The 121,896-nt window shown below is 43.6% G+C and overlaps 1 protein-coding gene across 1 annotated transcript; it reads right to left on the reverse strand.

Annotated features, from left to right (window-relative positions):
- Nucleotides 1–20,236: 20,236 nt before the first annotated feature.
- On the reverse strand, nt 20,237–119,523 carry LOC124594236 (luciferin 4-monooxygenase-like). The gene is made up of 9 exons (XM_047132601.1): nt 119,443–119,523; nt 98,668–98,878; nt 76,145–76,442; nt 65,687–65,870; nt 60,833–61,005; nt 56,322–56,421; nt 50,423–50,650; nt 35,301–35,466; nt 20,237–20,358 (listed from the first exon to the last, which is right to left on the reverse strand). Exons 1-9 carry the CDS (start codon nt 119,521–119,523, stop codon nt 20,237–20,239), a joined length of 1,563 nt encoding a protein of 520 aa, XP_046988557.1.
- Nucleotides 119,524–121,896: the final 2,373 nt, after the last annotated feature.

Consider the following 121,896-nt stretch of genomic DNA (forward strand, 5'->3'; position numbering starts at 1 on the left):
CTGCAAAAAGGTGGGAATTTAAGGAGATGGGACCTGGATAAACTGAGGGAACCAGAGGCTGTAGAGAGTTTCAGAGAGAACATTAGGGAACGACTGACAGGAATGGGGGAAAGAAATACCGTAGACGAAGAATGGGTAGGTTTGAGGGATGAAATAGTGAAGGCAGCAGAGGATCAAGTAGGTAAAAAGACGAGACCTAGTAGAAATCCTTAGGTAACAGAAGATATACTGAATTTAACTGATGAAAGGTGGAAATATAAAAATGCAGTAAATGAAGCAGGCAAAATGGAATACAAACGTCTCAAAAATGAGATCAACAAGAGGTGCAAAATGGCTAAGCAGGGATGGCTAGAGGACAAATATAAGGATATAGAGACTTATCTCACTAGGGGCAAGATAGATACTGCCTACAGGAAAATTAAAGAGACCTTTGGAGAAAAGAGAGCCACTTGTACGAATATCAAGAGCTCAAAGCAAAACCCAGTTCTGAGCAAAAAAGGAAAAGCAGAAAGGTGGAAGGAATATATTTAGGGTCTATACAAGGGCGATGTACTTAAGGACAATATTATGGAAATGGAAGAGGATGTAGATGAAGATGAAATGGGAGATACGATACTGCGTGAAGAGTTTGACAGAGCACTGAAAGACCAAAGTCGAAACGAGGCTCCGGGAGTAGACAACATTCCATTAGAACTACTGATAGCCTTGGGAGAGCCAGCCCTGACAAAACTCTACCATCTGGTGAGCAAGATGTATGAGCCAGGCGAAATATCCTCAGACTTAAGAAGAATATAATAATTCCAATCCCAAAGAAAGCAGGTGTTGACAGATGTGAAAATTACAGAACTAGCAGTTTAATAAGCCACGGATGCAAAATACTAACACGAATTCATTACAGACGAACGGAAAAACTGGTAGAAGCCGACCTCGGGGAAGATCAGCTTGGATTCCGTAGAAATGTTGGAACACGTGAGTCAGTACTGACCCTACGACTAATCTTAGAAAATAGATTAAGGAAAGGCAAACGTACGTTTCTAGCATTTGTAGACAATGTTGACTGGAATACTCTCTTTCAAATTCTGAAGGTGGCAGGGGTAAAATACAGGGAGCGAAAGGCTATTTACAATTTGTACAGAAAACAGATGGCGGTTATAGGAGTCGAGGTGCATGAAAGGGAAGCAGTGGTTGGGAAGGGAGTGAGATAGGGTAATAGCCTATCCCCGATGTTATTCAATCTGTATATTGAGCAAGCAGTAAAGGAAACAAAAGAAAATTTCGGAGTAGGAATTAAAATCCATGGAGAAGAAATAAAATCATTGAGGTTTGCCGATGATATTGTAATTCCATCAGAGACTGCAAAGGATTTGGAAGAGCAGTTGAACGGAATGGAAAGTGTCTTGAAAGGAGGATATAAGATGAACATCAACAAAAGCAAAACGAAGATAATGGAATGTAGTCGAATTAAATCGGGTGAGGCTGAGGGTAATAGATTAGGAAATGAGACGCTTAAGTAGTAAATGAGTTTTGCTATTTGGATAGCAAAATAACTGATGATGGCCGAAATAGAGAGAATATAAAATGTAGACTGGCAATGGCAAGGAAAGCGTTTCTGAAGAAGAGAAATTTGTTAACATCGAGTATAGATTTAAGTGTCAGGAAGTCGTTTCTGAAAGTATTTGTATGGAGTGTGGTCATGTATGGTAGTGAAACGTTGACGATAAGTAGTTTGGACAAGAAGAGAATAGAAGCTTTCGAAATGTGGTGCTACAGAAGAATGCTGAAGATTAGATGGGTACATCACATAACTGAGGAGGTGTTGAATGGAATTGGGGTGAAGAGAAATTTGTGGCACACCTTGAATAGAAGAAGGGGTCGGTTGATAGGACATGTTCTGAGGCATCAAGGGATCACCAATTTAGTATTGGAGGACAGTGTGAAGGGGAAAAATCGTAGAGGGTGACCAAGAGATGAATACACTAAGCAGATTCAGAAGGATGTAGGTTGCAATAGGTACTGGGAGATGAAGCCTGTACAGGATAGATTAGCATGGAGAGCTGCATCAAACCAGTCTCTGAAGACCACAATAACAACAACAACAACAACGTAATATGAAGGGCAACGGTCCCTACACACTTCTCTGGGTCACATCTGAAGTTACTTCTACATCTGGCGGTGATTCTCCATCTAAGCCACGTCTGCCGTACCAAGTAATCCTTAATACAGTCACTAATTTGCTCTGTGTTATTCTTTGCTCATTGTTTTCCTTTCTTATTTGAGAATGAGTGAAGAGAATAATCCTGGCCCATCACAGGAATCGTAGATTTCTTACCGTGTCCGTTCCGCTTTCACAGAAGCGCAGAACACGGGTGTAGTTTGCGAGCCCGGTGAGAAGATGGCTTGTCTTATTGCCTTGCACCGTCCCTCACCCCCTGAGCGACATACTTTCTCGTTCGTTTATGCTCGCAGCCGAACGCCACATTACACAGAACCTGCTCCACCGTGGCACACTCACGCACTTGCCCCTGTACCACCAACAGCATGGTTCGCAATAACTCAATAATGTTTATGAGGTTGGGAAAAGGTACGTTTTGTAATTACTTACCCAAAACCCTGGTAACATCGTTTGTCCATTGAGACTAAAAATATGTATTGCACCAACTGCTCTTTTCTCAATTTGTACTCGTTCGTAAGGTAACTGGAATTGTAGCAGTGTTCTAAGGATGACTAGTATCTAATGATCATCTCGCTTGGTAGATACATTTTTGCGTGGTATACGTACATTTCGTCTTGATGTGCACAACTCAAACTAAAAACTAAAGTCGTAAGGCAGATTGGATCGGAGACCGTGAAGGGCTGGCTCAGCCCTCTAATTTCTTACCCTACGCGCACATTGGCACTTTCTTCCCGAAGTGTGATATATGCGTCTTGAGTGATTGGTGCGATACGTGTGGATGACTGTAACGGCGGTGTGTGGTTGAGTGGTATTATCTTTGCGAGACGGGAGAGGGTGAAACCCGATGCCGGCACATAGCCTCCTCCTATCAAATAGCTACAAGGGGGCCGTGGAGTTTAACGTCTCCATCCGACGGATGGATCAACAGTGTCACATGCTTTCACTCCATGAGACACGGTGGAGAAGTTTGGAAGTTAATCCGGTTTTTGGGCCGATGATCATGCACATCCTTTGTGCAATTACCTCCCCTTTGCCGGAAATGTGGAGAAATGTAGGGTCCCCCTGAATAGGTCAGGCGTGCACTACACGCCGGAAGCGGCTACAAGGGTAGCGGAGTACGTGTGGAGTGCACATGGGGGTTTTTAGGTTAGAGAATACCCTCCCTAGGCCCGACAAGACGCTTCCTGAGACGCAGCAAGGTAGGAGTAGGCAAAATGCAACAGGGAATAACAATATTAATGTGGTAATAGTAAACTGCAGGAACGTCTACAGAAAGGTCCCAGAACTGCTCTCATTAATAAACGGTCACAACGCCCATATAGTACTAGGGACAGAAAGTTGGCTGAAACCAGATGTAAATAGTAATGAAATCCTAAACTCAGATTGGAATGTATACCGCAGAGAGAGGCTGGACAGTGAAGGGGGAGGCGTGTTTATAGCGATAAGAAGTGCAACAGTATCGAAGGAAATTGACGGAGATCCGAAATGTGAAATGATTTGGGTGAAGGTCACGGTTAAAGCAGGCTCAGACATGGTAATTGGATGTCTCTATAGGCCCCCTGGCTCAGCAGCTGTTGTGGCTGAGCACCTGAAGGATAATTTGGAAAATATTTCGAGTAGATTTCCCCACCATGTTATAGTTCTGGGTGGAGACTTTAATTTGCCGGATATAGACTGGGAGACTCAGACGTTCATAACGGGCGGCAGGGACAAAGAATCCAGTGAAATTTTTTTAAGTGCTTTATCTGAAAACTACCTTGAGCAGTTAAACAGAGAACCGACTCGTGGCGATAACATATTAGACGTTCTGGTGACAAACAGACCCGAACTATTTGAAAAAGTTAACGCAGAACAGGGAATCAGCGATCATAAAGCGGTTACGGCATCGATGATTTCAGCCGTAAATAGGAATATTAAAAAGGGTAGGAAGATTTTTCTGTTTAGAAAAAGTGACAAAAAGCAGATTTCAGAGTACCTGTTGGCTCAACACAAAAGTTTTGTCTCAAGTACAGATAGTGTTGAGGATCAGTGGACAAAGTTCAAAACCGTCGTACATAATGCGTTAGATGAGTATGTGCCAAGCAAGATCGTAAGAGATGGAAAAGAGCCACCGTGGTACAACAACCGAGTTAGAAAACTGCTGCGGAAGCAAAGGGAACTTCACAGCAAACATAAACATAGCCAAAGCCTTGCAGACAAACAAAAACTACGCGAAGCGAAATGTAGTGTGAGGAGGGCTATGCGAGAGACGTTCAATGAATTCGAAAGTAAAGTTCTATGTACTGACTTGGCAGGAAATCCTAAGAAATGTTGGTCTTATGTCCAAGCGGTAGGTGGATCAAAACAAAATGTCCAGACACTCTGTGACCAAAATGGTACTGAAACAGAGGATGACAGACTAAAGGCCGAAATACTAAATGTCTTTTTCCAAAGTTGTTTGACAGAGGAAGATCGCACTGTAGTTCCTTCTCTAGATTGTCGCACAGATTACAAAATGGTAGATATCGAAATAGACGACAGAGGGATAGAGAAACAATTAAAATCGCTCAAAAGAGGAAAGGCCTCTGGACCTGATGGGATACCAGTTCAATTTTACACAGAGTACGCGAATGAACTTGCCCCCCCTTCTTGCAGCGGTGTACCGTAGGTCTCTAGAAGAGCGTAGCGTTCCAAAGGATTGGAAAAGGGCACAGGTCATCCCCGTTTTCAAGAAGGGACGTCGAGCAGATGTGCTGAACTATAGACCTATATCTCTAACGTCGATCAGTTGTAGAATTTTGGAACACGTATTGTGTTCGAGTATAATGACTTTTCTGGAGACTAGAAATCTACTCTGTAGGAATCAGCATGGGTTTCGAAAAAGACGGTCATGTGAAACCCAGCTCGCGCTATTCGTCCACGAGACTCAGAGGGCCATAGACATGGGTTGCCAGGTAGATGTCATGCTTCTTGACTTCCGCAAGGTGTTAGATACAGTTCCCCACAGACGTTTAATGAACAAAGTAAGAGCATATGGACTATCAGACCAACTGTGTGATTGGATTGAGGACGCAGCATGTCATTCTCAATGGAGAGAAGTCTTCCGAAGTAAGAGTGATTTCAGGCGTGCCGTAGGGGAGTGTCATAGGACCGTTGCTATTCACAATATACATAAATGACCTTGTGGATGACATCGGAAGTTCACTGAGGCTTTTTGCGGATGATGCTGTGGTGTATCGAGAGGTTGTAACAATGGAAAATTGTATTGAAATGCAGGAGGATCTGCAGCGAATTGACGCATGGTGCAGGGAATGGCAATTGAATCTCAATGTAGACAAGTGTAATGTGCTGCGAATACACAGAAAGATAGATCCTTTATCATTTAGCTACAAAATAGCAGGTCAGCAACTGGAAGCAGTTAATACCATAAATTATCTGGGAGTACGCATTAGGAGTGATTTAAAATGGAATGATCATATAATGTTGATCGTCGGTAAAGCAGATGCCAGACTGAGATTCATTGGAAGAATCCTAAGGAAATGCAATCCTAAAACAAAGGAAGTAGGTTACAGTACGCTTGTTCGCCCACTGCTTGAATACTGCTCAGCAGTGTGGGATCCGTACCAGATAGGGTTGATAGAAGATATAGAGAAGATCCAACGGAGAGCAGCGCGCTTCGTTACAGGATCATTTAGTAATCGCGAAAGCGTTACGGAGATGATAGATAAACTCCAGTGGAAGACTCTGCAGGAGAGACGCTCAGTAGCTCGGTACGGGCTTTTGTCAAAGTTTCGAGAACATACCTTCACCGAAGAGTCGAGCAGTATATTGCTCCCTCCTACGTATATCTCGCGAAGAGACCATGAGGATAAAATCAGAGAGATTAGAGCCCACACAGAGGCATACCGACAATCCTTCTTTCCACGAACAATACGAGAATGGAATAGAAGGGAGAACCGATAGAGGTACTCAAGGTACCCTCCGCCACACACCGTCAGGTGGCTTGCGGAGTATGGATGTAGATGTAGATGTAGATGTAGAAATGTAAATGGAAAATTCCAATAGCGCATGCCGAACCCGGGTGATTATCCATCCAAGTACTGGTTACAGCGAGCCTTTCTTAACTTCGGTAATCTGGCGGAAACCGACGTATTTAACGAGGCAAGACCGTTGGCAAAATTCACAGCAGTTGAGGGGCACTCAGTTTCCTTTCACGAGGCCGGAGCTGTTCCGAGGAGACACTGCGCCACAAACTCTATTGCCAAATCTGCAATCCCCGCCTCCCTCCTCCCCCACCGTAAGCAAATAAAACGACTTCTCTGAATTCTTTTTCTACGCTGGGATAGCAAATTTTACAATATTTAAATAGTTTCACTTATTATAAAGCACGGTGCAACCGACTGTCCGGTAATATTTGATACGAAAACTGTATAATTTAACAATGTACCACGGTAACAAAAGACGCACTTTCGATGCTTTAGCTTATCAGGGTTTCATTCACGCTAGAATACCAACAAAACAGATTACCGGTTGTGAAGCCACCGTACAACTATCTTATGAATCGGTACTAAGAAAGTTATGCACCCGTTGTCAAACGTGTGATATTTTTTACTACACCATGTTTCAGGACTGCCTTATCCCATTATCAAGTGCTATGAAACAGGGACACAAATCAATACGTTGTAATACTACTACACGTACTAACAACCATAAAAATATTTATACTGTCCTGTAGTATAACATACCTTATAAGTTCTATGCCAGTAGGCAGCATGAAAAATAAAACCAGCAGCAGACAACCATTGTCATACATAAATCTCTTTTTAGAACACCTCATTTTGGTGTGTTATACTCTCAAGGCTCAGTTGTAAACTGTGGTCAGCTGCTTTCACCCCTACCAAAGACAGTACTTTGCAGTAACGCGTACATCACAGCCCCCAATGATGCTACTACCATAAAATCTATGAACGCTACATGTACAATCCTTGTAACCTCAATACTACACCTATGTTACAACGTTGGTATACATATACAGGTCCAGTCACGTTCATGTGACCGTTGCCTATATGCGATAATCACTGACAGACGGCGGTGTCAGTACTTGCATTGGAGGGTACGTAAACCGTACCGGAGGGAGACAGAAACAGTGCAGTTGTTATGGTAATCCAGAGATTTATCAAGGGCGGAAGAATTACCGAAACGGCTTTGTTTGTAAACTGTATGTTGACAATATGGCGCTATCCAAAACCAGCACCGAGTCAAATGTGGTGCGCCACGGGCCATAAATGACAGCGGCAAACGACGGCTGCGGATATGTGTACGGGCGAATACACGTTGAACTGTTGAGCAACCCAGAAGAACGAAGAGGCTACCGACGGTGTCTCCTTAACTACCGTTTAGCGAACGTTGCGCCGCGGGTACCTGGTTCACGCACCCACGCTGACTGCTGTTGATCGACGATGAAGGCTGGAATTTGGACGCCAAAACCGAAGCTGGGTGTCCATTGAATGGTGACAGGTGGCAAATTCAGGTGATTCACGTTTTATGCTCCACCGGACAGATGACCGTTCGCATGTATGGTACAAAACGTCTGAAATCAAACACGCAGCAACAACTGTCGGAAGGGTCCAGGCTGTAGGAGGAGCGTTTTGGTCTGGGGAATCTTTTCATAGCACTCCCTGGGTGACCTCGTCATTCTGGAAGGAACAACGGATCAACGCTAGTCTGCATCTGTCATTGGAGATCATGTCCACCACTACATGCAGCTCGCTTTTTCCTCGAAATGATGGCATCTTCCAGCAGCGCAACACAACGTGTCAGGCAGACTGCAGTGTACGTGCGTGGTTCGAAGAGCACCACGATCAGTTTACTCTCCTCGCCACCAGACTTCCCTGACTTAAACGCAGTCGAGAATCTGTGGGACCACCTCGCTCAGGCCGTTCGCGCCATGGATCCACAGCCGTGAACCTGGCACAGCTGGCCACGGCACTGTAGTCGGCATGCTTCCATGTCGCTGTCCGCATGGAGTCTCAACCTAGAAACCTAGCGCGGCTTGCCACCGTACTGGGGTTGGTTGTTGGTACCTCCCAGAACCTCACTCACTCTCTTCCTTCACCTCTCGCAGCACTATGCGCTGCAAAATGTGGTTATTCAGCCTTCTGACATGTGGTCACATTAATGCGACTGGACAGAAAACCTAACGCCGCTAACTCTAGGCCCAGAAATGCCCCTCGGAAAGTTCTGCCTTCTCATTTATCACGCTGACGTGATCCTTTCTTTAGGCGCAAATCGTCTACACCTCCAACTTGACAACAACTACCATATATCCTCAAAGCCCAATACCCTAACGCTGTGTGCGATGTTACCCAACGTATGCTGCTCTTTCTTGAAGTGCTTCGCCACCGCCGACGAACCGTTGCTTTAGCCTTCTTCAGAAAGTACGGATCTTGGGTTCCTACATTTTCAGTCAAGTGGCTTATGCTGCACAAACATTCGTTCTCCCTGCGCTGATGGCATTCAAACCGATGCAATTCAAATCAAATGGCTCTGAGCTCTATGGGACTCAACTTCTGAGGTCATTAGTCCCCTAGAACTTAGAACTAGTTAAACCTATCTAATCTAAGGACATTACAAACAACCATGCCCGATGCAGGATTCGAACCTGCGACCGTAGCGGTCTTGCGGTTCCAGACTGCAGTGCCTTTAACCGCACGGCCACTTCAGCCGGCCGATGCAATTACCCGATCGTTTCCTGCGGAAAAGTCATATTTTTCGACTCCGGTATGAAATTGTAGCGAGGCTCAGTCCCCTTGAAGGGTTAGGACTTTCCAGTTTCAAAGCAATGGCTTCAATATTGTCTATACGGGATAACATTTTAGTATGTACTCATATCATTACATCTCACATATTTAGGTGTCTTCGACCGACCAGTCTGACTTCGCCTGCAGATATTGACCGGATCAATTCTACATGCGGCACATTTTATATTATAAGTTTTATGGGATCCGACGTTTTATCAGTGAATTCATTCACACCAGATCTTTGATTTCCCGTTGGGTACTGTAGTTACCCCTGTCTCCTGTTGAAATGGTCTCGCCATTGATGTCGTGGAAAACAATGTGAGTTCACGATAGCTTTCCTATCCTCCCGATGGAAGTCGCATCATCGTGGTATAGGGTTATTCACAATTTGATCCCGGCTAACGAACGCCTCTATACCCTTGGTTTATGTCTGACTGGTCTTTCGACATGCATCGTCGACCTGATACATCGTCAGCTGGCTTTCCTTATGCGATCAGCTGAAGCTGATTTCTCCGTTGAACTTCTTCTCTGTTATTACTTTTCTGTTTCCCCAGGACGAAGACTAATACGATCCTATGGCTGCTCGGACACTGCGCCAACACTGTAGTCGAGTGTGACAAAAATCCAGAGCATGTTTCTCGTCAATATATGATGAATGTGCATTGTACATGCAGAAGCTTTATTTGTAAACAGGTTGCACCTGGCCTTTAATTGTCAAGCTATTGGAAAGTTTTCAGTATTTCCACTTGTTCCATTGCCTTCCCTCATTGTATTCTTTCTAGAGAAAAGATTTCTTTCTTTTGAGTCCCTGAACTGTGGGATTTATTCATATCAACTTTCATTTTCCTTAAAAAAATAAAAAGAGAGAAAAAAGAGCAGAATCTTCAGCCAGTAATCAAATCGCCGTGGACCCAGGTTTGAATCTCTCCACTGTTTAAATTTTGAATACAAATCACTTCTGGCATAAGATGTCACCCTCGTTTTGCAGACGGCCTTGTCGAAGAGGGAGAAGGGGTGGACAGGCGTTCAGGGCACTCTCGTGCACTTCGGGTGGGAAACTGCAACTAAAATGCGGAAGCATCGGAATGGGCACGAGAATACAAAAACCAATGGAAACCACTGTAATGAAAACCAGTTATGTGTATCCACAGGATACGTGGCCTGTAACCGGAAGAGTACCATGTTGATCCCTCAACTAGCAAAGGATTCCGGACTAGTCCCCCATTCGGATCTCCTGGAGAGGACTGCCATCAGAAAAAGACTGAATAACCAACGAAAGAGTAACATTCCACGAATCGGGGCGCGGAATGCCCGAAGTTTGATCGCGATAAGAAAGCTAGAAAATCTCAAAAGGTAAGTGGTAAGGGTTGATCTAGATACAGTGAGGGTAGTAAAGTCCCGTCGACAACGAGGGCATTAGAGACGGAGCACAAGCTAGGTTAGGGAAGAATTGGGCAGGAAATCGGCCGTGCTCTTTCAAAGGAACCATCCCGGCATTCGTCGGAAAGGATTTAGGGAAATCACGGAAAACCTAAATCAGGATAGCCGGAGACGGGTTTGAACCGCCGTCCTCCCGAATGCGAGTCTAGTGTGTTAACCACTGTGCCACCTTGCTCGGTGAGGGTAGTGGAGTGAAATAGGAAGAATACAGGATCTCTGGTCAGCTGAGTATAGGGTAATATCAACAGCAGCAGAAAATGGCATAACGGCAGGAGGATTCGCTATGAATAGGAAGGTACGCCAGAGTTACCGTGAAAAATTCAGCGATAGGGTTGTTCTCATCAGAATCAATAGCAAACCAACAACGACAACAATAATCCAGGTATATATGCCAGCGTCGCAAGTAGTAGATCAAGAGATAGAGAAAGGATATGAACTTACTGAACAGGTAATTCAGTACATAAAAGGAAATGAAAATCTAATAGTCACGGGGGACTGGAATGGCGTTCTAGGGGAGGAAGTACACTGAAGCGCCAAAGAAACTGGAATAGCCACGCGTATTCAAATACAGAGATACGTAAATTGGCAGAATACGGCGCTGCGGTCGGCAACGCCTATATAAGACAACAAGTGTCTGGTCCATTTGTAAGATCGGTTACTGTTGCTACAATAGCAGGTTATCAAGACTTAAGTGAGTTTGAACGTGGTGTTATAGCTAGTGTACGAGCGATGGGACACAGCGTCTTCGAGGTAGCGATAAGTGGGGACTTTCCCGTACGACCATTTCACGATTTTACCATGAATATCAGGATTCCGATAAAACATCAAATCTCGAACATCGCTGCCGCCGGAAAAAGATCCTGCAAGAACAGGAATAACGACGAGTGAGAAGAATCGTTCAGCGTCACAGAAGTGCAGCCCTTCCCCAGATTGCTGCAGATTTCAGTGCTGAGCCATCAACAAGTGTCAGCGTGCGAACCATTGTATAGAGCGGATGGACGTGTACGGGTATGGAAACAACCTCAAGACTCTATGGGCCTGCATGGGCCCTTCATGTCAGCAGAGGACTGTTCTAGCTGGTGGAGGCTCTGTAATGCTGTGGGGCGAGTGCAGTTGGAGTGATATGGGATACATCTAGATAAGACTTTGACAGGTGACACTACGTAAGCATCCTTTCTGATCACCTGCGTCCATTCATGTTCATTGTGGATGCCGAAGGACTTCGGCAATTCCAGCAGGACAATGCGACATCCCACACGTCCGGAATTGGTACACAGTGGCTTTAGGACCACTCTTCTGAGCTTAAACACTCCTGCTGGTCACCAAACTCCACAGACATGAACATTATTGAGCATGTCTGGGATGCCTTGTAACGTGCTCTTCAGAAGACATCTCCACCCCTTCGTACTCTTACGGATTTTTGGAGAGCCTTCAGGATTCATGGTGTCAATTCCCTCCAGCACTATTTCAGACTTTAGTCGAGTCGATGACAGGTCGTGTTGTGGAACTTCTGCGTGTTCGCGGGAGCCCTGCAACGATATTGGTTCAAATGGCTCTGAGCACTATGGGACTTAACAGCTGTGGTCATCAGTCCCCTATAACTTAGAACTACTTAAACCTAACTAACCTAAGGACATCACACACATCCATGCCCGAGGCAGGATTCGAACCTGCGACCGTACCAGTCGCGCGGTTCCGGACTGCGCGCCTAGAACCGCGAGACCACCGCGGCCGGCTGCAACGATATTAGCCAGTTTCTTTGGTTCTTCAGTGTAGAAGAAAGGGTTACAGGAGAACATTGGCTTAGTACTAAAAATGAGAGAGGAGAAAGGCTAATTGAGTTCTACAATAAATTTCAGCTAGTAATAGGAACATTCTGTTCAAGAAAGACAAGAGCAGGAGGTATACTTCGAAAATACCGGGATATACGGGAAGATTCCAGTTAGATTACGTCATGGTCAGAGAGAGATTCAGAACACAGCTATTGAATTGTATGGCATACCCAGGAGCAGATAGAGACTCTGATCACAACTCAGTAATCATGAAGAATAGGCTAAAGTTTAAGAGACTAGTCGAGAAGAATGCGAAGAAATCGAGAAAGAAATTGTTGTCAGAAGGAATGACTCAGCATACAGAAAAGTCAAAACAAGTTTCGGTGAAATTAAAAGCAAGGACAGAAACATTAAGAGAGCAATGGGAATTCCACTGTTAAACGCAAAGGAGAGAGCGGGTAGGTGGAAAGAATACATTGAATATCTCTATGAACGGGAGAAATTGTCTGATAACGCGGTAGATAAAGAAATTGGAGTCAATAGGGAAGGAATAGGGGATCCAGTATTAGAGTCTGGATTTAGAAGTGAGGAAGACTTCAGATCAAATAAGGCAAAAGGGATAGAGAACATTTCATAGGAATTTTTAAGATTATCGGGGGAAGTGGCCACGAAATGACTATTCACGATGGTGTATGAAATTTATGAGCCGTGATATGTTCTAGACTTCCATCCACACAATTCGAATGACTGCAAGAGCCGACAAGTGCGCGAATTTTCGCAGATCAGCTTAACAGGTCATATACCCAAATTCCTGACATTAATAACATACAAAAGAATGGTAAATAAAATTGAGGATTTGTTAGATGACGAAGAGTTTGGATTTAGAAAAGGTAAAGACACCAGAGAGGCAGTTCTGACGTTGTGGTTACTGATGGAAGCAAGACAAAAAAATTCAAGATACGTTCAAAGGATCTGTCAATCTGGAGAAAGCGTTCAACATGAAGTGGTGGAATATGTTGGAAATTGTGAGGAAAACGATAGGGAAAGGCGGGTAATACACAATATGTACAAGAATCAAGAGGGAAGAATAAAAATGAAAGACCAAGAACGAAAAGCGAAGTGCTCGGATTAAAAACGTTGTAAGACAGGGATGTAATCTTTCGCCCCTATTGTTCAATCTACACATCGAAGAAGCAATGACAGAAATAAAAGAAAGTTCAAGAGTAGGATAAAAATTCATGGTGAAAGGATATCAGTGATTAAATAAGCAGACGACATCGCTATCCTCAGTGAAAATGAAGAAGAGTTAAAGGTGAATAATCTAATGAGTACAGAATACGGTTTGAGAGTAAATCGAAATTCAAGAAGTAATGAGAAGCAGTAGAAATCAGAACAGCAAGTAACTAAACATCAGATTTGGTGATCGTGAAGTAGATGAAGTTAAGGAATTCTGCTACTTCGGCAGCAAAAATAATCCATGACGGACGGAGCAAGAAGAACATAAAAAGCAAAGTAGAATTGGCTAGAAAGACGTTCCTGGCCGAGAGAAGTCTACTGGTATCAAACGTAGACCTTTATTTCAAGAAGAATTTTCTGAGAATGTACGTTTCGAGCACAGCATTGTATGGTAAGGATCATGGACTGTAGGGAAACTGGAAGAGAAGAGAAACGAATCGTTTGAGATGTGCTGCTATAGAAGAATTTTGAAAATAAGCTGGACTGATGAGGTAAGGAACGGGGAGGTTATCCGCAGAATCGGCTAGGAAGGAATATATGGAAAACACTGACAAGAAGAAGGAATGGGATGATAGGAATACATCTAACAAATAAGTGTGACCGAGCGGTTCTAGGTGCTTCAGTCCGGAACCACGCTGCCGCTACGGTCGAAGGTTCGAATCCTGCCTCGGTCATGGATGTGTGTGATGTCCTTAGGTTAGTTAGGTTTAATTAGTTCTAAGTCTAGGGGACTGATGACCACAGATGTTAATGCTTAGAGTCATATGAACCATTTGAACAAATAAGTGCTACACGGGAGAGGAATTCGTGGCGGGCTGCAATAAACCAGTGACTCAAACTGGTGACTCAATAGAGAGAGAAAGACAGACAGAGAGAGACAGAAAGACAGAGACAGAGGGTGGGGGGGGGGGAGGGGGAAGCAGTGAGGGAGGGTGTTAGGGAGTGAGAGAGAGAGAGAGAGAGAGAGAGAGAGAGAGAGAAAGAGACCGAGGCAGGGACACAGTGAAAGGGCAATGGTATTGTGCTTCTACCAACACTGTAAACCCCTCTTTCTTTGTTATACTGATGAAGTCGCCACCTACAAAGCTACATAGGAGCTCCAAACTTTGTGGACTTGCATGGCACATATTTATAGAACCTTAACAAATAATTCCTAGTGCACATCGAATATAGGAAACATCCCACCAGGAACTGTTCGAATTCGTAGACAAATATTCGTTTCCAAAATTGCCTTATGATGATAGAAGCTATTGGTACGACATCGTAACGGACTCAGTCAGCAAAAAGATCTTTAGAATAAAAACAGTGAACACCCTACTTTGTATCAGGTGACAAGTAACGGCTTCTGTTACGAATACGTTTACATGTCAATATCAATAACAGACTCTGAAACCGCTACAGAAGAATTTTACACTCAATAACAGAATGTCACACTATGTAATCTCTTTGGATAATATCCTTAGACTGGACTGATTCCCGGTGAAAGAACTACAGTTGTGTTTGGTTAATCGACCCCTTGTATAGGACAATAGCCACTCAAACTCGACATAAGGTTACTCGTGCTATTACGTCACGTCATAACAACAGATAATAGTTAATAGACCTGAGCGGAAATGTAGCTTCAAATTCCAGAAGTAGCTTAAAATCGTCTTGCAGCAACAGGTAAGACACAACGAATGACCTCTTTCCTGTGTACCGTTCGTCGTTGACTCCGCGACATAACAAACAGTACCATCTCAAAATCATACTAGTATCTGACAGTGCACCTTTGAAGCACTGTTTTAGTCATAACGTTATTTGTATTTAGTGTGATAAATAATATACATTACAGAAAGGAGATTTCGAGTAGTGAAGAGAAATTTTTAATTTCTGTAGTTGGACTTCTTTAAGAGATTTACTTCAAAAGAATAAAGATTTTCCAAAGTTTCTTCATCTTCAAGAGAAATTTTTGATTCCAAAATGATTTAAGGCTTATTGTTTTCTAAAAAACCAGAACACTTTTAGTGCCAAGAGCATTCATTATCAGTAATTTTATTGTTATTTTTTTATTTCCAATGAAATTTGGAGTAAATTTCGTATTCAAACAGTTTGTATCAAACAAGATAGTGAAATTTATATAGAGCATCCACTTTACATGAAATTCCCCTCTACGTCATTCCATGAAAGACGGTTATGGAGGCTGGGAGTGCAGGTCAAAGAACCTGGGTCAATGGCTATGGTGGATACAAGTATGATTAAAGGTCAGGCTGAGGGCTCGGAAAATAAAGCAGAAATGGATAAAATTCGCCTGTGCAGTAGCGCTCTAGTCAGAGATAGCCCCAGCTGATGATCATAGAGGTTTCCTTTACCAGTATTTGTCTGGCGAACTGATGAGGTGGCACCAAGATCCTGATCCCAAGACCTGATGATGACCAATAATCAGTAAATAGAAACTCATATGGCGTCATTTTCTATATAGTGTTCCTCGCTAATCAGTAGCTGATATAACAAAGGAACCAGTTTTAAACAATTAAATTTTAATACTGAAGTCATAGTATCACCTTTGTGCCTAAGTGCTTATGTGTTCGGAACTGAAACCCAATGAAAGGTTTTGATTTAAGTAACAGCTCATCCTGGTGATCCTGACTTTTTTATATGTTACAAGCTGTAGAGCACAGCATACGTAATATATAATGAAATTTGTAAATTTACTAATAGAGAGCCACTGCATGATCTGGAACAGCCCACCAACAAATAAAAGTCCACAGCTAAGATTCGTTTGGTGAAATTTCAAAACCATTTCTTGCACTGGATTCATAGAGCACTCTGGTTTTCTCTAGTTAAGTTAGAGATATGAAGAAAATAGGAGGAAAATTTAGAAAAGTGCAATCTTGGTGCATATGTAATGGTATTTAGTAATATACTAAGTGCTAAATATGTTTAGGATTTGAATATCCACTCTAAATTCTTTCTCCCGTCCCTCTCTCTGCCCACCTTCTCATACTCCCACCCCCTCACCGTACGTCTCCCGTTCAGCTCATCTCTCTATGCATAATCTCCCCCCCCCCCTTCCACCCTCTCTCCGTCTATCTGCTCTTACCCCGTCACTACGCCCAGTTTCCGTCTGAACGTTGAGTAGAGTATCGTATGAAAATTAGACGTAAATTTGGAAAGTTTTTTTCGAGATTTTTGGAACTATCGTTTCCCCTTTATACGTATATTACATATACATTTATACGCGTAATAGCTCTACCGTTTCCCCTTCTTTATATATATAATTGTTGTTGTTGTGGTCTTCAGTCCAGAGACTGGTTTGATACAGCTCTCCATGCTACTCTATCCTGCGCAAGCTGCTTCATCTCCCAGTACCTACTGCAACCTACATCCTTCTGAATCTGCTTAGTGTATTCATCTCTTGGACTCCATCTACGATTGTTACCCTCCACGCTGCCCTCCAATACTAAATTAGTGATCCCTTGATGCCTCACAACATGCCCTATCAACCAATCCTTTCTTCTATCAAAATGTGCCATAAATTTCTCTTCTCCCTAATTATATTCAATATCTCCTCATTAGTTATGTGAACTACCCATCTAATCTTCAGCATTCTTCTGTAGCACCACATTTCGAGAGCTGCTACTCTCTTCTTGTCCACACTATTTATCACCCACGTTTCACTTCCATACATGGCTACACTCCATACATATACTTTAAGAAACGACTTCCTGACACTTAAATCTATACTCGATGTTAACAAATTTCTCTTCTTCAGAAACGCTTTCCTTGCCATTGCCAGTCTACATTTTATATCCTCTCTACTTCGACCGTCATCAGTTATTTTGCTCCCCAAATAGCAAAACTCCTTTACTACTTCAAGCGTCTCATTTCCTAATCTAATGCCCTCAGCATCACCCGATTTAAGTCGACTGCATTCCATTATCCTCGTTTTGCTTTTGTTGATGTTCATCTTATATCCCCCTTTCAAGACACTGTCCATTCCGTTCAGCTGCTCTTTCAGGTCTCTGACAGAATTACAATGTCATCGGCGAACCTCAAAGTTCTTATTTCTTCTTCATGGATTTTAATTCCTATTCCGAATTTTTCTTTTTTTTCCTTTACTGCTTGCTCAATATACAGACTGAATAATATCGGGGATAGGCTACAACCCTCTCTCATTCCCTTCCCCGCCGGCCGCGGTGGTCTAGCGGTTCTAGGCGCTCAGTCCGGAACCGCGCGACTGCTACGGTCGCAGGTTCGAATCCCGCCTCGGGCATGGATGTGTGTGATGTCCTTAGGTTAGTTAGGTTTAAGTAGTTCTAAGTTCTAGGGGACTGATGACCACAGATGTTAAGTCCCATAGTGCTCAGAGCCATTTTTTCATTCCCTTCCCAACCACTGCTTCCCTTTCATGCCCATCGACTCTCATAACTGGCCTCTGGTTACTGTGTAAATTGTAAATAGCCTTCCGCTCCCTGTATTTGACCCCTGCCACCTTCAGAATTTGAAAGAGAGTATTCCAGTCAACATTGTCAAAAGCTTTCTCTAAGTCTACAAATGCTAGAAACGTAGTTTTTCCATTCCTTAATCTATTTTCCAAGATAAGTCGTAGGATCAGTATTGCTTCACGTGTTCCAACATTTCTACGGAATCCAAACTGTTCTTTCCCAAGGTTTGCTTAACCAGTTTTTCCATTCGTCTGTAAATAATTCGTCTTACTATTTTGCAGCCGTGGCTTATTAACCTGATAGTTCGGTAAATATCACATCTGTCAACACCTGCTTCCTTGGGATTGGAATTATTATACTCTTCTTGAAGTCTGAGGGTATTTCGCTTGTCTCATTCCATTTGCTCACCAGACGGTAGATTTTTGTCAGGGCTGGCTCTCCCAATGCTATCAGTAGTTCTAATGGAATGTTGTCTACTCCCGGGGCCTTGTTTCGACTCAGGTCTTTCAGCGCTCTGTCAAACTCTTCACGCAGTATCATATCTTCCGTTTCATCTTCAGCTACATCCTCTTCCATTTCCATAATATTGTCCTCAAGTACATCGCCCTTGTATAGACCCTCAATATACTCCTTCCACCTTTCTGCTTTTCCTTTTTTGCTCAGAACTGGGTTTTGCTTTGAGCTCTTGATATTCATACAAGTGGCTCTCTTTTCTCCTGTAGGCAGTATCTATCTTGCCCCTAGTGAGATAAGCCTCTATATCCTTATATTTGTCCTCTAGCCATCCCTGCTTAGCCATTTTGCACTTCCTGTCGATCTCATTTTTGAGACGTTTGTATTCCTTTTTGCTTGCTTCATTTACTGCATTTTTATATTTTCTTCTTTCATCAATTAAATTCAATACTTCTTCTGTCACCCTGGTATTTTTACTAGCCCTCGTCCTTTTACCTACTTGATCCTCTGCTGCCTTCACTACTTCATCCCTCAGAGTTGCCCATTCTTATTCTACTGTATTTCTTTCCCCCATTCCTGTCAGACAGAACTGAAGATGAATTGTTTGAATTATTGAAACAATTCATGTCTGGTCCACAAATGACTGCACTGAATTCCAGGAAATGTTCCATGTCGTGAACTTGATGCTGATTTTTCCATGAAATTAATTCTTTTTAACGGCGTGACTCATATCTGTTACCGAATGATTCTTCCCTTACTTTCAAAGACTTGATGAAATTATGTAATAGGTTATCTCGATCATAGATTTTGTCAGTGCTCTACTTACTCTTAACTCAGTTTCTTCCCAAATTGTCGCCTTAAGTTCAATCAGCGTTCACTCTCTCTCATCAGAAGACAAGTGCATCGTACCGTCTTCGGGCTGGTATTGTGTAGATGCTCCATTGAGTGTTTTCCAGCTCATAGTAGTGCGATGCCGTAGTAAGTATTTTGCATGTCCTTTCAAACTATATGAACAGTAAACCAATTCCCATTCAGGACTGAATGATTTGGCCACTTTTTCTTTCTTTGGACAAGTACTTAGACGCCATGGTGTGTAAACTAAGGGTCTGATGACCTTAGCAGGTAAATCCCATAAGATTTCACACATATTTGAACTTTTTTTTCAGAAACTGATTTACTTGCCGTGTGATAATCTAGTTGAGCATGGTATATATATATATATATATATATATATATATATATATATATATATATATATATATATATATATATATATACGACAACGAAGGTTCGATCGGACGTAGACTTTTATATATTACAAAAATATACAGGCTATGTCGTTCGTTCGTTAGGGTGTCGTATAAAAATTTGTAGTAAATTGGTGAATATATTATGTGTATAACTGTCTAACAGGTTTTTTTTTTTTGTTGTGGAAACATGGAACATGTCACACTGAAAGCAAAATTATTTTTTATTTAATTTCTCAAGTCAAAGATAGCATAACTATCCAAAATGACGGCCAGAACAAAAAAATCAACCATATCGGCCGAGTCGTTCTGAAGTGAGGATGTTTCACAATTAATTTTAATATCCGTCTTTTCTGACGAATTTTTCAAAAATTTTCTTTCATACAAAATTGTCCTGACAATTACTAACACAACAAAGACAAAAAATCAACCAAATCTGTCAATCCATTCTTTATTGATGATATTTCACATATGTGACAGTTGGTATTAACTTCCGACTTTTCAACTGGATTTTCCAAAAATTTTCTTTCAATCCTTGTCGTGACAATAGCGGACAGACACAAAAAAAGTCAAATCGGTCTAGCCGCTCTCAGGCGAAAGTCTTTCATACACGTGGCAACTGATTATTGTTTACATAGATTTATGAGGCAGTTGATGGCTCGTGATGGCAGTGGACGCTGGGGACCAGGAACGGCCACTGCGCTGCTTGGCGCTACTGGCCGCCCGCCGCCCACCTCCTGAGGACCCTCTTGTTGACTTTGCCGCTGGCCGTGTGCGGCAGCTCCCCCACGATCCTCACGCCGCCTCGCAGCTTCTTGTGGTCGGCCACCTTTCCTGCAAGGACAAAGAAAATCAAAGGTGCGTGAGCGTAAGTCCAGACGTTAGTGCTGCACCTCGCAATACTTTTCAGAATTCCGCTTCTAGCCAAACCTGTAATAGAAGTTAAATATATTTTCTTATTTCATTTTTAAATGATAGCCTTCACTTTTTTTTACGCTGCAGTTTTCCTTCTAAAAATTCAAAAAATACTCTGGAAAAGTAATTTTGATTTTCAAAAGTGAAAAAATGTCCCAAAGTACAATATGGCCATGTATTTAGGAACAAGTATTACATCGAATTTAAAATGGTTGTGATCGAGGAAATGTTTTAACACTGGTGGAATAATGTACAGGAGCAAACAAAAATAAGGAAATACTAAAAACACGTTAACATGACGGATACATAGTAGGAAACACGTGGGCATTTTAAACAACTTCCAGTCGTCTGGGAATGCATAAATACAATTCTGTATGATTTTCAAGAGAATCTTTAAACATTCTTTCTTCATAATAGTGGCAAGTTTAGGTATCAGCGATGGAAACGGATAGCGGTCAAGCACCCTTCTCTCCAAGTAGACGACAAAGGCCAAATAATATTGAGATCTGGTGGCTGTGGTGACCATGGGAGGTGCAACAATACATGCTGGTGCCTCCAAAACCAGTCATGTACGACGTGAGCTGCGTCTTGGAACACAGTATCACCGGCGGGGAACAAACACTGTGCAGTGGGATGGACCAAATGGCCACATAATCCGTGGTAGACATACGACGTTGCAGGGTAACCATGGGGTCCATGCAGTGGAACGATATGGCTGCCCAAATTATCGCTGAACCCCAGCCAAGTTCCACTCCTGGCACGTAAATCCGGCCACGAGTGTTGACGGACATTTGCATCGCTGATGAGTAGTTTTATAAATCCAGCTCGCCGTGCAATTCCCAGCTTATGGAGCTCCCTTCGTAAAGTTTTAATGCTGACGAGTGCGATATGCAGTTCTACAGTGACTTTTGCAGCTGTCGTCACAATCCTCTTCAATGACCGTGTATCACGATCACTCAACACACACTTACATCCGCACTGTCACTTAGCGGATGATGTATTCCGATTTCCCTGTATGTGGTATAAATCTTCCACACAGTGCCTCGTGAAACACGAACACTTCGGCTACCTATGTTACAGAAGCACCCACCTTACGAACACCAACAATTTGCTCAAGTTCGAATTTGAGACGTGTCGGCTCCCTTTCCTTTTACAAATGTATCTGCAAGAGTTGGCAGCCGCAGTACTGTGTGCGCTGTTCATCTAGTGGGCGTGGTGGAAGTGGCGCGATCGGGAAAGCGAGGCGTTGCCACGGGGAGCAGTGACCTGGCACCGTTGGTGCGTGGGCGGCGACGTCGTCCTCTTTCAGTGTCAAGGAGGTCACGTGGCTCTAAACTGTGGCGAGGCATACTGTCTTTGGACGTTGGGTATTTTACGTGTGTACAATGGCTTTCTTAGTGAAGATATCACTCAGGTTTTCAGGAACTGATTCATTTGCCGTGTGATAATCTCGTTGAGCATGGTAGCTGATTTGTGGCTGCAGAATAAAGCCACTTGTTGCTTGTTCGCATAGTGTGAATTTTAGCTCCAAAAAACCCACTACTTGTCTGAAAGGGTCGATCGAAGTTTTACCAGCGAGTGTCAGTGTTACAACCGGGTAAGAGTCTCCCTTCCCCTCCTGTATCGTACCCAGTGCCTTTGTAAGTCGGGGTGGAGCCAAGTTGAGTTGCAAACTTCTGGCTGTTTAGGTGTCTTAGGTCATGCATGACGGTTCTTTTGGAATTATTTTTCTATTTCACCATATTTTGTGATACCCGCAGTGCGTCTGTGCTATAACGTTGACTCAGTTTTACCATTTTCTCTGAGTGCTGCGACTGTGGCAGCGATGAGCGTGTAATGGTGGTCCAGACATACACGCGCCTTAGTGTGTTCCAGCGTCACGGAGAGTGTTGTATGCCGGCTTGTGTAACTCTTGAACCGTAGTTCCATCGTAGCCACATGGCACGCACCTTCTTCGCTGACAATGTCGCTGCTCTCTAGGTTATGTAATTCTAATCTGTTAACTCTTTCTTGGAACTGCTGCTTTTCTCGTTCTAATGTGCCTAAGCGGCCAGTTATTCTATGCCAGGTTTGTCCCCTTGTTTTAACAGTGTAGTGTGTTTTGAAATTTGGCAAAGTTTTTTCTATTACTATAGGAAGCAACTAATGTTGCAATCTGCTCATTCTTTCGGTTAAGTAGTTTATTTAATGCGACAGCCCTCTTTCCCCCCTCCCCTTTCTTGTAGTGTCGGGAGCTACAACGGCTCTGGCGTTCGGTTCGTCCCATTTGGTTTGGTCACGGTTGACTGTATTTCGTAGATGCGCTGCCTAGAGGCAAACACATTGTTTTGGTTATTCCTTATTTTTTAAGATCATCGCCCTGTTGGGCTCTGTTTACTGTGTTTGATGTTAGCAGTCAAATCCTGTGAGAGAAAAAGGATATAATCTGCATTACGTAGCTTAGACCTCGTGTTTAATGGATTTATCTCTGCTGAACATTCTGGCTGCACGTTGTGAACTGTGACCCGTCTTGTGCGAGGTAGAGTTCCTTAATGTTGTGGATTGGCAGGAGAGCCAACCCAGGAATACTAGAGGAAGCCGAAAGGCACGCGTTTTAGCTCACGCAGGCTGGCGTGAGGTCTGGAACAGGACAGGGAAATTAGACTTTAGAAAAACGGACGTGGCTGGTGGAATACTTGACTTTAATCCATTAATGGTGAACGTCGGTCTGACGGTACATGAATTACAAGATCAATAGCAACTGATAATGGCGCCTTGCTAGGTCGTAGCAAATGACGTAGCTGAAGGCTATGCTAACTATCGTCTCGGCAACTGGAGCGTATTTTGTCAGTGAACCATCGCTAGCAAAGTCGGTTGTACAACTGGGGCGAGTGCTAGGAAGTTTCTCTAGACCTGGCGTGTGGCGGCGCTCGGTCTGCAATCACTGATAGTGGCAACACGCGGGTCCGACGTATACTAACGGACCGCGGCCGATTTAAAGGCTGCCACCTAGCAAGTGTGGTGTCTGGCGGTGACACCACACTTAATACTTTACAAAAAGAAAAAAGGGCGAAAAGAAAAGGCCGTAGCACAAAACATTAAATTTATTTCTTCATTCATTGTATTGTAAGGCTGATCCGACACTAAAGATTTCCAGTCTATGGACGTGTTTATAAAGATTTACAATTTGATAAAGGGCCCGGTTTCACTTTAAAACTGTTGTTGGAATCCAAACTGTTGTGCCCTTTTTAACTGATCTTTAACGTTAATCTTGTTGATGTCAGAAATTGTTTCTTTTAGTACACATACAGTGTTTTTTAATCGTAATGAAGTTTGTCAAATGGTGAATAATGTGCAGTCAAAACCCTGGCTCGGTCCTTTTTACGTGCTTGATTTTGGTTAAGCCAAACTGTAAAAGGTGGAATTTTAGGATACATGACACAATGCACTCACAACCACACAGAACACGGCAATGTTGAGGACATTGCTCAAATAAAACCGCTTAGTTTGCAGGCTTGGATATCATCTGCATTTATGTGCAAGCATCCATTTCTCATGATTACATTCTTTTGTTCAGCCCATCTCTCTGTTACAACACTACTCTACAACTCACTAATAATCAGTACATTCAATCATTTTAAGTAGAAATATTAACAAAAACCAATTTCAAGTTAAATACATTAAATAGCAGCTATTCAAAACTAAGAGAAAATTCTATTTTCAGTGCAGGTAAAACTGTTCAGGAGTTAAATAAACTCATTACATTTGCAAATACACCCTCCTCTACAGTAGAAGACTGCTCCCTTTTCAAGGTACAAGATAGTACACGACCAACAAAATGTGGCTTAACCATTCACAGATTGTATACAGAGGTAAAATAGTCCCCCATTCGGATCTCAGGGCGGGGACTACTCAGTTATCGGGAGAAAGAAAACTGGCGTTCTACGGATCGGAGCGTGGAATGTCAGATCCCTTAACCGGGCAGGTAGGTTAGAAAATTTAAAAAAGGAAATGGATAGGTTGAAGTTAGATATAGTGGGAATTAGTGAAGTTCGGTGGCAGGAGGAACAAGACTTCTGGTCAGGCGAATACAGGGTTATAAATACAAAATCAAATAGGGGTAATGAAGGAGTAGGTTTAATAATGAATAAAAAAATAGGAGTGCAGCTAAGCTACTGCCAACAGCATAGTGAACGCATTATGGTAGCCAAGATAGACACGAAGCCCATGCCTAATACAGTAGTACAAGTTTATATGCCAACTACCTCTGCAGATGAAGAAATTGATGAAATGTATGATGAGATAAAAGAAATTATTCAGGTAGTGAAGGGAGACGAAAATTTAACAGTCATGGGTGACTGGAATTCGAGAGTAGGAAAAGGGAGAGAAGGAAACATAGTGGGTGAATATGGATTGGGGGGAGATAAATGAAAGAGGAAGCCGTCTGGTAGAATTCTGCACAGAGCATAACTTAATCATAGCTAACACTTGGTTCAAGAAACATAAAAGAAGGTTGTATCCATGGAAGAATCCTGAAGATACTAGAAGGTATCAGATAGATTAAATAATGGTAAGACAGAGGTTTAGGAACCAGATTTTAAATTGTAAAACATTTCCAGGGGCAGATGTGGACTCTGACCACAATCTATTGGTTATGACCTGTAGATTAAAACTGAAGAAACTACAAAAAGGTGGGAATTTAAGGAGATGGGACCTGGATAAACTGAAAGAACCAGAGGTTGCACAGGGTTTCAGGGAGAGCATAAGGGAACAATTGACAGGAATGGGGGAAAGAAATACAGTAGAAGAAGAATGGGTAGATCTCAGGGATGAAGTAGTGAAGGCAGCAGAGGATCAAGTAGGTAAAAAGACGAGGGCTATTAGAAGTCCTTGGGTAACAGAAGAAATATTGAATTTAATTGATGAAAGGAGTAAATATAAAAATGCAGTAAATGAAGCAGGCAAAAAGGAATACAAACGTCTCAAAAATGAGATCGACAGGAAGTGCAAAACTGCTAAGCAGGGATGGCTAGAGGAAAAATGTAAGGATGTAGAGGCTTATCTCACTAGGGGTAAGATAGATACTGCCTGCAGGAAAATTAAAGAGACCCTCGGAGAAAAGAGAGCCACTTGTATGAATATCAAGAGCTCAGATGGAAAACCAGTTCTAAGCAAAGAAGGGAAAGCAGAAAGGTGGAAGGAGTATATAGAGGGTCTATACAAGGGCGATATACTTGAGGAAAATACTATGGAAATGGAAGAGGATGTAGATGAAGATGAAATGGGAGATACGATACTGCGTGAAGAGTTTGACAGAGCACTGAAAGACCTGAGTCGAAACAAGGCCCCGGGAGTAGACAACATTCCATTGGAACTACTGACTGCCTTGGGAGAGCCAGTCCTGACAAAACTGTACCATCTGGTGAGCAAGATGTATGAGACATGCGAAATACCCTCAGACTTCAAGAATATAATAATTCAAGAATATAATAATTCCAATCCCAAAGAAAGCAGGTGTTGACAGATGTGAAAACTACCGAACTATCAGTTTAATAAGTCACGGCTGCAAAATACTAACGCGAATTCTTTACAGACGAATGGAAAAACTGGTAGAAGCCGACCTCGGCGAAGATCAGTCTGGATTCAGCAGAAATGTTGGAACACGTGAGGCAATACTGACCCTACGACTTATCTAGGAAAGGCAAACCTACATTTCTAGCAATTGTAGACTTTGAGAAAGCTTTTGACAATGTTGACTGGAAAACTCTGTTTCAAATTCTAAAGGTGGCAGGGGTAAAATATCGGGAGCGAAAGGCTATTTACAATTTGTACAGAAACCAGATGGCAGTTATAAGAGTCGAGGGGCATGAAAGGGAAGCAGTGGTTGGGAAGGGAGTGAGACGGGGTTGTAGCCCCCGATGTTATTTAATCTGTATATTGAGCAAGCAGTAAAGGAAACAAAAGAAAAATTCAGTGTAGGTATTAAAGTCCATGGAGAAGAAATAAAAACTTTGAGGTTCGCCGATGACATTGTAATTCTGTCAGAAACAACAAAGGACTTGGAAGAGCAGCTGAACGGAATGGACAGTGTCTTGAAAGGGGGATATAAGATGAACATCAACAAAAGCAAAACGAGGATAATGGAATGCAGTCGATTTAAATCGGGTGATGCTGAGGGAATTAGATTAGGAAATGAGACACTTCAAATAGTAAAGGAGTTTTGCTATTTGGGGAGCATAATAACTGATGATGGTCGAAGTAGAGAGGATATAAAATGTAGACTGGCAATGGCGAGGAAAGCGTTTCTGAAGAAGAGAAATTTGTTAACATCGAGTATAGATTTAAGAGTCAGTAAGTCGTTTCTGAAAGTATTTGTATGGAGTGTAGCCATGTACGGAAGTGAAACACGGACGAGAAATAATTTGGACAAGAAGAGAATAGAAGCTTTCGAAATGAGGTGCTACAGAAGAATGCTGAAGATTAGATGGGTAGATCACATAACTAATGAGGAGGTATTGAATAGAATTGGGGAGAAGAGGAGTTTGTGGCACAACTTGACAAGAAGAAGGGACCGGTTCGTAGGACGTGTTCTGAGGCATCAAGGGATCACAAATTTAGCATTGGATGGCAGCGTGGAGGGTAAAAATCATAGAGGGAGACCAAGAAATGAATACACTAAGCAGATATAGAAGGATGTAGGTTGCAGTAAGAACTGGGAGATGAAGAAGCTTGCAGAGGATAGAGTAGCATGGAGAGCTGCGTCAAACCAGTCTCAGGACTGAAGACCACAACAACAACAACATACAGAGAGTACATAAGGTCTGGGAACACTTCCAATTATTTATTGCGCAAGAACTAAACATTGTACAGAAGTCACACATATTGCATTTTGAAGAGAAACCATGAAAGTTTTTTTCATGTATACCGTCACAGTGTAGTTTGGTAATTTGCCGATAGCGAGCGCCAGCACATTCACTTCACTCACACCGGGACGTTCGCTTCTCTTTGCCGGGCACAAGCAACCCGTCGTAACGAATTTATCGTGCCAGTGGTAAATGGCCTTCCTTGTTGGTGATTTCTTACCGTGCATTGTTCCAAACATCCGTTGAACAGCTGTAGCACACTTGTTTTTGTCGAACTCCAAGACACAGAAAGCTCGCTCCGCATCTGAACTCGTCATGTTTGCGACTAGCAAATTACCAAATTACGCTGTGGCGGTATACATGAAAAAAAAGAAACTGTCAGGAATTCTCTTCAAAATGACATATGTATGATATCTGTAAGATGTTTGTATCTTGTGCAATAAATAATTGGAAGTGTTCACTGACTTCATGTACACCCTGCATTTAGTTTTAAAAATGTGTAGAATTTTAATCACCATGAAATTTCTAAACAGAAGACTTAATAGTATCATCCAAGTATCTTTAATATACAGTCTAAGATAAAAAAAAAGAACTTCTCATCACGAAGGATTTGTGCAAATTAGATGTAAACTAATATTCTTAGAGATGTCGACGACAAATGTAAAATAATAAACTTTGTCGGCCGATGGATCGATATGTCACGCTGCAGAGCAATTTTACCTCACACCTGGCCAGAATTGTAAACAGGGGACATGTCGATACCGATACATAACGTCTTTGCGAAATTCATTCTGTGTACTCAGCTGGTCTGTAACTTTGCCTGGCAGACAGCCTCGTGAAAGTATATGCAGAGGTCAGCATTTGAGAGAGGACGTGTAGTTGGTCTCGAAAAAGACGGTTGGAGTAATCGGTGAATCGCTCGACATTTGAACAGGAGCGATGCTACTATTCGACGATGTTGGCAGGAATGGGTGAACCATAGCCGAACACAGCGTCGAGAAGGAAGCGGTCGACCTAGAGAGACGACAAAATAAGAGAACTGAGCGATCAGAGTGGCACTCAGAGCCCCAGAGTCATCACTGTCATCGATTGAGACAGCAACTGGTGCTTCAGCGTACGTGAGGACCATTAATAGGCTGCACAGAGACAGGAGGCGGAGCTCACGGCTCCTCTTGTGCTGGCTACGATGGACCTCTGTACCCCAACAAGCCCGTCTGCAGCATTGTAGCATACATTCGGCGTGTAATTTCGTTGAATTGAGTAGAGTTGTCTTCGATGAGTCCAACTTCGATTGAGCCCCAGTGACCAGCGAAGACGTGTCTGGAGACGCCTCGGATAGTGGAGGGATACCAACCAGACTGTCGTTCGCCATATGACCCGACAACTAGTATGATGGTCTGGGGTGCCGTTTCGTTTCATAGCAGGATGTGTTCAGTTGTCATCCGCGGCACCCTTACTGCATAGTGGTACATCGACAACAACCTACGCCCCGTACTGTTGCCCTTCTTGGCAAGCTATCCTGGGCGTGAATTTCAGCAAGATAATGCCCGCCTGCACACGGTGAAAGTTTCTCCTATTTATATTCGTGCTTGCCAAACACCTCCTTGGGCAGAATGGTCGGCGGATCTCAACCCAATTTAAAACGTTTGGAGCATTAGGCTCAGGGTTCACGAACCTGCTAGGGATTTTGACCATCTAAAGCACAAACAGGACAGGGTGTGACACGATATCCGACAGGAGGACATCCAAAAACTTTAATCAGCGCCATGTCGAATAACTGTTTCCATAAGGACTAGGGTTGGACGAACGCGTTATTGACTTGCTCAATTTATCGCGAATAAATCATCAAATTTCCCTGAAGTTGTAGGTGCTACACACAACAGAATCTCATGTCTCACAACATAAACAATACAAGATGCCGTAAACTGCTTATGGCGGCCTCTGTTGCGCATTCCCTGATGTGATCCTAAAATCGGTCTCTACATTGAAACATCTACCAGGAATGATCATGTGTTCCTAGGTACACTACCTTGTGGATACAACACTCTCCCCTACACAAGAAATGTGTCTTCTCTGAGTCTACGTTCTGCGAAAAACAACAGTTCGTCCAATTTTTGTTCACCTAGATAAGTTTTTGTATCAGAGATCCATCACACATTAAATTGCTTATTAATTTTCTCACTATCAGTTCTTAACGGCATTGTGAAACGTGATGTGCGTTTGAAAAGTTCGTTTCGCTTCATGGTGTGAGAAACGAAATTAACTGGAAGAAACAAAGTACATCTACTCCCCTTCAACGTAATAATAATTGCTAATAAGACATTTTCGACAACCTTTATAAAGCAGCTGGAAACTGTCCGCTAAGCATAGCGTCATACGTCTTCGGATGTCTTTTGGAAAGTGATAAGGTTTTGCGCTGATCGAGCGTCAACAAGCATAAGGGCAGACAATATTGGGCGTTCGAGTAAATAACCGGTTAGTACCAAGGACAGATAATGCCACGTACGTCCTATTACAGACACGGAGATGATTTCTAGAAAAGATATGGCGCGGACGTGTCAATTCCCTCGCCCTTTTCTCATTAGTCTGAGCAGAAGATTATACGTGGACTAGCTAGAGTCTTCACTCCGCCAAATCACCTATTGAGTTCGTCCACCTTGCTGGAGGGACGCATGCTCAAACACGGACTAATATTTGCCTGACTACCCTGCCGCCGTACTGTGGTCCTTGTGGACCATTTTGCCTCTGACCACCGCCTAGGCTAGGCACCGTCCTGCAGCACCGATCATGCTAGGGGCCACGGTTTGAGCACCGAAGCGGGCCAGCAGCCTGGATGTGGCTCTCATTGAGCGGCCACGGCGTGCTCTTCCTGCCAGCAATTGCAGTCCTGCCGACTTCATCGGGTGACGCTGCCTATGCACGACGTCGCCCAGATGGTCCTTCTGACGACGGATCGCTGAGCTTCTACGTATCACTATGTCATACACAGGCCAGAGCCGGCTGGGGTGGCCGAGCGATTCTAGGCGCTACAGTCTGGAGCTGCGCGACCGCTACGGTCGCAGGTTCGAATCCTGCCTCGGGCATGGATGTGTGTGATGTCCTTAGTTAGGTTTAAGTAGTTCTAAGTTCTAGGAGACTGATGACCTCAGAAGCTAAGTCCCATAGTGCTCAGAGCCATTTGAACCATTTGAACAGGCCAGAGGCCTCCGCTTCTGTACCCAACTCGAGTCCAGTCTACAGCACCACTCTCAATCGACGCCTAGAGGAAGGAAGCGATGCTTTATCCTGACGTTCGTACAGCCGTTTCCTCCGTCACTGCTCTCTCGGCCCCAGCACTTCTGTCTCTGATAAAAAGGATCCTTTATCTATCGAAAGGTTATAAATCACTCACCAAGTAACCGCTACTAAAGTCCTGGGGAGTGCGTTGGACAAATATCACTTATCTATGCAACCTGCAGTTAATTACGAAGTGTGTACGAACGGGGATTAAGATGTAAAAGTGGTACCTTACCACAATAAATGTTGCCACAAATCATTCCTTCTCATATTTATCATCATCACCTCTGCCGTCAGCATCTGCCACCAGTTTCGTCAGTATCATGAGTCATCAGGTGTGCCATCTCTGCAATCTCTGCACTACCGTAATCGATAACGAGGATGTCGACAGAGTTTTCCTTTTGTTATGTCCAATAACTAGTTTCGGAATAATTACAGTATTTAAAATCTAAAGCTTATCTGTTTTTAAGCGATTGCTGTCTTATGCGGCAGTTGGTGATTTCAAACTCAAATAAGGAACTACGTTACTCGGATAAGCCAACGGTCTTGCCGCCGAGGTAACACCGGTTCACATCAGATCACGGAACTTAAGAGCTGTCGGGAGGGGCAGGCACTAGAATGGATGACCGTCTGGGTCTGCCAAGCATTGTTCAAATGGTTCAAATGGCTCTGAGCACTATGGGACTTAACATCTATGGTCATCAGTCCCCTAGAACTTAGAACTACTTAAACCTAACTAACCTAAGGACATCACACAACACCCAGTCATCACGAGGCAGAGAAAATCCCTGACCCCGCCGGGAATCGAACCCGGGAACCCGGGCGTGGGAAGCGAGAACGTCCAAGCATTGTTAAGCGGGTTACACTCAGCTCTTGGAAGGTCAATAGAGGAGCTACTTGATTGAGGAGTAGTGGCTCCGAAATCTGACAATGGCCGGGAGAGCGATATGCTGACCAGCATCCCCCTCCATATCCGCATCCAGTGATGATTATCGGCCGATGATGCAGCGGCCGTCGGTACCGTCGGGGCTTCCGAAGCGGAGTTTATGTGAAATCAGTGTTGCAGCGCCGCGATACCGGTTAAAAGCTGAAGAAAGTAAATGTCTTTGTCACTTACAAGTGTCGAGAGCTGGTTAGTTTACAAAAATAACGTCTTTTAGAAAATAAGACTAACTAGATGTGCTACTTCTTTACGGGGAACGCACAAGGAACACCAAGAGATTACTTGAAAAGGTGTCCCGAGAGACGGCATCCAACAAGAATGATAATTCAGTGAATGTGCAAAACACAGGTATTGTAATGACACTGGAGCATTATGCAAATGGTACGGAGCAATCCTCCTAGTAGTTTCACGGCCGAAAGGTTCACCATTAATAAAATATTGCGGGCTATTAGGCCGTGGTCGAATGGATCTTACATTTAAATCAAAAGTTTCGTCTCCATATGCGGATAACATTTTCAAAGAGTACGGCAGCTTCTTTGAGTGACCGATTAATACCGTGCTCACTGCTGTCAGTAGCGAGCTAGTGTGTGAATCCGACAGTCAAAGAAGCTGTGGTCTCCCTTGAAAATGTCATCCGCAGATGGAGACGAAACTTTGGATTTATATGTGAAATCCATTCGACCACCACATAATAGCCCGAGAAATTTTATTAATTTTAAGGATCAACCCTGCAACAACTTGACTGAAGGAAATAGACACTCTGGTAGTTGTTATTCGTAATCCACAAAATAGGTCCAGAGAAACTGCGAGTGCCTCAGGAATAAGTCAGACCAGCTTGTTCGCATTTTACGCGCAAACAGATTCCACGTGTATTCATCAGCTGGTTAACCAGCGCGTTATAAAAGACACACGAAATTCTGTCGCTTGGTTCTGAAGCGCCAGCAAGACACTGAGTTCTTACTTCAAAGAATTATCTTCACCGATGAAGCTCCCCTTACAAACCATGGGAACTTGAATGTAAAAAATACGCATTGTTAGACAACGGAGAATCCCTAAGTTCACTCTCCACTGCTTCTAACGTTCAAGCTGACTGCTTGAACACCAGAACCATGGAGAGTGTTTCGTATGGTATTATTGGAATCAAGCAATGGCCCTTACTTCAATGAAGAAGCATTAACGTGTAAAAGATGCGCACAATTTCTTACCGAAGTGGTACTGGTTCTCCTAGTAGAAGTACCACTTGAAAAATGTATACGTACGTGATGCCAGCACGATGGGTGCCGGAACACTAGTCGCTCGCGACTACGAAAGCCATCATCCAGCTCTTACCTGGCCGCTGGACAGATCATAAAGCCGTTATCAGTTAGCTTGCCAGTTTCGCCTGATTAGACGCCACTGGAGGTTTTTCTGAGATAAACTCACAGATGAAGTCTGTGCACAAGTTCCGACTAACCAAGAGATTTTGAAACATCGAACTTAAGAAGTGCTTGCACCAACGACTGAAAACGTATATTACAGTAGCAGTGGCATTAGAAAAGTATGACATGAATGGAATTTTAGGGTATGTTAATGACGATATTATTTTGTGAGTTCGTTTTGTTGTGTTGTTGATCGAATTTTGCAGTGTAATAGTGTATCTTTACATTAAAGTAATGACACCAGTTATTATTCAATAACATTTATATGTCAGTTTCCTGTTTTATACATCCGTTCAATTTTTGACGTGTGCGTTTCTTTCAAGGATGTGTCAGAAACAGGAGCGTTGTGTTATCGTAGTTAATAGGTGAATGACACTTAGATGCCATGTCCTTTGCGTTCCATTTGGTGGGTCAGTTCAGCCATATGTAACCATTTGTGATTGGTATCATTATATAATTTAACTTTTGTCCACCCTCCCGCTTTAATAAGTAGACTCTTTTAGCTGCGTCAGGCTGGAGTGCCTCTTCAATCAGGCGCGACTGTTCCGTAAAACAACACCAACTTCTCCGTGGCAGAACAATTGATTTAATTTTCAATACTACTCCTATGTTATAAATACTGTAATTTCTCGGAAACTATTATTCAGATTTTAAAGAGTCAAACGCCGTTACTTCGTCTCATTTACAACTACGATACTAGCAGCAGAAAATACTGTAGTTCATTCAAAAAGCAAAACTGAAACCGTATTCTCTAAATAATTGATCTATGAGAAGAGACTGCTATTGCTCAGTCCGGAGACTGGGTTGAACCAGTTGTCCACGAAACCTTATCCTGTGCAAGACTAATGATTTCGGAATCACTACTGCAACCCAGGTCCATTTGAACCTGCTTACTGTACTCGTCGCTTCGTCACACTCTGCATCCCCCCCCCCTCCACACCCCAATTAGCTCCAATACAAAAATTCACGATTTCTTGATGTCTCATAATGTCTCCTATCAACACACAATTTAGGCCAAAAATTTGTATTAAATATCATGTCATTAGTTTCACGATCATCCCACCTAATCTTCAGTTTGTCTCTGTACTATCACATTCCAAAAGCTTCTTGTCTGAAGCGTTCATCGCCAAATTTCACTTCCGTAGAGGGCTACAGTTCACAAAAATACGTTCATAAGGGAGTTTCTAACACTTCTATGTTAACAATTTCTCTTCTTCAGTAACGTCTTGCTTCCCATTGCCAGACTATTTTTATATCCTCTCTACTTCAGCCATCATCAGTTCTTTTACTACTTTCAGAGTCTCTGTTCCTAATCTAATTCCCAAAGCATCGTCTCATTTCATTACATTACTTTCCATTACACTTGTTTTGCCTTTATTGTTTTTCTTCTTATATCCTTCTTTCAAGACACTGCCCATTCCGTTCAACTGCTCTTCCAAGTCCTTTGCTGTCTGTGACAGAATTACAACGTCGTCAGTAAACGTCATAGTTTTTATTTCATCTCCGTGAACTTTAATTCCCTCGCAAAGTTTTCTTTTGTTTCCTTTATTGCTTGCTCATGTACAGATTTAATAACGTCGAGGATGGGCTGTAACGCTGCCTTGCTCCCTTCCGAACCACTGCTTCCCTTTCATGTCCCTCGACTCTTATAACTGCCATTTCATATCTGCACAGGTTGTAAATAGCCTTCCTCTCTCTATACTTTAATCCTAAGATACGGTACGTCGTTTACTGAGGGCTTTTTCATAATTCATTCGAGTGAAAAGAGAATTTCGAAACTTTCAACGCTTCAGCTTAGCTAAACAGCCTATTGATGTAATTTAGTTCGTCATTGCAGTTATGTCTAGATAAATAATGGGTAATTTACCTGTAAAAATTTATGATACGTAGATTTGAAGGAAGGGTAGAAGACGCTGTCATCAGAGGCAGACCGAGCGAGGTGGCGCAGTGGTAGCACACTGGACTCGCATTCGGAAGGACGATGGTTCAATCCCGCGTCCGGCCATCCTGATTTAGGTTTTCCGTGATTTCCCTAAATCGCTCCAGACAAATTCTGGGTTGGTTCCTTTGAAAGGGCACGGCCGATTTCCTTCCCTAATCCGATGAGACCGATGACCTTGCTGTTTGGTCTCTTCCCCGAAACAATCCAATCAGTCCAATCAGAGGCAGAAAAGAACATAGTATCAAGGACGTATCAGGGATGGATTGGAAAGAATGTTGATCATTTTCTTTCCCATTATTTTGACCAACACCACTTTGCTAATGGACATGCATCATAAACCGCAAACCAGTCCACGTCAGCTGTGAATGCCGCATGCAGTTTCGGTGCAGGTAGTCCATGTGGAACATCGTATTCGAAATAGTTTCGCTAATCAGACTCACCGTCTACGAGCGCCTGCAGCTCCTCAGTGGTGGCGGACGCTCCGGGCCGCAGCACGATGAAGGCGGTGGGGTGCTCCTGGTCGGTGGGGTGCGGCTTCCCCACCACGGCGGCCAGCTGCACGCTGGGGTGCGACATCAGCAGCGACTCCAGCTGCGGCGACAGCACCTGTTCACACGCACCAAAATATCTTCAGTAACTGCCCTCGCGTCTCTGCTTAGAGAGTGTCTCTTGCGTGGTCCAACGCCATCGGAAGCGAAACGAGGTGCAACCTGTTTCGTTGTTGTGTTTTTGATAGCTTTATGACACGCCTGGAGTGAAACAGAATTAGCACGGATTCAGAGGAAAGACACTAGTGGCAAACACTGCCTGTTCTATTCATACACGGCATCTTGCACGTGAACAGATAGTTTCCTAGATCTCCGAAAGTCCTGCCACACTGCACCACGTCGTAGACGACCATACGGAATATCTTCGCAAACATGTCATTGTCCCGAGGAATATTTGACCAACAGAGCCCAGTAGGTTATACTGGACTGTAAACGTTCAGGGATGAAGCAATAAGTGCTATCGACAGGGGATGTCAAATTGATTCCATATTTTTAGAATTCCAGAAGGCCTTCGACACCGTTCCTCACAAGTGTCTTCTAACCAAACTGCGTGCCTACGGAGTATCGCCTCATTTGTGCGACTGGATTCGTGATTTCCTGTCAGAAAGGTCCAGTTGGTAGTAAAAGTCATCGAGTAAAACAGAAGTAATATCCGACGTTCCCCAAGTAAGTGTTATAGGCCCTCTATTGTTCCTGATCTATATTAACGACATCGGAGACAATCTGAGTAGCCGTCTTAAATTGTTTGCAGATGATTCTGTCATTAATCGTCTTGTAAAGTCATCGTATGATCAAAATGACTTGCAAATGATTTAGATAAGATATCTGTATGGTACGAAAAGTGGCAACTGACCCTGAATAAAGAAAAGTGTGAAGTTGTTCACATAAGTACTAAAAGAAATCAGCTAAATTTCGATTACGCGATAAGTCACACAAATCTGAAGGCAGTAAATTCAGCTAAATACTTAGGGATTACAATTACAAATAACCTAAATAACGATCACATAGATAATATTGTGGGTAGAGCAAACCAAAGACTGCGATTCATTGGCACAACCCTTAGAAGGTGCAACAGGTCTACTAAACGGACTGCTTATACCACGCTTGTCCGCCCTATTCTGGAATATTGCTGTGCGGTGTCGGCCCCGCATCAGGTGGGACTGACGGATGACATCGGAAAAGTACAAAGAAGGGCAGCTAGTTTCGTATTATAGCGAAATAGGGGAGATAGTGTCACAGACCTGATGCGTGAATTGGAGTGGCAATCATTTAAACAAAGGCTTTTTTCGTTGTCACGGGATCGCCTCATGAAATTTCAAGCACCAGTTTTCTCCTCCGATTGCGAAAACATTCGGTTGGCACCCACCTACATAGGGAGAAATGATCATCATGATAAAATAAGATAAATCAGGTGCTCGTTTTTCCCGCGTGCCGTTTGAGAGTGGAACGGTAGAGAGACAGCCTGAAGGTGGTTCATTGAACCCTCTGCCAAGCACTTTATTGTGAATAGCAGAGTAAGCACGTAGATGTAGAAACAAAAGTATCAATGGATATGCCACAAGGAAGCGAAATAGCACATCTCGTGTATCTATATAGTTTTTCGAACAGGATCTGTGGCATTATAAGATTGTTTGCTGACAATGCATTCTGTACAGCGGAACATCACCATAGGACGATCGTAAGAAATCCACTTAAGGTATCGAATGGAAGCTCTATTTAGACGCGGGTACTTTTAACGTCAAATGTAAGGATGTAGAGGCTTATCTCACTAGGGGCAAGATAGATACTGCCTACAGGATAATTAAAGAGACCTTTAGAGAAAAGAGAACCACTTGTATGAATATCAAGAGCTCAGATGGAAACCCAGTTCTTAGCAAAGAAGGGAAAGCAGAAAGGTGGAAGGAGTATATAGAGAGTCTATACAAGGGCGATGTAGTTGAGGAAAATATTATGGAAATGGAAAAGGATGTAGATGAAGATGAAATGGGAGATACGATACTGCGTGAAGAGTTTGACAGGGCACTGAAAGACCCAAGTCGAAACGAGGCTCCGGGAGTAGACAACATTCCATTAGAACTACTGATAGCCTTGGGAGAGCCAGCCCTGACAAAACTCTACCATCTGGTGAGCAAGATGTATGAACCAGGCGAAATATCCTCAGACTTAAGAAGAATATAATAATTCCAATCCCAAAGAAAGCAGGTGTTGACAGAGGTGAAAATTACAGAACTAGCAGTTTAATAAGCCACGGATGCAAAATACTAACACGAATTCATTACAGACGAACGGAAAAACTGGTAGAAGCCGACCTCGGGGAAGATCAGCTTGGATTCCGTAGAAATGTTGGAACACGTGAGTAGTACTGACCCTACCACTAATCTTAGAAAATAGATTAAGGAAAGGCAAACGTACCTTTCTAGCATTTGTAGACTTAGACAATGATGACTGGAATACTCTCTTTCAAATTCTAAAGGTGGCAGGGGTAAAATATCGGGAGCGAAAGGCTATTTACAATTTGTACAGAAATCAGATGGCAGTTATAAGAGTCGAGGGGCATGAAAGGGAAGCAGTGGTTGAGAAGGGAGTGAGACAGGGTTGTAGCCCCCGATGTTATTTAATCTGTATATTGAGCAAGCAGTAAAGCAAACAAAAGAAAAATTCAGTGTAGGTATTAAAGTCCATGGAGAAGAAATAAAAACTTTGAGGTTCGCCGATGACATTGTAATTCTGTCAGAGACAGCAGAGGACTTGGAAGAGCAGTTGAACGGAATGGACAGTGTCTTGAAAGGAGGATATAAGATGAACATCAACAAAAGCAACACGAGGATAATGGAATGTAGTCGAATTAAGTCGGGTGATGGTGAGAGAATTAGATTAGGAAGTGAGACACTTAAACTAGTAAAGGAGTTTTGCTATTTGGGGATCGAAGATTAGATGGGTAGATCACATAACTAATGAGGAGGTATTGAATAGAATTGGGGAGAAGAGAAGTTTGTGGCACAACTTGACAAGAAGAAGGGACCGGTTGGTAAGACACGTTCTGAGGCATCAAGGGATCACAAATTTAGCATTGGAGGGCTGCGTGGAGGGTACAAATCGTACAGGGCGACCAAGAGATGAGGATAGAGAAGCATGGAGAACTGCATCAAACCAGTCTCATCACTGAGGACCACAATAACAACGACTAGTAACGTCACGGCTCTAACTTGGGCGCGATGAACTGATATCGTGATGAACGGCTTATACCGACTGCGAGAAGTGAACGTTCCGTGCTGCGAACACGTCTCTGTGTCTTAAAGAATCAAAGAAGCGTTTTTTAGACTGTTTGTGAAGTGTGAGAGGAGGAGAGAGATTGTATTGCTGAGAGACTCCATTACGGTATATAGTAAATGTTCAAACTCCGCCATTGCCGGTCCCAAACCCGGATCCTCATCTTACAAGTGATGAGGGAGGGGGAGGGGTAGGAGTAACAACCTCGTAAAAAAACCTGGGTCCATCTGGCTCCGGATGGTAGCACCCTGTGAGGGCCCCTGCCTAGGGTTACGGGTGAAAACCGGTCAACGGTCTCATAGGCGGATGAGGAATTTTTAATTCCCAACGGCTGAGAGAGCGGAGGAACCAAAAATCTATAACTGCAAGCGTCTGTACCCAGATTGGGCGGCTTGTGGGCAGCGTCTGTTCCTCATGTTAGAGGCGGCTGTTTCAAGAAACCTTCTAACGCTAACAACGTTAGTCGTATTCCTGGTAGGTTACGCAAGTAATCTCCCCAACTTTGAAGAATTTCAACAGTTACAATCTTAACGCATGATGGAAATGTCTTTCAATAACGAAACTACCCCAGGTGGCCAATCTACCGTCGGCAACGACGCAAGCAGACCTAAGGATTCTGGGGAGTCTGCAACACCATGCAAATCCAACAAGATTAAACCCAGAAAAATCTTCAACATAGCAACTCTCAACATAAACTCCCTTCTCAAAGTGGGAAAACTTAAGCACCTTACAGACCAGTTACACACGGAAGACATACAAATTGTGGCGCTACAAGAAACTCGCTTCACTGATGAAAACACATTTGAATCAAACAAATTCAGAATATTTAAAGGAAAACCTGGAAAAATTGTAATGAAGAAATGCCCTCAGCTTGGCACAGCTTTTGCTGTAAACACAAAAATTCTGAACTCTGTCGAACATTTTTGGTCAACATCATCGAGAACATCTTTCCTCACTTTTCGATGTGCAAATAAAAAATACACATTAATCAATGTTCACGCTCCCACAAATGACAAAAATAATGCTAAAAATAGGGAAGAAACAGATGAATTCTGGGAAAACCTTAAGGATCATATATCAGAAATCCCAGAAAACAATGCAAAAATACTTCTAGGAGATTTTAACGCTCAGATTGGAAAAGAAAAGAAATTCCGCGATATTGTCGGCAACTTTCCCGCACACAAACGAACCAACAAAAATGTAGAAAGGTTAATTATGCTCTGCAAGCAGTTTAAACTCAAAGCTAATGTCAACACGTTTTAAACATCTTCCCAGAAAACAAAAAACCTGGGTATCTCCGATAAAGAGTATCGGAGAAATTCAAATAGATCACGTTGCCATCTCCTCCAAATGTGAAAAAGAAATATTGAACACACGTGTCCGAAAATCTCTAAACCTCGATTCCGATCACTATCTCACGAAAATAAAAACTAAACTGATCCCACAAAACAAACAGAAAAGCAGAAACGGTGAATATAAAAACAGAAATAAAATAAATTTTGATCTTACAACCCTGAGAAATTACAACCTTAAGTCTAACTCTAACCTCAAGGATTTTCAGAAAAAACTAAAGACATTCTCCCCCTCACAAAACCTCCAAGAATTTCAGAAAAACTTGATTGAGGCAACAGAAACAACCTTTCCAAAAAAGAGCAAACCGAGACACCCGTGGTGGGACAGCAACTGTAATCAAGTTCTGCATGAAAGACTTAAAGCCTGGAAAAAGTGGAACTCACATAAAACTGAAAACAACTTTGATGAATTTAAGCAAGCCAGAAAGAATGCCTCGAAAACTATTCGCAACACCAAGAGACAATATGAAAAACAACAACTGGACTCAATCGAAGAGAATTTCAAGAAATGCAACACGGCAGCTTGGTACAAAACATTCAACCAGAAACTCCGAGAATACCAGTCCCCTTGCCTAAACCTTATGAGAAATAATAAAACTCTCGCCACCAACAATACTGAAAACTGTGAAATCCTGGCTGAATATTTTGAGACACTCCTAAACTGCCAAACACCCATCCAGACTCTCAGTTTTACGCAACCAGAAACATTACCAACACGTTCAACACCTCCGACACGAGAGGAAATCACAAACATAATCAAAAATCTCAAAAACAGGAAAGCATGTGGAGAAGACACAATTACAGCAGAAATGCTCAAGCTTGGAGGAGAAACATCAGTAGAAGCACTACACAAAGAACTTGAACAAGTATGGGAAACCAAGAAAATCCCAAGTCACTGGAAAACTGCCCTAATTCACCCTTTGTTTAAAAAAGGTGACAAAAGGGATGTTAACAACTATCGTGGAATATCGCTTCTCCCAGTCCCACACAAAATTCTATCAAAAGCCCTGCTCAATCGTGTATCACCAATTATAGAGGGAAAACTTGGAGAATATCAAGCTGGCTTCAGACCAGGAAGATCCTGCGCCGAACAAATTTTTAACCTCAAAACAACAATGAACTATTTATCTACAAGGAGCAAGAAATATTTCATAACATTCATTGATTTCAAAAAAGCTTATGACTCAATCGATAGGGACACACTCATCAAAACACTTCGAGAATATGAAATAGATGAAACAACAATCACCATAATCAAAGAAACATTAACAAATACAACATCAAAAGTAAAATTCCAAGGAGAAATTTCACGGCATTTCGAGGTCAAAACCGGCGTCAGACAAGGAGATGCGCTGTCCCCGGTACTCTTCAACTGTGTTCTGGATAAAGTCACAGCAGAATGGAGAAAACTCACGCAAAAACATGGAGTTGAGAAAGTCCAAATTGGAGGGAAGTGCTACAAAGCCATTGAAACCAACTGTTTTGCCTTCGCTGACGATCTCGCCTGTTTAGCTTACACACAAAAAGACACAATAAAACAAATAGAATTACTTAAAGAAACTGCTGAAAAAGCAGGCTTGCAAATTTCATTTGAAAAGACAGAAATCATTACAAATATCAAAAATCCACCAAAGAAAATAACTACGAAATACGGGAAAATACAGGTATCTAAACATTTTAAATATCTTGGTGAACTAATTCAGCCTGTGGCAAAAGGTCATCCAGCTTGCAGGACTAGAATACAAAAACTAGAGACAGCAACTCACTACTGCAGACAAATGTATTCAAAAAAATGTATATCCAAAAACATTAAACTCAGACACTACCAGACTGTCATTAGACCCCAGATACTACATGCATCAGAAACACTGGCAAATTTTACATACGCAGAACAGATAGAAAATCGTGAAAGAAGAATTGTGAGGACAATTCTTGGACACAGAAAAATAACAGATGATCAAGGCAAGCCTGTATACAGACTAAAAAGCAACAAAGAAGTGTATACGAAGTGCAGCAAAATTACAGACGAAATTAGAAAAAGAAGATGCTCCTTTTATGCTCACATCATGAGGAACCCGAATAGGCTTACAAAACAAATATTTTCGTACATCGCTAATCTAAAAAATAAAAATTTATGGTTTATCAACACAGAAAGAGATCTAAAAGAAATGGACATAGATCAGGAAACAATATTTAACAGAAACCTTTTTAGAAAAAAACTGAATTCATTCACGAGTTTCGGTGTGAAAATTAAGAAGACTTGTGGAACTAAATGGTCTGAAGAGAGAAAAGCCGCCTTCAGCGCAAGAATGAAAGAAGTGTGGACTGAGAGAAAGAAGACTTCCCAGAAGCGCAAGAAATAACTGTTTTCACGGTCTTTGACGGCCAAATTTGTATAATAATAATCATAATAAATAATAATGTTCAAATAGTTTTTATGACGAAAACAAAATCCAATAACTAACATCAAGTATTCAAGGTATGTATATCTCCATACCGAAATTAGTTAATTATCACGGTACAGATATTACGAGACGTAGATCGCTCGGAGTTGAAGTTTGGAACGAAAGTGCGAACCTGCATTTTCACGCTCATAATTCATCGACAGATCATCTCTGAATTAATAAACTTTAAATTGCTAAATTGCTGGACCTGTCGTCCAGACTCATCAAACAACATAGCACACAGTTGTGCCGAACGGTCTGCGTAACGAATAAAAAGTTTCAGAGATTTCAGATGGAGCAGATGACGACGAGGAATTTCCACAAGATCGACGTTGAGGAATGCATCTCTTGCTCTTCTGTGGTATTTCAAACGAAATGTTTATATTTTACAGGTTTTCAGGAGAGTAAAAATAAAAGGAAATAAGAAACTAAGCTAAACCAACTAAAACCAATAACTAAACCAATATTTAAAATAAAAGCACATATAAAGAATATTTACTTATAATAATAAATAAAGAATATTTATAATTAACTAACCAATGATAGTAAAATACTTAATTGTCGTCCGAGTACAGGACGTCCAACAATTAACAATTCTTGTATATATTGTATTTCTCTGTTGTATGCATATATCAATCCATATATTGTGTGTGTTTTTCATGTACAACAACTAATATTCGTGGAGTCCGGTCGTGTGAGCTGAGCAGCACACACAACGATCAACATTCTTGTCTCAATCTGAATAGTCTCAACTTGTACATTGTAGAATAGTGCCATATTTTCAGTTCATTTCTCTATTTTATTCAGAAGTAGTCAGACAATTATTCTGTGAATTCTTTTCAGGAGAATTCGTTATGTGAAGTGGTATAATTAGGTGTGTAAAAGCATATAGGTATTTTGTTTTTTCTAATTGGGTTATGCTCAAGACACGATCATTAATTGAAATGGATCAAGAGAAAGCTTCAGACGTTCAGGAAATCTGTGGAGTTCCTAGTGTAGAAGAGATTGCAGCTGCGTCTCAACATTTAATTTTGGAGCAGCTGAGACTTCTATCTGTATCGGTAACGACAGTAACACAGAAGCAAACGGAGCTGTCAGTTGTGCAGGATATGTCACAGAAACAAGCTGATATGTTATTGGTGGTACAAACAGTATCGCAAAAGCAAAGTAATGTGTCAGCAATGGTACAAATTGTATCACAGAAGCAAGCAGACATGTGTCAAAAACAAACTGTCAGCTGCAATTCAAGCAATAGTTAGCCAGCAACAATAAATCTCAAATGAGATGACGGAATTGCGAAATACACAAAAGCAGTTTCCTCTTGAAATCCAAAAGATTATCCAAGAAATAAAAACAATTAGATCGAAGCAGGGGGAAGCAGAAATTTCCGTAGGACAGTTAACAGAAACTGCGACTAGCATAGCTTCTTTGTGTGACCAGTTGATACAAGCAAATTTCAGTAAGCACCAACAAGATTTCTCAACTAATCTAGATGAGTTGGTATCCGCTAAAGAGCAGCAGGTGATGCAATGTGTAGACGAAAGCATAAAAGAAGCGGTAAGCAAATTGCCTATTGACAGCTTACCAATTTCAGCGAGTATTATGCTACGAGGGTAGTTCAATAAGTAATGTAACACATTTGTTTTCTGAAACAGGGGTTGTTTTATTCAGCATTGAAATACACCAGGTTATTCCCCAATCTTTTAGCTACACAACACTATTTTTCAACGTAATCTCCATTCAATGCTACGGCCTTACGCCACCTTGAAATGAGGGCCTGTATGCCTGCACGGTACCATTCCACTGGTCGATGTCGGAGCCAATGTCGTACTGCATCAATAACTTCATCATCCGCGTAGTGCCTCCCACGGATTGCGTCCTTCATTGGGCCAAACATATGGAAATCCGACGGTGCGAGATCGGGGCTGTAGGGTGCATGAGGAAGAACAGTCCACTGAAGTTTTGTGAGCTCCTCTCGGGTGCGAAGACTTGTGTGAGGTCTTGCGTTGTCATGAAGAAAGAGAAGTTCGTTCAGATTTTTGTGCCTACGAACACGCTGAAGTCGTTTGTTCAATTTCTGAAGAGTAGCACAATACACTTCAGAGTCGATCGTTTGCCCACGGGGAAGGACATCGAACAGAATAACCCCTTCAGCGTCCCAGAAGACTGTAACCATGACTTTACCGGCTGAGGGTATGGCTTTAAACTTTTTCTTGGTAGGGGAGTGGGTGTGGCGCCACTCCATTGATTGCCGTTTTGTTTCAGATTCGAAGTGATGAACCCATGTTTCATCGCCTGTAACAATCTTTGACAACAAATTGTCACCCTCAGCCACATGACGAGCAAGCAATTCCGCACAGATGGTTCTCCTTTGCTCTTTATGGTGTTCGGTTAGACAACGAGGGATCCAGCGGGAACAAACCTTTGCATATCCCAACTGGTGAACAATTGTGACAGCACTACCAACAGAGATGTCAAGTTGAGCACTGAGTTGTTTGATGGTGATCCGTCGATCATCTCGAACGAGTGTGTTCGCACGCTCCGCCATTGCAGGAGTCACAGCTGTGCACGGCCGGCCCGCACGCGGGAGATCAGACAGTCTTGCTTGACCTTGCGGCGATGATGACACACGCTTTGCCCAACGACTCACCGTGCTTTTGTCCACTGCCAGATCACCATAGACATTCTGCAAGCGCCTATGAATGTCTGAGATGTCCTGGTTTTCCGCCAAAAGAAACTCGATCACTGCCCGTTGTTTGCAACGCACATGCGTTACAGACGCCATTTTAACAGCTCCGTACAGCGCTGCCACCTGTCGGAAGTCAATGAAACTATACGAGACGAAGCGGGAATGTTTGAAAATATTCCACAAGAAATTTCCGGTTTTTTCAACCAAAATTGGCCTAGAAAAAAAATGTGTTGCATTACTTATTGAACTGCCCTCGTAGATATTAAGGAGTTAACAGAATAATTAGGAGCGAATATCAAACTATGGAAGGACGAAATAGTCCATTCTGTCGCAAATATTTCGCAAAATGTGGAACAGATTCGAAGGGCAGTAACACATCACAGAAACGAGCTGCGTGAAGCAGAGCGGACGCAGGCCTCGAGCCACGAAACATGTTTCGGTAACGGACGCGCTTCGCCTATGGGAAATGTAAATTACAACGGAATGCATGCAGTGCCACAAGTTGCAATGCTAATGGAAGAAAATTGTTGAAGCATTGACCGAAAATCAATAAACCCGGTTGTATGCATACGAAGATTTCGTGGAGTATTAGCAAGGGCGGGCCCGCCCGGCTAAATGCGCGGGCTGACGCGTTGCTTCCCGAGAGGGAAGGCCTGCCGGTCCCCGGCACGAATCCACGAGTCCGCCCCGCGCATTAGTGTCGAGGTCTGGCGTGATGGCCAGCCTGCGTATGGTTTTTAAGGCGACTTTCCATCTACCTCGGCGAATGTGGGCTGGTTCCCCTTATTCCGCCTCAGTTACACTGCGTCGGCGATTGCTGCGCAAACACCGTTTCCACGTACACGTGCACCATAATTACTCTACCACGCAAACATACGGGGTTAAACTCGTGGTACGAGACGTTGGCCGAACCGCACAATAACCCTGGGTTCGATGTGGGGCGGCAGTGGGGTGAGTGGACTGCTGTGGCCTGTTGTGGGGTTGTGAACCACTGAGGGCTACAGGCGGGACGAAGCCTCGCCGTCGTTTCTAGGTCCACGGTCTAATACAATTGAACACAACACAAGTACCAAGGGCACGGACTGAAGCGCAAAAGATTAGCCACGTTTCAGGGTATATCCAATGTGATTGTGCGTTATGAATACTTATCAGAACCCTTATCTGCAATTAAAGTTACAATAGAGGGTATTCCAGTGACAGTAGTTTTAGATATGGGCGCATTAGTAAATGCAGTATCTACGAACCTATTTAATAAATTAATGAAGAAGACCCAGTTATCGACTTTTCCTGCACAGCATTGCAAGATACTAGGAGCGTTTGGCACGCGATTCCAACTCGTGAGGATGCAGACGATGCTAAAACTGAATCTAGGAAATGCAGCGATAACATTTGCGTTCCTAGTAGTAGATAAATTAATAGTCGACTGTGTTCTTGGATTAGAGACTGTCCGGGTGAAGGACGCATAATTAGATTTCTCTACCGCGAAGGTAAATTTTTGGATCGACGGAACCCCACGTAGACTTGCTAAGGAAAGAGGGAAAACATGGAATATACGGTCGAGGGGCAAAGTTACAATTAATAATAAAAGAGCACCGCCAATTCAAGACTATTTCGATTAGCGTAATGCAAGTAGTAGAAGTATCCGAGCAGATACAAAGGAGTGAAGTGAGCCAGAGCACCTTAAGGAAGAGCAAAGGACACAATTGTCTGCTCTTTTATGCATGTATACGAGAGTATTCAAAGAGCAACCAGGCATAATCAAGGATTATACATGTCATCTGAACGTCAAGCCACACAGAACATACTGCCATAGTGTCTATCCCATTTCTTGGAAACTACGCAATGCTGTGGACGAAGAAATACAGAGGATGTTCGACTGGAATCTGATGAAACCTTCAAACAGTTCCTACCAGTCCGCTTCTCGTTGTTCCAAAACCAGGTGGAAAAGTACGCCTAGTACTCGATGCTCGTGTAATTAACACAATTATTGTACCAATGTGTACTCACCTAGAAAATATAAATGAGCTGATTCAAAAGTTCAGTGGACTGAAGTATTTTACAACAATTGATTTGCGTGCTCCATACTGGCAGGTCAAGTTATATGTTCAAATGTGTGTGAATTCCTAAGGGACCAAACTGCTGAGGTCATCGGTCCTTAGACTTACACACTACTTAAACTAACTTATACTAAGAACAACACACACACCCATGCTCGAGGGAGGACTCGAACTTCCGGCGGGAGGGGCTGTGCAGTCCGTGACATGGCGCCCTAAACCGCGCGGCCACTCAGCATGGCGTCAAGTTATATGAAGATTCAAGAAAGTATACAGCATTTGTATATGCCGGTAGGAGTTATCATTTCAAGGTTCTTCCATTTGGTTTGAATATCAGTGCAGGAGTATTCATATCCGCAGTGGATGCAGTATTAGGACCTCAACTAAGAAGTCAGCTAACATTAATTGCCGATGACATCCTGATAGCTACAGATACCTCGGAAGAACATGTGAGTATACTGACATGAGTATTAGAGATTTTCTAGTGTGGGAATAAAGGCGAATCTGCAAAAGTCACATTTCTATCTGGAGAAAATAAAATTCTTAGAGCTTTTGATAAATTCAAGAGATATTTTATCCGAGCAGAAGAAGATCAGTGCAATAAAAAATTAGCCTGTTCCTACAACTAAACGGCAGTTAAAAGGATTTCTAGGTCTTGCATCGTTTTTCGTCAATTCATTGAGGATCCGTCGATGAATTCTGAGTCATTATTAAATTTGGCATTGGCAGTGGACTGAGGAATGTCGACGAGCATTCGAAGCAATCAAGCAAGCTTTGTCCAATGCGAAGATTCTATATCATCCTGATATGAATTTGGATTAATGACTGATGCCTCATCTGTTGGTTTGAGTGTATGTCTGCACCAAGTTAGAATAATAAATGGCAAGCCCACCCTTTTCCCAATAGCTTTCGCTATTAGGACACTGTCAAATTGCGAGACATCTTATACTACAACAGAACAGGAGGCTGTTGAAGTAGTGTGGGCTTTCAAAAAGTTTCATTATTATTTATATGGAGCAAGAACCACAGTCTATTGTAATCATCAAACTCTTAGCCTTTTACAAACCTGTATGCTATTACATGCTAGATTAGGAAAGTGGACAGTCGCTCTTCAAGAATACCAATTTCGTATTGTATATAACCAAGGAAAGGAGGATATCATAGCAGATGCATTATCCTGTTTTCCAGAAGGATTAAAAGAAGGCTTCATTTGGGATGAAAATGAAGGCGAGTTTCCAATATTATTGATAAGAGATCAGGTAAACCGAAGATATTATTTAGAGTTATGTCGAGATATGGCGAGACAGTAACAAACTAATCGAAGGTGGATAAACATTTGTCAGAAATTAGAAGATCCACAAGAAGATAAAATAAGCCAATACTATAAGGTAGAGATTGGAATAATAGAGAACTGTGAAGGTGGTTCGATGAACCCTCTGCCAGGCACTTGAATGTGATTTGTAGAGTATCAATGTAGATGTAGATGTACTATTTCATCGTCAGAGCAATATGAATCAGAATTGGTGTGTGTGTATACCCGAAGAATATTAGGAGAGGATAATAATGTATACTCACAACACTTGGGGCCATTTTGGTGTTGCGCAACGTTCAAACAAACTGAGAATCTACTGTTACTTCCCAGAATTCCATAGGAAAGTATGGAGGGTGCTGAAAAAATGTGTAATAAGTCAGAAAACAAAACTGAACAACAGACTCACCAAACAACATAGCACACACGATCTGCTTAGCGAATAAAGGTTTTAGAGATTTCACGTGGAGCAGATGACGAAAGGAATTTCCGCGAGATCGACGTTGCGGAATACATGTCCTGGTATTTAAAACGAAATATTTATATTTTCCAGGTTTTCAGGATAGTAAAGATAAAAGGAAATAAGGAACTAAACTAAACCAACTACAACCAATAACTAAACCAATAATTAAAATAAAAACACATAAAGAGTATTTATTTATAATAATAAATAATATTTTTAATTAACTAACCAATAATAATATACAAAAGTCTACAACAAAGAGAAATAACCCCACAGTACCTGATGACAAGATCAGTGATGAACATCTTGAACATGTCAATATGAAATGCGACAATCACATAAACTCAGTATTGTAGCTGCAGTTGTTGATGTTGTTGTTGTTGTTGTTGTGATCTTCAGTCCAAGACTGGTGTGATGCAGCTCTCCATGCTTCTCTATCCTGTGTAAGCCCATACATGCATGGACCTGCTAATTGTTTATGTCTCTCAGATTCCCTCTGCAGTTGTTTTCCCCTACACTTCGCCTAGTACTTAATTAAGATTTATTGATACCTCGGAATATGTACTATCAACCGATCCCTTCTTTTAAACGTCTCCGCAGTTTTAAGGATTTCAGACATTTCTCATCGCCAGTGAGACTAATATCTACTTCGCTCATCCTTGAGGAGGTGTGTGCATTAAATTCAGCCTAAGACATAAATATGAGTCGATTAAATCAAACATCTGTCCAACGATGAATGAAATTGACATTGGCGCTAATTTTGTTGAGAAACAGCTGAATTGGAAAAAGTCAGTATAGGGAACACGAAGACTTAGATTTGTTGGAAAGGTTCTAGGAACGTGTGATGCATCTATTAAGGAACTAGCAACAAAATGCTTAAGACCTAGCACAACCAATTCTTACTCTTCCAGTGTTTGGAGCCCTTATAGAGTGGACGTTAAAATAAATTTCAAAAAAATTCGGAGACAGCGGCTAGTATTGTAACAGGACAGCGTACCACAATGCTTAAGCGTAGCAAACACGCCGCAAAGCTAAGTGAGAGTTCTTCGAAGGAAGACGATTTAGTTCACGTGAAACCCTATTGGGCAAATTTAGAGAACCTGTAGTCGAATTAAATGCGATACTTTGAACTATAGCCAGTAACGAAAGACAAACATTCAGCATATATTGCAGAGGGCCCTGTCCTACAGCCAAGAGAATAGAAACAGTCATTTCATACATCATGTGAACACAGAAAAGAAATCTCCCAAATTCTTAACTTCAGTTAAAAAAGAGTATTTTATCTTATAAACAACATTCAATAACACTTTAAAATACCGCACTGGTCTACAAACAAAAGCTGCAAAATGTATAGGAATCATAGAAGTAAACATGGGAATGAAACATATTTGGACCATCAACGTAGTGGTAAAATGTAAAGAGGCAGTACTCACGTGGTGTCCCCTGAACTTGACGAGCTGCTTGACGCGGTCCACGACGTAGAAGTAGCCGTCGCGGTCGTAGCGCACGACGTCCCCCGTGTGGAACCAGCCTTCTTTGTCCCAGGCAGTGGCAGTCGCCTCCGGGTTGTTCCAGTAGCCCAGCGCCGCCGCGGGGGACTTCACCCACAGCTCGCCCTCCTGCTCGGGACCCACCGGCTCCTGCGTCTCCATGTCCACCACCTGGGGAGCCACGAACCACCTTTACAGAGCTTTGTCACTAATTGTATTCTCAGAAGTGGGCCATGCAGCTTCTAAGCAAAGGGCCCATCGTTCTCCTTATGTAAACACACCGACCAATTGCCCTAGCGTAATTCAGTGACCGATAAGTAAACAAACCATTCACTTCGGCTCTTGTTAACGATGTAATTAATAGGCTACACTTATTATAATAAAAACTAATGATTCATAACTAACATTTTAACTATCATAATTTATGGGCCAGATGGCAACTGAGTAGTACACTTGCGCTCATGTTTGCCGAGATAGTAGCTGATGGTCAAATGCTTGTAGTCTCAAGTGATAATTTATTACCCAAAATACCGTATTCCCTCCTTCACTGGTGCCGTGTGGTCCTACTTGTACAGCCCGAACTACACCCCCTTAGCGTCCCCAACAATCTGAGAGGAGACTTGGCATTCTTCGTCTACACCTGAGCTGAGCAACAGCGGCAGTAGTAGCAATAAATTCACCTGATATTCTCAAAAATCCAGCAGAATATTTCATACAACGGTATTGCCTAACTTTTCGCAATTTTCGACAGACTATCATGTCCAATGGTATTTTCTACAATACATATTTTTTACTGTTTTGAGGTAACTTTAGCGATTTTTGTAAGAGGATTCGTGAAAAAACAGGGTTCGTTGCTGCTTTACAGATCTATTGTTGTTCAACAGGGTTCAAAAATGGTTCAAATGGCTCTGAGCACTATGGGACTCAACTGCTGAGGTCATTAGTCCCCTAGAACTTAGAACTAGTTAAACCTAACTAACCTAAGGACATCACAAACATCCATGCCCGAGGCAGGATTCGAACCTGCGACCGTAGCGGTCTTGCGGTTCCAGACTGCAGCGCCTTTAACCGCACGGCCACTTCGGCCGGCGTTCAACAGGGTTTTGGCCCAATTATCGCGAAGACACATGCAACTATTGATTTGTAAGCACCACCACCTTACTTGCCACACAGGGACCGCAATGTAGGACGCTATTTACAAATTTGTGGGATTTGATGATTTTCTCCCACTTCTTAAAAATACCTACGTACGTCGGCCTCGGTGGCGGAGCGGTTCATGACTGTGTGATGTCCTTAGGTTAGTTAGGTTTACGTAGTTCTAAGTTCTAGGGGACTGATGACCTCAGATGTTAAGTCCCATAGTGCTCAGAGCCATTTGAACCAATACCTACATAAATATTGTCTATAAACCGCAGCCGTCACCTTGTATGCCCTGAAAATACACTCGTTATTATTTTACCGATTTTCTCACATTTTTTATGGAAGACAATCACGCACACACAGAGGACATCACTAAATAATTTGTGCTGTTGCTAACACCGCCACAGAGGATACGAAATAGGAGAACTACGCACTCTGTTCAAAATCAACACAAGAAAAATGGCTTCCACTCTCTTCATAGTGTATTTCTGTCACACAACATAATCCGCTGAAACTTTCCGGCAGATTAATACTGTGTGCCGGACCGAGACTCGAACTCGGGACCTTTGTCTTTCGTGGGCAAGTGCTCTACCAACTGAGCTACCCAAGCACGACTCACGCCGCGTCCTCACAGCTTTACTTCTGCCGGTACCTCGTCTCCTACCTTCCAAAATTAACAGAAGCTCTCCTGCGAACCCTGCAGAACTAGCACTCCTGAAAGAAAGGATATTGCAGAGACATGGCTTAGCCACAGCCTGGGGGATGTTTCCAGAATGAGATTTTCACGTTGCAGCGGAGTGTGCGCTGATATGAAACTTCCTGGCAGATTAAAACTGTGTGCCGGACCGAGATTCGAACTCGGAACCTTTGCCTTTCGCGGGCAAGTGCTCTACCAACTGAGCTACCCAAGCACGACTCACGCCCCGTCCTCACAGCTTTACTTCTGCCAGTACCTCGTCTCCTACCTAGAGCACTTGCCCGCGAAAGGCAAAGGTCCCGAGTTCGAGTCTCGGTCCGGCACACAGTTTTAATCTGCCAGGAAGTTTCATATCAGCGCACACTCCGCTGCAGAGTGAAAATCTCATTCTGGAAACATAAGCCGCTGTTCAACAGCCAATCCAGTTGTGTTTTGCAGGCCGAGGTGGCCAAGTTGTTCTAGGCGCTTCAGTCCGGAACCGCGCTGCTTCCACAGTCGCAGGTTCGAATCCTGCCTGGGGCATGGATGTGTGTGATGACCTTAGATTAGTTGGGTTTAAGTACTTCTAAGTCTAAGGGACTGAGACCTCAGATGTTAAGTCCCATAATGCTTAGAGTCATTTGAACCATTCTCCAATTTTGTTTTCGCAAAATGGACTTGTTTTCTGATGTTTTTCTGTCTATTACAGTTCCAGCCTTTGCCTTTATAAACATTGGCGTCACAAGATCAGCCATCTAGACGTTCACCTGTCACACTGTACATCGAGCTGACAAAAGTCATGGGACAGCGATATGCACTTATACCGATGGAGGTAATATCGGGCACACAAAGTATAAATGGGCAGTGCACTGGCGGAGCTGTCATCTGTATTTAGGTGATTTATGTGAAAATGTTAAGACGGAGCTATGACCGCGCGATGGGATTTAACAGACGTTGAACGCGGACTGGTAGTTGAAGCTAGAAGCATGCGGCATGCCATTTCGGAAATCATTAAGGAGTACAGTGTTCCACGATCCACAGTGTCAACACTCTACCGAGAATATCACATTTCAGGCATTATCTCTCACCACGGACAACGCAGTGGGCGACGGTCTTCACTTAACGGCGCTTGAGCAACACTGCGTGAAACAGCCGCAGAAACCAGTGTGGGACGTACGACGAAACTATCCGTTAGGACAGTGCGGCGAAATCTAGCGTTAATGGGGTATGGCAGCAGACGACCAACATGAGTGCCTTTGCTAACAGCACGACATCGCCTGCAGTACCTCTCCTGGGCTCGTGACCATGTCGGTTGGACCCTAGACCAAACCTTGGCCTGGTCATATGAGTCCCGATTTCAGTTGGTAACAGTTGATGCTAGGGTTCGAGTGTGGCGCAGACCCCATAAAGCCATGAACCCATGTTGTCAACAAGGCACTCTGCAAGCTGGTAGTGGCTCCATAACGGTGTGGGCTGTGTTTACTTGGAATGCCCTGGGTCCTCTGCTCCAATTGAACAGAACATTGACTGGAAATGGTTATGCTCGGCTACTTCGAGACCACTTTCAGCCATTCATGGACTTCATGTTCCCAGACATGTCACTGGAACACAAGTATTCGCGACTGATTTGAAGAATATTCTGAACAACTTGGAGCGAATGATTTGGCTACCCACATCTCCCGACATGAATCCCATTGAACATTTATGGGACATAATCTGCACCGGTAGCACGTCCGCGGTTATGAACAGATATATAGGCAGCATGGCTCAATATTTCAACCGGATGCTTCCGACGACTTGTTCACTTAGTGCCATGTCGAGCTTCTGCGCTACACCAGGCAACAGTGGGTATCACATGATTTTTGTCACGTCAATGTATTATACACTACTGGCCATTAAAATTTCGACACAACGAAGATGATATGCTACGGATGCGAAATTTAACCGACAGGAAGAAGATGCTGTGATATGCAAAAGATTAGCTTTTCAGAGTATTGAAACAAGGTTGGCGCCGGTGGCGACACCTACAACGTGCTGACATGCGGAAAGTTTCCAACCGATTTCTCATACACAAACAGCAGTTGACCGGCGTTGCCTGGTGAAACGTTGTTGTGATGCCTCGTGTAAGGAGGAGAAATATGTACCATCACGTTTCCGACTTTGATAAAGGTCGGATTGTAGCCTATCGCGATTGCGTTTTATCGTATCGCGACATTGCTGCTCGCGTTGGTCGAGATCCAATGACTGTCAGCAAACTGACATGGAATCGGTGGGTTCAGGAGAGTAATGCGGAACGCCGTGCTGGATCCCAATGGCCTCGTATCACCAGCAGTCGAGATGACAGGCATCTTATCCGCATGGCTGTAACGGATCCTGCAGCCCCGTCTCGATCCCTGAGTCAACAGGTGTGGACGTTTGCAAGACAAAGGAGCGCCTGCGATGGTGTACTCAACGACGAACCTGGGTGTACGAATGGCAAAACGTCATTTTTTCGGATGAATCCAAGTTCTGTGTACAGTATTATGAGGGTCGCATCCGTGTTTGGCGACATCGCGGTGAGCGCACATTGGAAGCGTGTATTCGTCATCGCCATACTGGCGTATCACCCGGCGTGATGGTATGGGGTGCCATTGTCTACACGTATCAGTCACCTCTTGTTCGCATTGACGGCACTTTGAACAGTGGACATTACATTTCAGATGTGTTACGGCCATTGGATCTACCCTTCATTCGATCCCTGCGAAACCCTACATTTCAGTAGGATAACGCACGACCGCATGTTGCAGGTCCTGTACGGGCCTTTCTGGATTCAGGAAATGTTCGACTTCTGCCCTGGCCAGCACATTCTCCATATCTCTCACCAATTGAAAACGTCTGGTCAATGGTGGCCGAGCAACTGGCTCGTCGCAATACGCCAGTCACTACTCTTGATGAACTGTGGTATCGTGTTGAAGCTGCATGGGCAGCTGTATCTGTACACGCCATCCAAGCTCTGTTTGACTCAATGCCCAGGCTTATCAAGGCCGTTATTAAGGCCAGAGGTGGTTGTTCTGCGTTCTGATTTCACAGGATCTATGCACCCAAATTGCGTGAAAATGTAATCACATGTCAGTTCTAGTATAATATAATTGACCAATGAATACCCGTTTATCATCTGCATTTCTTCTTGGTGTAGCAATTTTAATGGCCAGTAGTGTACTTCTTCTCCAGACAGAGATACCAACCATCCTTTTTCTTTCGAACATATAAAGTTTCGTGTTAATCAGTTATCCAGCAGTAAAATACAAATGGTGGATTGATGATGTTCAAATGTGTGTGAATTCCTAAGGGACCATACTGATGAGGTCATCAGTCCCTAGATTTACGCACTACTTAAACTAGTTTATACTAAGTACAACACACACACACACACACACACACACACACACACACAGACATACACACGCACACACACGAGGGTGGACTCGAACCTACGGCGGGAGAGACCGCTTAGTCCGTGACATGGCGCCTTCGCGCGGCTGACTGACGATGTTGCGCTCGATCTTTCTTATGTGCGACGCAGCCTTGAATCTTACAATTCGTGTCTTTCTTTCATTAGATATTTAGCTCACTGCACATGGTACCGTATGCTCCTAGGTACCTAAATTTCTCCACTGAGTTAAACTTAAATATAATTCAGGAATTCTTATTTGTCAGAAATAATTTAACAATATTTTAATTCTAGCAAACAGACTAATTAACAAAATTATTTAAAATATTTCTAAAATACCGATGTTTAAAGAGACTGATAACGTCTTAGTCGCTATGTAGCAAAACTGCTCACTATATAGTCCTATCTTTTCTGTTATTCAACTCATTAAGGACACTAATGGAATCAATAAAAGTGGAGAAGTACACTATACAACGTTCCAAACGTTATTGTGGAGTCTGGAAGTGCCCTCACAAAACGAGAAGCTAACCTGTGTACCGCCCTTCTTATACAGGCTATATAAGAAAGCAAGAAAGAAGAAAGAGTTCTGAGGATACTTTGGCCTCTACGTTGAAAAGCAGCTTCCCGGAAGAGCCGGCTGGAGGGAAGGTCTCAGGCGCTGATCCCAGGACAAGTATGGACTCCGTCGAGCCGTACCTGCACAACGGAAAAGCACCAGTATACACGAACCACGTCAACACTACAAGTTCACACCTGCAGCTTTTTGCTTTCGGATGTATGTTTCTCAAACTATTTTCGTATGTTACTATTTGGGCATTTATGTTCCCATTGCAGACAACTAAAAGTAGATATTTTCGTTTTCATCGATACTGCTGGAAACTTGCATAATACAGTTAATGATAAGGTGCAGTTGCACCACGAAATAATAAGTGACTCAGTAACACAATGATTCTAATCCTGAATGAGTTCTTGCCATGCCATTCTCCATGTGCGGAAGGTATTGGGTAGGGTGACGTTGTGGGGGGGGGGGGGGGGGGAGCAGCTGCGGGAGGGGGCGGGGAAAGCGTTGTGTGCATGACAGAGAGACACAATGCATTCTTCACCAAGGTGGCTTATGGAGCACGTGAGTAGAAACTTAGATTTATATACGACGGCGAAATTCAACTTTCACTTTCTTTGCAATATGTGTTAAACCTAATTCAACCTAGTTACATCTAAAGCCCATCACTGTAATCACAGTTTAAAAAAATTATTTCTTATACAGTATGGGAGTCATGAAAATAGATTTCTTAGTTTCTAATTTGGAGAGAGGGTAATTACAGCTAGGCAACTAGATTGGTTCAAGTAAGATAGTCGCTCTAGGCCGTCAAGTAGCTAGTCTTTACTGACTGCATTAAATTCACACCGTACAACACATGTACCGACTCAGTGACAACTTCGTGAGTCTTTATATCATGGCTTCAGAGAGCGAACAGTAGCTCTCTAAATTCGTATAATTTTTATTATGATATTATTTTAAAGGCACAAAATATTTCCAGAATAGGGATTAAACTTTTGATTTTACTAAATTACATTCAAAACTGTTCAAATGTGTGTGAAATCTTATGGGACTTAACTGCTAAGGTCATCAGTCCCTCAGCTTACACACTACTTAATCTAAATTATCCTAAGGAAAAACACACACATCCTCGCCCGAAGGAGGACTCGAACCTCCGCCGGGAACAGCCGCACACCAAATTACTTTCGTTCTCCTTGGTTTTATATGTTATTTATTTTACATCCAAGATGTAGAGGACGTAATTGCAGATATTTTTACATACGATACCTTCATACGTACACACGTCAGTGTGTTGGTTCTTTTCTCTCTGTGTCGAACAGTCTTCCCACAAACACATCACATACTTTACTACCTGATGATTTCTGCACAGTCTTAACTGCACCACTAAGTAGTCCACACCTATCAGCATAGACTAACTGTTTTGTGTCCACTGTCCATCCTTCAACATTTGACCTGCTGCCCAGGGGAAAATAGCACTAATGACTTGCTCTTGTCACATGTTCTTGGAAGTACTAACCAACTTAAAAACATGCGACACGTAATGGCTATAATTACTAGTATCCAAATGACACAAATGCTGATGTAATGACGTTCATCAGTCACCAACAAGTATATCTACACTTACACCGATTACATCCTCTATTATTGTACATTTGTCTGTTCTACAATTGGTCACCTCCTACCCATATCTCCTTCTTGGGTGGGGTGAGCTTTGTATTTTCAAATGTGAACCGCCACCCCCTCCCCTCAATTTTTATTGTGTATTCGGATTACACGCCAAAAAATACGTATAGTTTACTCAAACTACTTTTTTTTCCTTTCTTGTTTAATGGTGCTGTAATCGACAAACATCAAGTGTGACTGATTTAGGAATTAAGAAACGACGCATCTGATTCTGCATTTCATTTACGATGTAAATGTAAACCTTTGTGGATTAACGGTAGATTTTGATGTCGGAATGTTACTTGAGAGTTGCAAATGTGATTGTACGCTACAAATAATGTGGCTAGATATTGAAATTTCCTGCAGTTGAGCTACTTGCATGGCAATATAGTTTCTTCTTCCCTACAGGGTTCATTATGGTGAGTGCCTGAGCCATCATATGCTTGTTTTCGGTGGCCGCCCTCCAACCTGGCCATTTCCGTGTGTGCTCCCATACAACGGCGCATCTCTCGCGTTGGCCGCTAAGTGGCTACCGACGGAATGCAAACCGCAGCCACTGTAACAGCGTAAAATGGTCGTTAATGATAGTGACAGGCGCACCTGTTATGGATACACAGACATCGTGTAGACACTCACGCACTCGCCCCATCGCTCAGCGCCTCACCAAATGGCACGCCCCACCCAGCAACGCAGCCTTTATAAAGGCAATATTGATCTTTAAATAACAACCGTTAGAACACAAAGGTTCACACTTACATCGTAAACGATATGTAGAATCAAATGTGTCGATTCTTAATTGCCAAATAGGGCACACTTGATATTTGTCGATTACAGCACCATTTACCACGAAAGGAAAACAATGGTTTGAATAAACTATACATATTTTTTGGCGTGGAGTCCTACAATAAAAGTTGAAGGGGGGGGGGGGGGCGTGGTTCGCATTTTAAAATACAAGGCTGACTCCACCTAAGCAGGTAGGCTAGGTAGGATGTGACCAGTTGTAGCAAAGACAGATGTCATCTTTACTAATGTTAACTTTTCATGTAGAACATTTTTTTCGTATGATACGTCGTTTTCGAGATATTTAGTTGTCTCAAGTTAAAACAAACACCCTGAATATTTCAGGTTTTGTGTTTTACCATGCACATTGGGCCGCACTAAAAACCAGAGCTATTTGCAAAAGTAAGCTCGCTACAAGAATATGAAAGCTGAAGACAATTGTAACTTGACATGATTATCTCTGTGATCGACTGCAGAACGCCAGCAGGTCGCAGGTTCGAATCCTGCCTCGGGTATGGATGTGTGTGATGTCCTTAGGTTAGTTAGGTTTAAGTAGTTCTAAGTTCTAGGGGACTGATGACCTCAGATGTTAAGTCCCATAGTTCTCAGAGCCATTTGAACCATTTGACTACAGAACGTCGTGGGCTGTCTATTATCGAGGAAGGATTAGCAGTGACCAATCAATCTTTTCGTTTTTAAGTTTGTTTAGTAATGAACTGAGTGCCGAAATCGAAGAAAGGTTGGCGATATAACTCAGAGAGCTTACGTCCTTCCAAATCAGTTAGAAAATTACTAGCGTGATACGAGCAAATTGCAGGAGCGTCCGTGGTGAGGTCCCAGAATTAATATCGCTTATTAAAGTGTAATAATGCCCACATAGTATTAGAAACGAAAGGTTGGCTGCAACCGTAAGTGAATAGAAGCGAAATCCTAAATTCAGATTCTAAAATATATCGCACGGATTGGTTATATGCCAGTGATGACATTGAATATACTACCGTAGAGGTTGGGTTGATTCGGGAAGGAGACCAGACAGCGAGGTCATCGGTCTCATCGGATTAGGGAAGGATGGGGAAGGAAATCGGCCGTGCCCTTTCAGAGGAACCACCCTGGCATTTGCCTGGAGTGATTTAGGGAAATCACGGAAAACCTAAATCAGGATGGCCGGACGCGGGATTGAACCGTCGTCCTCCCGAATGCGAGTTCAGTGTCTAACCACTGCGCCACCTCGCTCGGTATTGCCGTAGAGTATTCGATAACATGTAGTAGGGTTATTACGGGTTCCGGATGTGAAACAAACTTCGTGGAGTTAGCATCAGAGGCGAGGAATACATGGTAGTTTGACGTCTTTGTAGACTGTAGCAGCAGATTACTTCAGAGGGAACTTGCTGGAAATAGCAAGTAAGTTTCAAAATGGTTCAAACGGCTCTGAGGCCTATGGGACTTAACATCTGAGGTCATCAGTCCCCTAGAACTTAGAACTACCTAAACTTAACCAACCTAAGGACATCACACGCATCCATGCCCGAGACAGGATTCGAACCTGCGACCGTAGCGGTGGCGTAGTTTCATCGTCATGCTACTGTGCCGGAGGTAGACTTCATTTTGCCAGCTATAGAATGGGAGAGTCATGCGCATGAAAGTAATCTCAGAGACAGAGACTTGTGTGAGATTCTGTCTCAAAACGACTTCGAGGATATAGAAAACCGACTCGTGAGGACGACATAGTGTCCCCCTAGCAACAAACAGACCAGAACGTTTCGTATCAGTGAACGTAGACAGGATCAGTGATCATAAGGCTGTGACAGTGTCAGTGACTAAGTGTTTTCCCGGCGGGGTCAGGGATTTTCTCTGCCTCGTGATGACTGGGTGTTGTGTGATGTCTTTAGGTTAGTTAGGTCTAAGTAGCTCTAAGTTCTAGGGGACTGATGACCATAGATGTTAAGTCCCATAGTGCTCAGAGCCATTTGAACCATTTTTGACTAAGTGTTCCAAAGAATGTTAAGAGAGTTAGGAAAATATGGTTGCTTAGCAAGTATGATAGGTTACAAGCTGCAGATTACCTGAGTAGCAGAACATAAAATATTTTGCCGCCACCGCACTTACCACTGCTTGACCGGAACGCCCAGCTCTTTCTCGACGAACCGCTGCGTGCCGGCATCCATGGCAGCGCCGGCGACCATCAGCATAGTGAGCCGTGGCAGTATCTCTCTGACGGGACTGTCAGCTCTCTTTGCTACCGTCACAGCTATGTTTGGAGGTATGTACAAATCTTTCACCTGGGGACATTTGAAATCAAACCTTAATATGTGACTGCACTACGTTCCACATAACTATTATTTCTTTGTCAGTAGCTGTCTAGTTAGCGGTCTGTTAGTAATGACAGCAAAAGTAAAAAACATCTAATAGAATAATGAGCAATTTATGGTAAATAAAGTTGGGCGACAAGATGTTGTAAAATGTAAATGGCATGTTATGCATCTATAGTTGAATATTTCCAAGTTGGGCACAAATGTATGAGGTACAAATTACTAAAGACGGCAAAAATTTGCATTTATTGTTAGTATTCTTCACAAGTCCGACGCTCGTGCTGTCGCGGTAGAGTTCTGGCTTCCCAAGCACGGGTCCCGGGGTCGGGGATTTTCACCTGTACGAGATGACTGGATGTTGTTGTGTCGTCTTCATCATCATCATCATTCATCCCCATTATGGTCGGAGGAAGGCAAACCACCTCCATTAGGACCTTGCCTAGTACGGCGGTAAGGGTCTCAAAAAAAAAAAAAAAAAAAAAAAAAAAATGGCCGTACCATATGGCGGACGACGATCAGATTGGTATCCCGCTGCCTTTTGGGGCGTCTCCAGACACGTCTTTGCTGGTCACTGGGGTTCAGTTCTATGCAGGACACGTCACTGAAGACAGCTCTACTACAGTCAACTATTACAAACCGAAGATCTGTCTTGGGCTGACCCAGAGAGCGGTTGTACCTGCCTGTCTCCCGCCGTCTGACGCGACAACAAGAAGTGGCGGTGACCCCGGACCACAATTTATCCCTGAATACCGCTCTGCTGTACTTAAACGTGATACATTGTTCTTAACCCACTTCACTTAACAAGAAACAGCAATTTTACACCATTAAAACACTATTTTTAATAATCCGCAACTATTCTATCCTCTGCAACGCGGACGCGATTAGTCCTAGAGAAAAAATGCGAGGATCTGTTTTTATAGAAAATTTCATTCCATTTAATTTCGTAGTTGTAAACATTTTCGTTCGAGTTCGAGTTATTCAAGAAAAACGTAAAAAAAATGACCTTTCAATAACCCTCCCCCACAACCCCACTCTTACACCCCATCGGTAGGGAACTGTAGTTATGTTGCTCACGATACTTCCTCCTAGCACTGTACAAAAATTTACGACTACTTGATTTTCCCTCATGCGATCTTTTTTCATTTTCTTTGGCTGTGCTATATGTAATTTTGCGGGCCTCCAAATTTCGCATCAAAAAAGTGAGTAACAGCAATACTGGTACTGAGCTGATTTCAACTTTTAAAGAGAAATTATATATCATCCGTTCCGTAGATTGGACGTTAATCATGATGTGCCTCCACATCATCCGCCTGAATGGAAACGACGTCTTATGAGAGACACTTCATGTGTTGCCATCTGCTCCGGAATTTATCACTCTCTAGGATTGCTTACGCTTTCGTTTATTTGGATTTTCTTTGGATTTCCTCTTCTTGGGCGGGAGGCGGCTTCCTGTCTTTTCCGCCTTTTCGAGGAAAGCATTTAATCTGTTACTTGCTAACCGAGAGCGTCTCCCTCGCGGAAATGCTTTCGGGATCCTGAACATCTCTGTCTGACACACGATGAGTTCCTGCGAAGGATTCAACCTCGATTTGTGTCTTTTGTGTAAGACATTTCTTCATTTTTAGTCTGTTCTCTCTAATCTTGCAATCGATCCTGGAATCTGAATGTGTATCTGCTCCCAGTTCTACTGCAAGTGTTTAATTATCGGTGTTTACACGACATTGTCGTCTCTTTATGGATGTCCATCCTATTGCTTAGATGAGGGACTTTAGTTGATGATGTATCTTGAGAATGTCTTCATTGTCTCACACTACTGGCTTCGGCGGCACATTACCGCCATCCTCAAGCTCCAGCACTGTCAAAACGTATTATATTTCCCTGAAGCATTTATTGTGGAGTCCTTGTTACTAGTACACGTGGGCCTCCTTTCCTCAGCAGTCTCTACTCGACACTGTGTTGTTCCAATGTTTCCAAGCACTGCACAATAAATGCGCCGGGGCAATCTAATACTCTTTCGGCAGTGGTGGGGCCAGAGGATGGTGGTAATTTGACGCCGGAACTAGTCGTGTAAGACAATAAACACATTCTCAATTAGGCCTTGGTAGTACTTTTTCTCATATGTTGTCGCCTCTGTTCGTTACCGGTACTCTTTCAGGATTTTCCAGTTGACTATTCGTATTTTCTGGTGGTATGCTAACAATGCTTATAATAGTTTTCTTCTAAGTAGGCGCTTCGACGGCCCTACGATCCCTACTGCTTGTTCATGACGTAGCATTTTGGAAACAGTTTCTTCCGCAGTTACCTTAGGTTCAAACATAGAGACTTGCAGACGCAGCGATTCTTGGCCCCACAGCCACTTGCACTGGCGTAGGTAATGGCACTTCCTAACGGGAGCTGTACGGACAATGTGTGCGACAGTTATTACGCATGTGGTCTCGCGGTCTACAAAAAGGTCTGCGGCTGGCAGCTACGCGATATAAAACCGCTGTGGGCTGCTACGATCAGAAAGGATGACTTTCTCAAATCGATCCTAACGCTTCTTACGCCCTAATCGTAGTGGAATCTATACGCAGAGGACAATTTGTCATTTTTCACAGTCACTCTATTCCCGAAGTCACACAATTCCAGACTAATTTATCATTTGGACTTTCAGAGGGTATGTTATACACTGAAGAGGCAAAGATACTGGTACAGCTTCCTAATATCGTGTAGGGCCCCAGCGAGCGCGCAAAGTGCCGCAACACAACATAGCATGGATTCGACTAATGTCGAAAGTAGTTTTGCAGGGAACCGACACCATGAATCCTTCAGGGCTGCCCGTAAATTCGTGATGGCACGGTGCAAGCCATCCCAGATATGCTCAATAATGTTCATCTATGGGGAGTTTGGTGGCCAGCGAAAGTGTTTAAACTCGGAAGACTGTTCCTGGAGTCACTCTGCAGCAATCCTGGACCCGTGAGGTGTCGCATTGACCTGCTGGAATTGCCCAAGTCCGTCGAAATGCACTATGGGCATGAATAAATGTAAGTGATCAGACAGGATGCTTACGTACCTGTCACCTGACAGATTCCTGTCTAGTCCTATCAGGCTCCCATATCACTTCAACAGCACACACCTCACATCATTACGGAGTCTCCAGCAGCTTGAGCGTCCCCTGCTGACATGCAGGGTCCATGGATTCATGAGGTTGTCTCCATACCCGTACATGTCCATCCGCTCGATAGAATTTGAAACGAAACTCCTCTGACGAGACAACATGTTCCCAGTCAATAACAGACCAATGTCGGTGTTGACGAGCCGATCCGCAGCTGTGGCCAAGTGGTTCTAGGCGCTTCAGTCCGGAACCCCGCTGCTGCTACGGTCGCAGGTTCGAATCCTGCCTCGAGTATGGATCTGTGTGATGTTATTAGGCTAGTTAGGTTTAAGTAGTTCTAAGTCTAGAGGACTGAGGACCACAGATGTTATGTCCCACAGTGCTTAGAGCCATTTTTTTTTTTTCATTGACGAGCCTAGGCGAGGCGTAAAGCTTTGTGTCGTGCAGTCATCAAGGGTACAGGAGTGGGCCTCCTGTTCCGAAAGCCCATATTGATGATGTTTCGTTGACTGGTTCGCCCACTGACACTTGTTGATGGTCCAGCGTTGAAATCTGCAGCAATTGGGGAAGGGTTGCACTTCGGTCACGTTGAACGATTCTGTTCAGTTGTCGTTGGTTCCGTTCTTGCACGATCTTTTTCCGGCCGCAGCGATGTCGGAGATTTGATGTCTCACCAAACTGCTGATATTCACGGTACACAATAAAATGGTCGTATGGGAATATCCCCACATCATCGCTACCTCAGAGATGCTGTGTCCCATCACTCGTGCGCCAACTATAACACCACGTTCAAACTCACTTCTTGATAACCTGCCATTGTAGCAACAGTAACCGATCTGACAACTGCGCCAGACACTTGTTGTCTTATATAGGCGTTGCCGATCGCAGAGTCGTGTTCTGCTTGTTTGCATATCTCTGTAAATGGTTCAAATGGCTCTGTGCACTATGCGAATTAACTTCTGAAGTCATCAGTCGCCTAGAACTTAGAACTAATTAAACCTAACTAACCTAAGGACATCACACACATCCATGCCCGAGGCAGAATTCGAACCTGCGACCGTAGTGGTCGCTCGGTTCCAGACTGTAGCGCCTAGAACCGCACGGCCACTCCGGCCGGCCATATCTCTGTACTTTTTTTCCGAGAACAATTTTTCATTGCTGGGGCTGCCCCCGCCAAGTTACGCGTGAAGAATTCTTTGACACTTGGAAGCTAGGAGATGAGGCGCTGGCTTAATTAAAACTGCGCGGAGGGGTCGCGAGTAGTGCTGGGGTAGCTCAGTCGGTAGAGCATAGGTTCCAAGTTCGAGTCTCCGTCTGGCACACAGTTTTAATCCGTCAGGTGGTTTTCAGGAGTGATATATCAATACCTGTATATTTGGAGTGAAAATAAGCTCTTGTACGGTGTAAGCTAAAGGGCAATTATAAAAATTATAAATATTATTATTATTTCTATTCATCTAACAAAATTATTGACAACCAACAGAGGAAAGTGTTTCACACAGGAATTTCTGCGTAAGGTTTGGATGTCGCAGACGCGTGGGACGGTGCGCTACTCACGTGGTACTGGCCACACACGCGGGCGACCATGCCCTCGTCGAAGTGCGGCAGGAAGCACGTGCGCAGTCCCGCGCTGAGGCAGAGCAGGTGCGCTATCAGGCCCGAGACCCAGGACACCGGCGTCGTGGACACGGCCGCCTCTGGCCGCTGGCCGCTCGTGGCTGGGGCGCTTTTCTCTCCCAGGCTGCAACCCCAGTACTCAGTTCACATTCACAAATCTAAAGTCACTCCGGGAATTGAGAACTTGTGTTTGAGAATAATTTACCAAAGGAGATACGCACAAACATTCTCAGGTGAAGGAACCTGTTGTTGCATCAAGCACCACGGAACTTGTGCTAGAACATTGTTACGGGTAGAAATATTATAAGATTCCAGAGTAAACAAAACTCCAGTTGAGTTGGGACGTGTAACATATTGTGAGCCTCAGGAATTAGGTGGGAGTAAAATTTGGCTGAGGGTTCTGTGATCGTGGACTTTTAATTAAATGCAGTTTCATTTTGTATAATATTTAACATAGAATAATAAGAGCACATTTATGAAGATGAACAACGATGAATTAGCGCTCCGTTTTATTAAATAATATTGACATCTGATACGAGGGCGTGCTGGAAAGCAGCGCCTCCGAATTTTTGTTATGAGATCTCTTAAAGCTTTTTTACATAGAACACATTTATTAACAATCTATATCTTATTATTTATGGCTACATATTTATTTCTCAACATTGTCATCCTGGAGACGAACGCACTTCTTCCAACGAGAGACCAGTACGATCATATCGTCACAGTAGAATGTTTGATTTTGTTGATGAAATCAAAACCTTCACCACCGCTTCACTGTCAAAGTGACGTCTTCGAGGGTGTTCTTTAAGTCCTGGAAACAGATTAAAATCGGATGGGATCAAGTCGGGACTGTATGGAGGATGGTCGATGACAGTGAACAGGCATCGGATTGTTGCAGAACTCGCAGCGCTCACGTGTAGTTTTGCATTGTCATATGATGGAGATGGTGCTCCATGTGTGCATTAACACCTCGAATTTATTCTTTCAGAAACACTATTGAAACACGCTGTTCTTCACGCACGGTCGTAGTTGCGTTACATACCTCCATGTTATATGCCACAATTTGGATCTCTCTGGCGGTAGAGGGTTGTAGTTTGCATCAGTCAAGCGGGGAAGTCGACCGAGTAACGTGCATGATGTGTGGTAGGTACCTCAGCTGATGTTGAGAACACATAAAAAGATTATGAGGCGTTACTTTTCATTGTACCCTCGTATAGTAAAACAAAATTAAAATGAACTCGCAGTTCACACCAATAAATAAAACCTTTAAAGCGATACAATTGAGCATACAATTAGCAATGCTTAACCTAATACACAGCATCCACTATAACATTTCTTTCTTATAGGAGTCAACTTTGAGGAAACACCATACAGATACAGACAACACAGAGAGACATACGCAATGTATAGTGACACGTTAAACAATGTACATCTAATAACAAGATACGTAGAAAAGCATCTTCAGTAACAGTAAGGCTTATCCATAAAACACAATTCTTCGAACTAATCAGAGCTTTTCAAAATTCGAGCCTCAAGGTGGCCTCGCCGTATTTCTCTAAAATACAGTGCACTCTTACAACACACTTGTCTACAGTTTACAGCTCCAACAGCGGCTTCGCCGTGTTTCATCAACTAGAACCTTGGCAATTCAGAATGCCAGCACAGACTCGGCAATGAGCACACAAAATGACACTATACACTGCCATTCGACCGTCTTAACGGAAACCCCTCACCCGGTAACACTAACTCGCTCCCGGCTGCCATATCTTTTGGACGCGCGGAGACAAACGCGGTCCACTGCTCCAGTCAGACAGCGCCTCGTTCTGACAGCAGGCTACACCCAGTCTTTGAGGTTCTCAGCCCCACTGCCACGTTATCCGCTTCAAATCCAGGTGGCGCTCTCGAGCTTCTTCAGAGTGTTGTCGTCTTCTCCGCTGCCTGTTACACGGCAGCTGACTCACTCAGGCCAGTGGTCGACCGTGGCTCTAAGCACTATGGGACTTCTATATGTGAGGTCATCATTCCCCTAGACTTAGAACTACTTAAACGTAACTAACCTAAGGACATCACACACATCCATGCCCGAGGCAGGATTCGAACCTGTGACCGCAGCAGCAGCCCGGTTCCGGACTGAAGCGCCTAGAAGTGCTCGACCGCAGCCGCCGGCAGTCGACCGTCCACCATCAGACGCTACCATACAGACAGCGTCATATCCTGCGTCGGCTCCGCCCATACAAATAGATTCTGCCACCACGTCAAATCCTGCCCACCAGTGGTGTACCGCAGATTTGTCCGCCGCTTCCCAAGCCGACAGGGCTCTGTTTCCCAGAAGATGTGGCCAGTTGCGTTGTTATCGTTCAATTCACCTACATCGGAATGCGTTGAATGTGGCATCTGCATGGGCAGTCACGCCGATGCTAAACACGCTTGGCCAGCGCACCACGCAAAACCCAAGGCTCCGCGCCCAGACATGTCAGCAGCTACCCTCAGCGGCTCGGCACAGGCTCCCAGTCCAAGTCGCCACTCCAGTTCCGTACTTCCAGCTGCCCTTAGCTGTCCTACACCGCAACATCAAAGCTCGGCGTTGGGCTGGGTCTGCCAGTTCCCAGTTACCGCGCCCTCTGCGCTACTGACGCCCACTACAGGGTGAAGCGGGACTTCATGTGTGCTGTGAATTAGCTCATTCACGCCACTATCCGTATTACACAGATGAGCCCACCGTATAGAATAAGAGAGCTTACACAGCAGTTTCGAATCGCTGAGTACATTTTCTTTTTTAATAAAATCTTCTGTGTTTGTGACCATCTCACTACGCAGTATAACTATGGACGCACCTGTTTCTACTGCAGCCTGACTTCATCAGAGTGTCTATTAGTGGTGGTTACTGCTTTTCATAAACATGGTTTTTCACAACTCCTGTCATAGCCTTCTGTGAGTTTAGAGGTGATTGACTAGATAAAGTTCTGCTAGGTAACACAGGTATTGAAATGTAGCGTTGGATACAAAATAAGTCTAAAGATCGTATCACTTTCAGCTCTCCCGCTTCACATTACACCCACAAATTGAGAAGAGGGTGCCGCCGTCAGTTTCTGTTGTATCTACACTCCTGGAAATTGAAATAAGAACACCGTGAATTCATTGTCCCAGGAAGGGGAAACTTTATTGACACATTCCTGGGGTCAGAAACATCACATGATCACACTGACAGAACCACAGGCACACAGACACAGGCAACAGAGCATGCACAATGTCGGCACTAATACAGTGTATATCCACCTTTCGCAGCAATGCAGGCTGCTATTCTCCCATGGAGACGATCGTAGAGATGCTGGAACGGCTTGCCATGCCATTTCCACCTGGCGCCTCAGTTGGACCAGCGTTCGTGCTGGACGTGCAGACCGCGTGAGACGACGCTTCATCCAGTCCCAAACATGCTCAATGGGGGACAGATCCGGAGATCTTGCTGGCCAGGGTAGTTGACTTACACCTTCTAGAGCACGTTGGGTGGCACGGCATACATGCGGACGTGCATTGTCCTGTTGGAACAGCAAGTTCCCTTGCCGGTCTAGGAATGGTAGAACGATGGGTTCGATGACGGTTTGGATGTACCGTGCACTATTCAGTGTCCCCTCGACGATCACCAGTGGTGTACGGTCAGTGTAGGAGATCGCTCCCCACACCATGATGCCGGGTGTTGGCCCTGTGTGCCTCGGTCGTATGCAGTCCTGATTGTGGTGCTCACCTGCACGGCGCCAAACACGCATACGACCATCATTGGCACCAAGGCAGAAGCGACTCTCATCGCTGAAGGCGACACGTCTCCATTCGTCCCTCCATTCACGCCTGTCGCGACACCACTGGAGGCGGGCTGCACGATGTTGGGGCGTGAGCGGAAGACGGCCTAACGGTGTGCGGGACCGTAGCCCAGCTTCATGGAGACGGTTGCGATTGGTCCTCGCCGATACCCCAGGAGCAACAGTGTCCCTAATTTGCTGGGAAGTGGCGGTGCGCTCCCCTACGGCACTGCGTAGGATCCTACGGTCTTGGCGTGCATCCGTGCGTCGCTGCGGTCCGGTCCCAGGTCGACGGGCACGTGCACCTTCCGCCGACCACTGGCGACAACATCGATGTACTGTGGAGACCTCACGCCCCACGTGTTGAGCAATTCGGCGGTACGTCCACCCGGCCTCCCGCATGCCCACTATACGCCCTCGCTCAAAGTCCGTCAACTGCACATACGGTTCACGTCCACGCTGTCGCGGCATGCTACCAGTGTTAAAGACTGCGATGGAGCTCCGTATGCCACGGCAAACTGGCTGACACTGACGGCGGCGGTGCACAAATGCTGCGCAGCTAGCGCCATTCGACGGCCAACACCGCGGTTCCTGGTGTGTCCGCTGTGCCGTGCGTGTGATCATTACTTGTACAGCCCTCTCGCAGTGTCCGGAGCAAGTATGGTGGGTCTGACACACCGGTGTCAATGTGTTCTTTTTTCCATTTCCAGGAGTGTATAACATCACATACCTACCACAACAACGGCCGCAAGAAGTTGCTGCGTTTGCATCTAGGAGAGTTGACTCCTGTATTCCCCGGATAAGCACTTCCTCCCGATTTTGTAGGCGGTGTCCTGCGCTACGTGGAAGAGATCCCAACGACAAGTCCTCGAAACATTGCCCACGTCATGGGACTCTGTAGAGCACACAAGCAGAGCTTATTTTTTCCGCTGTCAGCGTTCCGTGAAGCAGCAGATTCCAAAGTGCCCCGATCTTATTTTACATGCAAACGGTACATTTCTGGACATTGGTTCGTTATCGGAACTTTATATACTGAGACTCCTTTACAAGCCCCTAGAAGCATGTAATAGGAATAGGAATTATATGTTTCCCTGTATAATTTGGAAGTTGTTGGGCATCGTGGGGTGCTGTGTTATGATACCACGACATGTTCATGTGAGAGGGATATCAGTTTCTTGTTTTTGGGAATATTTTATGTTAATTTGTTTCGTTGTCTTTGGCGAATGCAGTGTAAATTGCCAACAAAACGTAGAGCTTATTACATAATTCACCCTGTGACCCGTCAGAAGCTTCTGGAACACGCGCATTTACGGCCCGCGGTGGGGTCGCTGGCTATGCACCTAAGGCTGGCCTGACGACCTGCAATAAGTTGCAACCAAGTCGATTCATGTTGGGCGACCGCTTTGCTATCTCGACGGCTTCTGGTTTTTCGCTTTGTTGTAAGTGGCTGTCTAACTAAAACACAGCATCTTTTAAAAAATTGTGTGCACCCGTTACACTTCACTTAATGTACAAAACGAACAAGTTTGATGGCCCCGTCACATTGCAGATATTTTCGATGTATGTCTGGGCATCAGAGTGTGCTATCTAGAATTCATTTACCTACAAAACGGTTCTCGAATAGAACGCTGTATCATATTGTGGCTAGAACAGCCATTAGCAGCTCCATCGAACAAAAGGAAACGCAGATCACCTAGAGAGTTTAATGGAGAAATATACATTAAGCCTTGGTCCCATCTCGGGTCCTCTTGTTGTGATACTTAATTGTGAATGACAAAATTCCAACTAATGGCAAAATCCACAGCACTCATATAGTTTCCATTGCCACCTATGATATATGTGAAAACATTAATTCATTATTACGCACATTCGCCTTTGGAATAGTATCAGCAACATGAAAGTTTCTTACCCAAGAGCTGTCAATCATCTGCCAAACAAATTCACGCAGTGTGCGATATCGACGTACAAAACAAAGTGCTGCCCAGTGGATGCTGGGGTAAAATCCCACATGTTGTTGTTGTTGTCGTCTTCAGTCCTGAGACTGGTTTGATGCAGCTCTCCATGCTACTCTATCCTGTGCAAGCTTCTTCATCTCCCAGTACCTACTGCAATCTACATCCTTCTGAATCTGCTTAGTGTATTCATCTCTTGGTCTCCCTCTACGATTTTTACCTTCCACGCTGCCCTCCAATACTAAATTGGTGATCCCTTGATGCCTCAGAACATGTCCTACCAACCGATCCCGTCTTCTGGTCAAGTTGTGCCACAAACTTCTCTTCGCCCCAATCCTGTTCAATACTTCCTCATTAGTTATGTGATCTACCCATCTAATCTTCAGCATTCTTCTGTAGCACCACATTTCGAATGCTTCTATTCTCTTCTTGTCCAAACTATTTATCGTCCATGTTTCACTTCCATACATGGCTACACTCCATACAAATACTTTCAGAAATGACTTCCTGACACTTAAATCTATACTCGATGTTAACAAATTTCTCTTCTTCAGAAAAGCTTTCCTTGCCATTGCCAGTCTACATTTTATATCCTCTCTACTTCGACCATCATCAGTTATTTTGCTCCCCAAATAGCAAAACTCCTTTACTACTTTAAGTGTCTCATTTCCTAATCTAATTCCCTCAGCATCACCCGACTTAATTCGACTACATTCCATTATCCTCATTTTGCTTTTGTTGATGTTCATCTTACATCCTCCTTTCAAGACACTGTCCATTCCGTTCAACTGCTCTTTCAAGTCCTTTGCTGTCTCTGACAGAATTACAATGTCATCGGCGAACCTCAAAGTTTTTATTTCTTCTCCATGGATTTTAATACCTACTCCGAATTTTTCTTTTGTTTCCTTTACTGCTTGCCCAATATACAGATTGAACAACATCGGGGAGAGGCTACAACCCTGTCTTACTCCCTTCCCAACCACTGCTTCCCTTTCATGTCCCTCGACTCTTATAACTGCCATCTGGTTTCTGTACAACTTGTAAATAGCCTTTCGCTCCCTGTATTTTACCCCTGCCACCTTTAGAATTTGAAAGAGAGTATTCCAGTCAACATTGTCAAAAGCTTTCTCTAAGTCTACAAATGCTAGAAACGTAGGTTTGCCTTTCCTTAATCTTTCTTCTAAGATAAGTCGTAAGGTCAGTATTGCCTCACGTGTTCCAGTGTTTCTACGGAATCCAATCTGATCTTCCCCGAGGTTGGCTTCTACTAGTTTTTTCCATTCGTCTGTAAAATCCCACATACATCACCGCAAATTGCAAAGCTCCACTTGTTTAATGTCTATCATACACTGGGTGCAAATTATGCCTCATAACAGAACGTAGTAGAATCAAAAACAACATTTAGTGATATATTACACGTCATGGTCACCGAATCATCGTCAGTGCGATCCCTCACACGTTAATCAAGTCAACAAATACAACAGTGGAAGAATATAAAGTAATTTAAGCTTTAGGATAAATATTCGTGCTATGAAATCGTGGCACCTATGAAAACGCAACGAATCAGAACACTAGCAACGGAAAGAATTTGTTGCACTCTAATATACTTATATAGTTATTTATCTCAAACTTTGTAATATGAAATCTACCAATACGTAAGTAGAAGAGGAATTATCAAGAGCGATCACAACAGATGACAGAAGTGATCACCTATTTCTGAATGTTTCGACCAGGAGAACAGTCTGACCAAGTGGTGTAAAATTTCTAGGACGCAAAAAAGACATTACAGCTACACAATTTTTATACGTTGTTGACTGTAACTTTATTGTTTTATATTCTTGTGTTCTAGTTTTTGATTCGATGCATTAAAAATGTCTTCTGCTATCGCCGATTCAGTGTGCAGACTAATCCACACACACTGAGGGGGCAAAAGTCATGGGATACCTCCTAAAATTGTGTAGGACATCATTTTGCCCGGATTACTGCAGAAACTCGATGTCGCTACGAATCAACTTGTTGGAAGTCCCCTGCAGAAATACAGAGCCAGAGGTATCTACAGCCGTCCATTATTGACAAAGCGTTGCCGGTGCAGGATTTTGTGCATGAACTGATCTCTGATTATGTATCTTATATATTCGATGGGATTCGTGTCGGGTGATCTGCGTGGCCAAATCATTCGCTCGAATTGTTCAGAATGTTCTTCAAACCATTCGTGAACGATTGTGGCCCGGTGAGATGTCTGATAACATGAAGTCCATGAATGGCTGCAAATGGCCTCCAACAGCCGAACATAACCATTTACAGTTCAGTTGGACCAGAGAACCCAATCTACTTCATATAAAGAGGGCCCACGCTGTTATGGATCCACCACCAGCTTGCACAGTGCCTTATTCGCTCTGCTCTGTACACGAACCCTACCATGGTGTCAACAGAAATCGGGACTCATCTGACCTGACCACGGTTTCCCATTCGCCTAGGGGCAATCGATACGGTCACGAGCCCGGGAGAGGCACTGCAGGCGATGTCATGCCGTTAGCAAAGGCACTCGCGTCGGTCATTAACGCTAAATTTAGCCGCAGTGTTCTAACGGATACGTTTGTCGTACGTCTCACAGTGATTTCTGCGATTATTTCACACAGTATTGCTTGTCTGTTAGCACTGACAACTCTACGAAAACGCCGCTTCAGTCGGTTGTTAAGTGAAGTCCGTCCGCCACAACGTTGTCCGTCGTGAAAGGTTATGTTTGATACTCGGTGTTCTCGGAACCCTCTTGACACTGTTGATCTCGGAATTTGTAATCTCTCACAATTTCTGAAATAGAATGTCTCATGCATCTAGCTCCAACTACCATTCCACGTTCAAAGTCTTAATTCCCATTGTGCGGCCATAGTCACGTCGGAACCTTTTCACATGAATCACCCGAGTCCAAATGACAGTTCTGTCAATGTATTGCCCTGTCGTACCTTGTTTACGCAATACTACCGTCATTTACGTATGTCATATCGCTATCCCATGATTTTTGTCACTCAAATGTATTTCACTGTGTACCAGGACTGCAGTCATGTATCTCCAAACGAACAAAAAAGTCGATTAGTGGGTGTTTACAATTTAAGTACAACTACTCACGAAGGTCCAGTATGGACTGTAATTATTGTACGGCAGCGAAAGGTGGTAGATATGCTAATGCGTTATCGCGGAAATGATTTACGCTGGAAAAACATTAGTTCCGTTGTGGCACTGTGCACTGTTTGTACGACGGTATGACATTTTCCCAGTCATTTGCTTCAAATGGTTCAAATGGCTCTGAGCACTATGGGACTTAACATCTGAGGTCATCAGTCCCCTAGAACTTAGAACTACTTAAACCTAACTAACCTAAGAATATCACACACATCCATGCCCGAGACAGGATTCGAACCTGCGACCGTAACGGTCGCGTGGTTCTAGACTGTAGCGTCTAGAACCGCTCGGCCACAAAGGCCGGCGGCATATTTTACACTACAAGATGCAGTGAATACACAGAACTATTAAACGGCGTTTCGTGCACTAAGAGCCATTGCAGTCGCCGTGTGTGGCTCCACACACACCATTACTCTCGGTTCGTTGTTCTTTGAAGAGAATACAGTCAGAGGGCCTGTCAGATGCATCGTGACACCTGCGCGTTTTCGAGAACTCCTTGCACAGCACGTGATTACTGTTTTGGAATAGCGCAAATGTGTGGTAATCACTGTTTTCATGCAAGATGGGGCAATACCTCTTGTCGCTAGCCCAGTGAAAGGTGTGCTTAATGCAACCTTCTAGGAAAGTGTTGTCCCCATAGGTTTTTCAAAAGCGTGGCCTGAAAAATCACGTGATCTGTATTCATGTGACTTTTAGTTCAAGGGGTATATAAAAGAACCTGAAGGCCAGTGTACAGGAAGACGTTGCTCAGATTCCAGTGGAAGTGCTTCGAGTAACTGTTGATCCCGTCGTTTTACGGCTGCAGTATCTCGTCGACATTTCCAGTGCTCATACTCAACAAACTGTGTAAGCAGCGGTTAGTAATAAAATCAACATTATACCCTTCTCACTTGTTTGTCCCTTCCTGCCCAAATCCCATTCCTAATCCATTATATATGCATTCACAGAGCCACGTTTGCACCTGCTGGTCAAAAATGAAAAAGAAAAAAAAATTCTGGAGTAAATAGATCCGCGTTAACGCATTAGAATATCTACTAAGTTCCGCTTCCATACGATAATTACAGCCCATATTGGAGCTGTGGGAGTTGCTGCACTTCAATTATAACCACCCGCTACTTAATTTTATTTAGTTATTTGTCTATTTATTTATTTATTTTGCAATTTCAAGCTTTAAATTAACTTTGGAAAATAAACAAAGCGAATTCGCTGTACTGGAAATAAATGTATACAACACATCCAAAGCAAGGAACAAGTGAGACACGGAATAAAACTGTGGACTAAGCAAATCTTGCAGAGAGGAAAAGATGGAACGAAAAGAAATCTGCTACCAGTATCAGACCTTGATCTACGACGGAGTAAGTTGCTCTCAGCTGTACGTACGTAATACAAAGAAACGTCGTCAGTCGGGAAGCGGGACAACGAGAAACTGAAAGCCAGTGAATCTACCTGAGTAACAGAGAGGATGTGTGTACCTGACCAGAGCACAGACTGTGAGCAGCCCCCGGTGTGAGAGCATGACGCCCTTGGGCGGCCCCGTGGTGCCGGAGGAGCAGAGGATGGCGGCGCACGAGTCGAGCCAGCCGGCCGCGTCTGGCGGGGACAGCGCCTGCAGCGCCCGCTCCGGGTCTGCGTCTCGCTGCAGCCAGCCGTCCACCTGGGACAGCGGCAGCGCGGCGCACCCAGCCGCCTCCCCCACTGCCGACAGCGCCGGCTCCTGGCTCACCAACAGCTTCGGTCTCATCATCTGCTGCACCACCAACGTCAACTCGTCTGCAGCAATGCCAATGAATTCCACTTATGGGCATACTTGTTCGGTTTTACATTTATTAGACAATGTTCATTGTTATGCTCACTTATGCAACTAAGATGTTTCGATTCAGTTCAGTTTGTTTATTTTACTTTAGCAGGTGTTTTCTATTATCAGCAGTTGCCTCTTCTCAGATGCTACGAATTTCTATCCCGCCAACCTTCTTCCAATAGACATCTCATTTCCACGGCTTTGGCTACGAAGGGCGTTTGAAAAGTCCGTGCAAAGTCTGGAAGGTGGCACCACCGGCGTCTATCGATGTCATGCTTAGTTAGTAGCATCTTTGGAAAGAACACACACCAAGTTTCAGCAGTATTGGTCTATTTCTTTGTGTTTGACATTCGTGTGAATCAAGGAAGTCGAGTGATTGTCAAAAAATGGACGAAAAAGAATTTCATGTGGTAATTAAACACTACTTTATGAAAGGCAAAACACCTCAGGAGACTAAAGAGAAGCTTGGTAAACATTATGGTGACTCTGCACCTTCGATTAGAACAGTTTATAAGTGGTTTCAAAATTTTCGGAGTGGCCATATGGGCACATGTGATGCTGAACGTTCTGGACGCGCTGTGGAGGTTAAGACTCCAGAAATCATTGATAAAATCCATGATATGGTGATGGATGACAGAAGAGTTAAGGTACGTGAGATTGCTAGTGCTGTGGGCATTTCGAATGAACTGGTACATAATAATTTGCTTAAACATTTGGACATGAGAAAGCTATCCGCAAGATGGGTTCCGCGATTGCTCACGCTTGACCAAAAACGGAATCTTGTGAAGTGTTGCAAGGATGGTTTGCAGCTGTTCAGGAAGAATCTACAGGACTTTAAGTCTCGTTTCGTCACTGTAGATGAAACATCAATACGTTACTTTACTCCTGAGACCAAAGAACAATGTAAACAATGCACCAAAAAGGGCGAAGACCATTCCTTCGGCCGGAAAGGTTATGGTGACTGTCTTTTGGGATTCGCAAGGGATAATCCTTATCGACTATCTGGAAAAGGGTAAAACTATTACAGTTGCATAGTATTCATCATTGCTGGACCGTTTGAAAACCAGGTTGTAAGAGAAACGCCGGCGATTGGACCGCAAATAAGTCCTTTTCCATCACGACACTGCACCAGCAAACACCTCAGCAGTTGTGGTCGCAAAACTAATGGAAATAGGATTCCAACTCGTTTCACATCCCCCCTATTCTCCGGACTTGATTTCCTCGGGCTACCATTTGTTCCCCAATTTGGAGTAATGGTTGGCGGGACAAAGATTTTATTCAAACGAGGAGGTGATTGCAGCAAGTAATAGCTATTTTGCAGACTTGGACAATTCCTATTATTCGTAAGGAATCAACAAATCAGAACAGCGTTGGACGAAGTGTATAAGTCTAAAAGGAGACTATGTTAAAAAATGAAAAAGGATACACCAAACACGTATGTAGTTTTTTATTTTTGCACAGACTTTTCAAACGCCCCTCGTACAGTTTCTCTCCATGTTGTCCACGGCCTCCCTCGGCATCTTCTCTCTGGCGGACACCAGATGAGCTAACACTGCTACCATCGTTGTTCTTCCCCGTACCACATCACAAGAAACCCCTTGACAGCGAGGTCGCAAGTTCAGTCATTAGTAAGGATCGTTTGAAACCGTTCTGTTAACATCTATGACAGGACAAATATTAGCTGCTAATGACTCACCATATCAATCAGGAGGGTAAGAGAAAATGAGTGTCAGGGAAGTGCAGAGATCAACTTTCTATGGGATGTATGTATTACACTTCGCCAAACGGACATCGTCGACATTCAAGAAATGTTCAAAACAAACCATTAACAGGAGCCATCAACACCGAATGAAAAATGGATCGCCACAGTGATCACATACGTCGGCACAATCAAGATCGAAGGGGAACTCCTTCGGAGTTACAAACCGTGCAGGATGATGAGAACTGATGGAATGTGATGGCATGCAGCCCAGTGCAAAACAGTCTCTTGTGCAGATGATCGTGAAACTGTCTATCTTTTACGTCGTAGCTGCAGATGGTGTGATAATATGTTTTATAGGCACGGAAAAAAAACATCCAGAGGCTGTTTGTCCAGTGGCTGTTGGTGGTATGAACTGCAATGTGATTCTTCAACTTCTCCAGGCGTATTTTATGACGAAATAAATCTCGGGTGAATAGCCTGGTATGAGTGTGCGTAGGACACTAGTGTCCTACGCACACTCATACCAGGCTGTTCACCCGAGATTTATTTCGTCATGAATTGCAATGTCACACACTTTTCAGGAGGGATAGTTTGCTCTAAACAGAGACCAGAAATCAAGCAAAAAAGTTATTTTTACCACAAATTAGCCATAAGCAGTGCTCATACCATAGTTGTAGTTCCCTTACGCCCATTTCCACACTCTGGCTTCCTGTGACGTACATATTCCCTACTTCCATTGCAAGATCATTCACACGAGAAAGAAACGTCGGGGGCAGAGCACCTCCAACTTCTAGCAGCACAATAAATAACTTTCCATCCGATTTACCATCCAGATTAACAGTCGGCATAATTGTATACAAATACGTTAAGGCATTGATGATAGCTGATCTTGATACGACTCTCTTCGTACCTCAGATTTCCAGGTCTCTTTTGATATGTATTTCCTCTTAAAATACCGATTGGTCTGACTTGAAAACAAATTCCTTACTGAACGATGGGATAAGTTTGTTTATTTAATTTTAAAATTTTCGGGCCGATTCCGCACTTTGCTGTGCATCGTCAAGTTGACACTTTGTTTGAAATTTCGCTATCTTACGCCTTCAAATTCTGTAACATTGTTTGAAATTATGCAAGCATCCACTTCTTCCTTTTAAATCACTGTAATCTATGTCATGCGCAATTTGATGTGGATGACGCAGTAGGTCACTATCATGCACATCCTTGAAATGTACGTAAACACCAGTTTTTGCAGCAAGTGAGCCTTGTCCTCCCTAAGTATGTGTAGTTATGCACTACACGGTCATATTGCTGCCGACATATTGGAAATCGGTTCAGATTTTATATACACTCCTGGAAATGGAAAAAAGAACACATTGACACCGGTGTGCCAGACCCACCATACTTGCTCCGGACACTGCGAGAGGGCTGTACAAGCAATGATCACACGCACGGCACAGCGGACACACCAGGAACCGCGGTGTTGGCCGTCGAATGGCGCTAGCTGCGCAGCATTTGTGCACCGCCGCCGTCAGTGTCAGCCAGTTTGCCGTGGCATACGGAGCTCCATCGCAGTCTTTAACACTGGTAGCATGCCGCGACAGCGTGGACGTGAACCGTATGTGCAGTTGACGGACTTTGAGCGAGGGCGTATAGTGGGCATGCGGGAGGCCGGGTGGACGTACCGCCGAATTGCTCAACACGTGGGGCGTGAGGTCTCCACAGTACATCGATGTTGTCGCCAGTGGTCGGCGGAAGGTGCACGTGCCCGTCGACCTGGGACCGGACCGCAGCGACGCACGGTGTACGCCAAGACCGTAGGATCCTACGCAGTGCCGTAGGGGACCGCACCCCCACTTCCCAGCAAATTAGGGACACTGTTGCTCCTGGGGTATCGGCGAGGACCATTCGCAACTGTCTTCATGAAGCTGGGCTACGGTCCCGCACACCGTTAGGCCGTCTTCCGCTCACGCCTCAACATCGTGCAGCCCGCCTCCAGTGGTGTCGCGACAGGCGTGAATGGAGGGACGAATGGAGACGTGTCGTCTTCAGCGATGAGAGTCGCTTCTGCCTTGGTGCCAATGATGGTCGTATGCGTGTTTGGCGCCGTGCAGGTGAGCGCCACAATCAGGACTGCATACGACCGAGGCACACAGGGCCAACACCCGGCATCATGGTGTGGGGAGCGATCTCCTACACTGGCCGTACACCACTGGTGATCGTCGAGGGGACACTGAATAGTGCACGGTACATCCAAACCGTCATCGAACCCATCGTTCTACCATTCCTAGACCGGCAAGGTAACTTGCTGTTCCAACAGGACAATGCACGTCCGCATGTATCCCGTGCCACCCAACGTGCTCTAGAAGGTGTAAGTCAACTACCCTGGCCAGCAAGATCTCCGGATCTGTCCCCCATTGAGCATGTTTGGGACTGGATGAATCGTCGTCTCACGCGGTCTGCACGTCCAGCACGAACGCTGGTCCAACTGAGGCGCCAGGTGGAAATGACATGGCAAGCCGTTCCACAGGACTACATCCAGCATCTCTACGATCGTCTCCATGGGAGAATAGCAGCCTGCATTGCTGCGAAAGGTGGATATACACTGTACTAGTGCCGACATTGTGCATGCTCTGTTGCCTGTGTCTATGTGCCTGTGGTTCTGTCAGTGTGATCATGTGATGTATCTGATCCCAGGAATGTGTCCATAAAATTTCCCCTTCCTGGGACAATGAATTCACGGTGTTCTTATTTCAATTTCCAGGAGTGTATATGCTGCGTACGATCTTCCACGTACGTAATTATGTTTAGTATCCGCTCCTTTGACAACTACTGTCCATTAGTACGTTTCACTGGAAAGGAGTTTGTGGCTCGCTGTCCGTCAAGGATGATGAACTAAATGGCTCGACACCTGTTTCAGTACCACTTTCACTTGTTAAGCACTTATCGTCATCATTGCAGTCCTCATACACATTGTCTGCACAGTCGATCCTATGCGAAACCACGCATTCAACTGCCTCATCTTGCAGAAACGCTAGTATCTCATCTGTCACTTCTCTCTCACACTGCGAAATTCCTTGGGTTCCTTTCTGACGAAATGCCAACTATGGCCATTGTTGTTGTAGATACAGTGCAATGTTTGCTTTGTTTATCGTTGCCATTGCTCTCCTTTGTATCAGCACCACCAGCACTGCAGCAGTGTCGTGAGTTACTCGTTGGCTAAGCAGTTCAGCTACACTCCGTAGCCTCATGCCGTGTTCAGCACGGGATACCTCCAGTCCTGCCGCTTGTTGCCATTATCAGCCAATATTGTAGCTCCGTAGATGACAACATGTAGGTAGTCGAGTGCAGTAAACATCATTAGCCTTGCATTCAAGGGGTTCCCTGTCAGTGATCGAGCATCGGTCCTATCTGTGACTGGTTGCATGGCATCCACCTCCATTCTTATATATTTATTCCTTATTCGATCGAAGTGGGTTGCTTTCTGCTCCGTAGTAACACAGTCATTTCAGCAGCATTAATTCTTCCCCCTTTGTCTCTCGTTGAACGTCAGATACATTGAGCCGTATATCAGAATGCTTCCAACCACAGCACAGAGCCCTACTTTTTTTGTTCGTACGGAAATGTGCCGGCTACAAAACAGATCATTTGATGAGCTAGTAGGTACCTTCGCTCGACTTATGCTATGTGTTATATCGTCGTCACACAGTCCAGTCTTATCGATTAGTTGACCGAGATATTTGAATATTTCCACATTGCTTACCGTATCAAACTCAAAATCCAAATTCTCATCTTTCCCACTTTCAACAAGAAGATATTCTTTTTTACCCATGTTGACTGGTAGTCAAATATCCTTTTACTTTCTCATTTGACACATGGCATCACTTTTCTTCAGAGCCATGAGTAATTGATCGTCGGCAGACAGTAATGAATGTAAACTTTGATGCTATACTGTTACCCCTCAACTTTTGTACTTTATCTGTTTTCATAAATTTTGGATCTGTTTTCTGCAAACTATTACATAGGTCGCACATGTCCAGTAATCATAACGTGCAATACTTTATATTACGTACATAGTGGTAAGGAATGGTAATAGAAACTGTTGTTAATACAGAGGGTGTTGGGGGTATAAGTGCAGAGCAATATTACGTAAGTATTTACGTCATTTTCAGATTCATAATTATAGCTATTAGGAATACTATGGTTTTAGTTTGTTTAGTACCTCCAAGCACACATCGTACAAGCAAGCCAATGATGTTTATTTTCCCTTTGCCAGTAGGAAAGGTACTGAAGCGTGGCCACCTAGCTGCAATACGGATAGTGCATACTGACAATTCATACTTCATGGCGCAGTTACGATCACGCAGAAAACATCAAGTACAAAATATGTGATGTGTTTGTGGGAAGACTGATAGAAGCAGAAAAAAAGCAATTAACACATTGAAGTGGGTACCAATTATCACAATTTCTGTACATGAACCCTTATCGCTCTGCGCAATGAAGAATCGATACGGAATGTTTAAAATATATACAAATAAAACCAATTGAAATAGAAGGAATGCAATTAAAGTCATAAGGGACTAACTTTCAGCTTGATTGATAACAGTTACCGGTGAAATTTAAAGCTGCCTGTTATATTCGTCGACGTCGATTTTTCATGTTTTATGCGTCTGCTAACTCGCAAGCAGTTTTGCTACGACAGTCTGTGCCCACTAATCGATATCGTTGCTGTAGTCAATCCTGGATCAGCCGTGATGGTTTGCCTTAACGCCTTTCTTCAGATGAGCGGTTGGTCGGCCAATAGGAATTCGAGGTGGCCAGTGCTGGTAGCACGGTCTGTTGTGTTCTGTGGTCGTATAGTATGTTGCTTGTAAGGAGAAACCGCTCCTCCTCACTGATATATCTAGTGAGAAAGAGATTGGTTGGTGATTACAACCAGGGTTTGCATGCGAGAATATATATCAAGAATTGCGACCTGCATTCCTCCGTGCACAAATCAAGAGATGTGAGGTTGCTTGGCGTGCCGTATTGATGCATCTCTTCACGTCTGTACTGAGAAATTATAAATGACATTGTGGGACAACCAGTTTCGATTGGTATTGGCCAGAATTTGTCTTATCAATGCTAGGCAATTGTTTCCTCAGTGAACTGTGTAAAGCTGTTATTCATTCATTTAATGATACCCTGCATTTTCATTGGTTTCACGAATCTTTCCTGAGCGAAGTTGTTTCAAGCTGTGATACAGATCCCACGTGGTTCATGTAACTTTAACTACGACCTTCACGTAAATGAATTTATCTTTGGGTTGCAATAATCAACCGTGTTAACAAATCTTCCTATATTCATTCACACACGTTCCCATCATTAAAATGAAAGTAAATAATTATACAGCGTTTCTTTTCACAAAGTCACCTGGTCATGGACTTAAATATTATTCAGCAGTGACTATCCAACTGTGATTATTTGCCTTCAGTAAGAGAATCTACTGAGAACAGTTTTCCACATGTTGAACTTATTTAGTCAGCATAAGAGTGGTAGCACTATTTTTCGTGCGATTCTTACAGATGACAGAAAGAAATTTTCCGCGAGATCTATAGAGCAGCAGATGCTGTGTCCTAATCCACATAATTTTCTCCTATACTCCTTAAAAGAATTAGGGGAACATGTGTGTCAACGTCCTGTAAATTAAACGTGTTTTGATACAGGCAGTACTTGGGCTATTATTGAATAGCTTCGGACCTTCGGCCTCAATGCATGCAACAACTGAGGTAATTCGCCATCTATCGGCTGTGTTACGCATTACAGTGTGACGTGACCGCTCAGAAGGAAGTGCGTACTGGAGTCCCAGTGTTCTCTTCTGAGGCACACAGCTGGCAGTCGTTATTTGTGGATGATGTTTTCAACCAAGCACGTGAAATGTGACATCTAAATGCAGTGAAAGTTTCATTGTCAACCTGTTTGATCCAAAAAAGATGGACTTTCCGTCGTGTTGCAGCAAATGCGAGTATCACTCCATCTGTCATCCATAGGATGTGGACACGCAATAGGGACACACGTCAGTACACAATGCGAGCTGGACAAGATCAGTGACACATTACAGCCCAAGAGGACACCGATATCTGTCAATCGCTGCGTTGAGACGTCGTACGGCTATCGTCAGAGCACTGCAGACGATCACAGAAGGGCCACTGGAGTCGCTGTGTCCAATCAGACTGTAAGGAACAGGTTACGAAAAACGACCTTATGACCCAGACGTCCCGTTCGTTTACTTGACACTAGAAGATCTCGCAGCTCGCCTTCTCTTCTGCTATTCCGATGTCAACTGGCAACTTCGTCACTGGCGAAACATGTTATCCACAGAGTAGTCCACATTTTCTCTGGGACAAGGCCGTGTTAGTGTGTGGAGACGCCATGGTGAGCGGTACCTGCAGAATGCTATCCAGGAAAGCGCAGATTCCGCCAAGGTTCAGTGATGGTATGAGGAGGCATCAGTGTTGACAGCCGTACGGATCTTGTCGTTGTTCATGGCCGCCTCACCGCCAGACAGTACATCGAACATATCCTGTTGGACCATCTGGTGGCTGCTGCATACGGTGGTCGTCCTGAACTCGTTCTCATGCACGATTTTGCCTGAGCCCATGTGGTGGGCGTATTTGGACATTGAAATCTACATCTACATCTACATCCATACTCCGCAAGTCACCTGACGGTGTGTGGTGGAGGGTACACTGAGTACCTCTATCGGTTCTCCCTTCTATTCCAGTCTAGTATTGTTCGTGGAAAGAAGGATTGTCGGTATGCTTCTGAGTGGGCTCTAATCTCTCCGATTTTATCCTCATGGTCTCTTCGCGAGATATACGTAGGAGGGAGCAATATACTGCTCGACTCTTCGGTGAAGGTATGTTCTCGAAACTTTAACAAAAGCCCGTACCGAGCTACTGAGCGTCTCTCCTGCAGAGTCTTCCACTGGAGTTTATCTATCATCTCCGTAACGCTTTCGCGATTACTAAATGATCCTGTAACGAAGCGCGCTGCTCTCCGTTGTATCTTCTCTATCTCTTCTATCAACCCTATCTGGTACGGATCCCACACTGCTGAGCAGTATTCAAGCAGTAGGCGAACAAGCGTACTGTAACCTACTTCCTTTGTTTTCGGATTGCATTCTTCCAATGAATCTCAGTCTGGCATCTGCTTTACCGACGATCAACTTTATATGATCATTCCATTTTAAATCACTCCTAAAGCGTACTCCCAGATAATTTATGAATTAACTGCTTCCAGTTGCTCACCTGCTGTTTTGTAGCTAAATGATAAGGGATCTATCTTTCTATGTATTCGCAGCACGTTACACTTGTCTACATTGGGATTCAATTGCCATTCCCTGCACCATGTGTCAATCCGCTGCAGATCCTCCTGCATTTCAGTACAATTTTCCATTGTTACAACCTCTCGATACATCACAGCATCATCTGCAAAAAGCCCCAGTGAACTTCCGACGTCATCCACCAGGTCCTTTATGTATATTGTTAATAACAACGGTCCTATGACACTCCCCTCGGCACACCTGAAATCACTCTTAGTTCAGAAGACTTCTCTCCATTGAGAATGACATGCTGCGTTCTGTTATCTAGGAACTCCTCAATCCAATCACACAATTGGTCTGATAGTCCATATGCTCTTACTTTGTTCATTAAACGACTGTGGGGAACTGTATCGAGCGCCTTGAGGAAGTCAAGAAACACGGCATCTACCTGTGAACCCGTGTCTATGGCCCTCTGAGCCTCGTGGACGAATAGCGCGAGCTGGGTTTCACACGACCGTCTTTTTCGAAACCCATGCTGATTCCTACAGAGTAGATTTCTATTCTCCAGAAAAGTCATTATACTCGAACATAATACGTGTTCCAAAATTCTACAACTGATCGACGTTAGAGATATAGGTCTATAGTTCTGCACATCTGTTCGACGTCCCTTCTTGAAAACGGGGATGACCTGTGCCCTTTTCCAATCCTTTGGAACGCTACGCTCTTCTAGAGACCTACGGTACACCGCTGCAAGAAGGGGGGCAAGTTCCTTCGCGTACTCTGTGTAAAATCGAACTGGTATCCCATCAGGTCCAGCGGCCTTTCCTCTTTTGAGCGATTTTAATTGTTTCTCTATCCCTCTGTCGTCTATTTCGATATCTACCATTTTGTCATCTGTGCGACAATCTAGAGAAGGAACTACAGTGCAGTCTTCCTCTGTGAAACAGCTTTGGAAAAAGACATTTAGTATTTCGGCCTTTAGTCTGTCATCCTCTGTTTCAGTACCATTTTGGTCACAGAGTGTATGGACATTTTGTTTTGATCCACCTACCGCTTTCACATAAGACCAAAATTTCTTAGGATTTTCTGCCAAGTCAGTACATAGAACTTTACTTTCGAATTCATTGAACGCCTCTCGCATAGCTCTCCTCACACTACATTCCACTTCGCGCAATTTTTGTTTGTCTGCAAGGCTTTGGCTATGTTTATGTTTGCTGTGAAGTTCCCTTTGCTTCTGCAGCAGTTTTCTATCTCGGTTGTTGTACCACGGTGGCTCTTTTCCATCTCTTACGATCTTGCTTGGCACATACTCATCTAACGGAAAGGGCAGCGGTGGGTCCCGACCTAAGCCCCATTGCATATACATGAGACGTGTTTGACAGACGTGTTCGTGGTCGTCCTGTTCCACCAAAGCTCTCCGAGAACTCTCAAAGGCTCTCATCGAAGAATGGGAACGGATGCCACAGGGTGACCTCCACAGACATACAGAGCATGTGACGTACGCATAGGTGGTGATAAACGCTCACAGAGTGTACACACTTTACTGAAGCTCTCAAATTCTAAAGAAAAGCATCCAGGACGACACGATGAGTGATTGTTTCCACCTTGTTTTCGACACCTGTCGGACATTTAAATTATCGTTATGTAAATGAACGAGGATGTAATGATGTTTTGCTGTGTGCTTATTTTGTGAAGCGAAAAGGTATAATTTGGTAACACACCCAGTTCTCAGTTATTACTGAATGGATTATGGTAGACACATAGGGTCAAGTTCCCATAATTCTTTCGAGAGGTGTATTATTAAATATTTTCAGTTCTTTTGTAGACAAGTGTTTAAATTACAGTTACGACCCAAGCATCCTCACTGTACATAATTACTTGTAATATGGAGATTTTTAAACATTTCAGAGTATAAATAATAGTTCTTTTGGTAGGAAACTTGATCATTAATGTGGATTTAGGCATTATTTGCTCCGTATTTAACAGTTGCTCTGAGTGCTTCCTGTGATAACTTATTCATGAAATAAAGTCAGATAGCGTTACAATAGCACCTGCACAGATCAATATTCATCGACACAAGGGGCATTAAATTCACGGCCATTTCCTGCACGTATTTCTATATGCACTCAGATTCTACACTACATACACAGGCCGCTTAGGAGATGTCAGTGTCGATGTTTAGTACTCACACTCATTTGTGACTACGCTAAGTGCTACTGTTTCGGTATAACCTGCCGTTTTGCCTATAACTCTAAATATCGGCCAACCTCATTCGGCTCCTAAAACATAGTGACACAGACAAGTCCATTGATCGTTTAAAGGGCTACATTTTACACTTTAGAAGGGTTATGTAGCCGAAACAATAAACTGACGTGAGAAAAGTTATGGGATAGCGAAATGTACATATGGAGAAGGTGGTCGTATTGCACACAAAGTATAAAAGAGCTGTGCAATGACGGACCTGTCATCTGTACTCAAGTAATTCATGTGAAAGAGTTGCCGAAGCGATTATGCACCCAAGGCGGGAATTTACAGACTATGAATGCGGAATCGTAGTTCCAGCTAGATGCATGGGTCATTCCATTTCGAAAATCGTTAGTAAATTCAGTATTCCGAAATCCAAAGTGTCAACAGTGTGCCGACAATATCAGATTTCAGGCATTATCTCTCACCACGAACAACACAGTGACCGACGGCTTCACTTAATGACCGATAGCAGCAGCGTTTTCGTAGCGTGTTGTCAGTGCTAACAGGCAAACACCACTGCGTGAAATAACCGCAGAAACCAATGCGACACTTACGGAAACGTATCCGTTAGGACAGTGCGGCGAAATCTGGCTTTAATAGGCTGTGTCAGCAGACGACCAACGCAAGTGCCTTTGCTAACAGCACGTCATCGCCTGCACAGCCTCCCCCGATCTCGTGACAATATCGGTGGGACCCTAGACGACTGGAAAACCTTGGACTGGTCACATCAGACCTGATTTCAGTTGGTAATAGTTGATGTTAAGGCTGGAATGGACCGCAGACGCCATGAAGCCATGAACCCAGGTTCTCAACAAGGCACCGTGCAAGCTGGTCATGGCTGCATAAAGGTGTGGGCTGTTTCTAAGTGGAATAGACTGGGTCCTCTGATCTAATTGAGCCCATAGTTGACTGTAAATGCTTAAGTTCGGATACTTTCGATAGAATTTTTATGATGTGATTCAAAAAGAGACAGACAGAGCTGCAACTAAAACAGATGTTTATTTAGTCGGTGACCGGTTGCAGACAACGCCCATACTCGAACCAACCAATGTTTGCTAAGTAAATAACAGATTGGACGGTCATTTTACTTGCCGAACATTGGTTAGTTTGAGAGTGGGCGTAACCCGAAACCGGTCATCGACTAAATAAACTTCCATTTTAGTTGCAACTCCGGCTGACTCTTTTTGCATCATAGTCTGAGAAATGAATTGCTGTCCGCCTATACTCAGCATGCTAGAGTTATGGGATTTTTATGGATGATAATGCGCTACGTCATCGAGCCACAGTTGTTAGGGATTGGTTTGGAGATTATTCTTGTCAGATCGAACAAATGATTTGGCCAGCCAAATCGCCCAACATGAATCCCATCGAAGATTTATTGCACGTAACAGAGATATCAGTTCGTGCACAAGATTCTGCACCGGAAACAGCTTCTCAGTCATGGACGACTGTAGAGGTAGGAAGGCTCCATATTTGTGCAGAGGACTTCCAACGACTTTTTGAGCCCCTATCACGTCGAATTGCTCCACTACGCCAGGCAAAAGTATGTTCGACAAGATATTAGAAGGTACCCTAAGACTTTTCTGAGCTTAGTAATGAACAATGTAGCGGAAAAGGCTGGTGAAATCCTGACACTAATAGTCATTGTGACAAACTGATATCATTCAAGAAATTGTTTGGGATGTGGGCCATGACCAATTAGTATTTGAACCACGCCTCGAGTTTGGTCAGTGTTGCGCGAACTGAGCATGTTTCTAAAGCTTGGGGATATGTTGCATACGCCCTCTGCAGTGTTTCAAGTGTCCCAGTCCGATTGCCATTCGTCTAATCTTCAGGCTAGTAGGCTTCTTTTATTAGATATGTGATCTCGTTTACTCGATCATATTGTTCAAGCAGCAACGAACGCTGCCCTGTAACGTACAAAGATATCCAACGGAAATAGCCCGAAAATTACCAGTAAAACCTCTACAGGTGTACTGCGAAGGCATCGGTGAGATTTCTGTTTACTACTTCGCTACATTCGTTGCAGTTATGTTGTATAGCTCTCCATTCTAAGGTCTAATATGAGGTATCGTGAAAGAAAGCTGCTAGAGGAGCGACCATTTGTAGGAAGTAAGATTATGTTATACACTAATTTTCAGTTTGTCGATCGCTGTTTTACTGTCTCCCGGTTAAGGGTTTCAGGCACTGTCGCACATATGTGAGGCAGAGTGTTGTACCTGGACGATGGTGTACTAGGAACACATAATGTTTTTTGGTCGATGTGTTGAATCTAGGTACCGAGTTTTGATTCAAATGAAGCAATACGTGTTAGGCTGCCATAACCGGATTCAGGGGGTAAGGGAGGGGGGGGGGGGGGGAGACGACGACACGAGGTTGTGCATTGTGCAGCATTTGCAAATATTTTGAGTATTACACGTTTAAGTGCTGTATATTATATTAAAGCTATTTAGAATGTAATATTAATTCTACGTATTTTTTAAACTATTTGCATAACGTGTTAGCTATGCACAATATTTTTACCTTGGAACGGAGTAAGATCTAATATTTGCAAATGAACTGAGTTTCTTTAACCTCTTAACAGTTTTATGCGCCTCGTAAATGAAAAATGTGTTGGTTTCCAACTATTAAAAAAAAAAAAAAATAAATAAATAAAAATAAAAACACTTCAATATCAACTTTTAACTAGTTTATGATAATATTTTTACTTAATTTGACAGCGCTTACTGATTGCTAGTGTGTATTAAACAAGGTAACAGAAAGACTATTAAATAGAGTATTGACGAGATTTTCTAGGTAGCAACTCTGTTAAATTGCAGTAGAATATTTGTTCCTAGACAAAAAATCATGTTGTGCTTTGGAATATTTCTTTATGTTTCAAAAAAACCTTACTTTTCCGGAGTAATTTTCGTAATTTCAGAAAAAGTCTGCAGCAACAAAAAGTAAATGCCATCAAACTTCCTGGAACATTAAAACTGTTTTAATCAACCAGGAAGCTTCATATGAGCGCACACTCCGATGCAGAGTGAAAATTCATTGCAGTGGCTATCGTCATTTAAAAAGAAAATATATTAAACTTCTATTACATGGCTGCTAGAAACGAAAATCTGTTAAAATATCCAAGGTACAACAGTCTCCCCTATATGTGACTGTTTAACTGTCTGTATTTATGTAACTCGGGTTACTGGTTATCAGGACATAATAACACAGAAAAATGAGGCCTTCCGTTGTGGCTGAGCGGTTCTAGGCGCTTCTGTCCGGAACCGAGCTGCTGCTGTGGTCGCAGGTCCGAATCCTGCCTCGGGCATGGATGTGTGTGATGTCCTTAGGTTAGTTTTAAGTAGTTCTAAGTCTAGGGGACTGATGACCTCTGATGTTAAGTACCATAGTCCTTAGAGACATTTTTGGAAGGAAAATGAGTGTATTTTCCATAAATAAGGATCTGGATCACTCCTCACTGACAAATACAACCAGTTTTGAAAAAAGAAGTTAGGAATTAAGGTCCGTCGACGGCGAGGTCATTAAACATCAGTTCCACACAAATGGGGAGTTTGGCAGACACCAGTATATAACGTGGACGGATGACAATGTTTTAAAATCATTTTTTTTTCGTTTTTAACTGCCTGAGACTGGGTACTTGTCAGCAATATATACACTTTTGCCAAAACTAATCACAACTGTGCTCTAACCATCACTACTTTGGCTTTTTTCAGTACGCCCTTTATGGTGCGGAGGTTTAAGAGGAAGCCTAACCCATACAGGTAGCCCATCCCTTCGCACGCAGCTCCCCAGGCCCGCAACTTACACTGAGCGCTTGAAACGTTAGTTCTAATTTGTTCTGTTCGCATAATGCATGACGCGAGAATCGCATCTTCGTAGCACCACTGACGTTACCACGGCTATGCAACTGACTCACGATGCGCAAGAGTTGGCAAGAAAGCATACGACCAACGGGTCACAGATTTTGCTCATTTTTCGGACGGTCCTAGTGCAATTTTTTTTTTTTTTTCATGCTTACCTTCTGACTAGATGAAAGTTTCGTGTGTTTATTCTTAATTTCCGATTGATAATTAACCAAGCACGGAAACAGTTGCCCCTACATTTTTCTTTTATTACAAAATCATAATAAATATTCTACGTTTACCTGCCTTTTCTCTATTTGTCTTTCACCTCGTAAAGTGCTATACATTTATATGGTCAAGATTTTTAAACTGGAAGTGAAAAATACAACTTTTATGTTCAAGGGCCTCCTTGGCCTGGGTTCATAATTTACATTGTGCCTACATTTCATTTGGCATGCAGTAACTGGCGTAATTCATTCAGAAAACTGCTGTTTCTTCAATCATATTTATGATTACTTTTTTATTACATTTATGTAATATCTCCATTCGTTTATTCATAGGCCTATTCACAAATTCCTTCGGGTGTGGTGTTTGTAGCCATCTGTGTAAGAATAATCCAGAATCAATCCTTTTGTGGGCAGAGGCTAAATTTCATCTTTATATGACAATATTCTCTCTATATAGAGAGTATTTCTTGAAAGGATCAATACATCATAATCCATATATGTGCATGTCTTTTTATTTCTGTTTTTGGAACTGTTCGTCGACAGAGATGCGTTATTCAGTTTTTAGCTCAAAGAGTGAATGGAAATTTTAGACAGCCTTTACATTCAAGTACGGACTTGATGTTTCTAGTTTATACACTCCTTCATTGTCCAAGATTTGACCATTGCTGCTTGTTATCCCTTTTATCAGGAAAAAATAGTATAACAAATTATACATTTGCGGACACCCTACACCTTCCAAACATTAGGGTTTTAATTATGTCACTGGGCACTTTTAAACTGACTCACATTGGAAACACAATCACTTAAAAAATTTATATATTACAAGATTTATAGCGTATTGTAACAGGGTCAAATTTTGCCCTTGGTTGGTACTTCATGCAACGTAAAATTTGCTCCCGATTAAGAACCCATGGTACTGAAATTAGGCCCTAATGGGTGAGGCCCATAAATTACGTGCATTAGCTATCCATAATACCAATAATTCTGAAGTTAATGAGTACGACTAGTCGATAACTTGCGTAACGGAATTTCTCGGTGGGCCGGGCCTGTATGTCCTGGACTCATAAACCAAAAAGTTTACGTCATACGCTTAAATAGAAAAAGGCAAACGATGGCAATGGAGGCGATTGTGCAGAGGGTGTGCGACATCAGTAACAACAGTTTTGATTAAATCTGTATTGAGTCCAAAATAGCGAAAAATTATATAGAGCAATGTAATACACGTGTCCCCAAAGGGTTTTTTGCTTCGTGGATATAGATACTGTCAGGGCATTCCTAAAACGTTAATCACAATATTAAATTCTCTATGACTTTAGAAATATATCTGTCCCGTAAAATCGAAGACGAGTTTTGGAATCACTACGAGGATTTCTTTAAGATAAGATTCTTTGCATATCACTGAAAACTTATTCTCATGGCAGTTCCTACTTTATTATAAGTGGCGGGAGGTTGGACGCCGAAAAATAAAGATTTGTGAAAAGCGAAAGCATCAGAAATTACATTTGTAAGATCTTTGAAAGGCTGCACTGGGAAGACGAAATCAAAAACGAAATGAGTATGGAAGAATTAGGGATTGAACCAATAATTCAGAAAGGCAATCAAACACAAAGAAGTAAAGTTGGCCGGGTGAGAGTAGGACTGACGTACTGAGGGTTCCCTTCATCCATTTTGGGAATCGAGGACCTCGACGAGTTTTGCCCGTCATCTGCTTTGATAGTGATAAGGTATTGGTTTCACGGATTCCAAGATTTTCGAGGACGTTTTAATTTGAAATCGAATAAAAATTGACAAAATACATATTTTTTTCGTTAGACATAATTAAGAATCAACCATTTTATGATTTTTTCGCTTTACTTGTGCTATGAAACCTTTCTTCTTGCTAGATTTCATAAATCTTCGTCAAGGCGAAGCACCTATAGGTTTCGATGAGTGAGTTTGAGAGCAACAAAAAGTGTCACATAAACTTCCTTATCTTTTGCTTGCATTGACTTAGCAGCTTACGTATATTATACCGCCAAAGGACCACAGAAGTGACAAATTTCAAGCTGCTACGCCTTACCGTTCCTGAGAAAAAGGGTTTTGAATAGTCGGACGGACAGGCAGACAGACTGTCAGATAGCCGAGTGATGCTACAAGGGTTCCGTTTTTACCAACTGACATACCCGGAACACTAAAAAAAATTCGAGGGACCGTGTACTTCGTATGCTGCCACAAAGACGTCCCAAACGAGCAATGAATTATAAGCCATGTGGCAAGAGAAATGTAGGAAGACCGTGGAAGAGATGGTGAGGCCGGAACAGGCTCTAGATCTAAACCTGGAGTGGTTGAAGAAGAAGAAGACCTACGAGTAACAGCGCCAAATTTCAGTAATACATACGTTCTATTAAGATGTAACATACCGTATTTTATCGCATAATTTCCCTCTTTTTTCCTCGAAAATTTTTCTTGTAAACACTGGGGAGAGAATTACGGGCGTAGTAGAGTGATGCTTCTACGAAGGGAAACTATGTGTATTAGGTAGGTAAAAGTTATTTTACGGTAATTTGAGAAAAAAGTGGTACCTACGTACCGGTATTTACTTTTAATTAGCAGAAAGGGACTGGGTTCATACCACGGTTTCATTAGCTAACAATAAAGAGCGGAGAAGCATTGATTTATTGTTTCGTTTCTCTCAGTATTCTGCAGCCTGCTTTTGTTACTATCATCACTATTTTCAGGCTCAGACAACACATCTCCACTTTCACTATTCCACGTGTCCTACTCGGAACCGTCAATGGCACAAGAAATTCCAGTTCTTTTGAAACTCTTAACAATATCGACACTAATTCTCTCTTATACGGATTATCCACTCGCACATCGTCGTATTCTTAGTTTCTCCGCTCGAGTCGGCTTCACAAGACACTTTTTGAGCCAGTTGGAACAACGAGAGTGTTATGTAGCATATCAGGAAACACTGGCGTCCAGTCAGCGTTACCAACCTGGGAGAGCAAATAGTCATATTGCTGTCGTACTTGTACATATTACGTAACGATGGAACTCTTTTATCATATCCGTGTAGTCTAGAGGTGAACGCTGGTACGAAGATGTTCTCCTTCGTAGACTGAGATTTTGACGTCTCATAACACGAACCACCCAACCAATGCTTGCTTTAAAATCCTTTATGTCAATGGTGAGCGTGGCACCTATCTCGCAGGCTGAAACATTTCATAAGACACAGCACAACCACCATTCCGAAGTTTATTGACATAAGCAGTTACACCATTATCAATGCCGCGCGGGACTAGGCGTGCGGGGTAAGGCGCTGCAGTCGTGGACTGTGCGGCTGGTCCCGGCGGAGGTTCGAGTCCTCCATCGGGCATGGTTGTGTGTGTTTATCCTTAGGATAATTTAGGTTAAGTAGTGTGTAAGCTTAGGGACTGATGACCTTAGCAGTTAAGTCCCATAAGATTTCACACACATTTGAACATTTGAACCATTATCAATTTCGGGATATTTCCCCGTTTTAGGCCAATGGGAAAATTTGTAGCTTGCCTTTCCAGCCATGAGTTAATCTTTTTCTCTCCGACATACCTTATGGAAATTAAAATGTCTTCCTTCATTTGTATTAGCATAACTCATTTAATTCAAATTTTGCAGTGTAGTTTTATACTTCGACACTATGATGAATTACAACAAACTGACCAAGAAATGTGTCTGTAAGTTCACATTTCAGATTTACGGTATGTTGTGACAATGGAAATGTTTTTATTCCACGTATCACTGCGTCCACTGTTGTCCATTGTCAAGTCATTTGAAGGCCGCTCCAGTAAGAACGAACCAGGAGAGGCAATTATGGACGATATAATAATTTTTAACGATGGGAACTCGTAGGGAAGAAGGAAACTTTTTTTTTTTTTACATCCTCAGAAACTTCTTCCTCAAATTAAGGACGCTATTTGATATTAGTAGACTTCTCTTGGCCAGAAATGCCTTTTTTGCCATAGCGAGTCTGCTTTTGATGTCCTCCTTGCTCCGTCCGTCATTGGTTATTTTACTGCCTAGGTAGCAGAATTCCTTAACTTCATTGACTTCGTGACCATCAATCCTGATGTTAAGTTTCTCGCTGTTCTCATTTCTACTACTTCTCATTACCTTCGTCTTTCTCCGATTTACTCTCAAACAATACTGTGTACTCATTAGACTGTTCATTCCGTTCAGCAGATCATTTAATTCTTCTTCACTTTCACTCAGGATAGCAATGTCATCAGCGAATCGTATCATTGATATCCTTTCACCTTGTATTTTTATTCCGCTCCTGAACCTTTCTTTTATTCCCATCATTGCTTCCTCGATGTACAGATTGAAGAGTAGGGGCGAGAGGCTACAGCCTTGTCTTACTCCCTTCTTAATACGAGCACTTCGTTCTTGATCGTCCACTCTTATTCTTCCCTCTTGGTTGTTGTACATATTGTATATGACCCGTCCCTCCCTATAGCTTACCCCAACTTTTTTCAGAATCTCGAACAGCTTGCACCATTTTATATTGTAGAACGCTTTTTCCAGGTCGACAAATCCTATGAAAGTGTCTTGATTTTTCTTTAGCCTTGCTTCCATTATTAGCCGTAACGTCAGAATTGCCTCTCTCATCCCTTTACTTTTCCTAAAGCCAAACTGATCGTCACCTAGCGCATTCTCAATTTTCTTTTCCATTCTTCTGTATATTATTCTTGTAAGCAGCTTCGATGTATGAGCTGTTAAGCTGATTGTGCGATAATTCTCGCACTTGTCAGCTCTTGCCGTCTTCGGAATTGTGTGGATGATGCTTTTCCGAAAGTCAGATGGTATATCGCCAGACTCATATATTCTACACACCAGCGTGAATAGTCGTTTTGTTGCCACTTCCCCCAATGATTTTAGAAATTCTGATGGAATGTTATCTATCCCTTCTGCCTTATTTGACCGTAAGTCCTCCAAAGCTCTTTTAAATTCCGATTCTAATACTGGATCCCCTATCTCTTCTAAATCGACTCCTGTTTCTTCTTCTATCACATCAAAGAAATCTTCACCCTCATAGAGGCTTTCAACGTATTCTTTCCACCTATCTGCTCTCTCTCCTCTGCATTTAACAGTGGAATTCCCGTTACACTCTTAATGTTACCACCGTTGCTTTTAATGTCACCAAAGGTTGTTTTGACTTTCCTGTGTGCTGAGTCTGTCCTTCCGCCGATCATATCTTTTTCGATGTCTTCACATTTTTCCTGCAGCCATTTCGTGGTAGCTTCCTTGCACTTCCTATTTATTTCATTCCTCAGCGGCTTGTATTTCTGTATTCCTGATTTTCCTGGAACGTGTTTGTACTTCCTCCTTTCATCAATCAACTGAAGTATTTCCTCTGTTACCCATGGTTTCTTCGCAGCTACCTTCTTTGTACCCATGTTTTCCTTCCCAACTTCTGTGATGGCCCTTTTTAGAGATGTCCATTCCTCTTCAACTGTACTGCCTACTGCGCTATTCCTTATTGCTGTATCTATAGCGTTAGAGAACTTCAAACGTATCTCGTCATTCCTTAGTACTCCGTATCCCACTTCTCTGCGTATTGATTCTTCCTGACTAATGTCTTGAACTTCAGCCTACTCTTCATCACTACTATATTGTGATCTGAGTCTATATCTGTTCCTGGGTACGCCTTACAATCCAGTATCTGATTTCGGAATCTCTGTCTGACCATGATGTAATCTAATTGAAATCTTCCCGTATCTCCCGGCCTTTTCCAAGTATACCTCCTCCTCTTGTGATTCTTGAACAGGGGATTCGCTATTACTAGTCGTCCATGACTATTAGATTTTCGTCCCCCTTTACGTACTGCATTACCCTTTCAATATCCTCATACATTTTCTCTATCTGTTCATCTTCAGCTTGCGACGTCGGCATGTATACCTGAACTATCGTTGTCGGTGTTGGTCTGCTGTCGATTCTGATTAGAACAACCCGGTCACTGAACTGTTTACAGTAACATACCCTCTGCCCTACCTTCCTATTCATAACGAATCCTACACCTTTTATACCATTTTCTGCTGCTGTTGATATTACCCGATACTCATCTGACCAGAAATCCTTGTCTTCCTTCCACTTCACTTCACTGACCCCTACTATATCTAGATTGAGCCTTTGCATTTCCCTTTTCAGATTTTCTAGTTTCCCTACCACGTTCAAGCTTCTGACATTCCACGCCCCGACTCGTAGAACGTTATCGTTTCGTTGATTATTCTATCTTTTTCTCATGGTAACCTCCCCCTTGGCAGTCCCCTCCCGGAGATACGAATGGGGGACTATTCCGGAATCTTTTGCCAATGGAGAGATCATCATGACACTTCTTCAATTACAGGCCACATGTCCTGTGGATACACGTTACGTGTCTTTAATGCAGTGGTTTCCATTGCCTTCTGCATCCTCATGTCGTTGATCATTACTGATTCTTCCGCCTTTAGGGGCAATTTCCCACCCCTAGGACAAGAGAGTGCCCTGAACTACTATCCGCTCCTCCGCCCTCTTTGACAAGGCCGTTGGCAGAATGAGGCTGACTTCTTATGCCGGAAGTCTTCGGCCGCCAATGTTGATTATTTATCAAAATTTAGGCAGTGGCGTGGATCGAACCCAGGACCGAAGACATTTTGATTATGAATCAAAGGCGCTACCCCTAGACCACGGGTAGCTTATGCTATAAGATACGGTATGGTGCTCTAGTAAGACACGATTATCAATCGTTACCAATAAATCGAATATCATATGAGAGTGCCACCTGTCGACCAGCCGCTTAACCGGCTGAGGCGCCAGAGTAGAAGTCTGGCCGTACTTTCCACTTAGGCGATGCTGTTGTCAGTAAGAAGAGCGAAGACATACCCCGGTCGAGGTCTGGGTTGAAGGGCGCCGGCACGGCGTTCCTCAGGAGGGTGCCTATGAGGAGCGGTGCGAACTGCGGCACGACGCGGCAGCCGAGCGCCACCACGTCCCCGGGGCCCACGCCGCGCATGCGCAGCTCCTCGGCCACGCAGGCCGCGCGCCTCGACAACTCCCTGAACGACAGCCGCAGATCCTGCTCCCCGGGGTACACCTGCACACAAGCAAGTACAGGCAAACTCAAGTTCAAGAGCATACATCTTATAAAATCGACTGCAACTCTCATTTTCGTCTCCTTTTTTTTTTACCTAGTGATTGAACACTTCTCCAATTCACGTGATTCTACGTAGCACTAGTATTCAATGACTACATTCGCTCTACAATAGAGCTACAAAATGTAGAAACCTCGAGACTCAATTTTTAAGCAACTGTGACGGAATTTTTTTCGGTACGCATAATTAACATCGGTTCAATGGTACCATTGGCTCTGTTAATAATATACGCTTTTAATGTTTAGTTGATTCACACTTATATTGGTTCTTTAAATACAATTGCTAAAATTTAATAAGGACATTTGAATGTATGAACTTATAATGGTTCAAATGAATATGAGCACTATGGGACTTAACTGCTGATGTCATCAGTCCCCTAGAACTTAGAACTAATGAAACCTAACTAACCTAAGGACATCACACACGTCCATGCCCGAGGTAGGATTCGAACTTGCGACAGTAGCAGCAACGCGGTTGCGGACTGAAGCGCCTAGAACCGCTCGTTACCATTTATGGCAGGAGAAATAGGATTCTATTTATGCACTCCGAGACGACTGGAAGATGTTTAAAATGCCCACGTGTTTCCTACTATGTATTCGTCATGGTAACGTGTTTTTAGTATTTCCTTATTTTTGTCTGCTCCGGTACATTATCACATCAGTGTTTAAACATTGTCCGCAGCTCGTGGTCGTGCGGTAGCGTTCTCGCTCCCCACGCCCGGGTTCCCGGGTTTGATTCCCGGCGGGGACAGGGATTTTGTATGCCTCGTGATGACTGGGTGTTGTGTGCTGTCCTTAGGTTAGTTAGGTTTAAGTAGTTCTAAGTTCTAGGGGACTGATGACCATAGATGTTAAGTCCCATAGTGCTCAGAGCCATTTTTTTTGTTTAAACATTTCCTCGATCGCAACCATTTTAAATTCGTTATAATACTTGTTCCTAAATACATGACCATATTGTACCTTGGAACATTTTTTCACTTTTGAAAAACAAAATTACTTTTCAAGAGTAATTTTAGAAGGAAAACTGCAGCGTACAAAAAGTGAAGGCTATCATTAAAAAATGAAACAAGAAAATATATTTAACTTCTATTACAGGTTTGGCTAGACGCGCAATACTGAAAAGTTCAAATGGTTCAAATGGCTCTGAGCACTATGGCACTTAACATCTGAGGTCATCAGTCCCCTAGAACTTAGAACTACTTAAAGCTAACTAACCTAAGGACATCAGACAGATCCATGCCCGAGGCAGGATTCGAACCTGCGACCGTAGCGGTCGCGCGGTTCCAGACTGTAGCGCCTAGAACCGCTCGGCCACACGGACCAGCTTACTTATAATGGAATTGTACTTCTTGTTCTACTTTTGTGTGATATTAATGTAAAATGCCACTAATGTAAAATAACTTAATAACAGGTTAAATGCACAAGAAGACATCTGAATGTGGAGAGATGGCGGGAGGTGTAGAAGTATGTTAAGAGAAAATCGATATATGTATTGAAGAGTGAGACTGGTGTGAGGTGGTACTGGTTGTCTGGAGGGCCCAATAGAAACACTGTTGACAGTAAAGACTGATTTCATTTAACTTCAATACATGACGTGTTGTGGCTCAGCGAGACAAGCACGCCTCCGTCTGTTCTTCTTGGCCGGGCTCACGCACGAACGGCGGTGTCCACCCTGGATGCTGAGGCGGCGCCCTCCTTTGCTGATGGTAGCCCGGCGACCTTTTGGTGTCACAGCCGTTCACGTCAGTGGCGCTACTTCCCTTGGCCGCGTGGAGCCCTGGTGATCCTTCACTTTACACTCGTCTGCACGGCAGCACGTGGCTGTGCGCTGGGTTCAACTGACTGCCCTCTGGCAAAAATCGGACGGCGGCTTCTGCAGAGGTGCGAGTCTCAGCATCAGTGGTAGCAGCCACAGACGGCAGGTCTTCGGAGCTGGGGCACCAAGCCCCGTGAAGGACTTAGTGCTGGTGGCAGCTGCAGCCTGGTCTCGAACCCTAGCCTGCTACTGGCAGTGTCCAGTCGTCTTGTTGTCCAGAGCTAACTTCGGCATCGTAGTGGTGCTGCTGGTCTCCAGTGACGAGAAGTGCCTCTACCTCAAGATTCAGACTCATTTACATGCCTCTGGCGCACGTTTGTTTCTCTGAAACCCAATACCTAGACACGTCATCCATAATAAGAGACTTGCCCTGGTGTGATGACATCGACCTACTTTTTACATGGTTAACACTGCGCGGTGCAGTTCACTTCTGTGCTCGGATATCCTCGTCTCGCAATCGCCTTACATGTCTGATATGTCTCACACTAGACGAGTGTAACCCCTGCAAATGCTAATGCAACGAACTACGGTGATTGTTTCACTACTTCTTACTTTTTCTCATTGGCTACATAGCAACGCTGCACTGCCTCCTGCACGGAGAAGACTCGGCCCATCACTGTAGCCTAGTTTCCTGCTACTGTTACTCTCCCCTTCTAGAACAGATTCAGCCCTGTCGACGTGATCATCCACTTTACGAACTCGTCTCCTCTTTGTTTTCCTCTGTTCATCCTGCTTCTGAAAAATTTATGTGCCCCCTACCATTTATGCTACAATAGCTGCGACACAACTATCATCAACATTTTGTTATTCCCCCGTAGTATCTAAAAGAACAAAATTATCCGCAGTTCCACTCCACACGACGCAAAAATCACCGGTGTATGTACCTCATTCTGCGTCTGGCGCAAGCTCTCTGCCATTAACGTAACCACCCAATGGGGCAAATAGTACTGCACTTACATCATCTATGTTGCTGTCCCAGCAGTTAGTTACTCCAGTAATGCCCACACCGAGACTCCACGATTCCACTGGATGTTGGGGTTGGTACTTCTACATTAGTTTCCTTAACTTCAGCAATGTCATTACTCTGTGCATCACATACATTCTGAGGAACGAGTATTATGACATCATCTGCATTTAATTATTTCACTAAAAATCGTCTAAACAACTAGAACAATGTGTTCTATTCTTCACAGAATCGCCGGCGGGTGTGGCGAGCGGTTCTAGGCGCTTCAGTCTCAAACCGCGCGACCGCTACGGTCGCAGGTTCGAATCCTGCCTCGAGCATGGATGTATGTCACGTTCTAGGGGACTGATGACCTCAGCTGTTAAGTCCCATAGTGCTCAGAGCCATTTTCTTCACAGAATCGACATGTTCAACTACATCAACGGTAGTGGGACGTTTTACAGGAACATGTAACAGCCACAAGCCTGCTCCTCTTCCTTTCAGCTTCCTCTTTCCCAATTCTTTCCATCCTCTCCATAATTAACACACACCGAGGCCCGTTTTCCATTATTCATTTCTCGCGCTCTCTGCTCGCCGGCCGGGGTGGCCGTGCTGTTCTAGACGCTACAGTCTCGAACCGCGTGACCGCTACGGTCGCAGGTATACTAGCTCCGTCCCCGCCACAGCTGCAGTGGTCCGCAACCCCACGACGACTACCGCAGTCCACTTCACCCCTCTGCCGCCCCACATTGAACCGAGAGTTATTGTGCGGTTCGGCCCCCGGTGGACCCCCCAGGGAACGTGTCACACCAGACGAGTGTAACCCCTGTGTTTGCGTGGTAGAGTAATGGTGGTGTATGCGTACGTGAGAACTTGTTTGCGCAGCAATCGCCGACATAGTGTAGCTGAGGCGAAATAAGGGGAACCAGCCCGCATTTGCCGAGCAGATGGAAAACCATTCCACGGACTGGCCGGCTCACCAGACCTCGACAGAAATCCGCCGGGCGGCTTCGTGCCCAGGACCGGCGCTCCTTCCCGCCCGGAAAGCCGTGCGTCAGACCGCACGGCCAACCGGGCGGGCATATACTAGCCTAGTACTGCTGACTGTTAATCCGAGTCCGCCAATGAATGTTTCCGATTGCACGTAAGCAGCAGTAAGTCGCGCAATGCGCCTATGTGTGGATGCGATCACAGCAGCGAGTAGGAATATTACCACAGAAGCTGCGAATAACAGACGAAAGGAATGTTGCACTACGGCTGCCTCCAGGACCACGGTAGTTATCCCCGAATGTCATAACATACCTCCTATCATCCCGTACCTCCATGTCGCCAGTGTTTTACACATCAACCGTTCCTCGCCTATTTTGGGGAGATGTTCATTTCTTGTCGTATCGATCTATTTTTCGGCATTCATCTATAGAACTACATATGAGACGTTTAGATTATCTTTCCTAAGGTCCATGATTCACTTCCATACAGTGATGAGCAAATGGACGTAATTTTTTGAATTTTTTCTCAAATTAAATACTGTTTTTGGCACCGGGTGATTATAATTAGAGTGCAGCTACCCCCCCCCACCCCCCCACCCCCCCCCCTCCCCCCCCCCCCCATGAACCATGGACCTTGCCGTTGGTGGGGAGGCTTGCGTGCCTCAGCGATACAGATAGCCGTACCGTAGGTGCAACCACAACGGAGGGGTATCTGTTGAGAGGCCAGACAAACGTGTGGTTCCTGAAGAGGGGCAGCAGCCTTTTCAGTAGTTGCAGGGGCAACAGTCTGGATGATTGACTGATCTGGCCTTGTAACAATAACCAAAACGGCCTTGCTGTGCTGGTACTGCGAACGGCTGAAAGCAAGGGGAAACTACAGCCGTAATTTTTCCCGAGGGCATGCAGCTTTACTGTATGGCATGGAGAGCTGCATCAAACCAGTCTCAGGACTGAAGACCACAACAACAACAACTCACGGACGTCCATTTCAGACTGTAATTATCATATGGCAACGAAACTTGGCAGATATGTCAATGCGTTAATGCAAAACTGATTCACGCTGGAAAAAAAAAATTAGTTCTAACTGTGGAGCTGTGCACCGTTTGTATGATGGTGTAAGTAGGCTGCTTAGGTTTTTATGTTGGTAACGCCACGTAGTGCTCTGTATGAAAATGGCTGACTGCGTTGTGTGCAGTCTGTGGCTGCTTGGGTTCATTGTTGGGATATTCGCTTGCGTAGTGTTGGGCAGTTGGATGTAAACAGAGCGTAGTATTGTGCAGCTGGAGGTGAGCCGCCAGCAGTGGTGGATGTGGGGAGAGAGATGCCAGAGTTTTGAGCGGACGGTCTGGACTTGTGTCTGTCAGAAAAAAGGAAATTATATATAAAATAACTTTTGAACGCTATTAAGGTAAATACATTGTTTGTACTCTATCAAAATCTTTCATTTGCTAACTATGCCTATCAGTAGTTAGTGCCTTCAGTAGTTAGAATCTTTTATTTAGCTGGCAGTATTGGCGCTCGCTGTATTGCAGTAGTTCGAGTAACGAAGATTTTTGTGAGGTAAGTGATTCATGAAAGGTATAGGTTATTGTTAGTCAAATGGCTCTGAGCACTATGGGACTCAACAGCTATGTTCATCAGTCCCCTAGAACTTTGAACTACTTAAACCTAACTAACCTAAGGACATCACGCAACACCCAGTCATCACGAGGCAGAGAAAATCCCTGACCCCGCCGGGAATCGAACCCGGGAACCCGGGCGCGGGAAGCGAGAACGCTACCGCACGACCACGAGCTGCGGACTTGTTGTTAGTCAGGGCCATTCTTTTGTAGGGATTATTGATAGATTACGTTTCGCTAAAAATATTGTGTGTCAGTTTAGTGATGATCAGAATAAGTTAATCCGAGAGAAATGTCTGAGTACGTTCAGTTTTGCTCAGCTGTTTGAAAATCAAATAACGTAGAAATTTACCAGCACTGTCATTCATAATTTTTCTAAGGGAACGTTGCAATGGTATGACATCGACGCTGTCATTTGAAAAGCGATAACGTGAGTGAATTGTGTGGCTGTCAAGAAGAGACGTCATGTCCTGTAAGTGAAACTGTTTTATGCAAACGGCTGTTATTACAGTTCCGTACTGAGAGAGTGTCGCCGCCTGAGAGGCCTGATGATAGGCCCGTTGTATTCAAATTGTTTAAAGAAGACGATAATGAAATTCGGAAACACCAATGGTGTAGCACCTGGAAGAGGAAGGCGACGTACCACGGTGGAAGTTATTGCCGAGCTTGCTGTTGTTGTAACTGACCATGCAGCACGTAGCGCGAGTAGTGCTAGTGCTCGAACAGGATCATAAGAATTATCCGTCCCATGGTCCACAGTACGGAAAGTTTTGTGGTTTCTGTTACACTGATACACGTACAAGATCGAGACGGCAAAGGAACTGAAACCCCATGATCGGCAGCACCGTCTGAATTTGCCCTTCGGGTTCTGACACGGATTGAATTTTATGATATGGGTCTGGGCAGTATTTTGTGGAGTGACAGTGAAGACACAGAACTGCCGAATTTGGGTTACTGTTAACCAGCGTGTTGGGGCACGAAGAGCAATTTCGCTCGCACTATGTGACTATGTGGTGTGAATTCACAAGAACCTTTTTTCTCGGTTCTTGTTTGAAGATAATATATGCAGAGGGCCTGTTGGTGTACCGTGTCGTCTGTACGTTACTGAGACCTTCTTGTACAGAATGTAATTCCTGCTTTAGAAAAGCGCAATTGCGTGGAAACCACCGCTTTCACGTAAAATGCAGCAACACCTCGTATCGCTCACCCTGTGAAAGATCTACTGAGTGCAGCCTTCCACGAACATGTTATCTCCAGCGGTTTGCCTGCAAGATCACCTGATCTGAATCACGTTACTTTTGGCTTTGGGGATATCTAAATGAAAGCGTTTCCCAAGGAAACCTTCGATATGCAGGATGGTCAGTATACAGGAAAGCGTTGCTCGGATTGCACCGGACTTGCTGCGAGCAGCTGTTCAAATGGTTCAAATGGCTCTGAGCACTACGGGACTCAACTGCTGTGGTCACCAGTCCCCTAGAACTTAGAACTAATTAAACCTAACTAACCTAAGGACATCACACACATCCACGCCCGAGGCAGGATTCGAACCTGCGACCGTAGCAGCAGTGCGGCTCCGGACTGGAGCGCCTAGAACCGAGCAACTGTTGATCACTACGTATTATGGATTCAGCGTCTCGTGGACGTCTCCGGTGCTCATATTGAACAAATTGTGTAAGCTGCGGTTAATAATAAAATGAAAATTATGCCTTTCTCACTTGTCTGCCCTTTCCTCACCACGCCACGTTCCTAATCCATTACATATGGAAACATTTCTTGCATTCACAGCACCAGATTTGCACCTTGTGGTCAAAACTGGAACTATCTTCTTTCTTCATAAATGGGTTCCACATTAACGCATTAGAATATCCACCAAGTTTCACTGGGATATGGTAATTACAACACACACTGAACCTTTGTGAGGAGCTGCACTTTAATTGCAACCACCAGGTACTAACAGACATATTTCTTATGTCCTCCATGTTTCATCAAAAATTTTGGATAAATTAGAAATTCATACGTACATCTGTACTCCAAAAGGCACCCGGCGGTGTATGAAGGAAGCTACTTTTTGAGGAGGGCACTTACTGTACATCTATCATTCCCTGCCCTCTTCCTTGTTCAGTTACCGAAGGCTGCTCAGGAAGAAAGGTTGTCGCTGTCTCTATATAAACTATGATTTCTCTTAGGCGAGATATATGTTAGAAAAATTTCGGAACATAGGCACTTGTAATTTCGAGAATAACCTATCCGCGATGCAGAGCCTTACTTCTAAGGTCCCTTACTGCCGCTGGTTGACCTTTCCTGTGACTCTCTCATGAGGACTAAACAAATCCATGACGAATGATGCAGCTCTTCTTAGAATCTTTTCTGTTTCGTTATCCAACATGGTAAAGGCCCAGACCGATGAATAATACGCAACGATCGCTACGGTCGCAGGTTCGAATCCTGCCTCGGGCATGGATGTGTGTGATGTCCTTAGGTTAGTTAGGTTTAAGTAGTTATAAGTTCTAGGGGACTTATGACCGCAGCAGTCGAGTCCCATAGTGCTCAGAGCCATTTGAACCATTTGAATAATACGCAGGAACTGCTCGAATAACTATGCAGTAAAACAATATCTGACCCTTCGTCTATTTGCGCACATCACATTACATAAAACTGATGTATCACAGCAACTACAAGCCGGCAGCCACTACTTTTCATGCAGGGGAAGTTTGGAGCAACTAGGATGCACAAAAAGTCAGGCGTGTACCTCAACTCTTTACCTGTGAGGACCAATGGTATTCTAACGTCAATGGAGACGTAAAGTTTCGTTCACCCACCCAGCATGATTTTCTCCATACCAGGACATTCTTTCTTGGCGTTCCTTTGATTGTGCTTGCTAACACATTTCACCCAGGGGAACGTGCAGCGAGAGCCGTTCTGCAAAGTAAAAAGGGCTCCCTCTATTCGTTCAGAACCTAGCCTCGATCTAAATGACTGGTCGAGAACGTCTACACGGCCGTGAATGGAATACACCCTGCTGGACGCAGAGCATGCAAACAACTTTTCTTGAGTCTCCGATACACCATTTTTCCGGGAACAACCTCTTTAGTGGCATCCGCCATTTCTGCAGACAATTGTCTTGTATACCGTATTATATTTCCTGTGCAGGTGGGTCCGCATATCGATCCAGTTGCAGAGTGATTTCTCTTAGTCGATCGTGTTTTGTCTTAGGTCTAGAACATCATTTCATGTAAGACAAAAGTTTCATAAAAAACATTGAAGCTACATCTTGTGGTATGTTAAATCGCGGTTCAGACAGTGCTTCCATCGTCCGCGGATTCTGCCTCGCGAAACAGGGTATAAATAGCATCGTTGCGTCGTGAACCGCCGAGAGACTACATTCTGTTCGTACCAGTCGGGGGACATGGTTCATTGTGTGTCCAGTGATTTTTATTCGTTGTCTTTGCCTCACATACTTACTCGAAGCAGGAAGTAATTCTTTCCTATGCAGTTATCTCAACATTCACACGTCCAACTTCCTCTTTTCAGTAGCACGCTGAACTTTTGGTCGCTGTTGTTCATCGACACAATATTAGTCACTGCATAAAGCGTGGCAGGTAACACGTTTCTGTGTCCACGTACTTGGGTCTCTTTCCGTTCTGTTTCTGGATGCAGCGTCGAAAGAGTGGATGCTTGAATTCTTTTAAGGGAACGGTCTAATAGGAACAAGAAATTTACCTTAATTTCTTTTATTTTTACAAGTATCTTATTTAGATATTGGGGTGTTACCCGTGGTCTAGGGGTAGCGTCTTCGGTCCCGGGTTCGATCCCCGCCACTGCCTAAATTTTGATAAATAATCAGCATTGGCGGCCGAAGACTTTCGGCATGAGAAGTCAGCCTCATTCTGCCAACGGCCTTCTCAAAGAGGGCGGAGGAGCGGATAGAGGTTCAGGGCACTCTCTTGTCCTAGGGATGGGAAATTGCCCCTAAAGGCGGAAGAATCAGCAATGATCAACGACATGAGGATACAGAAGGCAATGGAAACCACTGCATTAAAGACACGTAACGTGTATCCACAGGATGTACCTGTAATTGAAGAAGTGTCATGATGATCTCTCCATTGGCAAAAGATTCCGGAATAGTCCCCCATTCGGATCTCCGGGAGGGGACTGCCAAGGGGGAGGTTACCATGAGAAAAAGATTGAATAATCAACGAAAGGATAACGTTCTACGAGTCGGGGCATGGAATGTCAGAAGCTCGAACGTGGTAGGGAAACTAGAAAATCTGAAAAGGGAAGTGCAAAGGCTCAATCTAGATACAGTAGGGGGTCAGTGAAGTGAAGTGGAAGGAAGACGAGGATTTCTGGTCAGATGAGTATCGGGTAATATCAACAGCAGCAGAAAATGGTACAACAGGTGTAGGATTCCTTATGAATAGGAAAGTAGGGCAGAGGGTGTGTTACTGTGAACATTTCAGTGACCGGGTTGTTCTAATCAGAATCGACAGCAGACCAACACCGACAACGTTAGTTCAGGTATACATGCCGACGTCGCAAGCTGAAGATGAACAGATAGAGAAAGTGTATGCGGATATTGAAAGGGTAATGCAGTACGTAAAGGGGGACGAAAATCTAATAGTCATGGGCGACTGGAATGCAGTTGTAGGGGAAGGAGTAGAAAAAAAGGTTACAGGAGAATATGGGCTTGGGACAAGGAATGAAAGAGGAGAAAGACTAATTGAGTTCTGTAACAAGTTTCAGCTAGTAATAGCGAATACCCTGTTCAAGAATCACGAGAGGAGGAGGTATACTTGGAAAAGGCCGGGAGATACGGGAAGATTTCAATTAGATTACATCAAGGTCAGACAGAGATTCCGAAATCAGATACTGGATTGTAAGGCGTACCCAGGAACAGATATAGACTCAGATCACAATATAGTAGTGATGAAGAGTAGGCTGAAGTTCAAGACATTAGTCAGGAAGAATCAATACGCAAAGAAGTGGGATGCGGAAGTACTAAGGAATGATGAGATACGTTTGAAGTTCTCTAACGCTATAGATACAGCAATAAGGAATAGCGCAGTAGGCAGTACAGTTGAAGAGGAATGGACATCTCTAAAAAGGTCCATCACAGAAGCTGGGAAGGAAAACATAGGTACAAAGAAGGTAGCTGCCAAGAAACCATGGGTAACAGAAGAAATACTTCAGTTGATTGATGAAAGGAGGAAGTACAAACATGTTCCGGGAAAATCAGGAATACAGAAATACAAGTCGCTGAGGAATGAAATAAATAGGAAGTGCAGGGAAGCTAAGACGAAATGGCTGCAGGAAAAATGTGAAGACATCGAAAAAGATATGTTTGTCGGAAGGACAGACTCAGCATACAGGAAAGTCAAAACAACCTTTGGTGACATTAAAAGCAACGGTGGTAACATTAAGAGTGCAACGGGAATTCCACTTAACATCAGGATTGACGGTCGCGAAGTCAATGAAGTTAAGGAATTCTGCTACCTAGGCAGTAAAATAACCAATGAAGGAGGACATCAAAAGCAGACTCGCTAAGGCAAAAAAGGCATTTCTGGCCAAGAGAAGTCTACTAATATCAAATACCGGCCTTAATTTGAGGAAGAAATATCTGAGGATATACGTCTGGAGCGCAGCATTGTATGGTAGTGAAACATGGTCTGTGGGAAAACCGGAACAGAAGAGAATCGAAGCATTTGAGATGTGGTGCTATAGACGAATGTTGAAAATTCGGTGGACTGATAAGGTAAGGAATGAGGAGGTTCTACACAGAATCGGAGAGGAAAGGAATATGTGGAAAACACTGATAAGGAGAAGGGACAGGTTGATAGGATATCTGCTAAGACATGAGGGAATGACTTCCATGGTACTAGAGGGAGCTGTAGTGGGCAAAAACTGTAGAGGAAGACAGAGATTGGAATACGTCAAGCAAATAATTAAGGACGTAGGTTGCAAGTGCTACTCTGAGATGAAGAGGTTAGCACAGGAAAGGAATTCGTGGCGGGTCGCATCAAACCAGTCAGTAGACTGATGACCTAAAAAAAAAAAAGTCTAGATATTGTTGGAATCTTTCTTCGAAGGTCTCTTTCATAATCCATCTGCTATCTGTTAAGCTAGGTTAGAGATTAACGTTTCTCTGACGTAGTGATGATTAGCTATGGAGCATAGCTCATTTGGAAAAGTGTAGGTGAGGAGGCTACCACTGCCTGATTAATGCACCATCCCATCAAGTATTTGGGTAAACCAAGGAAAACTTAAATCAGGACACCTGAAACAGCTTCTGTCGAATTCGAGCTAAGAATTTTAAACACCACTCCACCTCCCTCGGTTCCCAATGCTCGCATAGATCAATGACTACAATCGTTGCAGTTTTACAGCGACAGTCACTGTATTCTTTACAGCATATGCCACAGTTAATTCCCTCATTGGTCAGTTACTGTTAATTCTTCATAACTGCATCGAAACCAAGAAAGACGGAAGCATACGTGTCATTTATATCCTCATAATGTTAATATCTGCTTGTTCGTAAGACAAAATTACAGAAAGTAAACCGCCATCCACACCAAATTTGTCAAAAATTGCCTTGAGGCTACACACAGAACTGTCATCTTCTTAGTACGCTATAGAATAATGGATCCCCAGTTGAAGGTATCATACTTGTTTTGATTTATTCTTATTCAATCTCTTGTATGTGTCTTATCAACACACCTGCTTTTTGGCCTTGGTGTAGTGATTACGTGAGTCGCACCGAGCGAGGTGGCGCAGTGGTTAGCACGCTGGACTCGCATTCGGGAGGACGACGCTTCGATCCCGCGTCTGGCCATCCTGATTTAGGTTTTCCGTGATTTCCCCAAATCGCTCCAGGCAAATGCCGGGATGGTTCCTTTGAAAGGGCACCGCCGACTTCCTTCCCTAATCCGATGAGACCGATGACCTCGCAGTTTGGTCTCTTCCCCCAAACAACACAAAAACAACGTGAGTCGCACACCATTGCACACGAAGATCGCCGTTATTTCGTATCTCGGCTTTAAAAACACATTATGAAAAAATGTAGGACGATCCTTACACGATTTGCAGACAGATGGCTCTCACGATGTTTAAGGGGTGGCTGCGTAGTGAAGAAAGACAGACTGCCAGTATAAAAACAAATGACAACTCCACAATCCGAAGTATGGCATAAGGTACTGGCGCTGAAGCGAAAAGCAAAATAATGCCAGTACGAAAGCAAACTTGATTCAGTAGCAGTTTTACAGCTACATTTTTATTATTTTATTTCTTTGCGATTATTTTATGGGTCGCAGTGCTCAGTCTTGTTGTCGGCTAAGCTGTCAAGCTGAAACATGCTGTCATCATATCCTTCCAAAATAATCGAGAAGATGATGAATAAATAAACGGCTCGTGGTGCAACAAGTTATTTCTGGGGTAAGCTGCTTATTTTAGTTTATTTATCTCATTGTGACTGGAACACTGAAATTTTTGTTTCCCACACGCTCCCTGCTTATTACAGATGAGTCGCCGGCCGGAGTGGCCGTGCGGTTCTAGGCGCTACAGTCTGGAACAGGGCGACCGCTACGGTCGCAGGTTAGAATCCTGCCTCGGGCATGGATGAGTGTTATGTCCTAAGGTTAGTTAGGTTTAATTAGTCCTAAGTTCTAGGCGACTGATGACCTCAGAAGTTAAGTCGCATAGTGCTAAGAGCCATTTTGAATAGATGAGTCAAAAAAATGTTCAAATGTGTGTGAAATCTTATGGGACTTGACTGCTAAGGTCATCAGTCCCTAAGCTTACACACTACTTAACCTACATTATCCTAAGGACAAACACACACACCCATGCCCGAGGAGCACTCGAACCTCCGCCGGGACCAGCCGCACAGTCCGTGACTGCAGCGCCATAGACCGCTCGACAGATGAGTCAGTATGTAGTTCTACGAGCCGTCTTCAAGTGGGACGAGTCAGCTAACGACATGGAACTTTACGATTTTTGTGATGACAGTTCCTGTTATTTCACACTGAGGAGCCATTGCCTCGTTTAAATCACAAAATAAGTTCTGCAATATTTTGGCAATGTGTTACCAAATGTTAAACTAATGAGAGGCAAGATCACTCTCTACGCTAGAAATAGAGCTTGAAAGATGCAGTATTGTATTTTTCGTTTGATGTGTTTCATATTAACTTACATCCTACGAACATATACTGTCTCTAAGCTTCAGTACATTGAGGACCTTTCAAAACTGCGTCGTTATACATACGATGTCTTGTATTTTCGTAATATATTAGACATACAGGATGCCCCACTCGAGAGAGACCCCACAAACAAACATTTGCTTAAATTACACATCAAGATTTTGCATAACTATCAGTAAATGAAAAATATGAACATTTCGTAACTTGCTCACGGGGAATTAAAAGTGAGACACGAAAGATGTGGGGAGTGACCGCTCTCGTCTTGTATACACCCTTGCACACGACGCGGCAGATTCTCCAATGTTTCTGCCAGTACATCAGGTGTCACTGGCTGGATTTCACTGATGATGATCTCTCGTAAATCTTTCAAGTTGTGCGGTTTGTTCCTGTAGATCTTGCCTTTTAGGCCACTCCAATCAGGTGGTATTAAATCAGGTGACCTTGGGGGCCACAGTTCTTTCGAAATCACTCTACCGTGGAAAAATGATTCGACTTTAGCCATGGTCACTCGAGACCTGTGATATGTTGTGTCATCCTGTTGGTACCAGCCGAGTGTAAGTTCTTCATCGTCCAACTGGCTCACAAATTCCCGAAATATTTCGATGTTACCTGCACTTGACACAGTAGACTTGAAAAAAATTGGTCCGATGATGCGACGATATGATAGTGCACAGAACAATCCAATCTTCTGTGAATGCAGGGGTTGCTCGGCCAGTGCATGTGAATTTTCATGACACTACAAACGTGTATTCTGAGAGTTTACATAGCCGGAGTGGTGGAACCACGCCTCATCACTGAACCACGTGTACTGCAATATTCACGGCCTCTGAGCAATAAATTTCTGAAACCAATGACAAAATGCAATGCGTTTGTCTTTGTCATTGGCGTTCACTTCCTGAACAACTGTAAACCTGTGTGGATACATGTCTGCTTTCTTCGCCGTTCTGCAACATGTGCTCCGTGATATTCCACATTCCTGAGTTAAACGTCGAACAGACTTTGCAGTAGAAGTCAACAATCGTTGTTTGACGTTAGTCACTTTTTCTTCCGATAATGGTGGCTGTCCCCCACTGTGAAGCTCCAGCACAGTTCCACTGCTGTCGAACTTGTTCATTAACTTCTGTATACGGCATTTAGACGGTATATGGTGGCCACCAAACCGTTCAGAACACATTCGCTGACATGTCTTAATGAAACCAGTAATCGAATATTGTTTCACAAGAAACTCGAGCTATTCAACAGAGTAGCGATACACTTTCACTTAACACTAAACACTGACCTCCAGCCACAATGATGCGCAGAAACACACTGTTGCGTCAAACGGTGTTGCAGAGCGCAGTGTTGCCGCGGCAAATGTCACAGATTACATGGTGAAATATCAGCGAAATTGCTACACATGTGTGAGGAGCCTCTTTCGAGTGGGACAGCCTGTGTTATTTAGTTATTTTCGTATTATAGCTCGCGTATTATGTAAGTACGCCATTTTAAGGAAACTGCATATTGAAGACTAGTCGTTCTTCGTAGAATTTATTATAATTAAATCCCAGTTCATAATACAACCACGATTAAAGCCTTCGGAATATCACTACACAAAATACACAGTCTTCTGTTGTCGAAATTCAGCGTAGCACTGCTGGTAGAGCCCCTGAATTACCAAACAATGTGTGTGGCTTTGCATTTTACTGTATACTAATTTCTTTTTTAATCATTACGTTATCTAAAAAGTTTCTAGGACTTTCTGCCATATTCTGTGTTATGTAAATATAAGTGCGTTCTCTCTTAGGAGTGAGTTCGCCCGGTTTCGTCAGGTTTTATGAGCTGATGTCCATACCGCCTACATGGAACCTTCCTTTTTGTGTTATAACATGTTCAAGGACAGTGAAGTTTTTATTTACGTGTACTACAAATTTGGAAATTTGTGGTAAGGAGTACGGGATCAAACTGCTGAGGTCATCGGTCCCTAGTCTTACGCACTACTTAATCTAACTGAAACTAAGATTATGCTAAGGATGTCACACACTACCATGCCCGAGGGAGGACTCGAACTTCCGACGGGGTGAGCCGCGCGAGACACGACAAGACGCCTGGGACTGCACGGCTACCCCACGCGGCTGTGTACTACAGACAAGAAACATGGCTGGCACATGGAAAGGGTACGAAGTACGCGTTGTAATAGAACTAACGTAAGTATTTTTCGCGAGTCCATTATTGTAAGCAAACTGTACGGTTTGCGAACGAGATACAGCCGCTACAGTTTCAAATGGTCCCACGTGACGCGGGAGCTGTCTCTCGTGAGGTCGCATTTCCCATCCGCTTCTACGTCAACGTTAGATGCCTCGTCCCCTGCAAGTTGGATAGCGGACGAGACAGAGAATTCAACAAAGAGCTGGGTGATTCGTCACGGCTGTGACAGGCCAGAGAACGAGGGTCTGAGGAATGCTCAAATGTCTCTGGTGGGAGACACTGGAGGAGGGACGCTGTGCACAATGTAAAAGCTTACTTTTAAAATTTCATAATGAATCAAGAAATGTAAAACTCTTTTCTGCATGCGGCTCACGGATAGTTACGGCAAAATTAACTACGTTCTAGGTTACATGATGATTCTGTGCATCATCCGATATTGCATTCGAAGAGGGTAGAATGGACACAGTAACCCATGTGCGTCCTACCACACTCCATGCGGTGACTTATGCATCACAGATGGAGAAGCAAATGAGACAACTTACTGCGTTTCATGAGTTTGTTGACCTCTGTCTCTGGTCATCGAGCTGCTCCTTATCACCAGCTGTAAGGACGGCTAGAAGATACTTTTATATCATCATACTTTTACTGACATTTCGCGTCGGCTATGACGCTGATTATTGTAGCGCGAGAGCCGTGAATCCCCTAAGCCACGTCTCTGCAGTATCCTTTCTTCCAGGGGTGCTAGTCCAGCGAGGTATGCAGCAGAAATTCTGTGAAGTTTGGAAGGTAGGAGACGAGCTACTGCCGAAAGTTGAGCCGTAAGGGCGGGTAGTGAGCCAAGCTTCGGTAGCTCAGTCGGTCAGTGCGCTGACTGCCCTTTGTAACAAAAAATAAATAAAAAATAAAAAATAGCTAAGTGAATTATTCAACTATCAACTTGAGGGTGTGCTGTGTGACGTCCTACCTACACCAAAGGATGAGAACAATAACGAGCAAAATACCGTAGAGAAAAGAAGAAAAAATGTATGTCTGTAGAAAACTTGCTAGCAAAAGACGAAATTCGCAGGTTCGTGTCACGGTCTGGCATACAGTTTTAATCTGCCAGGAAGTTTCTCATCTGGATTGTTATGCACAAGCAACAATATGATGTAATAAGATCTTCGACGAGTGATGTCTCGCTACGTGCCAAGCAAACGTACATTTTAATCTCAAAATGTACACTCTTATCAGTATAGAGAGTATGAAAACAACAAGAAGTAAAGTCGAGAGGCAGAGTGTTATCAGTACCGTGTATACGTAATCAGGCTGTCGTCTACGGAGAAAGACATGAAGAACTCATATCAAATCGTGCTATGTCGGATCAATGACTTGGTTTTGAGTCCTTGATTTGACACACTATAATTTATGGTAATGTTAGTGAATTTTTACTTGCAGAACTGATATAAACAGACCTGAAGTTTCCAGAATGAGATTTTCACTTTGCAGCGGAGTGTGCGCTGATATGAAACTTCCTGGCCGATTAAAACTGTGTGCCAGACCGAGACTCGCACTCGAGACCTTTGCCTTTCGCGGGCAAGTGCTCTACCGACTGAGCTACCCAAGTGCGACTCACGACCCGTCCTCACAGCTTCAATTCTGCCAGTACCTCGTCCCCTACCTTCCAAAAAGTTCGCAGAAGAGCTTCTGTGAATTTTGGAAGGTAGGGGACGAGGTACTGGCAGAATTGAAGCTGTGAGGACGGGTCGTGAGTCGTGCTTGGGTAGCTCAGTCGGTAGAGCACTTGCCCGCGAAAGTCAAAGGTCTCGAGTTCGAGTCTCGGTCCGGCACACAGTTTTAATCTGCCAGGAAGTTTCAGACCTGAAGTTTATTTGTCGAAACGAACCATCGTCAAATGAAGTCTAGAACGACCTATACTGTATTTAGAAAGTGACCGTGCATATCTTCCACAAATTTTCTTGAAAAGTTTATCTTATATTCAACCAGTCATCATTTACTGCCTCGACTGACACCAACAAGTGAGAACATAATCAAGGAACCTTTAATCGATCAATGGTTCGACAGTCACCATCCAGAAGGTTTGCTCGAAGACCACAGTCATTACTTATGTCTCCAGTGCGAAGAGACCGGAGGTATTTTGTTGACTTTAAAGACCCAAAGGACCAAAGGCGACACAAAAAGGGTTTTTCATAGGACAGTTTGTCGCCTTTCACTCTTTCAAAGTAAATAGAACAGATCATCATCTGCTATATACTACTACAAATTTTCTTATGCTGACCGTCTGGTTACTTTATTCCGTTGAAAGAAGCCTGACAAAAGCGTTGGATCTCTTTTATTGTACATCGTGCTCAACAATACTTTTACAATATTTGGAAATAGGTTTCTTACACGAAAACAAGAACAAACATTCGTGTAAACATATGCTCGAAAATCCTTCGTTTTTGAGTTATTAATAAAAGGAGCTCATGAACACGTAAACTCTTAATAAATGGTCGAAATATTCTTCTCTTGCTTCCAAACACGCATTCACTCATCGAATCACGGATTGTCGCAGCCTTTCAATACTCCCTTACAGTTTCCAGAGGTTTCACAGGCATCCATGACGAAGATTTTCCTCAGTCTGGAACAGCGCGACCGCTACGGTCATAGGTTCGAATCCTGCCTCGGGCATGGATGTGTGTGATGTCCTTAGGTTGGTTAGGTTAAAGTAGTTCAAAGTTCTAGGGGACTGATGACCTCAGATGTTAAGTCCCATAATGTTCAGAGCCACTGAACCGTTTGAAGATTTTCTGCGTCCGCGTGGCGTACCGATAGAGCAATTGTTAAAGGCGCCCCCACACATAATAATCTAAACGACCGTGGTTGGCGAAACGTGAGGGTCACGGAACTGATCCTTCTTACCTATCCATCTGTCATGGTAGATACCATTCGATGAATTTCGAAAACTGAGACCGAAATGTGCTGGAACTCCATCGTGTATAAATCACATTTTTCTTCTACTGAGTTATGGAGGGAATTCTGCATAAAATACCTGGAGATTGAAGCTCTAAGACGTGATGTGAGAACGTATGGCCCTAAGAGGCAGTCACCTACAATTCCAGCCCACACATCAATCTTAAACTGATGCTAATGTCTGGCCTGTACTGTAGCATGAGGACTGCGATCGTTCCATATGTGTTTGTTGTTCGTTATTCTGTGTCTCCCAAATTTGCCTCGTCTGTAAACAAAGCTGAAGAGGCAAACAAGGGTTTGTCAGGGTTTGTGCAACAAACTATAGGTAGAAGTTCTCTCGTGCTGGGTGATTGGCAGGCGTAGGGCCCTGCACACGTTGAAGGTGATACGGTTCTGTGAGTTGTTCGTGAAGTATCCTCCATGTCAAACTTGAAGATGTACCACGTGCCACGGCCACTTGTCTTGCACTGATAACTGGCTCTTCTTCGCCAGCTCGTAGAACGTGCTCTTCTTTGTCGTACGAGCAACACGTGATCTCCATAGTCTGCGGAGCTACATATTACGTGTCGGCAACGCGACGAAACACGGCACCAAAGGCTGGATGACTCGGCTATCTTTGGTCTGGAGACGCCATCTGATACAGCCGTCCAGCGTAGGGTCCATTGTGTTGCCAGGCAGGCTTGTTTACATTCGCCATTCATCTGTCTTCAACGTGCTTATTGTATACATGTACTACAGGTCGTGAGTTAACTGAGAGTGCTCCCTTCAAACGCGGTATTTATTCATGTCTGCCAGGTCACGACATGAATATCTACCATGTTTGAACTGAGCATTCTCAGTTAACTCACTATAGTACGTATATACAATGGGCACGTTGGAGACAGATGAATGGCAAATGTAAATCAGTCCGTATGGCAACATAACACCTTCTAGTATACAATGAGTCGTATAGATAAGTGAAGTTGCTTGTTTGTACCGGGAAAGCCTTTGGACGTCAGCTTTCAACAACAACTCGAAAACGAAAGTTTACTGGCATATGTTTATATGACTTTTTTTTTTTCTTTTGGTGAGAGAAACCTGTCCCCAGAGTTTGTAAAAGTATTTTTGAAACACCCTGTAAAAGAAGAACAAACTAAATCCTTACTATCAGACAACACAAATTTGTGATCTCAATTTGAGAAACCAGGAAACTGAAAGAACGTCACTAGTTAAACGGAATGCTACCAACCAGGAGCATTATTACTCAAAGAAGTGTCTGGCAGTAACTTTGGTCCGTACGCGGAATTTTAACCAACATTGTATGAATAAGAAACTGGCTAATATCAGCATCATCAGGAGGCTAAAGAACACTCATTATTGTGCTTAACCACTTACACTCAGGACATTTACGCTTGCCCTGTATAATTTGGAAGGGCAGTGCACAGTCTCTGTGCAGCACACATCTATAACTGGATATCTCGCTAACGAGACTACCAGACTGATACAGGGTGCCTAAAACCGCACTTTGCCGACGCGTCCCACCCTCTGAGATACAGGCGAGAGCTTATTGCACAGTAAGAATGGGTCAAGGTGCGAACGCATGAGTGTCATCAACTAGTACACGGACACCAGATTCCCGGAGTGACACACATCAAGCAATAGTCGGCTGAGGACTTCCTCTGTTTCTTCTACCTGCAGGCAGCCACAGTTCGCATAATAATTGGGAAAGGCAAGTGAAGAGACACCAGGAATGTATCCACCATGATGACTATACCCAGCACTAGACGTGAACAATTATGTCGTTAAACAATGAGAATCGCTCCAGCAATCACTTACCTGTGCGGTCTTGTCCCCAAGTTTCAACATGTTGCTGAAAACGTATTTTCCCAGAGAGACATCTGGCAGCGGCAGGTCCATCCTAGGGCCACGCAGGATTTTGTCCTGTGATTCCATCATGTCTATCGGTGCGATGTTGGTACTGAGCAACACGACACCCACTTACAGTGTGGGTGAATTTACGGCTTACAAAGCCGTTCCAGAACAGCTGCCTCTCTGTCGGCAAGAAATCACTTGGAAATATTTGCGAGCCCTGCTCCGAGTCTAAGAGAGTTTAAGAAGAAAGTCATGAGCGATCACGAATAAAACGACGACTACTGAAAAGCTGTGGCGTAACATGAGTAAGAGGCTAATTTATGTGGTCCCTTCCCAGCTACACCTTACGTCATTTACTCGCTTTCAAGCACAAGAAGATAAGTACTCGAACCTTGGAGCGTAATGGTTTACTCACTTGCCACAGGCGAAAGCCTGATAACGTATGAATGTTGCTCCACGACATCCAACAGCTCGCTTATCACACACATCTGGAGTGACTCCATAATTTTCTAAATGGTGCTGACTAAATAAAATGTATTGCATACACCTTAATACATAAACCAGTTCGTCGATCTTTAACAAAACAAAAAGCGGCAAATTAAGTGGAGGCGTGATCACAAAAAATTCTGTTGACAACCAGGCTTCTGCATTAGATTCTAGAAACGCTATAGTGAATTTCGGAAGAAATCTGCTGCTTTCTGACTCCTAATTTCGCTGCCTTCCAGCGTTTGATTTTCAGGTACCACAAAACAAATTCAAGCGTAATACTCACATACCGTTATGTTATTGGGAACGACATTGTAATATGTATCACAAGGATGTTAGCGATATTACCGAAGATTCTTATTCGGAGCTTTCCTGAAAAAGAGTGTCGACATAGTTGAATTCTCACCTCTCAGAGTCAGTGTGTATCATACTCATTTTTACCATCAAGGGGAGTGTTATAGGACCAGTACCCTTCACAATACTTATAGGCAACCTAATAGATAACGTCGAAAGTTCCATGAGGCTTTTCGCAGATAATGCTATGGTGTACAGAGAAGTCACGACGCTACAGAATTGTAGCGAAATGCAGGAACACCTGCAGAAGATGGACGCTTGGTGTAGGAAGTGGAAAATGACCCACAACATAAACAAATGTAACGTATTTCGACTACGTAGACAGAAGACTACAAAACTGCAGAACGGTCAATGGAAGCAGTTACTTCCACGAAATATGTACGAGTATGCTTAAGGAGCGATTTGATGTAGAACGACCACATAGAATTAATCGGTAGTAACGTAGATGGCAGAATGAGATACATTGGAAGGATCCTCAGGAAATGTAGTTCACCAACAATGGAAGTAGGTTATAAAACACTTGTTTGAGCAGTACTTGAATATTGCTCGTTAGTACGGAATCCGTACCACGCAAGACCGATAGAGAAACTGGAGAAGATCGAAAGAAGAGCAGTGCGTTTTTTCACACGCTCATTTAGTAACCACGAACGCGCGAAGCAGATGCTCAGCCAAATCCAGTGGCAGGGCATGCAAGAGAGGCATTCTGGATCACGTTATGGTGTACTTTTGAAGTTCCGTGTGGATACATTCCTATAAGAGTCAGCCAAGATATTGCTTCCTCATACGTATATCTCGCGAATAGACCACGAAGGTAAAATTAGAGAGTTTCGAGCACGCGTCGAGGCTTACCAGCAATCGTTCTTCCTGCGAGCCATACGCTGCTGTTACAGGAAAAGGGGGAAGTGACATCGGTATACAAAGTACTCTCCATGATACACAGTAAGGTGACTTTCGGACTACAGATGTAGATGTAGAAGGAGATCCTAGACAGAGAACAAAGGATGATCTGCAATTTACAACAGTAACAATTAAAAAAGAAATGTGTGTGCCATTCAGTTTCGACGGTCAAACGTGACAGGTCACTACAAAATCTCTTTCAATCTGCTTGCATGCGTCTGCTCTCTGTGAATAACCGCAAGGTGCGCATAATTGTATACAGCTGAAGCGTTGATAGAAAACCACGACCCCTATGAGAAGTGGCCGCTGTTCTGCTAGCAACTTTTTACAGAGGTCAAAGACGTGAACACATGTTAGGGGCACCTTTTCACCCACAAAGTGCTGAAAACTCCCTAAAAAGGCGAAGAATCAGCAATGATTAACAGCATGAGGATGCAGAGGGCAATGGAAACCACTGCATTAAAGAAACATAATGAGTACCTAAAGGACATGCGGCCTGTACTTCAAGAAGTGTCGCAGTCTCTTTAGTGGCTAAAGATTCCATATTAATTCCCCAGCCGGATCTTCGGAAGGAGACTGCTGTGGGGAGGTGACTGTGATAGAAAGACTGAATAACCAACGAGTGGGCAACATTCTACAAGGTGTGTGGAATGCTATAAGTCTGAAGGAGGTGGAGAAGCT

The sequence above is a fragment of the Schistocerca americana genome, chromosome 2 (assembly GCF_021461395.2).
Source record: "Schistocerca americana isolate TAMUIC-IGC-003095 chromosome 2, iqSchAmer2.1, whole genome shotgun sequence".
Taxonomy (NCBI): Eukaryota; Metazoa; Arthropoda; class Insecta; order Orthoptera; family Acrididae; genus Schistocerca; species Schistocerca americana.

Coding starts and splice junctions, on each gene's coding strand:
- LOC124594236 (XM_047132601.1), bottom strand. CDS start 119,523: ATGGACCTGCCGCTGCCAGATGTCTCTCTGGGAAAATACGTTTTCAGC. Junction 98,879..119,442: donor TTGGGGACAAGACCGCACAG/GTAAGTGATTGC, acceptor GCTTGTGTGCAG/GTGTACCCCGGGGAGCAGGA. Junction 65,871..76,144: donor ACAGTCTGTGCTCTGGTCAG/GTACACACATCC, acceptor CTGGGGTTGCAG/CCTGGGAGAGAAAAGCGCCC.